Here is a 144,179-nt window from a genome sequence, read left to right on the forward strand (position 1 = left end):
AGCTTTTAGTCGTACCGGTAAGTAATTTTGCTATGCTATCAACTCGTAATTTAGTGTCAAGATATCATGATGACCACTTTGGCAAAACATGCGCACTGCTAGTTGAATCCAAAGTAGCTAACGGTAGCTAGCTAGCGAGCTAGGCTGCTACCAAAGACAGTAGAGTATTAAGCTAAAACTGCTTCTCCAATAGAAATCCCCGATCTCACTTGTAGGCTCGCTAAGCTCATGCGTTGTATCACGTCATCGTCGTCTCGCGCCGAACTGCGCATGTGCATGCTGTCAACTCAAAGACACTCCTTCGATATAAAGTTGTTTTTGACGAACATGAAAGCGTGTCAGTTTGTCACTTTCACGAGGTTGGAGTAATGATATGTTCCACTACTTAAGATATTGGCTCGAATCTAGGTTGTGCCTTTAGAGTTCGAGAAAATGAATAACTAAGGAAGAACGTTTCACTTCTGCCATTGACTTCTCAAACCCCTAAAGGCCTAAACCCTGGCCTGGTCTGTTTTTTCTGTTTCGCAATCGTTCCCGGAAGTCTCGCGATGTTGCGCCTCTGGGTTTAGAAACTCTGTCCTGCTACAGATGCTCGCACGAAGCATTATAGAAGACGGGAAGCTACTGTGAAAATCTAGTTACCAAGCTAAACTTCACATTGGAAGTAGTGACGCTACAGTAAATCTACCCATAACAAAAACTTTGAAAAAGTAGTTCCCTACATCCAAACTACTTCGTGATAAATTATAAAATCTAAATCTGAGATGTCAACATTCTGTATATTTATGGCCCTTTATGGCCTAATTAATATATTTCAATTGACTGATTTCCTTATATGAACTGTAATTCAGTAAAATCATTGAAATTGTTGCATGTTGCATTTATATGTTTGTTCAGTATACATTATATGTGCCGAGGTAAAAGTGGGGTTGGTACTCAGTAGGGTCTGTATTTCTTGGGGGACTGAGGAATAAGGAGTGTTGCTGGACTTTTACTCCGCCCATTCCATTGGCCCCAATGCAATACACTGTATATAAATTACATATCATCGCATAGAGAAAAAATATTATTTGTGCCAAGGTAAAAGTGGGGTTGGGGGGGTACTCAGTAATTCCAATAACATATATTTGTTTCTTATTAAAGTCTATTTCTTTAAATATAGCCTACACAATAGCTTTCAACATGCCAGTATTTGTGTAAACGTTCTAAGGTAATGCTTGTATAAATAATAAATAATAAAATATTAAAGTAAAATTATCCACGTATTGTTTACCAAAGTGGTTGCAATTCTTTGAACAGTTGTACTGCACTAGAGTGCAACTTTTTCTTTGATATTCCAAAAACCTAGCACGCCTTTGCAGGGGGATTCTGAAAAGAGAAATCGGTGATTGAGCTGCCAGGCCACAATAATATCCTGCAGCTAGGAGAATGGTAATTCAATCATCCACAAATAGGTTAGCGTAACTTGCATCAGTCATTGCATTTTGAACTTAACCCATTCTTGAAATATCGAAAAACATCTTAGGAACATGGCAGGTTTTGTTAATTCAGTTATGAGGATGACTCAGGTCACATCAGCATCGTTTGGCTTGGCCATTGACATGCATCTGTGGCATTATATGTTTTATATAATGAACACACTCTCCCTTTTCTCTTTCGGTCTCTAAGGTCCATCATGCAGATGCTGAGAGAGAAGAAGACTTTGTTAACGGAGATCCTGTCTGCGGACTCCAGCTACATCCTTCAGAATGTGCAGCAGGAGGAAATAGTGACTAATCGTGACTACAACAACCTAAACATCCCCAATCAGTCCAATGAGAAGACTGTCATCAACCTGCTGGATAAAGTGATGAATAAAGGAGACACAAAAAGCTATGAACTCGTGAACCTGCTGCAGAAACCACATATGATAAAAAACTACCCTAGACTGGAGGAAATATTCAACAACCACACAGAACCAAGTGACCACACCTTCAACCCAGCCCCAACAATCCCAATTCCCTGTACAGGTACCACACACACTGACTACTAGTACTACCAGCTTTGCACCACGACTCTGTCATTGTTTACTGACACAATTTACACAATTTACAGATCAATCAACTGACATCAGTGCTACTGTTCTACTGTATTAGATAGCTGTTATCAGGTATCTAACTGTGTTTTCTGTGTTTTGTAGATAATTCTGACCTGGAAACAGTGGTCACAGGTGGCGATGAGGTGATAACCCCTCTATCTACATTTAAAGTGTTTATTAACTACATATATTAAACCTCATATAGTTCAGAGCAAATACACAAGTCAACAATATACAATAATACACAGACACAAAACTCAACCTGTCTTCTCATTGCAACACAACTCTCCTTCAACTTTCCTATTTATTTCCTTATTTTCCTATTTATTTCCTTATTTATTTTCTACAGTTTCTGTCAGTTTGATGTGAAATATCTTTGTGTGTAAATGACCCCTGGTTTCCTCTGTTTCCAGGTCAGTCTGTATGAGATGACCAGTGTACCCCGTGGTCTCTGTTTGATCATCAACAATGAGATATTTGATAAACTGAGTGAAAGAACAGGATCAAACAAGGATGCTGGTATGTCAACGTTTTATCCTCAAAAACATCTCAAGTCTCATTTCTCTATTACAGCATCTGACCAGCTTGCTGTTTTGCTGATTCGGTTGATTATCATGATGTGACATGATAGAATGAAAATAGAGAGAAGTGAGAGGTCTGGTTGTTAAGTGTCTTGTCTTCTCCTACAGTGGATCTGGCCAACATATTCAGCCGGATGAAGTTCAGGGTGGTGATGTGCAAGGACAAGACTGCAGTGGAGATTCCCAGTGTGCTGAAGGTCTTTTCTGAGCTGAAGCAGTTATCTGACCTCCAACAGTACAATGCGAAGGAGTGGGTCGGTGGTCAGTTCACTGATCTAAAGGATCTTCCTAAGCATGGCGATGCCTTCGTCTGCTGCATTCTGAGTCACGGAAAAAAGGAGGGCGTCTGTGGTACAGATGGAACAGTCGTCCCCACCATTGATATCCTCTCACCTTTCAACGGCACAAACTGTAGCATCCTTGTTGAAAAGCCCAAGCTGTTCTTCATCCAAGCCTGTCGAGGGAAGGACGTTCAGAAGGGCGTGCCGGTGAACAAGAAGCCTAAAGTTGAAGGGACGGACATGGAACTGGACACAGACGACGGCCAAGTCCAAGACTACACCCTTCCACTATACTCCGACTACCTGGTTTTCATGGCCAACGTAGATCAGTATATCTCCATCAGGAGCCCAACCTCTGGGTCCTGGTTCATCCAGTCTCTGTGTGGCCAGCTTGAGAAAAGCTGTACCAGGTAACATCAGCTTGGAATTCACTGCACATCATGTTCATGTCCTCAATTAGTTTGTGTTCTCTGTTGAATGGTTGTGTTGACTTGTGTGTTCATCTCAATTTATGGTGTGTCTCATGTCTCTGCAGAGGGAAAAACATCTATGAGATCCTTACAGGGGTCAAAGCTGCGGTGAGCAAGAAAAAAGGTGACCTTCGTATTAAAGATGCCAACGGTGGTTATGGCTACGAGGTGGTCAAGCAATCACCAGATTCTAGAGACACCCTGACCAAGATGCTCATCTTTCCTGCTGAGACCAAGCATTCTTCCTGATGATCTCTTGATGTTACCATGGTACCCTTCATCATCAGCAGTCCATATGCTCTTTCAAGTTCAGTTTTGATATGAAAGGTTGAATAGGCCATAATCAGGACACTACCAAGTTCCTGTGGTGGCATTCTTATTTGTTTTACTTTTACATGGTACATTTATTACTTTTACATTAATTGTTGTTCAATTTTACAGGACTTGGACAAAAATACATTTTATATTAATGATACAGAATTTCACCAGCTTATATACCAAAAGTCCTGTGGCACTGCTGCAGCTCAACCAAGTGAGCCAGGTGACATTGACTTTTTAACCAAACTATTAGTTGGATATGTGAAGAAGTTTCATAGCAAGAACAACTGGTTATTGATATCTTGGCACACTGTTTCAGCTTTACTTTAAATATTTTTTTATGTGATTTCATCTACTTTCTTTATTTAGAATTTTTTATACAATCATGTTTTCTCACATGCCTTTCCTGCCATCTTAAAATATGTTATACTTCAAAATAAATATTTTATCGACAGTTGGATTGCGGAAGTGTTTTTACCTCACGCTCCTCAGCATTAGAGTGACATCCTGTTGAATATAAAACGTGAAACGTGGCTAATAGAAACAGACCCATTTTACAGACCAGATCTCAGAACCAGCGGTGGTAAAATACATATTTATAATAGCGCTGTTGCACAGACAAAGTAAACATTCCTCAATTGCTACCATTTAATGGAAAAATACATTAATCTCATGAGCTTGAAACATCTTTTAGGAAAACAGACATTCCAACCAAGGTTACAACACACTCTAATGGGAGATGGGCCAAGGTACAGGAAGCTGTGGTAGGGTCTCTGAGAGTGACAGTATACTTACATTAAATAAGCAGGCGAGAATTCACTGTTAAATCATAACAGCCTATCTGAAGTTTCTCAGTCCGGATATGGAAGATGTTTCAGAGGTAGGGAAGGAAGAGTTTCTTGGTGAGGATGTGCTTGGGCTCGTTTGGAGTCTCCTGTCATCTGCTGACCTCAAGATTCACACACATCAGCTTCTGACAGAACAGACTGGACGAGCTACAGAGGACACTGGAGCAATGTCAATATGTACATTACCTGTATGCTGCCGGACAGTGTGGGCCAGCTGTGTGTCACACTGCTCCAGTGTCCTCTGTAACTCGTCCAGTCTGTCCTCTGTCAGAAGCCCCTGCCTCCTCATCTCACACAGCACCTCCAGGGCCAGCGGGAGAGAGAGAAAGAGAGAGAGAGAGAGATCATGTATGTGTGTGTGTGATATACTTCTTACAGTGAAAAGATCCAGTCGTCCTCTGAGGAGTTTGTCGCTCAGCAGAAACTTAATCTTAGTGACATTCTTGAGTTACATCTTCTGAGATCCTATACAGCATCATCTCTCTCACTTTCGCAATTGAATTGAGTTGAATTGAGAGAGAGAGAGTGAAAGAAAAAAAGAAAGAAAGATGTAAAGCAACCAGGGAATTACCAGAATTACCATCTATTCAGTGTTGCCTCTCTATGTGGTCCATTGTTGTGACAATGCAATTACACACATACACACACAGCTCTGCTCACCTGTGAGAGAGCGAGGCTTGCATCAGTCTGAGTGTGGTCCATTCACTCCGGCTGCCGTCTCCAGGAGGCGGAGCAGGTCTAGTTGACCAATGATATCGAGGAGCTAGTACAGGAAGTAGTGGTCCTCCAGTAGGCTATATTGTAAAAATTCATTAAAACAAAATGTGCTTTTTGGTGTTCATTTAAGGTTAGGGTTAGGTATAATGTTAGCAGTGTGGTTAAGGTTAGGGTTAGGTTTTAAGAAGATAAATTGTAGAAATAGGCAAAGTTTCTGACTTTGTGGTTGTGTTAACTTGTGGCGACCGCCTTTCCCCTGCAGCCTCAGAAACAAGACACACCCAACCCGCACCTGAAGCCAGACCATTAAGGATTAGACGGGCTGCTTCAGATTCTCTAACCTTTTCCATGATGAGTGTACTTGCTCATTCCCCCTCACTAATATAAAAGGAATGGACTGATATGCAAATATGTCCCCCTTTGTGCTTTACATCTCCAGCAGAATAATACCATTTCTGAGTGCATGATATTCAGTTTCCCTGGCATATAGTACATTCTATGGATGGTATTCAGTGGTGGAAAAAGTACCCAATTGTCATACTTGAGTAAAAGTACAGATACCTTAATAGAAAATGAATCAAGTAAAAGTGAAAGTCAACCAGTAAAATACTACTTGAGTAAAAATCTAAATGTATTTGGTTTTAAATATACTTAAGTATCAAAAGTAAAAGTGTAAATAATGTAATATTCCTTATATTAAGCAAACCAGCCGCCACAATTCTCTTCTTTTTTTTATTGACGGATAGCCAGGGTCACACTCCAACACAGACACCATTTACAAACAAAGCATTTGTGTTTAATGATTCCACCAGATCAGATGCAATAGGGAAGACCAGGAATGTTCTCTTGATAAGTCTGTGAATTGGACCAATTTCCTGTCCTGCTAAGCATTTAAAATGTAATGAGTACTTTTGGATGTCAGAATAAACTGTAACGTAAGAAAATGTGGAAAAAGTCAAGGGATCTGAATACTTTCCGAATGTACTGTATCTGTATCCATTTATCATCATCAATAGCGTCTCCCAGGTCTTCCTCACATTTTTTAAACATGTTTTGTGTCATCGGGAAAAGCCTCTATTGACCCTTGATAAAGTTTAGAAATCAACTAGAGGTTGTCAGACTGCCTTAAAATAGTTTACATCTTTGAAGTTTCTTGTTTGTCCAGTGTGGCCGGCACAGAGAGAAAAAAATGTTTTATTGGAAAAAGTTAACTTCTGCACTGTCACAGACTGATCTTCCCTGACTGCCTGAACCTGATGAGACCCCTGTCAACATATGATCTTGCTCAGATGAGGCATGACAAAGAATTACCATGGTGTACATTAATATATTATATTAGCAATGAATACCATCAATGGATCAATAATTGAAATTACCATTTTCCCAATCCCAGAATGTAGCCTACTGTCACGATCATCGTAAGGAGCGGACCAAAATGAAGCGTGGTATGTGTTCATGATGATTTTTTAATTAAAGAAAGCACTGAACACTGGATACAAAACAATAAACGAATAACGACCGTGAAGCTATAATGAGAACTGTGCTGACACAAGCAGCTAACATAGACAATCACCCACAAACAAACAGTGAAACCCAGGCTACCTAAGTATGATTCTCAATCAGAGACAACTAATGACACCTGCCTCTGATTGAGACCCATACTAGGCCGAAACATAGAAATCCCAAAATCATAGAAAAACAAACAGACTGCCCACCCCAACTCACGCCCTGACCATACTAAATAACGACAAAACAAAGGAAATAAAGGTCAGAACGTGACACCTACCCATCAACTCAAGATGGAACTTTGCAGCCATTCACTGATTGTTATAATATACTGCAAAAATCATCTGAGCTCCGTAAACTGGTCTTCCCTGGCTGTCTGACCCTGCAGGGACACCTGTCACCCTCTGATCCTGCTAAGACATGATGAGTATAGTGTTGTGTAACTGACTGTGCACCTTGACAGTGAAGCCTGTAGAGCTGTTTATACTGAGTCAGTGTGAAACGTAGGAAATTAGCTAGGGAAACTGACAGATTAATAATTTTACATTACTATACTGACTAATAAAAACTAACATTGCACCAAAAACACGTCAGAATATCGATCTTCAATTGCTTGGCAGCTGGTTTCATCATTTGATTCAGGTCTAGTGTGATTGAGAAAAAATAATATCTAAAGTTCATGAGCTAGCTTGCTAACATTGACCAACTTTTGACAAGCTCTAGCTAATGATACATCATCAAATTACTTTTGTTTAAGCAGGAAAAAACAAAGGCTACAAAACATTTCCATACACACAACAGCTGTTTGACAGATAGTTAGAGGCTAGCTAGAGCTGATCTGGCTGTGATAGCTACTAGTTAGCTAACTAGCTGCTGGTACAGTAGTTCATTTACTTCAGTCGAGAGGGGTTGAAACATTAGCTAATGTAACATGTCAGTTACCACTAGCTCAGCACTGGGAATGCATACAGCAGTTACCTTGCCAGCTAGATCAGTCAACTAAAGAGTAGCCAGTTTCTGCTCTGCTTGCTTTTACAACTCGGAGAAAAAGCACAACACAGACAGCAGCTGCTTCTGTTTGTCTCTCCCGTACTGATCCTATACGCCAGCCTTTCAGAAGCTTTGCCTTCACACAGCATGTCAGCACGCTCTGTAGCATCCATGCAGTCCAAAATCTTGCCTGTCCTAAATCCATCTGGCTGAAACCATAAAACCGCCTACCCGGCGGCTCTGAGGCGTCTGCATGGTCCTAAAGCACCCCGGTGCCCCGTTTTGTATTACAATGCAATTATTGAATATGGGGGTGTCCCCAGTGAAAGTTGCGCCCCTGTTGCTAATACCTAACCTATCATCCAATACTTCCATACATAAAAGAATGTGTAGGGGGACGTTAGGATTGGATGCTATTAATCTCTTCATGTGGTCCCTGTCCCTCACCGTCTTCCTGTTGAGCACATCTCTGAACTCGAAGCACAGAACAGCCAACTGAAAAGAGACCAACTGATCAAATGAACAGTTAGTTTGAGAGATACCGATACTTGATTCAGTAATTATGTTCGCACCCACAAGAGTTTATTTTAATCAACTCTCCTTAGTCCATGATGAGCACGAGCTCAGCCTCAAGAAGTGATATCTGGCTGGATCACTATAGGGCCCAGTATTTCCTGACCAGACTGATGTATGTCACTGCTTCATTCAACAGATCCCATCTATCCAGCTTTTCCAGACTTGTCTGTGGTCTGTGGTCTTGTCTGTGTTGATGAAATAGCTTGCCTATCTCTTTAAAAGTCCATAGTAGAATTATAGAGATATACAATTATGTTCTATTTCTATGTGTAGAATTCCCCAGTTAAAATATGCCCCGCCCCACATGATGTGTATGTTCTGTATATAAAAAACAGCTGGATATTTATAATCTTATCAAATGTGATTTGAACTGTTTTGACTTGCACACAGATTCAATTAGACACGTGGCAATAAAATATTTTATTTGATATGAAAATCAATATAGATGTGTCCATATTTTTCTCATTAGCATGCTCCTATAGACTTTGGCAACTGTCTTCCAAGCTAGCACCAAACATTCCATGGCAACCACATTCTAATTAGTAATCTCAGTGGAAGCAAGTTGGCGCCAAAGGTTTCAGAGACATACATCTCAAAACGAGTCTAGAGATGCCCCTAAACTCAGTTATAGAATTAGCTCACCACACCCAGTTCCAACATCAACCACTATAAAATTGACCTTAGATCAGCACTTAGGGGCAGTCTACCTGCACTTCCCTCATTACTCAACTCAAGGGTGTCAGCTAAGTAAGTACACCCTTTGAGGAATGTTCCCTTTTAATTTAGCTCAACAATCAATCATTTAATCTCAATATAAAGTGGCTTCCTTTCTTCTCATCATGTAGAAAAGAACATCAGATGTTAATGCTTTGATGTGTACATTTTGGACTGTTCTCAACATAGTCACAGTGGCGATGGTTCCAATCGTTTTTCCCATAGGGGATTTTAGAATCCATTCGGGTTGTTTCATGTAGGCTTACCATGGTGTGATGTTTTGATAACCATGTAAATCTCTCTCGGACAAGGTGACTTTTATCAATATATTCATCTTTATTTACTCTCAGATTCGAAAATTCTAATTAGCATCAAAGCAGACCATGCAAAGCTACAAATCGCTGTAAGTTCCTGCATGTCATCTCTAGCTGACACCTTTGCTAACAGGTATTGTGTCAATTGAAACAAGTTTACAGAATTGTCCATTTAAAGAAATGTAGCCAATTTATTCATTACAACATTTAGCTAACATTAGATAGTTATTCCAGAGATTCTTACCTCAGCCTCGAATTTGGCAGTTTCGTCCAGATCATCATGGCATTTGTAGTTCTTTATGACAGCCACAATAGCAGCTAATTGTCATTTCATTTTGGGGGGGAGGAAATACAGGCGAATAAATAAATAAATAGACAAAAGTCACCTAAAGTGATTTACACAAAAATGTCATGCCAGGGTAAGCCTACAAGAAACACAGCCGTAGTAAGTATTTAAGTGTTTCTAAAATCCCCTGTGGGAAAAATGAACGGTGGAAAAATTATTGGAACCATTTCCTTGTTTGACCGCTAGGTTTCATGGGTATTATGACTCATACTGTGGTACTCTATAGCCACGGAAAGTAGGGGTGCTGCACCCCCTGAGGAATCCGAATGTAACAATAGAAATTCTCACCAAAGTAGTCCACTGTGCATTTACTAGTCCTGTATTAGCCGATATAGCAGGTCTGTAGCGCCACTACCCACCTGCCGGTGGAAAAAGCACTGTTCCACGACCCCAAACAGCTTCCTGCGGCTATGGTTCTCAGTGTTCTACTCTAATATTTGGAGTTGGCAGCAGTTTGCCAAGTGATCAATTGGAATGTTCTGTTCTGAGGGTTCTAAACACACATTTGAGCCTGGTATGTTCAAACCAGTACATAACAATACAGCTAACAGAATTTCACAATACTATATTAGGTATACTCCTATATGTGTTAACAAGTACATCAGAAACAGACATTGCATTTACATAAAAGCATATCTTAAAGATGGCATCACTGGCTGCGTTTAGACAGGCAGCCAATTATTTTTCAGAGCTGATCTGATTGGTCAACAATTAGTGAAAAGAATATTGGGCTGCCTGTCTAAACGCAGCCTAAGGTGACACTCTTTAGCAAAAAGTGGATAAAAATCAAGCCAATCAGCACTGAGCTTTCGCTCATGACTACCCAATTACAAATGTAACAATCATAGAAAAGCATCAGACATAGAGTAAAAAAAAAAAAAAATCCTTCCTCTCTGTGTCTCAGAGGAATACTGATATTGGGGGGGTGTATTTATTAGTGCAAACCGTAGTTAAACATTTCACTTTGGAAAATGTTTTGCAACAAAAACAAGTTTCTAGTGAAATAATTTCAGGAATATCCCTCCCTGTTTGGTTCCTGTTGCTTTTGTTTGCCTCCGTTTGGCTCCTAGTGAATACACCTCAGGGTTGCCTTCAGCAGGCACAAACCTACTGGACAAGTTCAGAAAGTATCTTACTGCTCCCAGCTCATAACACACATTTTTACTTTATAAACAAAAAATATCAAATTAAAAAAATCTTCATATAAAGATAGTTAGATTAAAGTTACAGATTTTTATTCAGTGTTTCTATCCGTGGTGGAAAAAGTACCCAGTTGTCATACTTTGGTAAAAGTCAAGATCCTGTACCTTAATAGCAAATGACTCAAGTGAAAGTCACCCAGTAAAATACTACTTGATTAAAAGTGTAAAATGCACAAAGCATTTGTGTTTAGTGAGTCCGCCATATCAGAGGCAGTAGGGATGACCACGTGTTCTCTTTATAAGTTTGTGAATTGTAACATTTTCCTTTCCTGCTAAACATTCGAAATGTAACAAGTACTCTTATGTGTCAGGGAAAATGTACGGGAGTAAAACTTATATATTTTCATTTGGAGTGTAGTGGAGTAAAAGTGAATGTTGTCAAAAATAGAAATAGTAAAGTACAGATACCCAAAAAACTACTTAGGTAGTACTTCAAAGTATTTTTACTTAGTTATTTTACACCACTGGTGTCTATACTGATATATTACTACATATGTCTTTGCAAGCAGATGCATTTTAGCAGAAGAGTAGACTTCATGAAAATTGCTAAATATGTGTGTTAGCGAAGTCAAATCCATAGAATTAGAATTAGTAGAAAGAACGTTCCCATTAAAAACAACGTTCTGTGGTAGGTACACCAGTATTTCCATTCTACTCATTCTAATTCTATAGTGAGTGCAGTTGCACTCTGGTGAGCCGAGTCTGCCTGTCTCAGGGGGGGAGGGGATGGGAAGGAACGTTGTTTCTGGGGATTCATCTGTTGGCTGCACCAATAAGCTGCAGCAGGCACAGGAAGATCTGGACGATGTCGATGTAGATGGAGAGCGCTGCGAACACATACTCCTCTGGACTGATAGAGTTCTTCCCCTTGCCGATCAACAGCTGTGTGTGGTACGCCAGAAACTACACACAGAAATACACCAGCAAGATATCAGAAAATATATGAGCAATATATCAGTAATGTACCAGCAATAAGTCAATGCAGACAAGAAAACAGTACATAGATACAGTGCCTTGCGAAAGTATTCGGCCCCCTTGAACTTTGCGACATTTTGCCACATTTCAGGCTTCAAACATAAAGATATAAAACTGTATTTTTTTGTGAAGAATCAACAATCAGAGAGGTTGGATGGAGAGCATTTGTGAACAGCAGTTTTCAGTTCTTTCCACAGATTCTCGATTGGATTCAGGTCTGGACTTTGACTTGGCCATTCTAACACCTGGATATGTTTATTTTTGAACCATTCCATTGTAGATTTTGCTTTATGTTTTGGATCATTGTCTTGTTGGAAGACAAATCTCCGTCCCAGTCTCAGGTCTTTTGCAGACTCCATCAGGTTTTCTTCCAGAATGGTCCTGTATTTGGCTCGATCCATCTTCCCATCAATTTTAACCATCTTCCCTGTCCCTGCTGAAGAAAAGCAGGCCCAAACCATGATGCTGCCACCACCATGTTTGACAGTGGGGATGGTGTGTTCAGGGTGATGGGCTGTGTTGCTTTTACGCCAAACATAACGTTTTGCATTGTTGCCAAAAAGTTCAATTTTGGTTTCATCTGACCAGAGCACCTTCTTCCACATGTTTGGTGTGTCTCCCAGGTGGCTTGTGGCAAACTTTAAACTACACTTTTTTTTATGGATATCTTTAAGAAATGGCTTTCTTCTTGCCACTCTTCCATAAAGGCCAGATTTGTGCAATATACGACTGATTGTTGTCCTATGGACAGAGTCTCCCACCTCAGCTGTAGATCTCTGCAGTTCATCCAGAGTGATCATGGGCCTCTTGGCTACATCTCTGATCAGTCTTCTCCTTGTATGAGCTGAAAGTTTAGAGGGACGGCCAGGTCTTGGTAGATTTGCAGTGGTCTGATACTCCTTCCATTTCAATATTATCGCTTGCACAGTGCTCCTTGGGATGTTTAAAGCTTGGGAAATCTTTTTGTATCCAAATCCGGCTTTAAACTTCTTCACAACAGTATCTCGGACCTGCCTGGTGTGTTCCTTGTTCTTCATGATGCTCTCTGCGCTTTTAACGGACCTCTGAGACTATTACAGTGCAGGTGCATTTATATGGAGACTTGATTACACACAGGTGGATTGTATTTATCATCATTAGTCATTTAGGTCAACATTGGATCATTCAGAGATCCTCACTGAACTTCTGGAGAGAGTTTGCTGCACTGAAAGTAAAGGGGCTGAATAATTTTGCACGCCCAATTTTTCAGTTTTTGATTTGTTAAAAAGTTTGAAATATCCAATAAATGTCGTTCCACTTCATGATTGTGTCCCACTTGTTGTTGATTCTTCACAAAAAAATACAGTTTTATATCTTTATGTTTGAAGCCTGAAATGTGGCAAAAGGTCGCAAAGTTCAAGGGGGACGAATACTTTCGCAAGGCACTGTAACACTAGCAACACAACTACAAAATGTGTCCGAATAACATCACTACAAAGCACAATATATTATACATATATGTTGTAGGAAGAAACTGATTTGTACAGTTAAAGTGGTTCTGTCTGTACTACATCTACTTGTGTATTGTACTCACCAGTGTGTAGACTATTGCGCCAACGGCCGCGTACACCATGTGAAGCCAAGGAATCTGGCCAGGAGGAGACAACACCATTAGAAAACACCGAACCATTACTGTAATACAATAGACATGGAAAACAAACATGACTAGGTATGGCTAACGGTGTGTGTGTGTTAGTGATGCGTGGGTTATATCCGAGGGGCGGACAGGTTTAGGGTAATTAAATACTGTGTGGATGAAGGGCAAGGGGGGTGGCGGGCGGGTTGAATAAAGACAAAACAATACCTTTAAAAACATCCATGACTATCATTCTTGTGCAATTTATTTCTATTGTCTACAATAAGGTTTTTCATTCATTATTTTAGGCTATCTGGCATTAGTGCATAAGCCTAAGCTTTAGGGTCCAAATGTATGTGCCTACACGCTAATCACCAAATGCTTTTGGGAACGGGCAGAAAAAGTTCATGTCAATCCACGGAGGCAAAAAGTACAATGCGAGTTTAATTCAATAAGAGAAAAGCTGCAAAAGGACAGTAGAAAATAAAGAAAAGGGAGAGCCAGAAAAGTCATATTTGGGAAAGATTTGAAGTTATTTGCCACTTCACCAAATACTTCCCAAACATTACTTTTCTATGTAATATGTGATGATTCTGAGGTGCTACACAAATCACAAAACGGGGACTTCAAACAGGTCTATGGCACGTCAAGGGAACTGTAGTCTACTGTTCAGATGGGTTAAATGGAAACTGAAATTAGGACACTGACTGTAGGTCTATAACCTCTCACAGTCTTGCAGTAAAATGATACACCAAACTGGCCAGATCTCCATTGAAAAAGAAACTCTGGGTCTCAATGGGCTTTTCCTGGTTAAATAAAGGTCAAATAAAAAAAACTGTAGGCAACATTTTGACTTGGGAACAGGAGAAGAAATATGATTTCTTACTTTCAGCATCTTGAGAGAATGTGAATGCTCAGTTAGATATCATCTGTAGAGTTGCTGTCTTTATCAGCATCATAAAAGCTGATAGTATTTCAAACACACAAAATTTGCATCCAAGCCAAACTGAAAATCCTTACATTGGTCAAACTGAAATTTTGCACAGAAAATAATTTTGTTATAGCATTTTTTCCCAGTTCCTAAACGTCTTTGCTCCATGAAAGGTCAAGTTTTCTCTGTTATCATCTATGTCAACTACATTGAAGCATTCATTCGATCGATTTATGATATTATTCTGTTGAGCAAGGGTTTAGTCTTCTAGGGCAACATATGACAAAAGAGAAGCGGCATGTATCAAATTATAGACAAGTTGACTAACAAATATCCTTCCAAAGTGTTTTAAATTATAAGCAGAAACATATCTAAAATCAGGCAAAAAATTATCCTTTATACCCCCGTCAAAAAATCGTCCTGCCGTCTTTGACTCTAGCCTATAGCGCCGGTTCTATATTTTGGGGAGGCAGGTAGCCTAATGGTTAGAGTGTTGGGCCAGCAACCGAAAGGTTGGTGGATAAAATCCCCGAGCTGACAAGGTAAAAATCTGTCGTTATGCCTGTGAACAAGGCAGTTAACCCACTGTTCCTAGGCCATCATTGTAAATAAGAATTTGTTCTTAACTGACTTGCCTGGTTAAATACAGAAAAAGTATTTGCAGTGTGGGCCCGAGAATTTTAACTTCATCACATATAGTCTGGAGGTTGTGGGAGGGTTATGAGCAATTGCGGGCGGGTGCGGGTGAACAAACAGCTGACCTGCGCACCACTAGCGTGTGAGTGTTCATGTCTGTGTGCGCCGCGTGCGTAATATGCAAACTCACATATTTGAAGGAGAGCACAATGGCTGTGATGATGCCTGCCACCATGACAACGATCCCCAGGACACAGAATAGGCCTGGGCATGAGGTGAGGTCCACCTGAAGAGATACATTATGAAGTTTCAAACACTTGCGCGCACACACACACACACACACACAACACACGTCAGGTGTCTCTTACCTTGGTCTGGAAGCAGAAGACAGTGGTGATGATACAGACAATGACGGTGATGCCCAGAGCCAGAAACACTGCCTTAGTATCATAGTAACTACAGAGCAGAGACACACAGACAGACAGACAGACATTACTACCACGCTCAGGTGTGTGTGTGTTTGTGTGTGTCTCTCTCTCACCTGGATATGGTGCCCGTCATGTAGGACATGGCCAGTGTCTGTAGAACACAGAATACACAGATCAATATAGACCACTGCAGGCCAGCACCAACCAATAAAGTTCATCATAGAGCAGTATGACAGACTAGTGCAGAGGTAAAAAAAAAAAAAAAAAGAGGTCACGCCTGTGCAGTCACTTTCCCCACAGTCCTGTTAGAGTGATTTCTCCCCTTCTCAGCTGTCTATCACAGCTTCCTGGTTTCCACCAATCAGTGTGCCCGAATGGACATTTCGACTCTGACCCCTCCCACTCCAGGTCAGTGTTTTCAGTTGTAAGATGAAGACGCAAGTTGTGTTTAGGAAGATTGTGCGTGCATCCAAGAAGTGAGTTGTGGGGTTTATTGTCAGGAGGGTTAATGATACGTTATGATGATTGACTGCAAGCAATTACATTTAGGCCTAATTACCTTGTTACATCTGTAACTGTAGCTGTATAGTACTGCTGCAGCTCATACACAGTTTATTTCAGATACTCCATGTGCATGTCATTTACAAGTGTCTGTATTGGGTTTAATGCATGAGTGTTGCGCAGTAGACATTATTGTGTCAAGATGGTTAAATCCTATAGCCTGTATGCACACTTTACCACTGCGCTTTTATAGTTTGCGCTACTGTTAAGGCATGGTGAGAGATTCTAGAGGTTTCAGAGATTATCGTCAGCGCTCCCGTACGAGCAGTAAGATTTGGTACTGGACACAGATCAGATCAGATCTCCACTAGTCCAGTGGGGGCCATAAATCTTGCCTGCCTAAGTAATTAATTCTCGCTCTCTCTCCTGCAAGATGTTTAAACATACACTGCTGTTAATATGTGTCTTATGTGAATATCCCTGTATAGATGCTATGCCATTCTTTCCTGTGTAGATATTCCTACTGCATAGCTTACAACATTTTATATTTAAGCAATAAGGCACGGGGGTATATGGCCAATATATCACAGCTAAAGGCAGTTCTTATGCATGACGCAACGAGGAGTGCCTGGATACAGCTCTTAGTCGTGGTATATTGGCCATATACCACTAACACCCGAGGTGCCTTATTGCTATTATAAACTGGTTACCAATGTAATTAAAAGAGTAAAAAGAAATGTTCTGTCATACCCGTGGTATACAGCTTTCAGCATTCAGAGCTCGAACAACCCAGTTTACAATTGTTCTTACCTTTCAGGTAAATCACTGAAAAGTTTGTGTGTTGGTGACAAAGATAAATACAACTCTATGTATGGACACATCTGCCTTGTTCTTGCTGGACAGCCTGTAGTGAGTCAGAACCTTAACAATCAGCATTAAGTAGTAGCAAGTGAGGGCATTCACAGCCGACTGCTCTGACGAGCTCCAACTAGACATTTTTTCAACAGATCTGTACAGACTAGTAATAGTTACTTACAAAGACGGCCAGCAGGATGACATTCCATGGGAATTTCCTCCTAAAGACAGGGGAGTGGCCACATTAGGACAGCACTTCAATACAATAAAACATTGTTGTCAACTATATTGTCATCATTTTCCAAAGGAATTCTTTAAGAAAGAGACTCACCTGGGTCCTTTACAGCAGACCAGCACAATGTGAGTGACGAAATACACAGCGCTGCAAAGACATAGGTCAACACAGCTGTCAATCAAACAGGACATGCAGAACATAGGCCAGTACAGCTGTCAATCCAACAGTACTGTAAAACCATAGGTCAGTAGTAAGGGATAGTACTTACAATGATGCCCAGTAGACAGCTGGGTTTGCGATCACAAACTTCTTGACAGAGTCACTGCAAAGAGAAACTCAGTTATACAAACACACATTTGTGCAGGAACACAAAATCACTAATACACAGTCATAGTAACACACACACTCACACAAATGTGAAGACGGCCACAATTGCGACAGTGACGAGTAGCTGAGATGCCAGGATCATATACACCTAAGAGAAAAATGGAGAGTATATTATACACTTCTTGTGTGTTTGTGTTAACTGTGTGTGTGCGTGCGTGCTGTGTTCTCACCTTTCGTATGAAGGAGTGTCGCACTTTCAGACTGTCAAAGCTGCCTGCAGCAAACCCCTCTCCATCGCCTGTGACATCAGCAGAGACATCATTAGAGTCATATGTCACTTCACATCAGAACACATGCCTGGTAATCAACTACTAAAGTAGAACCTATAGTATCAAGTATTTATTTTAACTGTGTGAAGGAGCTTATTCAGTAGTAACAGAACACTTCAGAGTAAGCCCCAGACAGGTGAGAGGAGGGTTCAGGCTTACCGCTCAGTGCACTGCTAGGCATCATAGGGGGGATTATAGGGGGTATGGGTGGCATCATAGGCTGGTTGTTGTACCCTGGACCCCCGGGGTGAGGCTGGCCTGGGTAGGGCCCAGCAGGGTACCCGGCAGGCTGGCCGGGGTAGGGTCCAGCAGGGTACCCGGCAGGCTGGCCGGGGTATGGAGGTCCATGGGGACCAGAGGGGTAGAAGGACGAGGGCTGGCCTGATGGGGGACCTCCATTGGCAGGGAAGCCATAGGCAGGGGGAGGGGGGTAGTTACCACCTTGGGGGCCATAGAGGGGGGAATGAGAGTCATCGTAACCCAGGGGGAAGTCAGACCGAGACATACTGTCTGAGGGAGAGAAAGAGAGAGAGAGAGAGAGGATGAGAAAAGAGAGGATGAGAAAAGAGAGAGAGGATGAGAAAAGAGAGAGAGGAGGGGAGGAGGGAGAGCGAGAAGTAGTTATGGCCCATTCTACCCACCCAAAACAGTTCAGAACAGTATGTGAATATATTACTTTTGATCTTTGGCAAGTTTTTGGGGGGCTGCTTGTGCTCACACAAAAAATTATCGTGGTCAGCCGAAGTTCGGAACCCGAAGTCGACGCCCCTTCGTCAGTCATTCGTCAACAGTAGGGATTCTTCAATTAAGTGTTTGTTGCCATTCAACGATAGATGACTCGTTTTCATGCACATGTTTTACTTTGAGAAATACGGCGCTAAACAACTTAGATGTCAAATTGCACAAATAAGATCTCCTCGGCAAAAATATCAAAATGAATGACAGATTTATTGAGTTATGATAAATTAATTCAGGAAAATTTGAGGAAGTATTACTGGCTACAGCGACTCAAGATGGACAAACAGTACTATAGCCGCCTTTTCTCGTTTTTCAAGCAAAGATCTCTATTAAGGGCACACTATTTTGCTCCTGTAGTCAAGGGCTCTTAGGGGTTTATATTAGTTGTATCTCTAGAGGCAGATTAAGTTGAAGTGGAGTGTTTCCATATGTTTCTGCTTACAGTACAAGTCAAAAGTTTGGACACACCTACTCCTTCAAGGGTTTTTCTTAATTATTACTATTTTCTACATTGTAGAATAATAGTGAAGACATCAAAACTATGAAATAACACATGGAATCATGTAGTAACCAAAAAAGTGTTACACAAATCAAAATATATTTTATATTTGAGATTCTTCAAAGGAGCCACCCTTTGCCTTGATTAAAGTTTTGTACACTCTTGACATTCTCTCAACCAGCTTCATGAGGTAGTCATCTGGAAAGCAATTCAATTAACTGGTGTGTCTTGTTAAAAGGTCATTTGTGGAATTTATTTCCTTCTTAATGCGTTTGAGCCAATCAGCTGTGTTGTGACAAGTTAGGGGTGGTATACAGAAGATAGCCCTATTTGGTAAAAGACCAAGTCCATATTATGGCAAGTACAGCATAAATAAGCAAAGAGAAACAACAGTCCATCATTACTTTAAGACATGAAGGTCAGTCAGCCTGGAAAATTTCAAGAACATTAAAAGTTTATTCAAGTGCAGTCGCAAAAACCATCAAGTGCTATGATGAAACTGGCTCTCATGAGGACCGCCACAGGAAAGGAAGACCCAGGGTCTTCACAGGGTCTTCACAGAGTTCAAGTAACAGACACGTCTCAACATCAACTGTTCTGAGGAGACTGCGTGAATCAGGCCTTCATGGTCAAATTGCTGCAAAGAAACCACTTCTAAAGGACACCAATAATAAGAGACTTGCTTGGGCCAAGAAACACGAGCAATGGACATTAGACCGGTGGAAATCTGTCCCCTGGTCTGATGAGTCCAAATTGGTAATTTTTGGGTCCAATCGCGTCTTTGTGAGAGGCAGAGTAGGTGAACGGATGATATCCGCATGTGTGGTTCCCACCATGAAGCATGGAGAAGGTGTGATGGTGTTTTTCTGATGACACTGTCAGTGATTTATTTAGAATTCAAGGCTAACTTAACCAGCATGGCTACAAAAGCATTCTGCAGCGATACGCCATCCAATCTGGTTTGTGCTTAGTGGAACTCTCATTTGTTTTTAAACAGGACAATGACCCAAAACCCACCTCCAGGCTGTGTAAGGGCTATTTGACCAAGAAGGAGAGTGATGGAGTGCTGCATCAGATGACCTGGCCTCTGCAATCACCCGACCTCAACCCAATTGAGATGGTTTGGGATGAGTTGGACCGCAGAGTGAAGGAAAAGCAGCCAACGAGTGCTTAGCATATGTGGGAACTCCTTCAAGACTGTTGGAAAAGCATTCCAGGTGAAGCTGGTTGAGAGAATGCCAAGAGTGTGCAAAGCTTTCATCAAGGCAAAGGGTGGCTTCTTTGAAGAATATAAAATATATTTAGATTTGTTTAACACTTTTTTGGTTAATACATGATGCCAAATGTGTTATTTCATAGTTTTGATGTCTTCACTATTATTCTACAATGTAGAAAATAGTCTAAATAAAGAAAAACCCTTTAATGAGTAGGTGTTTACAAACTTTGGACTTTGGTACTGTCTATCTGTGGTTCACACACACACTGCAGCACAACCACACATCACAACCATGCTCCTGACAGACATGTCAATTTCTAATAACCACTATCACATACACTGAACACTACAGAGCTTAACGACAGAGAGAGAGTTTAGAGAGTAGAGTTTATATAGACAATTTAACTTGGGAGTGATCATTATGGGAGTTCCCTCAGGTAGGGATTAAGCCTCTAAAGTTCCACAAAGCTGGAGACTCATATCTCCCTCACTAGCTTTAAGCGCCAGCTGTCAGAGCAGCTCACAGATCACAGTGCCATCCGTTTTGTCACCAAAGCCCCATATACTACCCACCACTGCGACCTGAACGCTCTCGTTGGCTGGCCCTCGCTTCATACTCGTCACCAAACCCACTGGCTCTAGGTCATCTACAAGACCCTGCTAGGTAAAGTCCCCCCTAATCTCAGCTCGCTGGTCACCATAGCAGCACCCACCTGTAGCACGTGCTCCAGCAGGTATATCTCTCTGGTCACCCCCAAAACCAATTTTTCCTTTGGCCAGAACGAACTACAAAAATCTCTGAAACTGGAAACACTTATCTCCCTCACTAGCTTTAAGCACCAGCTGTCAGAGCAGCTCACAGATTACTGCACCTGTACATAGCCCATCTATAATTTAGCCCAAACAACTACCTCTTCCCCTACTGTATTTATTTATTTTGCTCCTTTGCACATCCATTAATTCTCTCTACTTTGCACATTCTTCCACTGGAAATCTACCATTCCAGTGTTTTACTTGCTATATTGTATTTACTTTGCCACCATGGCCTTTTTTGTTGCCTTTACCTCCCTTATCTCACCTCATTTGCTCACATTGTATATATAATTATTTTTCTACTGAATTATTGACTGTATGTTTGTTTTACTCCATGTGTACTCCATGTGTAACTATGTGTTGTTGTATGTGTGGAATTGCTTTGCTTTATCTTGGCCAGGTCGCAATTGTACATGATAACTTTTTCTGAACTTGCCTACCTGGTTAAATAGGTGAAATAAATACAAATAAAAAATAAACTTTGCCACCATGGCCTATTTATTGCCTTAACTCCCTTATCTTACCTCATTTGCACTCACTGTATATATACTTTTTGTTTTCTTTTGTTCTACTGTTTATTGACTGTTTTGTTGTATGTGTAGAATTGCTATGCTTTATCTTGGCCAGGTCGCAGTTGCAAATGAGAGACTGATCTTAACTGGCCTACCTGGTTAAATAATGGTAAAATTAAAATAAATAAAAAACAGGGATTGTTTGGGTGTCGGCCTCCACCTTACAACATGCCATTACATCACTTCTCCAGTACTAAGCAACGGTGAAAAAATATCAGCTGGAAAAAATGCTTCAGCTGCTTGCCGCCCATAAAACAGTCCCTGCGTGTGTGTTGGGTGTGTAGGGACACAGGCTTATGACTAAGCACTGTGTAACTTCTTCAGCCGTAAGTCATGGGAGAGTTTGAAGTGAGAATGTGGTTGTGTAACATTAACTGGTTGGGTAGGTTTCTAACCCAAGTAGTCTGCACGATTCAATACCGCTTTAGCCCACTGACCTAAGGCCCGTGTCCGTACAGCCCTACCAAAGTATCCATGTTTGGCCATAGCCAACACACGCAAACACACACACGCGTGTTTAAGTTAAGTCGCAGGCAAAAGGTAGAATGGCCAACTCCCCTCGCTCAATGGTGGTTTAGACAACCGCCTCACAAGGTAACGTGTACAATAGGCCTATTCAGGTGTAACCCAAGGACTACCAACTTCAGCTCATATTCAGTTCATATGCTTTTTTCTTTAAAACGATCACCGTGAGTGTATGGTGTGCCGGAAGTATAAAAATAGTTTGACTCACCACGCAATGAATCCAGGAAAAACAAGAACGCAAACAATGACAACAAGACAAAAAAACGATAAAGGCGACCCGTCTTATAACACGGCTATAACCACCCAATCTCTAAACGCCAGATGAACAAATTTTTTAAGTTTGAAACTCTAATTCCGTCGAGTTTTGAAACTGTTAACTTCTCTCTCTCTCTCCCTCTCTCTCTCTCTCTCTCTATGGTCCCTTTTCTCTCTTTATGACCCCTCCTTGTTTCCTCCCGCAGCAGGCAGACAGATGTTAGCTCGAGCCGTAGAACATTTCCTGGAATTTTAGAAGAGTTGTTACTTGTTAGTGGGTGGAGTCAATGGAACTCATAGAGGTAAAATAAAGACATAAGTGTGCTACCATGTAAAGTAATATTTGTACATGTAAAATATGAGTTGCACCTGTATAATCAGCTTTATAGTCGCACAAAATATTTTCTAACGTGTCATTTATTTTTAGAATAAATGCAACCACGTAACGTGATGTGTGAATAAATGCAACACTTGCAAACATGTAACTTGATATGTGAATAAATTAAACAAGATTTTCAAGCGGGCAACTCAATTTAAAAATGAATGCAAATCCTTTACCATAGAACAATGAGACAGATATTTCACTGGCTGTATACATGTGACGCATCTGGTTGAATAGCAGTGGGAAAAGATGGAGCGAGATGGATTTTGTCAGAAATTCTGCAAAATGTCTCATCAATGAATCATTTGATCTCAATACAGTTTTCTGTATGCAAATCTAGAATCCGTTATTAACAGAATGGATTTCCTTTTGTAGACTTTACCCTTTGCCAAAGTTTCTAAAAATTGCATTGTTGGCGAATTGAGTTATTGCAGACCCGCACTTCACGTAGTAGGCGTTCCCTAACGGAAATATGCAAATAAATGCTAAAACGCGTCAATAGGCTCTCGCTTGCTGGTGCTTGGCTCTGCCCACATCCTTGCTTGTTTTGCCCACTACGATTAATTTGTTCCCATTGGAAATGACAGGCTGTGGTCACAGCCGCTGGAAATAGGGGTGCTGAGGGTGCTGCAGCACCCCCTGAAAAATCGGAATTTAAAAAATGATACATATATACATTGACTTTCTTAGTTAACAAGCTGAGATCTCGGCTGACGTTAGCTAGCTTGCTAATAATGTTTTGAGGAAAACATATTAGCTACCTGTAGAATCAAGACAAGAGAGGATGGGGAAGAAGATTAGATGTGCAGTTGCTTCATCTGGCTGATGCAATGCCCAGACGAGATGAGCGCTAACTGCTAACCGCTAACTGCCAAGTGTGAAGTCTTTGTGTCTACAGTAAATCTATTTTTGTATTATGAAAACATTCTAAATGATGCTCATTGTTCCAAGCGATTAGAACTCACTACAGTGTCAAAAAAATTTATTGAGCCGAACATAAAGAGTGCTTTATATTGGACTCACTGACCAGTCTCTTCATGGCAATCTACCTGTTTGTCTACGACGTGCACTACTTCTTCTCTAAGCTGTAGATCACATGCCACTACCATCCTCTACTTCACCATGATCATGGTGCTCATATAATACAGGACTATTAAAGGCCCAGTACAGTACTTTTTGGATTTATTTTTTATTTTTTAGTACTTCCAGTGATTATGCCTGTGTGGTGTCAAACTGTTAAACTTATTCCAGAGTGGAGATGAAACACCTGCGTGTTGCAAAGTCACATGCTGTAAGACAGTGGTTCTCAACCACTGGTACTAGGGCCCCCTATCCACAGGGGGTACTTGAGAAGACTCATGACACTATAGGCCTACTGGTAAAATGCACATGAGGGGGTACTTCAGGGGTACTCTGGGTATTTTCTCCTCTTTAATGCTTTTTGCCTTTTTATACCATTGTGTTTACCACTTCAATGCCCTTACAGTGCCTTCAGAAATTATTCACATACCTTGACTTTTTCCAAATTTTGTTGTGTAACAAAATTAGATTATAATGGATTTCATTGGCATTTGTTGTCAATGATCTACACAAAATACTATGTACCCTCAAAGTGGAAGAAAAATTCTAACATTTGTGAAACATTTTAGAAAAATAAAACTCCCTAATCCTTGCTGATGCCAAGCATAACCATAACATGACCATGCTTGAAAATATAAAGCGTGGTACTGGTTGTTGGTTCAAATCCTTGAGCCGACTAGGTGAAAAATCTGCCGATGTGCCCTTGAGCAAGACACTGAACCCTAATTGCTCCTGTAAGTCCCTCTGGATAAGACTGTCTTCAAAATGTTAAATAATAATTGTTAGATACATAACACTTTGTATTCACAACATAAACTTTTTGCAGTTTTACTTTAATGCCTTATTGCAAACAGGATGCATGTTTTGGAATATTTTTAGTTCTATATAGGCTTCCTTCTTTTCACTCTGTCATTTAAGTTAGTATTGTGGAGTAACTTCAATGTTGTTGATCCATCCTCAGTTTTCTCCTATCACAGCCATTAAACTCTGTAACTGTTTTAAAGTCACCATTGGCCCCATTGTGAAATCCGTGAGCGGTTTCCTTCCTCTCCGGCAACTGAGTTAGGAAGCACGCCTGTATATTTGTAGTGACTGGGTGTAATGATACAAAGTGTAATTAATAACTTCACCATAATCAAAGGGATATTCAGTGTCTTCCATTTTTATTTTTAACTGTCTACCAATAGGTGCCCTTCTTTGCGAGGCATTGGAAAACCTCCCTGGTCTTTGTGGTTGAATCTGTGTTAAATATGTCTCAGAATGTTTCTATATTTATTTTAGAAGATGCAACAATTATTCATGATGCAAACATTGGATGACTTGGTGAAGGTGTGGTAAAGAGAGGCTGTCTGTTTTCCTCTCTTCATCCATGGTGCTCGTTCAATATAGCATTAGGAGAGTCCTGTGAACATCAACCAGTGAAGGCTGCTGAGGGGAGGATGCCTCATAATAATCGCTGGAACGGAGCGAATGGGATGGCATCAAACACAAGGAAACCACGTGTTTGATGTATTTGATACCATTCCAACTATACCGCTCTAGCCATTACCATGAGCCTGTCCTCCCAAATGAAGGTACCACCAAACTCCTGTGACCTCAACAGTCCTAAACGTGTCATTCTGAACAGCACCATCTTCCTAATTGATAACTTTGACATATTTGCATATTATGAAATCTGATGGGAAACAGCATCACCCCTGTAACCTCCATTAAGTCTGAAGAAATGTTTAAAGATTTTTTCAGTCAAGCATGTTCCTATTATGTGTAGAAGCTGTTATTGACAAAATTTAATATTAATCATAAATACATAGAACACGTTGTTGTTCCATGTACAATAGATTGAGGAGGAGTGTTCGTGGTGGTAGATTGGGTGTGGGTGGTAGTCATTAGGTGGTAGTCATTGATAATGATGGATCTTAGTCATCCTAGCGAATACAAATGTAGTCCACTCCAGATCAGCTAAACGTTCACATTTGCAAAATAAGGATATTTTGCAAATGGTGGTACCCAACACAACACTCACTGTTCTTGTTGCAAATACATGACTATTGTCTCACATGAATCAGCACAGCCCTGATCAACAGTGACAAAGTACCTAGCACAGTGACTACCTAGGTGAACTTGACCAGCAGGGTTCAGGGACAAGGTAGACTATTGTCTCACACGAATCAGCACAGCCCTGATCAACAGTGACAAAGTACCTAGCACAAGTGACTACCTGGGTGAACTTGACCAGCAGGGTTCAGGGACAAGGTAGAACGCCAGCTGCAGCTGCAGTCCTAACGACAGCACGACCAGGGTCTCAGACCAGGGCCCCAGGTACTCTGGGAGTGAAGACCTGTTTTTTTTAAACATGTGTCGCCTCATTTCGTAGGCTACCCTGACCTTAGGTATACTATAGCGAAGGCTGGTTCAACAGCAATGCGTAGTCTTTTTTTGCTGGCGATTTTATGATATCATTACATTTTATATGTATTTACTGTTGTTGAAAAAAAACGAACAGATTGCTTGTTTTTCGTATAAAAAAATTGAATGATTAATTGTCCTGGTTTTATGGTGAGAACGTCAGTGGCACGTTTTGTTTAGAATTTGATTAGAATTATTCGCTCTTTTTTTAGGCTTTATCAATAATGAATTTAATATTGCTTATTGACAACATTTGGCATGTCCATGATCAGCCATAATGCAATTTACAGTAGGCCTAGCCACTAACGTTATATCAGTGCGAACGCTATGTATATATTTTTTATTTTATTTAACCTTTATTTTTAACAAGGCAAGTCAGTTAACTTCAACATTTCCACATTGAAGCCATGCAATTACTTAGAATAATGTGGACTGCAAACAGGTTCAAGTTAACATATTTAACAAAGATGTTATTTTGTTTCTGTAAGCTGTTTAACAAACTATAACTAATAGTTTGATTCCAAGGCAATACATAAAATACCGTAAATACACAACTTGAAGCAACCACATATTTAGCCATGGAGCACGTTCGACACACCCACAACTTGTTTATTCATCAAAACCAGTATTGTGAAGTCATTAAAAATGCTTTAAAGTCCAATTTTAGTTGTTTTTTGGGGTAGCTGTACTTAACTTTAATATTAATATTTTTGACAAATTTTACTCTACTACATTCCTAAAGAAAATAATGAACTTTTTACTTCATACATTTTCCCTGACACCAAAAATTACTTTTGGTTGAATGCTTAACAGGACATTAACATTTTCCAATTCACGCACTTGTCAAGAGAACATCCCTGGTCATCCCTACGCAAGAACCATTTCTGCGCGTTTACAAGATCTTTATGGTTCTTCGACTGTCAGGTGTTGTTGCCATGACAACCCATATTGTGAGTTTTTTTTATGCTCTTGAGACAGACAGACAGACAGACGGCAACAGCGAAAAAAAAAGATTGGTCTAACCTTCTGCCAGACTTCTAGCTAAATAAGGTAACAACATGCGAGCTCACTGAATGATTCTATCAACATGTTCTTTATAGAATGATTTGCAATCACATGAACTTCAGCCAGAAAGCTCAGTATTAGTTTGCCAACTCTAGTCTGTGGTGTTGTTGTTAATGCTGTTGCAGTAAGCTGCTTTGGCAAACTGCCCATATTAATTATTTCGTGTATCTGAAGCTCCAAACTGAAAGTCTGATATGGAAGAGACTGCTACGACGGAGGAAGCCGTGGAGTTAAAAGCCTCTAGCGAGGCCATCGCCTTTCTGTCCAGCATACGTGAGTTAAGTAGAGCTAGCTGAGTGTTGGCACCTGCACTCTCAAGTTCCTCTTTCATCGTAGCCCTGCTATAGCTGTAGCTTGTTTTCAGTGTGTGTGTGTGTGTGTGTGAATGTGTGTGTTTAGGGGCTGCGGAGATGCAGCGGTGTCTGTTTGAAGACTCTCTGGTGACAGTGTCCGAGGGGGGCAGAGAGCTGGGAGAGTTTAAGGTGACTGTGGAGAGGACCATTTGCAGGGAGCAGCCTTGCCTGCTGCTGCATGCACACAGCCATGGAGCTATTGACAACACTCCCTGTGGTACAGCCATCACTGGTAAGACAGGAGGGAGGAGATAGGGAAAGGGAGGCAGGACACAGAGGGGTGGGAAAGTGTGAGATGGGGATGGTGTGAGTGTTGGTCTTTCTCAGTCTGTGATTACTATCTCTGTCTCTATTTCCAATCAGCCTACCTTTCTTTGAACCTGGAGACCCTGGAGCAAAACCACCACGAGTACGTCAAGGTAAAACTGCCTGAAACCGGTCTACACAGGCTAGACCCATCAAGACCATTTTACAAAACCTTATGAGACTAAAATATAAAACTCTACAATATAACATTCCCACCAATTCTCTGCTAACCTAACGTGGCAGGCGTAGGAATCAGCCTGAGCAGAGTTCACACTTCAGTTTTTAATGGAAAACAATACAGTATCCCTGAAAACCAGACGTTAGCATTTTCTGGCGACTCCACATAGGCTAATTCTCTGCTCTCAGCTTCAGGACCACCGATTGGACAGGAAGTGTCACATGGTCCAGCATGATGGACAGCTGGTGGTGAACAAAATCACCACTGTGGGAGAGGTGAGAGAGAAAAGGGGGAGGAGGTGAATGTATATGTGAGGTAGGAGGGCAGAGTGTGTGTTTTCCATTGTGCTTTTTGAGAAGGATTTCTATCTGATATTTCTAACCTGTTGTGTGTGTGTGTGGGTGGGTGTGTGTAGGAGATTAGGAGGCAGACCTTGTCGTACCCTCTGTCCTCTGTGAAGGGGTTAGTGTCCGAGGGCTCTAACCTGCTGCTGCTGAGGGTATTCGCTCTGAGGAAGAACGTCCCGGAAAACATGACCTTCCTCTCCTTCGACCAGGACACACACATATCCACCTCCACATATGTGAGTGTGTCCGTGAATGTGTGTGTGTGAGCCTACTTATACAGTAGAAATGAGTGTCTTCTTTTTGGAAAGTGTGCATGAGTTTGTTTACAGTACTATAACTTTTTTTTGTGTTCTCATTTTTTTTTGATTCGACCTCGTAATGACCACAGTTTTTGGTTAATGAGTGGTATATTTGTGGTCAGAAGGAGCTGGGGTGCAGGCAGCAGACGGCGGGAGAGGAGGTGGTGGAGGTGTTTGGGGTGGAGAGGACGGTCAACTCGGTGGAGGACATCCCAGCCATGTGGCACTGCTACTTCCTGTCTGACGGGTAAGATGACATCACTTCCACCAGACCAACGAGATACAGGGCACCACCCCAAAGATGGTGGATAAATGAAAATAGTTCACTCAGGCCATTTACTATTGAAAATAATTGTCAGTTCCTGTCTACTTAGGGGAGTGGCTCTCCCATAGACTCCAATGTGATAGCAGCTGGGTCTGGTCTACTTAGTTCATTGACTTCCATTGAAACACAAAAAAAGAGGGAGTGGGTTGTGTCGCTTCCTCTTCCGTCTCTGACCGCCTCTCTCATCACTTTCTACTTGTGTGATGTCATATCCTGCACCTGTTTAGGCATCTGGCTAGCCGAGTGCAGGTGGGCTCTCCTGTGACCATGAGGCTCTTGCTACTCCCGCTCCAAACACACACAGGTACATAAACACCAAAACACACATATGCACACATACCAACACAGTATTAGGAGTGTTCCCCTATTTAAATATAATTATTTTTATATTTAAATTGCAACTTTTTTTTATTTATTGCAACAATAATAACAACAGTACACATCAATACAGGGACATTCCTGTGAATACAATGAAAAAATTAAATAACATAAAACCAAGGCGATTTAAAAAAAAAAAAAAAATTCAGGACATCATTTATGTGACAAGGCAATGAGACATTAACAGACATTCAGATACATGACTTTTTAATAATTGCATTTTGTCAAAATTGAATATTTTGTGCAAGAAATCATTGTTCCCCTATTTACATGTGTTTGTGTATCTGTGTTGTGTCTCAGAGGTGAGAGATGATAAGCCTGTGTTTGAGAAGAGGTCTCTGGTCTGGGAGGAGGACATGCAGATGCACTCCATGTTCCTGGACAGAAAGGTGACATATTAGTATTTTCCTACCCCCTATCCCTCACCCCTACTCTCACCCTAGCCCAGCGTTTCCCAGACTCGGTCCTGGGGACCCCAAGGGGTGCACATTTAGTTTTTTCCCGTAACACTACACAGCTGATTCAAATAATTAACTCAGCACCAGGCTTTGATTATTTGAATCAGCTGTGTAGTGCTAGGGCAAAAACCAAAATATGCACCCCTTGGGGTCACCAGGACTGAGCTAGGGAAACACTGCCCAAGCCCCTTATTCTTAAACCACTGACCCCTAAGTTTCCAACATGACCTGACGTGTGTGTGTGTTACAGGAGGAGTTGAAGGCGGAGCATGCCTCGTACCTGCGGCAGCACCCGGAGCTCCGCACTATGATGGCTGACTTCCTGCAGTTTTTGTTACTAAGGAAACCGAGCGACGTATTTGTGTTTGCCCGCGAATACTTCTCCCCATTTGCCTCCCTCCAACCTCCGGGGAGCACCTTCAACACCTCCTCACCCTGAGGATGCGTCTCAACAGTATAAATAGCTTCCTCTCCACTGATCTGAGACACGTATGGGATAGGTGAAAGCACTGTGATGTAGGCTTGCCGTGCCTACTAGAGATTGGAATTAACTTGTCCAATTATTTTATGTCAGTTCAGATGGAGGAAAGGGAATGAAGAGAAGAAGCCTCTTTTGAGATTCAGCCCAGTTCTCTTTAATAGGTTCTGTCTTTCATCTTTTTTTCATTTTTTTGCCCCTTTTTCTCCCCAATTGGTAGTTACAGTCTTGTCCCATCACTGCAACACCTGTACAGACTCGGGAGAGGCGAATGTCGAGAGCCATGTGTCCTCCGAAACACAACCCCGCAAAGCCGTACTGCTTCTTGACACAATGCCCGCTTAACCTGGAAGCCAGCCGCACCAATGTGTCGGAGGAAACCATGTACACCTGGCGACCGTGTCAACATACATGCGCCCGACCCGCCACAGGAGTCACTAAAGCGTGATGGTGACGCGATTGTGCACATCTTCACGGGTCTCCCGGTCGCAGCCAGGAATCGAACCAGGATCTGTAGTGACACAGCTAGCACTGCAATGCAAAGCCTTAGACCGCTGGGAGGCCCTCCGTCTTTCATCTCTTGAGGGACAACTGAACTATTTATTGGTGGTTTTTGCAATAAGGCAGAGCAGTGGTTATGAAGGAAATAAGATGAGGAAAGGGAGCACTAAATTATTGGGACATAGATAAGGAATTCCAGGAGCTCATTTTCAGCTGTGTGTGTGTTGTCATTTTAAATTTCAATAAAGCGTAATGTTTTATTTAAGCAAAATGTGCGTTGGGTTAATTACATTTAATATAAAAAGGCCCTATATTCTCTGTACCCGGAAGAGAGATGACTTGACAATTTGAGAGTAGTTTTTTCAATGCGTCATGTTACTGTAGAACTAATGAGCGCGCATTATAATGACATACTGATACTCCAATCTTCAAACCGAAAGAAAACAGGACAGCCCGTCCAAGGAGTGCGGTGGCAGCGATATTTCGCCCCCCAAAATATATAGCCTACATACGGTATATTGCGGCAGTTGTGTGAATAGGCTCCGCGGTTTTCTTATTCTTATTCTTATTAAGTATGTTCTGTCAGTGTCTCATCTACTGACTACGTGGTGGTTAGTACATTTGTAGAAGTCGAACCAAGGAGAGTTTTGTCCGCTCTTTTAAAACGTTATTTTATGTCGCTTCTCACGACAACAGTCAACGGCTGTATTACTGTTGAATGACACGTATATTTGATTAAACATGCTGTAAACATTCTTTGCGAATTACGATGTTTGTCACTAAAAGTACAGACAGAGAGGAAGAGGCGAAGCGAGAGGTTTCACTCGACAAGATATGTTCAAAATAATCCCAATGCGTTTTTAGAGGTTTATTTTGGGCCTAAATTTGCCGCCTGCCTTACCGCCTTTGGGACAACGACTCACATTTTTAGTGCGGAAACGAGTATTTCGTCATTATATAAATATCTCACAGACACCGTACTTTCCAAGTCTGCGCTTTCCCGGTGCGGTGTCTGTTGCTTATGTCAACATGAAATGTTGCTGCTTTGTTTCTCTGACAAAGTGGCGGTTGGTGCAGTTTAAGATGAAGGAGGACGATATTTTTTTTAATGAGCATGGCCTTATTTATATTGCAGCATATTGGATGACAGTCAGTCAAGGATAGGTTTGAGCTACTACATAATACTCAAATGTTCCCCATACCCATCATGAAGTTGCTACAACCTAGCCTATGAATGAAAGTTTACAACCTAGGTCGAAAGAAATGTAAGTAATCAAGGTGACAGACATTGACACATTCAATACCGCTTTGCACAATCTTGCCTGCATCTAGCTGAACTATGGTGTAATCATTAGTCCAACAGCTGCAAACAAGTTTCTGTTGGACAAATTCAGGTATGTTTTCCCCATTTTGTTCCGTTTGCTTCCGTTTAAGAAAAGTTTTTCAACAGAATCGGCGGACTGAATACACCCCTGATCATACACAAACACAGTTCACTTTCATAACAGCCACATATAAACATCATGATCCCTTTGATTGTTGGATAATTCACATTGTAACCGCTACATACATGACATTGTTGTCACCATATAAGCTAAGCTAACTTCAAGTCAACATAGCTACTACAACTAACGCGTTAGTACATCCGCTACAATCATGCAGTACAGTGTACAGTTAATAAGAAGTTTAGCAGTCACACCGGCGGGCCCAGGTGGCAATAAATTAATAAAACCAAAAGCTTACCTTGACTTGGAAGAGTTGCAGTGTTGGATAGCCATAGCTAGCTAGGTAGCATAGCATCCCTCTCTGTTTGAACCGGGTGTTTGAGTAGGCTAAACTAGATATCTGCCTTTACTAACTAAAAGAAAGTAAAAGTAAAAAATATATATAATCTGTGGACTGTGCAGGTTTATCGTCCTGTCATGCAGAAGAGGGTACCCACTTGTCATAGTCCTACAGCCAGTGCTTAATTTGAGACGGAACCTGCCGGAACAGGATCTGGCACCTCTGTTTTGGACTGTTTCGTTCCGGAACCCATTTGCCAGGATCCAGTACCTTTCTTGGCATGACCTTTTTTCTCTCACAGTTTTCTTTTATTAGAATTCTTTACATTGCAATCAGAGTTAATTCAAATAGCCTCCTCTGTAATTATCCAGCCCTCTAAAAGGTTAATGGGAAAACATGCCTGATATTCTACATTAAGAATTGATTAGAGTTGGGCCAGCCCGGGTTTATGGTTTGCGCAACATTGTAGCGCCTATAGACCAATGCATGGCCATTGCTGTGGTGAGAGAGAGAAGTGTGCCTGTATCTCTCACAGAACTAGAATGACATTCACTTTCTATGATCTCGCTCCCTCTCTCTGCTCTGACAGACATGAGTTAATTGAGTCAATTGGAGGTGTACCTGTGGATTTATTTCAAGGCCAACCTTCAAACTCAGTGCCTCTTTAATATCATGGGAAAATAAATAGAAATCAGCCAAGACCTCAGAAAGAAAATTGTAGACCTCGATATGTCTGGTTCATCCTTGGGAGCAATTTCCAAATGCCTGAAGGTACCACGTCCATCTGTACAAACAATAGTACACAAGTGTAAACACCATGGGACCACGCAGCCGTCATACCGCTCAGGAAGGAGACCTGTTCTGTCTCCTAGAGATGAACGTACTTTGGTGCGAAAAGTGCAAATCAATCCCAGAACAACAGCAAAGGACCCTGTGAGGATACTGGAGGAAACAGGTACAAAAGTATCTATATCCACAGTAAAAACGAGTCCCATATCAACATAACCTGAAAGGCCACTCAGCAAGGAAGAAGCCACTGCCATAAAAAAGCCAGACTATGGTTTGCAACTGCACATGGGGACAAAGATCGTACTTTTTGGAGAAATGTCCTCTGGTCTGATGAAATGCTTGGACCTTTAAATTAGGGCTATTTCCTGGGAATTGTCTCGGTATTATGTGCCTGATTTTATGACCATAGACAATTATAAATTGGGTTATTTGTGAGGAGTCTCCATCATTTCAATAGCTTTGGTGGTCCAGTGGTATAATTCTCACCTACCACATGGGAGACCTGTGTTTGTTTCCCAGCCTATACACCAATTTACTCAAATCTGTGTTTCTGATTGTAATTCAACTATTGGTATGTTTTGCCTGGAAAGATACGGTTGTTAGTGTTTGGTTAAGATATAAACAGAATGTTTTAATAGCTTGTTTAGGTTCAATTGAAAGACTAATTCATTCTAAATAATAGCGAGGCGATTTCAATGCAAGACTGTGTCTGTTGCATGAATGATCTGCGGAAAATACATATTGAGAATGGAGTCGTATTTAAATTACTGAATCATAGAAGAAACAGTTACCTAAATCTAATGAATTCTAAATAATAGCGGAGAGGTAATTGCGATAGAGTTGTGCCCACTGAAATGTGTTTTGTTATTCTTATGAATTGACTGATGTATTTTATAAATTTGGTGATTTACATGTTACTTTTAAAGTCTTGGACATTTCATAAGTGTGAAGTTGAAAGAGAAGAGAAAGTTGAGAAGTTTGGTTTTACTATTACGATAGAGGTAAGGCAGAACGTTGTTTGAGTAGGGGTTATATTTTCACCTACTGGAAAGAATAGGTGAGTTAGTCGTGCTCGCTGGGCTATATTTGGCTGTAAGGGATTCAGGTCTGAATAGTTAAAACTTTTACGATTCGTGATAGTTTCTGATTATTGTTTTTTTTTGTTTTATTGTTTAGGTAACACCAGTGAATTTGAGCAGGAAGTTAATGTATTCTAACATTATAATCTGTTTCCATTACATAGAACAAAAGCAGATTGACTGAAGGTGCTTTTCCTTAAGGGAACTATACAGTCATCTCTCATAGCAGACCTTGTGGATCTGCTGCCATAAGGTTTGGGTTTTCTGTTTAACAAAAGTACTGAGCATCAGTGTATTGCATACGATTTTTCCAATTCAGGAGCTCAAACTGTTTGAGAATGTAACAGTGAAGATGGCTATGGGGCTTCCTATCAAGCACTTTGTGAGATTGTTTGCAGACAGACTGAATGGGTTTTAATGTTGTAAAGCAGGCTTGGGCAAAATCAGTCAAGTAATATGTTAATTAGGGGAATTTCATAGATTTGAAGTACAGTATTTTATCCAAGGGTAGCGCATGTTCAATTAAGTACATATAACCATTGAGGAAGTTTAAAACTAATGATTGGAGGGAGTACAATAGAATTATCATTATTATTAGGTTTTGTTTGTAGTCAACGTTTGTGTTTCTGAATCGGTGTAGTATAATGAAATGCTGACCAAGTGGTTGTGGGTTTTTTCTGGGAAAAGGAGTGCTTCATTGTCTCTCTTTGGAGTGAGATAGAGGCATATTTCTACCAAATTGAAAAGGCCGGGAAATGTTTTTTTTTTTTTTTTAACCTAGGGGTTGCCCTTGGGTTTGAGGAGATTTCCCTTTTTCCTAGAGCCACGATATCTTAAAGGGGTACACACACACGTGGAATTTTAGAAGTTTTATTTTCTGAGTTTTAATTAAGCACGTGAATTCTTTTGATCAGGGAGTGTTCTGGGAACCTGGGATACAACATGTTGAAAATGTTAGACTTTAAATTTTTTTTTTGTCTAATATAGTAAGAAACACTTCTTTGAAGGGGTGGCATGACTTTTGACCTCTATCATGGCTTTCCTTTGTGGTCTGATCAGCCTTATGGGAGGGCCATTTGGATAATGAATTTAAGGTCATTTGTGATACTGATTTTAAGGTAATTTGTGTAAGTGATCATTATGATGGAGTTTATAGTTCTTTGACATATTTGTAATTTGAACCAATAAGAAAAGGGCATAGCCTTTGAATAAGGGTAGACTTCCTTAAGTCTCTCTTCCTATGGCCACAAGGGTACAATAATCTTTCTTTGTGGAGGGTTTTAGAGTAGTGATTTCGATCTGATTATGTTATTTGAAACTTTGTTTTATCTTTTGATCCTTCCTAATCTGATCCTTCCTACTAGGAGGAAGACAACCGTTACAGGGGAAGAGAATTTGGTTTGCTTAGCTTTAGGATATTAATTCATGGAGAGACTGTTAGCTCCATCGGTTTTAAAAATGTGAAAAGTTAGGAGGGGAGGCAGGTATTTTGGTTTTTATTTTAAGTGGATGGTTAGTAAATTCACTAGGAAGAGATATGATGATTGTGTTGAAAGTAGTTACCCTAGCTAAAAGGGGAATGAAAGCTTAGTTGGTTTCAGGAACTAAGGTGTTAGACACTGAACCATTGCCCAGAAATGATTCTGCACAACAGGCCGAAAAAGTAGCATTGACTAGAGCCTGCGAAATAAGAAAGGAGAGAAAGGTTACTATTTACATAGACACCACACATGCATTTAAAACCATACAAAGCAGCACAGATAAATCTTAAAGAAGATAAGACACTTGACAGAGAATTGTTACAGGATAGCCAAGAACGAACGCCCCAGGAAGAATTGGACATGTGGAAAATGAAAGGGGCGATCCTACAAGATAATGTCAGACATAAGAATAATTTACTAATCTTAACTAAGTCATTGTTTAGATATGCAGAAATATTGACACATGGGCAAAGCCATGTGCCAACAGGGAGGAAGGATGGTAGAGCAGGTTAGGAAACACTAAGGATGGTAGAGCAGGTTAGGAAACACTTAATGGCCTAGAGAATAACTACTTTTTTAAAAAAATGGTAGAATATCAACTCCATCATTTGGAAAAGGACTTCATTGAACTATTCGGAAGTGAGGGAAAGAAGGTGTGTTTAACAATAATAGATAAGTATATTAAATGGGTAGAAGCGTTCCCAACTTACTTGGCGGACACGATTATGGTAGCTAAAATATTAGGTCAAGATATTATCCCTAGAGTTGGTTTACTAGGATCTATTTCTGTAAATAATGGATGACATTTTAGATAATCAGGTAGAACAAATAGAATGCCAGAGTTAGGGATAAGAACAGGTAGACATAGAAGTTGAAGATATACTAGCAGAACACATGAGAAGACTGTTTGTTAACCAAACCCGTATGTCCAAGATGTTGTGTCCAACAGGTGAATTACAGGAGAAGGTGATTTACTCAGGCTTAGTCATCAGAGGCCAGTTATAGGAGGCTATGAAGTAGGCACAGGAGGAGTTTTGACCAGGATGGGAGTAGCTTTGTCTAGATGGATGCTATTGGCATCCCCATGGAAGTTCCAGATGAATACAAAGCTATGAATCAAATAGGTGAAGGCTTTACTACTACATTATTTTGGTGGTTGACAATAAATAAAAATGTGGATTGGATTAATGACATCTATTATAATCAACAGAGATTTGTGAATAATACTGGGGATGCAGTAAAGTGGTTCTCTGACCAATTATCCGCCACCTCCCTCATGACCTGGTAAAATAGACTGACTCTCGATATGTTAATTGGCAGAAAAGGGCGGGGTATGTAGAATGATTGGGGTTCATTGCTGTACGTTTATATACGTTTTAATAAAACAGCTCCAGGCGGATCAGTGACCAAGGCCCTGGCAGGTTTGACCACATTAGCTCATGAGTTAGCAGAGAACTCTGGGGTGGATACTTCCCTGACAGGGTGGTTCGATAGCATGTTTGGGAAATGGAAAAATATTGTAAGTACTGTATTTTGGGCTGCTTTCACATGTATGAGTGTGTTGGTGTTGTGTGGATGCTGTTTGGTCCCATGTGTGAGAGGTTTGATCACCAGAACTCTAGAGAGATCGATGACCAACAGATGGTGAGATATAGACCGATTCCGAGCTCCAACCAGTGGGATGACAAATACAGGCCTCCAGGCCTAGGAGATGGCTCCGTTTCTTTTAACCACAAGGAGCCAATGTTAGATGAGACTATCTTCAATGTTTCGACAGACTGTTCCTTTAATGAAGATTGTAATAAAAATCCTAAAAAGAAGAGTTATAATTGGATATAGGCCTAGAGCAGTCGATGATAAGTATCTGATGTAAATACATGTATTGGTTTTGTTTGATTTTATGTAACATTTTTGATTCCATATGACGGTGGATGTATCGGTGTGCATTATTTAGTCATTAAGGGTGGATTGATAAGGGAATTATATGCTTAATGGTAATGTTTAAAATATTTCACTCTGAAACCATATAATTGTATGAAATGTATTAGAATCATAAAACTATAATCTGATGATGTGTGTAGTTTTAGTCAGAATTAGAACAAGGACCTTTAGTTCCTTTTTAATATGGAAGCAGGGTGCAAGTGGGAAACAAATGATAAGAGGAGCTATCGACAGACAAGTTGTACTACTGTGTTCCTTACAGGACATTCTGTCCCCACCTGTGGAGGGGAGAAAATGTTAGGCTTGCAGAAACATTATGAAACATGTTGCAGATTAAGGAAACAATTTATCTGTGTAGTGGAAAAACACTGACTGTCTGAGCAAGGCGTAGCTTAAGATTTGAACTTGTTTGTGTGTGTCATAAAGACTGTGCATTTTTGATTTTAGAACGTTCTCGTGAATTAACTGTACTAACCTTTTGCATAAGCTGAGTCTTTGCCTAATTATTATTAAACCCATGGTTTTACAGACCTCGGGATTGGTCAAAGCTATTGATTGTTAGTTATTATCATTGTGATTGAAAATTCTCATGACAATTACTCTCTCTTTACAGAGGTTCAAGTCTGCTCTGCACATGTCTGAAAGTGACAGAGCCAGCAGCCAAGAGAGTATTTCACAGTATGTCATAAAAAAGTTTTACACTTATGAATGTATGTAAAATGCTAATATGTATTTGATCCAGTACAATGGAATAACTAGGACCTGAATTTGAATGCAGCGTGTTCCGATTCCTCCTTCTCTTTCTGTCCAGCAGGGTCAACCAAAAACACTTGGCCTGATGGTTCATGTAGATACTGGGGAAGCAATATAGAAATGTATTGATGCCTTAAATTATTTTACTATTAAATGACCCATATCACAACCCTCATACCTATTCACAAAAATTTACATAAATCAATTTTGGAAAAAGTATTTTACTCACAAAAGACATAGGAATTTATTTTCCCAGTTAGAAATATCAAATCAAATCAAATGTATTTATATAGCCCTTCGTACATCAGCTGATATCTCAAAGTGCTGTACAGAAACCCAGCCCAAAACCCCAAACAGCAAGCAATGCAGGTGTAGAAGCACGATGGCTAGGAAAAACTCCCTAGAAAGGCCAAAACCTAGGAAGAAACCTAGAGAGGAACCAGGCTATGAGGGGTGGCCTCTTCTGGCTGTGCCGTGTGGAGATTATAACAGAACATGGCCAAGATGTTCAAATGTTCATAAATGACCAGCATGGTCAAATAATAATAATCACAGTAGTTGTCGAGGGTGCAGCAAGTCAGCCCCTCAGGAGTAAATGTCAGTTGGCTTTTCATAGCCGATCATTAAGAGTATCTCTACCACTCCTGCTGTCTCTAGAGATTTGAAAACAGCAGGTCTGGGACAGGTAGCACGTCCGGTGAACAGGTCAGGGTTCCATAGCCGCAGGCAGAACAGTTGAAACTGGAGCAGCAGCACGGCCAGTTGGACTGGGAACAGCAAGGAGTCATCATGCCAGGTAGTCCTGAGGCATGGTCCTAGGGCTCAGGTCCTCCAAGAGAGAGAAAGAAAGGACACCGGGTAAGACAGGAGAAGTACTCCAGATATAACAAACTGACCCTAGCCCCCCGAGACATAAACTACTGCAGCATAAATACTGGAGGCTGAGATGGGAGGGGTCAGGAGACACTGTGGCCCCATCCGATGATATCCCCGTACAGGGCCAAACAGGAAGGATATAACCCCACCCACTTTGCCAAAGCACAGCCCCCACACCACTAGAGGGATATCTTCAACCACCAACTTACCATCCTGAGACAAGGCCGAGTATAGCCCACAAAGATCTCCGCTACGGCACAACCCAAGGGGGGGCGCCAACCCAGACAAGGACGGCATGAAAGAGCACCAGTAAGCCAGTGACTCAGCCCCTGTAATAGGGTTAGAGGCAGAGAATCCCAGTGGAAAGAGGGGAACCGGCCAGGCAGAGACAGCAAGGGCGGTTCGTTGCTCCAGAGCCTTTCCGTTCACCTTCACACTCCTGGGCCAGACTACACTCAATCATATGACCCACTGAAGAGATGAGTCTTCAGTAAAGACTTAAAGGTTGAGACCGAGTCTGCGTCTCTCACATGGGTAGGCAGACCATTCCATAAAAATTGAGCTCTATAGGAGAAAACCCTGCCTCCAGCTGTTTGCTTAGAAATTCTAGGGACAATTAGGAGGCCTGCTTCTGGTGACCGTAGCGTACGTGTAGGTAGGTACGGCAGGACCAAATCAGAGAGATACGTAGGCAAGCCCATGTTATGCTTTGTAGCTTAGAAGTAAAACCTTGAAATCAGCCCTTGCCTTAACAGGAAGCCAGTGTAGGGAGGCTAGCGCTGGAGTAATATGATCAAATGTTTTGGTTCTAGTCAGGATTCTAGCAGCTGTATTTAGCACTAACTGAAGTTTATTTAGTGCTTTATCCGGGTAGCCAGAAAGTAGAGCATTGCAGTAGTCTAACCTGGAAGTAACAAAAGCATGGATTAATTTTTGGACAGAAAGTTTCAGATTTTTGCAATGTTATGTAGATGGCAAAAAGCTGTCCTTGAAACAGTCTTGATATGTTCGTCAAAAGAGAGATCAGGGTCCAGAGTAACGCCGAGGTCATTCACAGTTTTATTTGAGACGACTGTACAACCATCAAGATTAATTGTCAGATTCAACAGAAGATATCTTTGTTTCTTGGGACAAGCATCTCTGTTTTGTCCGAGTTTAAAAGTAGAAAGTTTGCAGCCATCCACTTCCTTATGCCTGAAACACAGGCTTCTAGCGAGGGCAATTTTGGGGCTTCACCATATTTCATTGAAATGTACAGCTGTGTGTCATCCGCATAGCAGTGAAAGTTAACATTATGTTTTTGAATGACATCCCCAAGAGGTAAAATATATAGTGAAAACAATAGTGGTCCTAAAACGGAACCTTGAGGAACACCGAAATTTACAGTTGATTTGTCAGAGGACAAACCATTCACAGAGACAAACTGATATCTTTCCGACAGATAAGACCTAAACCAGGCCAGAACTTGTCCGTGTAGACCAATTTGGGTTTCCAATCTCTCCAAAAGAATGTGGTGATCGATGGTATCAAAAGCAGCACTAAGGTCTAGGAGCATGAGGACAGATGCAGAGCCTCGGTCTGATGCCATTAAAAGGTAATTTACCACCTTCACAAGTGCAGTCTCAGTGCTATGATGGGGTCTAAAACCAGACTGAAGCATTTCGTGTACATTTTTTGTCTTCAGGAAGGCAGTGAGTTGCCGCGCAACAGCTTTTTTTTTTTTAATTGAGAGGAATGGAAGATTTGATATAGGCCGATAGTTTTTTATATTTTCTGGGTCAACGTTTGGCTTTTTCAAGAGAGGCTTTATTACTGCCACTTTTAGTGAGTTTGGTACACATCCGGTGGATACAGAGCCGTTTATTATGTTCAACATAGGAGGGCCAAGCACAGGAAGCAGCTCTTTCAGTAGTTTAGTTGGAATAGCGTCCAGTATGCAGCTTGAAGGTTTAGAGGCCATGATTATTTTCATCATTGTGTCAAGAGATATAGTACTAAAACACTTGAGTGTCTCTCTTGATCCTAGGTCCTGGCAGAGTTGTGCAGACTCAGAACAACTGAGCTTTGAAGGAATACGTAGATTTAAAGAGGAGTCCGTAATTTGCTTTCTAATGATCATGATCTTTTCCTCAAAGAAGTTCATGAATTTATTACTGCTAAAGTGAAAGCCATCCTCACTTGGGGAATGTTGCATTTTACTTAGCTTTGCGACATTATCAAAAATAAATTTCTGATTGTTCTTATTTTCCTCAATTAAGTTGGAAAAATAGGATGATCGAGCAGCAGTGAGGGCTCTTCGATACTGCACGGTACTGTCTTTCCAAGCTAGTCGGAACACTTCCAGTTTGGTGTGGCGCCATTTCCGTTCCAATTTTCTGGAAGCTTGCTTCAAAGCTCGGGTATTTTCTGTATACCAGGGAGCTAGTTTCTTATGAGAAATAGTAGGCCATGCATCAAATAACTATTTTCATCAGAAAAACGAATCCTCGAATGTAATATTGCATTTTGTAAGTTGTCTGCAGGTGGCTTGTTGTGAATGCACTCAAATATCAAGACATTATCAGGTTATGTAAACTGCGTTCTAATACTCAACGTAGAAGGATTTGTCTTAATGTACAGTATATGAAAGTGATGCTATGAAAAGGATTATTTCACGTTATCAAGCTCACTGTGACTGACAAATCACTGCCTATTACTGTGATTAAAAAGAGCATATGAAACATTGTTTTTCATGAGGCCTACCTGTGTGCCTTCCTTTAAGCACCTCTGTTCAAACACCTCTCCTGTCCTTGATCCATCCCACATTTTCAGTGTCCATGTGAAAGATAGTTATTGCGAGGATGGAACATTTGTTGACTTAACATTTTTTTTTATTGACAGCCATGTAAAATGAAGGCCTGCAAAGCTTACAGATTTAAGTCTAATAGCATGAAATGAAAGTAGACAAACATCAGAGTGTGCGATATGAAGGTATAGACAGTGGACATTCTGAACTTGTTTGAGGTCAGTAGGTCACACTATTGAAAATCTACATTTTGAAAAAATTATGTAAAACCATGTGAGATGAAAATGGACAAACTAAAGGGTGTGCAATATAGAAGGGTAGTCAGTGGACATACTGAACCTTGTTTGGAGTCAGGTCACATGACCAAGGAGCTATTGAAATTCTACATTTTGAAAAATGAATGTAAAATCATGTGGGATGAAAATTGACTTAACTAAAGGGTGTGCAATGTGTGTCTATGCCATCGGGTTAGCTACAACCAGTTTTGAAAGTGTTAGGAGTAATGGTTAAAGAGCTATTGAAATGTGATTTGTCACTATGTTGACGGTTCCTAACTGCTGTTGGTGGACGTAAGGAAAACTACAGGCGAATATCCAACCTGAAACTGTCTTTACCTCGGTGAAAGTATTTTAGAAATTGCAGTAACCGCCAGCGAGCCCACAGAAGATATTAGTCAAATTATGTTCAAAGCAAATCCTATATGCAGTATTTTTATTCCTCTCTCTGTAGACTGTGTCATATCCATTAATTACGAAAAACACAATTTGTTTTACTTTGTCTACATCAATACTATTCCAAACCGAGGAGGTCAGTAAAATATGTGTATATCTTTTCCATTTATATGTTTCACATTTTTTTCAACTTAAACAGGAATATGATATAAAATGCTTCTGCAATCCAACTGTTGGTAAAATATAAACCTTTATTTCTAAATGTATAAAATATTTAAATGTGACAGGAAAGGCAGGTAACATTATGGTAAAACATTCTGTTATAAGTAGATGGGATAACATCAAATCATGGAATAAAGTAAGCTTGAAACTATGGGTTGAGATACCAATAAAATGTTATTCTTGCTATGAAACTCCACTTAATTACATAACATGATGATTCAGTGTTCTATCTTCACATTTCAAATACATTGCTATTTTGGTGAAAGTAAATATAGCCTAGTTGTGTTGATTAAGCTGCAGCAATGTCACTGCACTTTTGGTATATCCCTGGTGATATTCTGTGTCAATAAAGAAAATGGCACATCTTCCCAGCTGCCTTATATACGTTACATGAAACTAAACTATATCAAAAATCACATACATGTAAATATAGCAAACTGGTAAATAAAGACACCAACAGTAATGGTGGTTCCTGTCTCATCATTTTAAAAGTGATAAAATTAGAATATCACCATTGGAATGTAGCTAGCGTCATATGATTAGGCCTATTCACAGCCTGTGTGGAAGCACCCTATCATATCACAACCTTCATCTGAAAGTAGAATTAGCATATGGATGGTTGACAGATGAAGGGTTTCATTAACAAATCAAAAGTTCATTATGAAGTATAAGTGGTCTTAGCAGGAAAGATGAGCGTCTTGGTCAGGGTGTTTCTGGAATCTGGTGATTTCTTAACCTTCTCATAGCCAATACGTTTCCCATCGTTATCCTTAACAGGAAGTTTGCCGTCCATCTTTCTCACTTCAGCATTGACCAGGGTGATGATCGCATGGATGTCTTTCCCTCTGAGGAGAACAGAGGACAAACACACACAACATAATATAAGTCAACACAACCATTCCACAGACATTTTTAAGATGGCCCCATTTTCAAAGAGCGCCCCTTGTCATATTACCAAAGACACGCGCGCTCCTACAAACTATTAAAACCTGTAAGCACAACCCCACCTGTGGACGTCGGGCCCTCATACCACCCTCATGGAGTCTGTTTCTGACCGTTTGAGCAGACACATGCACATTTGTGGCCTGCTGGAGGTCATTTTGCAGGGCTCTGGCAGTGCTCCTCCTTGCACAAAGGCGGAGGTAGCGGTCCTGCTGCTGGGTTGTTGCCTTCCTACGGCCTCCTCTACGTCTCCTGATGTACTGGCCTGTCTCCTGGTAGCGCCTCCATGCTCTGGACACTACGCTGACAGACACAGCAAACCTTCTTGCCACATCTCGCATTGATGTGCCATCCTGGATGAGATGCACTACCTGAGCCAGTTGTGTGGGTTGTAGACTCTGTCTCATGCTACCACTAGAGTGAAAGCACCACCAGCATTCAAAAGTGACCAAAACATCAGCCAGAAAGCATAGGAACTGAGAAGTGGTCTGTGTTCCCCACCTGCAGAACCACTCCTTTATTGGGGGTGTCTTGCTAAATGCCTATAATTTCCACCTGTTGTCTATTCCATTTGCACAACAGCATGTGAAATTTATTGTCAATCAGTGTTGCTTCCTAAGTGGACAGTTTGATTTCACAGAAGTGTGATTGACTTCGTACAACCACGTACAGTAAAAATTGGCTACATCGTAAAAAATCATGAAAACAAAAATGTGCTTTTTGGTCTTCATTTAAAGTTAAGGTTAGGCATAATGTTAGCAGTGTGGTTAGGTTTAAAATCACATTTTAAGAATATACTATTTAGAAATAGGCAGGGTTTAGGACTTTGTGGCTGTGGTAAATAGTGACGACCAGGCACAACTCCGAAATAAAGTTTTTTTTTCTTTCTGTTGCAGTGATGTCACGTGTCCTACTTATATCAGTACACTCTTAACAACCTAATCATTACGAAACATATATTCAGTCAAATAAGCCACACGTAGCAAATAAGCCATACATTTTTTTTGTTAACCAAATTAGACACTCATCGACCTCCATACAAAAGTCCTCGCTTGGTGAGTGAAAAAATAAAAAAAAAGCCACCTGCTGGAGAAGACAAGATTTTGGGCCCAGTTATCCTTCTCGCTTTGTCTCTTCCTCTGTCTGCTTCCAACTGGAGTCTATGCAGCCGGCTATACGCTCGTGTCATACCGGTTCGTACATACACTGAACAAAAATATAAACGCAACATGTAAAGTGTTGGTCCCACGTTTCATGAGCTGAATTAAACAATCTCAGAAATGTTCCATATGCACAAAATCTTATTTCTCTCAAATGTTGTGCACACATTTGTTTACGTCCCTGTTTGTGAGCATCTTAGCCTTTGTCAAGATAATCAATCCACTTGACAGGTTTTGCATATCAAATCAAATCAAATTTTATTTGTCACATACACATGGTTAGCAGATGTTAATGTGAGTGTAGCGAAATGCTTGTGCTTCTAGTTCCGACAATGCAGTAATAACCAACGAGTAATTTAACCTAACAATTCCAAAACAACTACCTTATATACACAAGTGTAAAGGGATAAAGAATATGTACATAAAGATATACAGAACGGCATAGGCAAGAAGCTGATTAAACAGCATGATCATTACACAGGTGCCCCTTGTGCTGGGGACAATAAAAGGCCACTCTAGAATGTGCAGATTTGTCATACAATACAATGTCACAGATGTCTCAAGTTTTGAGGTAGAGTGCAATTGTCATGATGACTGCAGGAATATCCACCAGAGCTGTTGCCAGAAAATAAAATGTTAATTTCTCTACCATAAGCCACCTCCAACATCGTTTTAGAGAATTTGGCAGTACGTCCAACAGGGCCTCACAACCGCAGACCACGTGTAACCACGCCACCCCAGGACCTCCACATCCGGCTTCTTCACCTCGTCTGAGGGAAGGGGGGGATGGGGTGCTGAGGAGTATTTCTGTCTGCAATAAAGCCTCTTGTGGGGAACAACTCATTCCCATTGGGTGGGCCTGGCTCCCAAGTGGGTGGGCCTACGCCGTCCCAGGCCCACCAATGGCTGCGCTCCTGCCCAGTCATGTGAAATTCATAGATTAGGGCCTAATTAATTTATTTCAATTGACTGATTTCCTTATATGAACTGTAACTCAGCAAAATCTTTGAAATTGTTGCATATTTTGTACATATTTTTGTTCAGTATAAAACATCATCCATTCAGGCTGCATGGATGTAGACTTCTGAGGTAGGGGTCTTGTCAAGGTGTCTCGCTGTCTCTGGCTTTTCCGTAGTAGAACTGTCAGATGAAGTTTGAGCTATGCCATTGCATTCCATGGACTCCGTAGTAGGTGGCATAATAGCGCCATCAGCCGGCCAGTTGGGTTAACCTTAGTCGTATGCGCACTTCATAACTGCATGAATAAAACCTGCCCTGTTCCATCGACGTTTAAAAAAATACCAAGAATGGGACAAGTTCCAAAGGCAATGACTAATACAAGTTATATATAGCCTATTTGAGGACGATTGAGATTCTAAGACACTACATTCTAGTCTATGGGACGCCATTTGCAATTATTCAGACTCCCTCCAGGGGATTTTCGCCCCACACTTCATTATGACCTCTCGAATATAATGTCACAAAGAGAAGGCAACACATAGCTAGGTCTGTTTGGTAACAATGTAACAAGCTTTCCTCAAATCCACAGTTCAACAATGAAGACTATCTAGTAAGCTATGTAGCTAACATAACAAAATGAACAATAATAACACGTTTAGATAGCTAACGTTAGTGTAAAACGTACAGTATTAAGTAACGTTAGAGCGTGCAAGCATGGGTAGCAGCCTAGATAGATAACGTTAGCTATTTACGAAAATTGACACAAATGAGGTTTGCGGAAGTCAACAAGTAATCTTTACGGTGACGACGTAATAGCGAAGAACGACTTACTAAAAGCTCGCTGACTGGGTCGATTATACAATTCAGTGGTCGCCGCGCGCTCCTGTCCCCATCGCAAAAGCCAAATATTTTATAGCTCCTTAGAATTTGACATAGAATTGATGAGCAACAAAATACGTACTGTAGATTGCATGTATAGATTCCCTGGTGGTCTAGTGGTTAGGATTCGGCGCTCTCACCGCCGCGGCCCGGGTTCGATTCCCGGTCAGGGAACATATTTTTTTCTATTTTATCCACTAGCCTGCGCACTCAATCAAAAGTACAATATTTGCCTGCATGTAATAATTAAACAACACGTAGGCTTGCATTCCTCAACGTTGGGGAAAGCTGATGGATATGTTTAGAAGGTTTGGTTACACCCCTTTTTTACAAATATTTTTTTCAGTATTTTTCAGCAAGGAGGTAGTCTTTGTAGTTGAACTAAAATAACCATGATAAAATGGTTATTGGCATAGGGTTTACGCTTAGAAAAAAATGGTTAATTGCAGAAGAACAGGGTTCTACCTAGAACCTTCAACATCCTAAGAACTGTTTTTGGAAGAAAGGGTTATTTGATGATTCTTTGGAAAGCAAGAAGGGTTCTTTAGAAGACAAGAGGGCTGCTACATAGAACCATAGAGTTGAAGTCAGAAGTTTACACACACACCTTAGCCAAATAAATTTAAACTCAGTTTTTCACAATTCCTGACATTTAATCCTAGTAACAATTCCCTGCCTTAGGTCAGTTAGGTTCACCACTTTATTTTAAGAACGTGAAATGTCAGAATAGTAGTAGAGAGAATGATTTATTTCAGCTTTAATTTCTTTCATCACATTCCCAGCGGGTCAGAAGTTTACATACACTCAATTAGTACTTGGTAGCATTGCCTTTAAATTGTTTAACTTGGGTCAAATGTTTTGGGTAGCCTTCCACAAGCTTCCCATAATAAGTTGGGTGAATTGTGGGCCATTCCTCCTGACAGAGCTGGTGTAACTGAGTCAGGTTTGTAGGCCTCCTTGCTTGCACACGCTTTTGCAGTTCTGCCCACACATTTTCTATGGGATTGAGGTCAGAGCTTTGTGATGGTCACTCCAATACCATGACTTTGTTGTCCTTAAGCCATTTTGCCACAACTTTGGAAGTATGCTTGGGGTCATTGTCTATTTGGAAGACCCATTTGCGACCAAGCTTCAACTTCCTGACTGATGTCTTGAGATGTTGCTTCAATATATCCACATAATTTTCACTTTCATGATGCCATCTATTTTGTGAAGTACACCAGTCCCTCCTGCAGCAAAGCACCCCCACAACATGATGCTGCCACCCCTGTGCTTCACGGTTGGGATGGTGTTCTTCGGCTTGCAAGCCTCCCCCTTTTCCTCCAAACATAACGATGGTCATTATGACCAAACAGTTCTATTTTTGTTTCATCAGACCAGGGAACATTTCTTCAAAAAGTACGATCTTTGTCCCCATGTGCAGTTGCAAACCATAGTCTGGCTTTTTTTATGGCGGTTTTGGAGCAGTGGCTTCTTCCTTGCTGAGCGGCCTTTCAGGTTATGTCGATATATGATTCGTTTTACTGTGGATATAGATACTTTTGTACCTGTTTCCTCCAGCATCTTCACAAGGTCCTTTGCTGTTGTTCTGGGATTGATTTGCACTTTTCGCACCAAAGTACGTTCATCTCTAGAAGCAGTATGACAGCCTCATAGTCCAATGGTGTTTATTCTTGCATACTATTGTTTGTACAGATGAACATGGTACCTTCAGGCGTTTGGAAATTGCTCCCAAGGATGAACAAGACTTGTGGAGGTCTCAAAAAAAAATTCTGAGCTCTTGGTTGATTTCTTTTGATTTTCCCATGATGTCAAGCAAAGAGGCACTGAGTTTGAAGGTCGGCCTTGAAATACATCCACAGGTACACCCCCAATTGACTCAAATTATGTCAATTAGCATATCAGAAGCTTCTAAAGCCATGACATAATTTTTCTGGATTTTTTCAAGTTGTTTAAAGGCACAGTCAACTTAGTGTATGTAAACTTTTGACCCACTGGAATTGCGATGAGGTGAATTATAATTGAAATAGTCTGTCTGTAAATAATTGTTGGAAAAATTACTTGTGTCATGCAAAAAGTAGATGTCCTAACCGACTTGCCAAAACTATAGTTTGTTAACAAGAAATATGTGGAGTGGTTGAAAAACAATTTTTAATGACTCCAACCTAAGTGTATGTAAACTTCCGACTTCAACTGTGTATCATACAGTATTTCCCAGCATGCTCTACTGCAGGGGGATTTTTAGAATTGTTTTAATATCTGTTTTTGCATGTACATTGATTGGTTGATACATTTTATGCTACACAAAGATAAATAACATGTATTTTTTAAACTAAACCAATCTGTTATTAAATGCACTAATTACTTATTGGACCCGTTACTGAGTTGGTTGTTCTAGTTTAGATCATTGAGGTAGTCTTTGTAGTTGAACTAAAATAACCATGATAAAATGGTTATTGGTAGAACTCTTCATAGCTGATTCTAGGCACAACCATTCATAGAGGGTCCTTAGGTAAAGTATATACAGGAGATAATATTAATTCTAGCATCAAAAAGGGTTCGCCTATGGAGACAAACCAAATTAGTGGGACACTTTCTGCATTTATGTCATCTGTAAACTCTGTCAACATCTATCCAACATATTAGGCCAACACATGATACATTTCTGAACTCCTCAAGATGTTTCCTAATCACACAACAAAAACATTTAATGTTGATATATTACAATCTGCATGACACACCCATTTGTATACAATGAGGCAACAACATATTTTCAATTCGCATTTGGTAGACTGGGACACCATTATTACCGGCTTAATTGTACCCCAATGACAATTAAATTACATTTTGTGTGATTAGGAAACATCTGAGTATTTCAGAAAAATGTATCATGTGTTGGACTAATAAAGTGCATTCGGAAAGTATTCAGACCCTTTGACTTTTTCCACATTTTTCCACATTTCCGCCTTATTCTAAAATTGCTTAAATTGTCCCCCCCCTCATCAATCTACACACAATACCCCATAATGACAAAGCAAAAACAGGTTAATATAAATGTTTGCAAATGTATAAAAATAAAAAAACTGAAATTACATTTACATAAGTATTCAGACCCGTTACTCAGCACTTTGTGGAAGCACCTTTGGCAGCGATTACAGCCTCAAGTCTTCTTGGGTGTGACGCTACATCCTTGGCACACTTGTATTTGGGAGTTTCTCCCATTCCTCTCTGCAGATCCTCTCAAGCTCTGTCAGGTTGGATAATGGGGAGCGTTGCTGCACAGCTATTTCCAGATCTCTCCAGAGATGTTTGATCGGGTTCAAGTCTGGACTCTGGCTGAGCCACTCAAGGACATTCAGACACTTGTCCTGAAGCCACTCCTGCATTGTCTTGGCTGTGTGCTTAGGGTCGTAGCCCTTTTGGAGGTGAACCTTCGCCCCAGTCTGAGGTCCAGAGCGCTCTGGAGCAGGTTTTCATCAAGGATCTCTCTGTACTTTGTCCGTTCATCTTTGCCTCGATCCTGACTAGTCTCCCTGTCCCTGCTATTGAAAAACATCCCCACAGCACGATGCTGCCACCACCATGCTTCACCATAGGGTTGGTGCCAGGTTTCCTCCAGACGTGATGCTTGGCATTCAAGCCAAATAGTTCAATCTTGGTTTCATCAGACCAGAGAATCTTGTTTCTCATGGTCTGAGAGTCCTTTAGGTGCCTTTTGGCAAACTCTTGGTCACCTCCCTGACAAAGGCCCTTCTCCCCCGATTTGCTCAGTTTGGCCAGGCGGCCAGCTCTAGGAAGAGTCATGGTGGTTCCAAACCTCTTCCATTTAAGAATGATGGAGGCCAATGCATTCTTTGGGACCTTTAATGCTGCAGACATTTTTTGGTACCCTTCCCCAGATCTGTGACTCGAGACAATCCTGTCTCGGAGTTCTACGGACAATTCCTTCGACCTCATGGCTTGGTTTTTATTCTGACATGCACTGTCAACTGTGGTACCTGATATACACTACTGGTCAAAAGTTTTAGAACACCTACTCATTCAAGGGTTTTTCTTTCTTTGACTATTTTCTACATTGTAGAATGATAGTGAGGACATCAAAACTATGAAATAACACACATGGAATCATGTAGTGACATTTTTTAAATTTAAATCAGATTCTTATGGTGTGGGGGTGTTCTGTCTGTGATTTATGTAAATAAGGTCTTTCTGTTTTAAATTTTTATTACATTTGCAAAAATGTCTAAAAACCTGTTTCGCTTTGTCAAGTGTGGGGTATTATGTGTAGATTGCTGCGAAAAAAGGTTATATTTAATCAGTTGTGGAACAAGGCTGTAACGTAACATGTGGATAAAGGGTCTGAATACTTTCAGAATGCAATGTATATTGGATGTCTGTTGAGGATACAGATGAAAGAAATGCAAAAAGTGTCCCACTTTTTCTGAATTCACTCAAATAAAAGTACTAATAACAGTACTAATAACAGTACTACAAGAAAAAAGGAACAGGATATGGTACTATAAGAACAAGGACTTAGTAGCAATAGTTTAGTACCAATAGTTTAGATTTTCTCCTGTCAGCCTAATAAATAGGCACATCACCCTACTTGTATTGAATTTAAAACAAGCATTGCTATTGATCATATCTGAGATCATATCCACCTGGCTGAATTCCCCTAAGGTCATTTTGCATCGTTCTTCCTCCCTTCCTTGAAGAAGCCATTAGCCACTGACCTGATATAGCTGGATAGGTGAAAGCAAATTGGCTACGTAGGCTACATTATGGATCTTGGTGAAAAAAGTATGAATTCCATAGCTTGAGGGTTGGGTTAAATGCGGAAGACACACTTTGGTTGAATGCATTCAGTTGTGCAACTGACTAGGCATGCCCTTCCCCTTTCCTATCATATCAGAGCAGTTAGTAGGCTTGGCCTTCTTCAAGGAGAGGAAGAAAGGCCCTGAGTGGCTGCTGTAGTTTCCTGTGTGTCAGACTTCCAGTAATGATTAGTGTCACTTTTACCTCCCCATGCCGTCACAGTGTGTGTCAACACGCTTTCTTCTGACACTTAACGGCATCAAGACCAAACCAAGGAGTATATTCAGCGAAACACAAGAGGTATGTTACTTTTATCCTGATATAATGAGACCAAAATGTTGAACCTCTCTCCTACATCTATTAAAATTTAAGACAAACACATTTTTTGTGCTTTGAAGTTTTGACGTGTCCAATGTTAAGGGGCCAATTTAGTATTTGTGTTTCTCAACTATCTTAAACCCATGAGTGTATAATACAGTTACCCCTAGACACTGATCCAAGATCAGTCTGGTAGGTACCCACCTAATGGATATTGTGAGGATTTGATGTTGTTAAGCTGGTCCTAGATGTATACCTCAGAAAACCTCTACAGCAGCTATAAAGCCCAGGGAATGACATGATTCAAAAAACTACTCCAGGCTACATTAGAATGTCTAAAACCTGATGGAAAGTATGTAGAACAAAAAATACTAAATATGTGGCCCTCTGTTGAATGTTGAAGTCCTAATGTGTCTTGAGTTGTTGCCTATCCGGGATGTAGAAGGACAGTTAAAAAAAAAATTTCAATTGCTTTGGTGCAATTTCACAATAATGTGATACATTTTCACAACTCTTGGTACAAAATTCAAAACTCTAAGCACATTTTTAATTGACTAAGTACAACACCCAAAATCATACATTCACCTTTTCTCCAAGATGAATCAGTGTTTTATCTAGAAATATATTTCACATTGCAATACATGTTCATATAAAGTAGTTGCCTTTCACAATGCAACGCTCACATTCATTTGAATATGATTCTTGTCTCATTTGCTAAGTCCATTTTACGGTTACTTAATCTCACTGCTCTTAATTGATAATCACTTAACGATTTGTTAAAACTATAGATTTTAAACTGGTTTTCCAACTAAAGATTTTGATAACTACATAATGAAAATGTATGTCTAAAGTAGAAGCATATAAAGTATGATATATACTGTAATGTATTATTATGATTATGACTATTATGAATTTACTTCACAGTAAAAATATATACAAATAATAATCAGATATTGAAAATAATATACTGTATGTAACAAATGTATCCCCTATACAGTAAACCTGCATCCAAGAGGAAGTTGCTGGGAGTCTTTTTGATACAGTACTGTAATAGCGTCGTATGTCCCATTCACATAGCAGACGTTTTTATACAAAGTGACACACATTTTCATATGTGACCCCAGTGGGAATCAAGTTTACAACTCTGGTGTTGCTAGAGCCATGCTCTTATGAACTGAGTCACATACAAGACCACTACAATACATAAGTACAATATAATACTGTAAAATACAATACAAGATTACAATAAAATACTGTCAAAAACAATACATGGTTTCAATACAGGTGAAGATCTTTGTTTGCCATCATCATTAGCATACCGCCCTCCTCCAAAAGTTTTCCACCAGGTGTGTGAATAATGAGGACATTTAATGCGTGGTCGATGAGAACCTATGGTCAAAAGCTCAAGATAGGCTTAATGCAAACTACTACCTGCTAAACATTATGTTTATTTAATTTGATTACAGTACACCTATGATGGAATTACATCTGAACAATACATGTATTTTTTTGCATCAATGATTGTGAAAAATGTCTTCAATAATCACACCTTTGCAAGGATGGAAGTGTTATGTTCAGTCAATTGTAATGGGAAGTGCAAGTATATTGTCTAATATGAAAACAGTGTAATGTATTGTCATTTAATGTATTGTAGCATATTGCAATCAAAGGGATATTTTGAAACATGTATCGTGACTTTTTTTGCTATTGGATTAATTGGCTGTTAAAACAAGTACATTGAGAAGATATCATTATGTTGTGCTTTGGTGATTAAATCAATGTTTTCATGGTATTTCACAGTAAACTTATATTTTGGATCAATGTTTGTGTGATGAAAGAGGTCTTCAAAAAAAATGAATGCACAGGAAAAAATGGAATATGAGACTTGCTGCGTTACAAGTGTTACCAGTTTGGGGTTTTGCACTATAAGTTGTGAAAATTCACCTCACACTTGTGAAAATAGCACCAAACCAATAAAAAAACGAACTCTATGACCATATAAGCTCATCAGGTCTAAGTGAAACTGCTGAAGTGGTCATGTTTTTACCATGGTGTTATATCTGTGTGTTTCTCTCCCAGGTTTGCAATGGTGCAATGTCTGGTGTTCACACTCTGGGTCTGTGCTGTGGCACTGCATTCCCATGGAAGTACAGAGAGAGGTGAGTGATGAATGTGTGTTTGCTCAATATCAATCTTCAATGTGTTTACCCAGCCTAACTGAGTTCTGTGTCTGTGTATGACAGTATCTCAAACGACTGAGCCAAGTGTCTCTAGGAGCACAGACCCGACGGCTGAGACAGTTACTTTAGGACCAGTTGAGACCCAAAGCCCTGATACACACACAGACCAGAGCATAGAAGAAGAACAAGAACCACTTCCCTCAGACCCCTGTCAGGATGAGGAGATGGATAAGGTGAGAGCCTTACGATAATCTGAGGCCTGTCTTAAAACAGTTCAGATTTACAGATTCTCTCCTTTTTCTTTCTTTCTTTCTTTCTTTGTTTCTTTCGTTCTTTCTTTCTTTCTTTCTTTCTTTCTTTCTCTCTCTCTCTCAGAGCGTGTACCAGAGGGATTCTCATGGTGTTATGCAGCTGGTTCAGGGAGAGGACTACAAAAACACTTGCAACCTATCAGACAGTAAGACACATGCACAAAGACACACTCACACAGGTGCACACGCATACACACACACTGAATCCTGTCTGTAGCTCCAGGTGAACAGGCCCACTGTCTTATCTACCCTACCAATCAACTCAACTGCTCCTGGAATTTCCATGGTCTCCCTAACGACAGCCAATCCTACGCCTCCGTCTTGTAAGCCCTTCCAACAATATCCAAGAAAATAAAAAGTATTAACAATAGTAATAGTACAATCTTGTCAATTCATAGGTTATTACTGTGTAATTACCATTTTACTGTATAATCTCATTTTAGTACATGACACCAACCCTCAATCAAGGTGTTTGCTTTAAGCGCTGCTGTGTGTGGGTGTGTGTATGTGTATGTTTGAATATCAGTGTGTGTAAGAACACTGAGAGAATCTCCAGTGTGGACTGTGTCACTGAGGCCATAGGAGGCCAAGGAGCCCAGGGAGGGACTGGAAAGGCTGACCGTGTGGTTGGAAATGTGTCTACTGGGTGCCAAGGCAGTGTGGACAACAGCGCCACCTCGGTGATCCTGACTTTCAACGTGTCATGCTCTGACGTGTGGGGCATCTACACCCATAAATACCAGACCAAAGATATTGATGTGCTGGGCCCGCCCCCCGACATCAACCCAGCCTGGGTCAGAGAGGGGGTTCTGCTGGTGCAGTGGGGTCTCCCATCCATTCGGTCAGCTGCTTCCACTACCAGCTGCTTCCACTACCAGCTACAGATCAATGGCCAGGTAATTCTACCAGAAAAAGAGAGAGAGAGACAGTTGTGTGTCTGTGTGTTTAGCAGTGGCCCCATGTGTTAAGAGGCTGTGTGTATACGTGTATTTTAAGGTGAGGGACTTTAAGGATTTACTGACATACAATGAGACCAACTTAGACCCCACACATTCACACGATGTGAAGATGAGGGTGAGGAGGAGTAAAACCTGCAGAGGATCTCAACACTGGAGCAGCTGGAGCAACACCACCAGTGAGTCTGCAGTCATCAATATTGTAATCATATCTGCTTGTCAAACTCAACGTGCTAACTGAAGCAAAAACAATGCCAGTAACATAGAAAATATCAAAATAATAAAATGTGAGAACCACTGAATGCTTTACAGTGCTAAAAAACACATTTCACTGTCTTTTTCCATCTGCTTGTTATGTTTACACCATTGTGTGTGTGTGTGTGTGTCAGAGGTGGCCCCGTTTGAATTTCCCAATCAGCTGAACTCTCTGGTGGTCGTTGGCATCGCTCTGGGAATACCCATGATCCTCCTGTCTCTGCTGCTGCTGATTCGACTCCAAAGGTATTCTGTTGGATTCATGGAATTTTATTCAGACGGAGGGAGAGAGAGAGAAATGGAGAGATGAAGAGAGCAGGAACTGGAGAGAGAGAGAGAAAGGGAGAGACCGAAGGTGAAACATTGAGAAATTGACAGGAGTGAGAAAGATACAGAAATTGAGAGAGAAAGTGAGAGATGGAGAGAGAAGGAAATTGAGGGGAGAGAACAGAGAGAAACACAGATACATTTACAAAAGAGAGAGAGAGAGAAAAAAAAGAGAGAAACAGACAGACCGAGAGAGAGAGAAACAGACAGACCGAGAGAGAGAGAAACAGACAGACCGAGAAAGATAAACAAAGAGAAAAGATTAATAGAATAAGTATTTATGGAATAAGTACTGATGTGTTTAGTTTTAGTCTCTGACCACAGACCACACACATTTTCTCTGTGAAACTGAACTTCCTTCAAACGAAAGGCGGAAAACACCTTTTATTCTTAGAAAACGAGAGAAAGGGGAAAAACATAAATGATTCAGTGAATGCACAGTAACTGGCACAGTACCTCCACCCCCCAAAAATGACACGTTTAAAATACATATTTTCCGGACATTGAAATCAGGTTAATTTTTGGTTCTGAATTAACGTTGAAAATGCTTACTTTCCAGATATTGAAAATATATATATTTTCCAGACTTTGAAAATATGTATCTTCCGGATGTTGAAATCAGGTGCATTTTTGGTTCTGAATGAAAGTTGAAAATATGTCATTTATAGACGTCTATGTTTAGGCAAAATCAAGACTGGTCCAGAACAGACAAAATCTGATTGATTTCAATGTCCGTGGACATTTGTCTCTCCAACAGCACCCTGGAGAGGCATGCTGGGAATGGACAAGCTAAACATTTTGCATCCCTGCCTTTGACAAAGTGGGCACCGCTTATCACAGTGCGGCATCAGCGCTCACTTAAAAAGCCCATATGCCACTGGTTGAGAGAAATTGTCGTTTTCGGGCAGACTTATGTGAGGTTTTAAGTGTTGTTGTTGTGGTTTTAGGTGTGTCTTGGTCAGTTTAGCTCCAAAAAGGCTGCACTCGTCACCCTGCTGCCATAGGCGGCAACCTAATCCTGCCTAATGAGCGGGCCGGCTGTGGCTATGGTATTAGTGGTGTTATTCCCTGGCTGCTGACTGACTGTGGTGTGTGTGTGTGTGTGTGCGACCGTGTCTGTGTTTTCAGGGAACGTCTGTTTCCCCACATCCCTGGTCCCCCACTGAAGATTAAACACCTCTTGGAGAGAGACGACCAGTTTCAGGTGAAAAAAACAAACACACACACAGCAACGAAACATTTGTTATGTTTACTATCATATCATAACCCCTCTCGTGGAGCTAAAACAAAAATGTTCTCCCTTCGGTTTGTACAGTTTGTCCCTCAGGCCCTGCAGTCCAAATTTGTTGAGGAGATCACAGTGGTGGAGGAAGCTAAGGAAACACCTGTGAATTTGGCCAGTTAAACAAGATGGCTTGTTTAAAGCCCAATCATCCTAATCCCCTAGACTGTGTAAGGGACGATTTGTAAGGAGGATCCCCTTAGCAGATGCAGTCATTACCATTTGTTAATACCTATCCAATCCTTTCAAGAGTGGATGCTACTTATTGACATGCATTGTTCTTACATGCTTATTAGTGTCTACTCAATGAATTGTTCTAATGTGCTCAGCTTCTACCAGTGTTGTAGATCTCAAGACCGAGACCAGTCCAGTCTTGAGACCACATATTGGTCTTGTCTTGGTGTCAGCTACATTCGTACTTGGTCTTGACTCGGTCTCGGACAGTGAGGACTCGTAATTTCTTCCCTATAGACGAGTGGAGTAAAAACACTCAAACATATAAACTCCTTTCTTGAAACATTATCTTAACAACCTTTATCTATTATAGACATGTTTACGCAGTGGTGAACCTATAGGACTTCAGTGTGACAGGTTAGTACAGTGGTGAACCTATAGGTCTTCAGTGTGTAACAGGTTAGTACAGTGGTGAACCTATAGGTCTTCAGTGTGTGACAGTGGTGAACCTATAGGACTTCAGTGTGTGACAGGTTGGTGATTCTGAAAGGACAGCAACTGTAATACCAGACACTCATGTAGGAGAGTGCACTTTTTGTAAAACACAAAGGGACAGTGGTGTAGTGGAGTATACGCAGGTATTTTTTCAGTGGGCATTGCCTATACTCACTTAATCCTATTGATGCGTATCAAAGTAGTGTAGTGGAGGCAGTGGCGACCCATCATTAAGGGCAGTTCTTCAGTCCCACCTGTTTAGCAGGGGGTGTGCCTGTTTTGCATGTTATTTTGTCATTAATATGTGTCACATATCAGTTTGAAAAAAATGATTGAGTTAATAAAGCTTCATACAAACATGGTATTTATTTTCTTTCTTGAGTGAGGCAGCTCCAAAATGCAGATGTTTCCACTTAGTTCAGTGCTTTCTGTGGTGGTGGGGCAGCCAGCGGAAAATACTGAGCGTAGGAGTTGGTAAAGTTCTCTTGTTGCGTCTTGAAAGTATGACTCAGTGTTCTGTCACTCATGGGGACACTACGTCACGGCAAAATTCAAGCCCCTTGGGTGCTGCCATAGAGTTACATTAGAAGTGCCCATCCAATAAGGCTCAAGGTCATTGGCCACAGATAAAATGATGTCAAATCATGTTATATCTACCATAGCTTTGATTGGATGGATCATGTCAACATCATGCTTTCTAAATCTTAGCTAGGAAGCTAGCAGTCATGATCATGAATCTAGTTAGCAATCTACAGGCAAATCCTTTTCAATCCTTGTCATGGGAAGAGAAATTGTGAAGAGAAATTATAGATAAAATGTATATAGTGCTCATCGGTCAAAGTGCTCATCAGTCATTGGACATAAACATTACACAAGAAGTTGTAAATTCAACGATGAGTGGTTTGGAAGGAATCAGTGGCTAACTGCAAGCATTGCAAAGCAATCACTACCCTGCTATTCAGTGGAGTGGGTTTAAGGGTCGCTTTTCCAAGCTTATTTGGTATTTGGTATTTTATTATGATCCCCATTAGCTGTTGCAAAAGCAGCAGCTACTCTTCCTGGGGTCCACACTAAACATGAAACATAATACAGAATGATATACAGTAAGACAGAACAGCATTAGACAAGAACAGCTCAAGAACAGAACTACATTTTTAAAAAGACACATGTACCCTACATATCAATGCATACACACACTATCTAGGTCAAATAGGGGAGAGGCGTTGTGCCGCGAGGTGTCGCTCTATCTGTTTTTGGAAACCAAGTTTGCTGTTTGAGCCATATTAGATGGAAGGAAGTTCCATGCAAAAAGGGCTCTATATAATGCTGTAAGTTTTCTTGAATTTGTTCTGGATTTGGGGACTATGAAAAGACCCCTGTTGGCATGTCTGGTGGGATAAGTGTGTGTGTCGGAGGTATAAGTTGACTATGCAAACAATTTGGGATTTCAACACATGAATGTTTATTATAAAAAGAAGAAGTGATGCAGTCAGTCTCTCCCCAACTCTTCGCCAAGAGAGACTGGCATGCATAGCATTTATATCAGCCCTCTGATTACAATTAAGAGCAAAACGTGCCGCTCTGTTCTGGGCCAGCTGCATTATAACTAGGTCTTTCCTTGCAGCACTGGACCACACGACTGGACAATAATCAAGGTTAGACAAAACTAGTGCCTGCAGAGTGTGCTGTCAAAAAAGCAGAGCATCTCTTTATTACGGCTAGACCTCTCCCCATCTTTGCAATTAGGTGCTGGCTTAAGGCTTAAAAGGATAAACATTCAACATTGGCCATCTGATAGCCAGGTGTAGCAGTGTGAAATGTAGGGGAAGGGTTGTAGAGAATCAAAGGACCATGAATATAATAAGAAACATTAGGTGCTGGCTTAAGGCCTGTAGCGATGTCAGGTTAGAACAAGAATAAGGTGGGTGTCCAGGTTAAGAGGAGTTTAATGGAAGAAGATATCCACATTCACACACACATTGCACACACATCTGACCACTCATGGTTCAGATAACTGAGAATTAGGTCCAGTGTCATGACTGTCCTGTGAAGCTCCAAATAGATAAGGTTTGCAATTAATGACTTCAACCAGACCCCCTCTCCCCCGCAGAGGGTGAGGAGGAAGGGAACTGGTGGAGGTTAACAACTCATGTCCTGTTGTAAAACAAGGACAAAATATTCAGCTCTCCCTCTCCAATGTTCACCAGATCAATGTATTTTGTTTCAACAGACCTCTTCCAGCTGAAACTCTAACACGCTCTAAAGTTAATTCTGGAACAATATTTCTAACATAGAATGTGTGGAATGCTCAGAGGCGATCTATAGAACACTAATGTAATTTAGTTTGTTATTTTGTGATGTCATTAAAAATGTTGAAATGAAATATGAACAATTATTAACGTGCTTTTGTGAGGGACATGATTTTAGGAACCATACGAGATAATTGTTTTACATAAACGTTGCACAGTGACAAGCTACGCCCCTGAGTGAGGTCCGAGTGCGTGTCAGCCTCACGGAACCATCCTTTTGAACAAACTATATATATATAAAATGATGGGTTAAGAACTAACATATTAGACCAGAGAGCTGTAGAGCTGCAGCTTTACGTTTAAAATCTCAACACGAGGTAGAGACTCGATAAACTCACCTCCCGGAAAATCACTGGTACGGCTGATTAGCTGTCCTAAGTAAAGTATCTTTGAAAGTGAATTTAAGTGGGACCATTCTACTATTCTATTCAAACCATTGTATTACGCTACTCTCAACACCCCACTGGGAACCACCGACACGGCTGGCTAGCCTATCTTCAAAGAAGCATCTTCCAGAGCGAATGGAGGGAGAATAAGCTCTGTAGTTCTGTTCGGGACTACATGACAAGTCACTGGATACCGGACAACTGCAGAGAACAACAGTAGAAGACTTGTTGGAACCATTTTTGGACAATCAGAGCCTTACAAGCATGCCATGAAAAAGCCCAACCCCCTCTCCAAGGTGGCCTGGTTCCAAGAGAGATACACGGCAAGCGGGCGGCAGTTCGTTTGCAAAGTATAGGATTACTGTAATTGAGAGTATTTTCTAAATGTTAATGTCTCTGTCCCTCTCTCGCCCTCTCCATGTCTTTTGTAACAAGCAGCAATATTGTTGTCAGTCCGCTAGGGACCTGTTTTAAATGCATGAAGTGTGTATGCATAACGGAAATGTTGGGAGTTAAGAAGCAAGGGCAGGGGGTGAGTTTAATAATACAATAAACATAGAATGATACAAAACGAGAGTAGCGTCTGGACATGAAACACCTAACTAATACTGCCTGGGGAATGAACCAAAGGGAGTGACAGATATAGGGGAGGTAATCAGTGAAGTAATGGAGTCCAGGTGAGTCTCATAATGAGGCACAGGTGTGCGTAACGATGGAGCCAGGTGTGCATAATGATGGTTGTCAGAGCCAGTGATCAGTAATCCGGCGACGTCGAGCGCCGGAGAGGGGGAGCGGGAGTAGACGTGACACTATGTTTATCCAATGTTACCATTTAATTAGCTAGAAAATAAATAATTAGACCAATTTGTGTAGTACTGAATCATAAGTAAGGCTCAGGTTTTTGCAGAAGCAAGGAGGTTACAGCTGTTCAGAATGATGATATGATACGAGGTTATGATTAATAAGTTGACTGTTTATAGATGTGATAGGTAAAGATAGGTAAAGAAGGTATAGACCGTCAGAGTTTAATTCGGGAGATGGTAACTCTTTAAAGGACCGTTCCCGTGGTGCCCCAGATCATAATTAGGTAATTGTTACATGGTTAATTTAATCAGGTAACAATGAAACATATTTAGGTAATTAAATAAATAACCGAATTCAGATTAAAGTCAAGTCACGACACCAGTGAGAGCTGACATGAACTATGGTTCTGAAAGGAAAGAGGAGAAAGAAAAGTTAGGCTATAGCACTGCTATAATATGAATGACATGGCTGTATAAGCTAGCACAGGTAAGTATATAACAGCAAGGGCTATACACTACAGCAGACATAAGGCCTAGTCACATGGCAATAGCAGTGGTGTTCAATACTTACTTAAAAATACTGCTAATGTCATTTTTGGGGGTACTTTACTCCCATACTTTACTATTTATATTTTTCACAACTTTTACTTTTACTCCACTGATTTCCTAAAGAAAATAATGTACTTTTTACTCCATACATTTTCCCTGACATCCAAAAGTACTCGTTCAATGTTTTATGCTTAGCAGGGCAGGAACAAGGTCCAATTCCTGCACTTATCAAGAGAACATCCCTGGTCATCCCTACTGGCTCTGATCTGGCAGACTCACTAAAGCAAATGCTTTGTTTGTTGGAGTGTGCCCCTGGCTATCCGTACATCTTAAAAACAAGAAAATGGTGCCGTCTGGTTTTCTTAATATAAGACATTTGAAATGATTTATACTTTTACTTTTGATAAGTATATTTTAGCAATTACATGTATTTTTGATACTTAAGTATATTTAAAACCAAATACTTTTAGACTTTTATTCAAGTATGTTTTTCTGGGTGACTTTCACTTTTACTTGAGTCATGTTCTTTAAGGGGTCTTTACTTTTACTCAAATATGACCATTGGGTACTTTTTCCACCACAGGGAAATAGACTAAACAGCCTTTTGGACTTCGACACATCAAACTCAGGAAAATGTGGTCAAATTAACATCAAAGTAATGCGGGAATGTATACATAATATAATTATAATGAGCATACGTGATATATATAGAATAGAAAATAGCCTATCACCATAAATGAGCGATGCTAATAAATGGCTAATCGCTAACAGTCATGCTAAATGGCTTATGCATTCCGATGCAAATACAATCAGTAGTGCTAACGCTGGCGGGAGGGCAGGCTAGCTAACAAGCTCAACACACGGTAATTATACATAATACCCAACAAAACTTGGATTCAATTAATATGACACAGATCTCAAGGCACTTAGGTTCAGATGCCCGCACAATTAAACATCAGACATACAGGGATTCAGTCCACTGGAGGAAAAGTTCAGCAGGAGGGAAAAACTGTAGCAGTGCTCATCAGGATGGGGAAAGCACGTTTTTGACCACACAGCGTGCTGGGGCCATAGACTAACTGAAACTGAAGTTACAGGAATCAAGGCCACTGACAGGCTGAAGTTGATGTGGTAATAAGTATTTGGTGTGACCTTGACTAATAAGACACTAACAAAAGTTGGGGTCCTCTGAATGGGAGATTAAACTGCCAGACTAGATCTAACCAGAAGGGGAGGCTAGAATCAGCTGACTTGAAGCTGGCAGTTTTAACATAATGGTAAGGTGTTGGGACAGCTTTATGTAGGCCATAACAGTTTATGGGCTCCGTTTATCACTGTTATAGTGCAATTAATGTATTGTTTGGTGTTGTGTAGTGGCTTTGTTGACATGCAACAATATTTTTTTGTTTGTTTATACGACATCAAGTATGTAGTACAATAGAGAAATCATGCACAAAGTAGCCTACACAATCGCAAAGCACATGAAATATATTACACAGCCTAGTTTCAGCTGAATACAATCTGCAGGCAGCAAGAGTGTGCAGCTCTCAAATGGTTTTAGCATGGAGCAGCTCACAAAAGAATGACATCGGTAGCCGGTAGGGTAGGAAAGACGATTCAAAGTATGATATCTAACGGTAAATGCTAACTAAGGCAACAATAGGTATGCAAACCAGGTATTTAAAAAGTTTAGTCCGTGTTGGTTAGTAGGCTATTTGTGATGCGCAAAGACTGGCCCGGGTGTACAGAGGCCCACCCATTGGGGAGCCAGGTCCTGACAAGCCCACCCAATCAGATTGATGTGGTTTAAGCATTGTTGTGGACTTATACCATCACATGTTTGTATTTTTTCTATTTATAAAACAAGTGATTTTGAGAGCAAACATCTGCAAAATCTATAGGAAAACTTTTCACACAGGTTGCCTTTCCTTTGAGGGGCTGGCCATTTTGATTTTTTTTGGCAAAATTAAAAAAGTATACCCACTTCTCCAAGCACCACTACACCACTGCATAGGGCAGATGGAAAGACAGAAATCACACACAGCATGAAGTTAAAGCAGTTTCCCAACCGGGGGTAAGCGTACCCCTAGGGGTACAAAATGCATAACAAAAATATTGGGAAAAATATATCTATTTTTAATTATATTTAATAACATTTTAATAGGCAGGAAACATTTACTGAGGTCACTAGTGTGAATTCTGTAGTTATTTTATATTTATAGGCCTACTTTTTGACTTTACTAGCCTCTGCCCACCCGCTCGTCGGCTCAATGTTTGATCCTCTGCTTGCGCCAAGTGCAAGTTTTCCATTGCTTCGCGAACTACAGTGCCTGCTGCTGTTTTCCTCACAGAAACTATGAATGATAAGACAGTAGCTGATGCACTGAAGACTGTACCATTGTCAAATACCATGGTGGGCCGTAGGATCTATGACATGGGCATGGATATTGTTAATCAATTGGTGAAAGAATTATAATAATTGGACAAACCAACTGATGTCAGTAGGGAGGCCCATTTGATTGTGTTTGTTCGATACAGAGACATTTCGGAAATGAATGAGCACATTTTGTTCTGCAAGAAGCTAACGGGGAGAACTAATCCTGTGTTCATGTGTGCATGGATTGTGCTGCATCAATGCCTGGGAGAGTGAAATTATTACTTACCCACATAAAGAAGATAAATCCCACTTTATCATTCACAGAGAGGCATTGGCCAGCAAGATAATGAGTCCTGAGTTACATGATGTTTTGAATGACGCAGTGAAAATGATTAACTTTATCATGTCCAGGCCTTTGAAAGGCTGTGGGTAGACAGTGGTACTGTGCTCCAGCAGCTGCTGCTTCACACCGACATCCGTTTGCTATCCAGAGAGAAAGTAAGTGAAGAAAGGGATTTTCTGTCTGAGCACTCACACCCCCTTGTGGTGAGGAGCACGCCTTGCCTATCGTGCTGATGTGTGCAGCAAACTGAACAACCTGAATCTAACTCTTCAAGGTAAAGACACACACATTCTAAACATGTACGACAAAGTGTGTGGATTTATGAAGGAGATCAAACTCTGGGAGAGGAAATGTGAAAATGGGGAAGAAAGTTGTTTCCAGCAGCTTGACACCTAACGTTTTACAGTGCTCCGATGGTGCAAATAGTAATCAAATCTAATCAAAATCAAATCAAAGTTTATTTGTCACGTGTGCCAAATACAACACCTTATAGTGAAATGCTTACTTACAAGCCCTAACCAACAGAGCATTTTCTAAGTATAAAATAGGTATTAGATAAACAATAGATGAGAGAAAAAAAGAAAAAAAATTAAAACGAAAATAACAGTAGCGAGGCTATATACAGGTGGTACCGGTACAGAGTCAATGTGCGGGGGCACCAGTTAGTCAGGCTAATTGAGGTAATATGTACATGTAAGTATAGTTAAAGTGACTATGCATAGATGATAAGCAGAAAGTAGCAGCAGCGTAAACTAGTGGTTGGCGAAGGGGGGGGGGGGGGGGGGGGGGTCTTAGACCATTTTTAGGGCCTTCCTCTGACACCGCCTGGTGTAGAGGTCCTGGATGGCAGGCAGCTTAGCCCCAGTGATGTACTGGACCGTACGCACTACCCTCTGTAGTGCTTTGCGGTCGGAGGCCAAGCAGTTGCCGTACCAGGCAGTGATGCAACCATGCTCTCAATGTTGCAGCTGTAGAACCAGTGCAAATAGTCCGGGTAGCCATTTGATTACCGTAGTCTTATGGCTTGGGGGTAAAAGCTGTTGAGAAGCCTTTTGGTCCTAGACTTGGCGCTCCGGTACCGCTTGCCATGCGATAGCAGAGAGAACTATTTATGACTGGGGTTGCTGGAGTCTGGGGTTGCCGTACGCAATACCCTCTGTAGTGCCTTGCGGTCGGAGGCCAAGCACTTGCCGTACCAGGCAGTGATGCAACCAGTCAGGATGCTCTCACTTTTGCAGCTGAAAAACCTTTTGAGGATCTGAGGACTCATGCCAAATCTTTTCATTCTCCTGAGAGGGAACAGGTTGTCATCTCCTCTTCACGACTGTCTTGGTGTGTTTGGACCATTCTAGTTTGTTGGTGATGTGGACACCAAGGACACCACTACATCCACATCGACGAGAATGGGGGCGTGCTCGGTCCTCCTTTTCCTGTAGTCCATAATCATCTCCTTTGTCTTGATTAGGTTGAGGGACAGGTTGTTATTCTAGCATCACCGGCCAGGTCTGACCTTCCTAAAGGAAGGTCTCATCGTTGTCGGTGATCAGGCCTACCACTGTCGTGTCGTCTGCAAACTTAATGATGGTGTAGTTGTGCCTGGCCATGCAGTCGTGGGTGAACAGGGAGTACAGGAGGGGACTGAGCACGTACCCCTGAGGGGCTCCCGTCAGGCAGTTCAGGATGAAGTTGCAGAGGTAGGTGTTTATTCCCACGATCCTTAGCTTAGTGATGAGCTTTGAGGGCACTATGGTGTTGAACGCTGAGCTGTAGTCAATGAATAGCATTCTCACATAGGTGTTCCTTTTGTCCAGGTGGGAAAGGACAGTGTGGAGTGCAATAGAGATTGCATCATCTGTGGATCTGTTTGAGCGGTATGCAAATTGGAGTGGGTCTAGGGTTTCTGGGGTAATGGTGTTAATGTGAGCCATGACCAGCCTTTCAAAGCACTTCATGGCTACGGACATGAGTGCTATGGGTCTGTAGTCATTTAGGTAGGTTACCTTAGTGATCTTGGGCACAGGGACTATGGTGGTCTGCTTGAAGCATGTTGGCATCACAGACTCAATCAGGGACATGTTGAAAATGTCAGTGAAGACACCTGCCAGTTGGTCAGCACATGCCCGGAGCACACGTCCTGGTAATCCATCTGGCCCAGCGGCCTTGTGAATGTTGACCTGTTTAAAGGTCTTACTCACGTCGGCTACAGAGAGCGTGATCACACAGTCGTCCGGAACACCTGATGCTCTCATGCATGCCTCAGTGTTGCTTGCCTCAAAGCGAGCAGAGAAGTGATTTAGCTCGTCTGCTAGGCTAGTGTCACTGGGCAGCTTGCGGCTGTCTTTTGTAGTCTGTAATAGTTTGCAAGCCCTGCCACATCCGACGAGTGTCGGAGCCGGTGTAGTACGATTCAATCTTTGTCCTGTATTGGTGTTTTGCCTGTTTGTCGAAGGGCATAGCAGGATTTCTTATACGCTTCCAGGTTAGAGTCCTGAACCTTGAAAGCGGCACCTTTAGCTCAGTGCGGATGTTGCCTATAATCCATGGCTTCTGGTTGGGGTATGTACGTACAGCCACTGTGGGGACGACGTCTTCGATGCACTTATTGATAAAACCAGTGACTAATGGGGGTACTCCTCAATGCCATCGGAAGAATCCCGGAACATATTCCAGTCTGTGCTAGCAAAACAGTCCTGTCGTTTAGCATCTGCTTCATCTGACCACTTTTTTATAGGCCGAGTCACTAGTGCTTCATGCTTTAATTTTTGCTTGTAAGCAGGAATCAGGAGGATAGAATCTCTTATGGATAGGGTAGACGCTAGCGTCTCAAGTGGCCAATTGCCTCGGGAAATGCAGAGCGCCAAATTCAAATAAAACACTATAAAACTCAAACTTTCATTAAATCACACATGCAGGGTACTCAATTAAAGCTACACTCGTTCTGAATCCAGCCAACATGTCAGATTTTAAAAATGCTTTTCGGCAAAAGCATGAGAAGCTATTATCTGATAGCATGCACCCACCTGAACCACCTGAACCAGTTGTAAACAAAACAACTAGCGTAGCAGGCGCTACACAAAACGTTGAAATAAAATATAAAACATGCATTACCTTTGACAAGCTTCTTTGTCGGCACTCCAATATGTCCCATAAATATCACAATTGGTCATTTTTTTCGATTAATTCCGTCCATGTATACCCAAAATGTCCATTTCTAAAGCAGGTTTGATCCGGAAAAAAACAGCTTTCCAAAACACAACGTCACTACAAAACATTTCAAAAGTTGCCTATAAACTTTGCCAAAATATTTCAAACTACATTTGTAATACAACTTTAGGTATTGTTAAACGTTAATAATCGATCAAATTGTAGACGGGGCAATCTGTATTCAATAGAGCAAGTAAACAAAACATGCACCATTTTCCCTCTTGCGTAACTATCAACAGTGTAACGTTGTTCCAGGATGTGCTTCTTCTTCGTTTCACCAATGATTAACTTCAACCCAATTCCAAAGACTGGTGACATCCTGTGGAAGTCGTAGGAACTGTAAAATGGGCGCTATCAAATTTCCCTTGGCAAAGACAACTGAGGGAACGGTCAGAGGAAAAAATAAAAATAAATTCTGAACAGTATTTCCTCTGGGTTTTGCCTGCTACACAAGTTCTGTTATAGTCACAGACATGATTGAACCAGTTTTAGAAACTTCAGAGTGTTTTCTATCCACACCTACTAATCATATGCATATAATATATTCCTGGCATGAGTAGCAGGAAGTTGAAATTGTGCATGCTATTTATCCAAAAGTGGAAATGCTGCCCCCTATCCCCAAGAAGCTTTAGTCCCCGGCCACTAGGTGAGCGGTTTCCTGTTTGCTTATTTCCTTATACAGCTGACTCAGTGCGGTCTTAGTGCCAGCATTAGTCTGTGGTGGTAAATAAACAGCCACACATTTTTTTTATGAAAACTCTCTTGGCAAATAGTGTGGTCTACAGCGTATCATGAGATACTCTACTTCAGGCGAGAAAAATCTAGAGACATCCTCAGATTTCATGCACCAGCTGTTGTTCACAAATATACATAGACCCCCCCCCCCCCCCCTCCTTGTCTTACCGGAGTGTGCTGTTCTGTCTAGCCGGTGCAGCGTATATCCCGCCAGCTGAATGTTTTCCATGTCGTCATTCAGCCACAATTCGGTGAAACATAAGATGTTAGTTTTTAATGTCGTGATCGTACCTTGTCTAATTTATTGAGAAATGATTGTACGTTGGCAAGTAATATTAAGGGTAAGGGCATATTTCCCACTCGCCATCGGCGGATCCTTATGCGGCACCCCGCCCTGTGTCCTCTATACCTGTGTCTATTTCTCTTGTCAATGACAGAGATTTCGGATTTTGTCGGGTATCTGAAGTACATCCTGTGTGTCCAGCTTGTTGAAGAAAAAACTCTTTGTCTAATTGACCTTCAGGTAGGTCAACATGTTTTAGTGGTACAGTTTCATTTATTTTACTAGGCAAGTCAGCTAAGAACAAATTCTTATTTTCAATGATGACAGATTTGCACCTTGGGGGTTTGAACTTGCAACCTTCCGGTTACTAGTCCAACTCTCTAACCACTAGGCTACCCTGCCACCCCAGTACCCAAAGAAGGTTGGGAACCACTGTGTTAAAGGATAAGCAGTCAATTCACTCTGACATAATAAGCCAGTAGGTCCCAATCATAAGAATAAAAAAACACAACCATTAAGACTTTCCCAATCGAAATGTACAACTATTACTTCCTATTCATGTTTAGCACACAAAGTAACCTGTGATCTAAAGTTGGAACTGACAGCGTTTGAAGATATGAAACAAACAGACAATCATAATATCAGTCCAAAATATAAAATTCCCAGTTTATGCTACAAAACCAGCTTTATAAGAGGTTTAAAAAAAAGGTTATATTTGACTCAACATTCCATGATGTACACAAAGGCATTGTGGCAGAATAGATGGATGCAGTTCAATGCATGATTAATATTTCTTGATAGTCCCAAAAATATTGCTATCGGGTAGTAAATCACAGCTGGCCTGGTACATTGTTTGTTGCCTCCATTCGGGATGCACTGGTTCAGTTTCAATGACTCAATATTCTGGACAAAAACGGATGAATGTAACTAATGCTGGGAATGTCGATACAATGAAACTAGAAGGTCAATGATTACACGTCTGTCATAACGTGATTAATAGGCTAGCTATATTTAAGTAGTAAGCTAAAAACATGGAGCCTAACATTAGCTAGATAGCTAGCTAGCTGCTAGGAGGATGTCATGTCATGTCATGCCAATGGAGGAGTGGGTGAGTGACTGACGTTTTTCAGTGGCTATACACAGCTAGAGATGCAGGTGTCATTTGGTTAGCTAGCAAGAACTTGAACGACTGTTGTCCAGTTAACATATCTCTTGCGTTCGCAAATTCACTCTGGTTATCTACTCAGATTTCAGAGCGTGTGCCATAGGGCAGAACAACTGATGAATTTACAAACGCGCAACACCCGCTGAATATGACCGGTGTCAGTAAAGTTATGCAAAAACTGTAATAGGGTGAAGAATGCTCTAGATAACATGTAAACAGCCTAATCAGCTCTGCTACGGCGAGTAAAATGGTCAGAGATACGTGTTCTCTCATTTGCATCTGAAAGTAGCTAGCTAGCAAGCGAGCCTCTAGCACTTAGCCATCCCGGATCCGGGATCGTGAATACAGCCTCAAGCTCATTACCATAACGCAACGTTAACTATTCATGAAAATCGCAAATGAAATGAAATAAATATGCTAGCTCTCAAGCTTAGCCTTTTGTTAACAACACTGTCATCTCAGATTTTCAAAATATGCTTCTCAACCATAGGAAAACAATCATTTGTGTAACAGTAGCTAGCTAGCATAGCATTTAGCGTTAGCATTAGCGTTAGCATTCAGCAGGCAACATTTTCACAAAAACCAGAAAAGCATTCAAATAAAATCATTTACCTTTGAAGAACTTCAGATGTTTTCAATGAGGAGACTCTGTTAGATAGCAAATGTTCAGTTTTTCCTTAAAGATTATTTGTTTAGGAGAAATCGCTCCGTTTGGTGCGTCACGTTTGGCTACCAAAAAAAAATGAAAATCCAGTCATCAAAACGCCAAACTTTTTTCCAAATTAACTCCATAATATCGACTGAAACATGGCAAACGTTGTTTAGAACCAATCCTCAAGGTGTTTTTCACATATCTCTTCGATGATATATCGTGGAAGTGTGCTTTCTCTCCTGAATCCCAGGAGAAAATGCCCGCACCTGAAGATTACGCACCAATTTAGACAAAGGACAGCGGGCGGACCCCTGGAAAATGTAGTCTCTTATGGCCAATCTTCCAATGATATGCCTACAAATACGTCACAATGCTGCAGACATCTTGATGAAACGACAGAAAGCGCAGGCTCGTTCCTGGTGCATTCACAGCCATATAAGGAGACAAGGGAAAATAGAGCTTCAGAAATTCTGCTCATTTCCTGTTTGAAGTTTCATCTTGGTTTCACCTGTAGCATGAGTTATGTGGCACTCACAGATAATATCTTTGCAGTTTTGGAAACGTTAGACTGTTTTCTTTCCAAAGCTTTTCGTGACAAAATATTGCGCTTAAAACGGGCACGTTTTTTTTATCCAATAATGAAATAGCGCCCCCATAGACTCAACAGGCTAGACAACTTTAGCCAGTTAGCTTGGGTGCTTCATTGGGACAAGCATGCATTTTCAGGCAAGTTGCAAAAGGACGAGGAGGCTACAATTTCACATCATTTATCAGTGAGATTTTGATGGCCAACTACCTGAAAAAAGTTTCAGAGGGTTTATTTAATGTTCCTTCGTTACATTTTAGCTCATCTTGCTCTGGCTAGCATTAGTTGTTGAACTTGTTGTTGGTGATGTACACAACTGAGGGCGAGAGAGCCTATCTTTTCATGGTTGTTTGATGAATAGGACTGTAAAGTTCCCAAATGTAAGAGGACTCTCATGATGTTTACATATTTGCAGAAATCGATTCAGGTGTATTTTGTGGCTTTTGGCAAATGCATTTTAATGATCTAAAGTTGTGCTGTTGCAACTGCCTATAATCACACAGTAAGGTTCAAAGTAAAAGATGGCTGGCCTGTGTGGCAATGGCTTGTTTGTATAAAGGCCTACTGTAGCTCTGATTGGCTATAGAGCACAGGTCTGTGTAGACTCCTGTCCTGGACAAGACATGTTGTTTTTATTCTGTTTTATTTCCTGCAGTGTCTATTAATTGTCCAAACGCACAGCCGCTTTCCCACTCTATATTGCTATATAATTTTCACAAATGCCAGTATACGTAATTCCCAAACGTTCTAAGAATTTATGAAAACATGAAAATGACCCTATCTAAGTGGTTGCTTGTCAGATTTTTTTTGTGTGTGATATATTCTTCTTGGGGTGTACGTGAACAGATTTCAAGTTGCTAAAATGCTGTCAGTTCTGCTTTAAATGCAACAATGTTTCACACACATAAGTTATTTTCAAATAGATTGCTAACAATAGCAAGTGCACTGCAATAAAAAACACAGTTCCACTCACCAGATGATAATCATTTGAAAGTTAACTTCTTGTTGAAAGTTAATCTTGAAAAGGGAGAAGCTAGCAATTAGCAACATCATCCTCTTTGATAACACCTGCTGCAGCTGCCGCTAACTAGCCGACAACAAAAGCTAGCTAGCTAGACCATGGGAAAACTACGGCTCGCTTCAAGAAGGCAGAAGTTTCCATATGTTTTTCTAAAAATGGTCCCACCCATTAAGTCAAAATGTTATTGGTTGATTCCACTGTCACTCTACCAAATTTTGCCCTAATACAGTTGAATGGCAGAAGCCTTTATCTAGCTTCCAATTTGATCTTTTTTTCTCTTCATTGTTAACCCTTTCCTTTCCCCGAGAAAACTGAAGAGATTAAATCAGAACATCATTGAAAATAATAATATAATGATAATTATTATTATAATCATTATTTTATAAATCCTTAGCCCTTCTCTGAAGACGTAGAAGACCCATTGTCCCCCACTGTGTTTGGGTTAGTAATAATTTGTAGAGTGGTTCTATTTCCCTCAGCTGTATTTTTTCACTATTCTGAATGTCAAAGAATCCATACGTTGTTCTGAAATATGAACACAGAAATACTGGACATTTTTTACTCTTATTATGATGGTCATTTGACCCTCCAAAAACAATGATGGCCTTCAATTGGACTTGCATTTTTCTGGTCTCGGTCTAGACTTGGTCTCGAACCCCCTCTAGTCTTGGTCTTGACTCGGACTTGATTTTCTCCAGTCCTGGTCTTGAATCGGTCTCTCTTTAGATGGTCTTGAATACAACACTGAATTGTACAATAGAGTAGCCTCCTCTACAGGAGGCTCTGCTGCTGCCTAGCTGTCTGGTCCCCCAGTGGCTGTCCTAATAACAACATGGCAAATGATGTGAACATTAGCCTACAACAAATGATGTGGACACAAAAAAGTGACAGGTGAGGGGAAAGATTAAATATTTTATAGACCCCCTTAACAGTTGAAATGTGGACCTGTAAGGGTTGTTTGGTTGTGACCTGCTTTGGCAATTACATGAATGTAAAGATCAGGGGTTATAACTGTGACAATGGGTCAGCTATGGTACTGGTAGAAGTTGCCCACAGATCTAGGCACAGATCTAGGATCAGTTTACCCTATCCGAATCCATTAGCTTTACCATTTACCAACAATGTAAAGACCTAACTCAGATCTGATCAGTGTCTAGGGGCAAATTCAAACTAGTCAGGGGCCAAATCCCAAAATGACAGTGACTCCACCTTGTAGACAAAATAACAACAGCAAATTACATGTTAGTAAATCTAAACCATAGTAATTTACTGGAGCAATTGGGGTTGCCTTGCTTTGCTCAAGGGCATATCGACAGATTTTTCACCTAATCGGCTTGAACCAGCCACCTTTTAGTCACTGGCCCAACACTTTTAACCACTCGGCTACCTGCTGACTTATGTGTATGCGAGTACGTGTGTATCTTTGTATACAGTGATATGTATATGATTTTGTATAGTCAAATACAAACAAGGAATGGATTAAGAAAGGAATATGCCTTTAATACCAAAACAAATAAACATTGAAATTGTTTAATGTTTGTATTTGTTTAACATTTATTTAACTAGGCAAGTCAATAAAGACATTATCTCCCAAAAAATCATGTCTATGTTTGCATTTAAGCCTCTGTTTTGGATTTGTCCACTTTTTTAACAGTGTTCCCTAAGTCAATGAAGAGCACATTCTTATTTGCAATGGCAGCCTTTTCACTAATAAAATCTTCATCAGTAACATATCCGTGTAACGTGAGTCATATAATGTACATTATACACAGAGAGAAAGACCATTGCAGATGGCAGTTTTAATGTCCTTGTGTGCACTTATGGCAGAACTGGTCCACATGTATGCATATAAACATGCAAACTCACACACACGCACACACGCACGCACGCACGCACACACGCACACACGCACACACGCACACACACACACACACACACACACACACACACACACACACACACACACACACACACACACACACACACACACACACACACACACACACACGTCAAAGCATCCCTCCATGGGAAACCACATGCCTAGTTGTGGAACAACAGACATAAACAGGTGCACTTTTGTAAACAACAAAAGCATTGTCTCCTAAAGGTCCAATTGAATACACATGTGCGCACAAACACACACACACACACACACACACACACACACACACACACACACACGTACAAGTCGTCCCACTTCACATTTCCATATAGGCCGTCTCTGTTGAAAAAGATAAAAGCATTACAACTATATTACAAGCACTGTGTGAGTGATGTGTGTGTGTGTGTGTGTTGATGTCCTACCACTCCGCAGCCTCTCGTCTCTCAGCTGTGTTTTGTCCAGGGGGTGTGTGAGCGGAGGTATGCTGTCAGCACCGACCCCCTCTCTGCAGCTCTCTATCAGCTTCTCCAGAGTCCCGAAACACTGCAGCATCTGCCCAGGAGATAACTACACACACACACACACACACACACACACACACACACACACACACACACACACACACACTCTGTTATGTTAGCAGTATTGTGTTGTATTGTAAGCTGCTACTTCATTGTCTACTTATTGATTGTTAATAAAGTGCAGTTATTCTCACATACTGTGCCTTCAGAAAGTATTCACACCCATTAACTTTTTCCACATTTTGTTGTGTTACAGTCTGAATTTAAAATCGATTCAATTTAGATTTTGTGTCAATAAGTATTCAAGCTATGTTATGGCAAGCCTAAATAAGTTAAGGACTAAAAATGTACTTAACCAGTCACATAATAAGTTGCATGCACTCACTCTGTGTCCAATAAAAGTGCTTAACATGATTTTTGAATGAATTACCTCATCCCTGTACCACACACACACAATTATCTCTAAGGTCCCTCAGTCAAGAAGTGAATTTCAAATACAGATACAACCACAAAGAACAGGGAGGTTTTCAAATGCCTCGTAAAGAAGGGCACCTATTGGTAGATGGGTCAAAATAAAAAAAAATATTGAATACCTTTGAGCATGGTGAAGTTATTATTACACTTCAAATCAAATCTAAGTTTATTTGTCACATGCGCCGAATACAACAGGTGTAGACTTTACAGTGAAATGCTTACTTACAGGCTCTAACCAACAGTACAAAAAAGGTATTAGGTGAACAATAGGTAAGTAAAGAAAAAAAACAACAGCAAAAAGACAGTGAAAAATAACAGTAGCAAGGCTATATACAGTAGCGAGGCTACATACAGGCACCGGTTAGTGGGGCTGATTGAGGTAGTATATACATGTAGATATGGATGGTGTGTCAATACACCCAGTCACTACAAAGATACAGGCGTCCTTCCTAACTCAGTTGTTGGAGAGGAAGGAAACCGCTCAGGGATTTCCCCATGAGGCCAATGGTGACTTCAAAACAGTTACAGATTGTAATTGCTTTAAATGCTGTGAGCCACAACATTGTAGTTATTCCACCTAAATGACAGTGAAAAGAAGGGAGCCTGTGCAGTATACAAATATTCCCAAACATGCATCATGTTTGCAATAAGGCACTAAAGTAACACTTCAAAAAATGTGGCAAAGAAATAAACGTTATATTCTGAATACAAAGCGTTAAAGCGTTATGTCCTGAGTAGAATCTATTTAATCCCTTTTGAATTCAGGCTGTAGCACAACAAATGTGGAAGTAGTCAAGTGGTAAGCACTGTATTTATTCAGCTCATTACAATGACTACAAGGCCTTGCATGGTGGGCATTACATGGGAGGTATTAGTCACTCCTGTGTGTACATGTGTGAGCAGTGAGTGAGTTACTGCAGTGAGCAGTAATAGTTCAAGTTTTTTTTCATGTGTAATGAATACTTTGGAACTCATATACCCTTGTGTTCTCACGATAATACCGAGCAACTCACCTGAAGTGTCCATCCTTCAGAGGAGTGGTGGATTCTGTAAGTGTGGACGTACGGTGTCTTTCTGAACCAGAGAGAGAAAGGATTTACACTCAGAATCAGGATATCCTTTTTCACAGCCTTATGTTAATATAAACCAAAGGTAAAACAAACTGGCAACATTGAAACACACGTTGAAAAAACGATCCACTCATTCTGAAAGTGCTCTTAGTTCTAATTACATATTTCTACTCATCTCAGTACAAGACACCCTGTTTTGTCTCTAAACTTCTATGAGTACTTTTCAGCAAATTAATAGACCATTTCAATTTTCTGTTCAATTATTCTTAATTTTTTCATGTTACAGCAATTGATAATGGTCCTAACAAACAATCTAGTTGAACTGAAATAATGATATACCTTTGTAGCCGAGTGACAGCCTAAAACTGAAATACAGAAAATGTAGTATTTATATTTAAGAAAATGTGTTTGCTTGCTTGAGCGCTCTAAAAGCTTTGTATAATAGCATATGCCTACTCCATTTCTACATCCATATGATAGGATATTCAATATGACATTAAATAAAACGGTCTTTGAGCAATCATATAATTTGTAGGCCTGAATCTCAATTAAAATACAATTCAAAGTGGCCAAATTGTGGATTTTGTCATGTCAGAAATGACTACAACCTATTCTATAGTATCTCAAATGTCATGATGAACATGAACAGAAAGCTTACATAAAGCATACATAAAAACAGAATCAAAAATCACATGGGCCTCTGGCAGTTTAAATCGGTAAAATTATTTCAAAAACTCACTCCACAAAAGAGTATAGGCCAGAGAGTGAGTTTATCAACTCACCTCACGCAGAGGCAATACATTCCTTGCAGACTCTCACTGTCCCGCAGGAGAAAGCTCCCCTCTCTACCATGCCTCTCCAGCAACCTTTCCGTTTTCCCCTTACCGATTTTACCGTAGTAGATAGACCGGACCAGCGCGCTCTCACTCTCCGGCTCCATGAGCGTGAAACTTTGGAGATGAGCACCACTGTCACCCTTGCGTGCCATGGAGCCCTGAGAGAGTGCGCAGAAAGACAGACTGTGGGAAAGGGCGTGAGGCAGGAACCGACAGCGTCTTGGTGTTTCACACCTTTTTTTTAAATCGTGTCAAATGCAAAAAAATGGCACCTAATGTTTTTTTCTCAGCTTCAAGTCAAAACAAGGGCCTTTTGTCTGTGTGATTCAGACAGACAACAACATTCTCTGACAGACGGAAGTGTGTGTGAATGTGGTTCTCTCTAATCTTGATCTTTTGTCCATTGTCTTACATGGGTGAGAAGTACTAAATTGAAAATTAGGCCTACAGAATTATAATTAATTAGATGTGAGCATGTGACACTTTGTGGTGTTTCCTTATGAAATTGTTTTAGATCTCACTCAAGCAAAACGGTTTAGGATTCAATTGTGCATTAAATATAGGCTAGACAAATCAATAATTCTAGGCTATAGGGTACTTGGTGTTTGCATAAAATATCAATAAATTAAACTATGAGTAAGAGACAGGCTGCATCCCAGCTAGCACATTTGGTTCCTTTGAAGTTGTGGGAACTAAGTTGTTGGTTTTGCATTTTCTGGGAACAAAGCCATACTTTTCCTTACCGGTAAAACTGAACATTTTTAAATGGTTAAATATTTCACCTGTTTTGGGAACATTCCTTTTTAGGTTGCAGTGAGAACGTTTTACTATGGTTCCCTGAAAGTTTTTCTGGTAGGTTTTATTAACTTTCTGAGAAAGGGAAATTATAGGTTATTTGGAGGTTGATTAAGTTCCTTAAAACTTTCACCGAATGTTTCAATAAGACTTTTTATAACACAGCTAGCTTAGGTTAACTGTTCTGACATCCACGCACAAATAGAAATTCATTTGCTTAGGTATTAATCATGCAAACATGTTTATTTTTCATGTTTGCATGGCATCAGTGAGATTCAAACCTATGATCTTCTGTTCTCTATCCATGGAATTAGTCCACTGCATCACCACGATGGAGCTAGCGTGCTATTTTTTTAAAATACTAATACTAAGCTGTTCCCTTTAATCTATTCAAAAAGACCCAATTTCGAAAGGAAACCGGCACTCATTAAGATCAGGTGTGGCCAATTAGTAGGCGCGACCAACACGCCTGAACACACTTAACAAGATAGAGGATAGAAAGAGTTTTGTTGACGATGAGAACGGAATGTACAGTGGGACAAAAAAGTATTTAGTCAGCCACCAATTGTGCAAGTTCTCCCACTTAAAAAGATGAGAGAAGTGTAGTTGAAGTGTACCTGTAATTTTCATCATAGGTACACTTCAACTATGACAGACAAAATGAGAAAAAAAAATCCAGAAATTCACATTGTAGGTATTTTAATAAATTTATTTGCAAATAATGGTGGAAAATGAGTATTTGGTCACCGACAACCAAGCAAGATTTCTGGCTCTCACAGACCTGTAACTTCTTCTTTAAGAGGCTCCTCTGTCCTCCACTCGTTACCTGTATTAATGGCACATGTTTGAACTTGTTATCAGTATAAAAGACACCTGTCCACAACCTCAAACAGTCACACTCCAAACTCCACTATGGCCAAGACCAAAGAGCTGTCAAAGGACACCAGAAACAAAATTGTAGACCTGCACCAGGCTGGGAAGACTGAATCTGCAATAGGTAAGCAGCCTAGTTTGAAGAAATCAACTGTGGGAGCAATTATTAGGAAATGGAAGACATACAAGACCACTGATAATCTCCCTCGATCTGGGGCTCCACGCAAGATCTCACCCTGTGGGGTCAAAATGATCACAAGAATGGTGAGCAAAAATCCCAGAACCACACAGGGGGACCTAGTGAATGACCTGCAGAGAGCTGGGACCAAAGTAACAAAGCCTAACATCAGTAACACACTACGCCGCCAGGGACTCAAATCCTGCAGTGCCAGACGTGTCCCCCTGCTTAAGCCAGTACATGTCCAGGCCCGTCTGAAGTTTGCTAGAGAGCATTTGGATGATCCAGAAGAAGTTTGGGAGAATGTCATATGGTCAGATGAAACCAAAATATAACTTTTTGGTAAAAACTCAACTCGTGGTGTTTGGAGGACAAAGAATGCTGAGTTGCATCCAAAGAACACCATACCTACTGTGAAGCATGGGGATGGAAACATCATGCTTTGGGGCTGTTTTTCTGCAAAGGGACCAGGACGACTGATCCGTGTAAAGGAAAGAATGAATGGGGCCATGTATCGTGAGATTTTGAGTGAAAACCTCCTTCCATCAGCAAGGGCATTGAAGATGAAACGTGGCTGGGTCTTTCAGCATGACAATGATCCCAAACACACCGCCCGGGCAACGAAGGAGTGGCTACGTAAGAAGCATTTCAAGGCCCTGGAGTGGCCTAGCCATTCTCCAGATCACAACCCCATAGAAAATCTTTGGAGGGAGTTGAAAGTCTGTGTTGCCCAGCAACAGCCCCAAAACATCACTGCTCTAGAGGAGATCTGCATGGAGGAATGGGCCAAAATACCAGCAACAGTGTGTGAAAACCTTGTGAAGACTTACAGAAAACGTTTGACCTCTGTCATTGCCAACAAAGGGTATATAACAAAGTATTGAGATAAACTTTTGTTATTGACCAAATACTTATTTTCCACCATAATTTGCAAATAAATTCATTAAAAATCCTACAATGTGATTTTCTGGATTTTTTTTATTCTCATTTTGTCTGTCATAGTTGAAGTTTACCTATGATGGAAATTACAGGCCTCTCTCATCTTTTTAAGTGGGAGAACTTGCACAATTGGTGGCTGACTAAATACTTTTTTGCCCTACTGTATATGTTTTTCAATAACATTCATGGAACGTTCTTTGAACGTTAGTAATGTTTTCTTGATGTTCTGTGAACATGACTTTAAATTAAACAATGAGGAAACCTGCAGAAAATGTTACGCTGAAGTAATGAAATTCGCACAGAAGAACGATGTTTCTTAAAATTCTCTGAACATTCTGGGAACATGATTAAATAGAACCATGAGGAAACCTGTTAGAAAATTAATGGTGAAGTTTTTATATTCCCAAAGGAGAATGTTGTTTCTGAATCATTCTCTGAACTATTTCAGAACATTCCCAATGTCAAACCAGTTGGAAAGCATTCCTAGAACATTACCAAAATTCAAATGTAACCGTGTTTTAACTTTTAGGAAACATTCTGTTAAAGTAATGAAATAGCAAGAAAATAACGTTATTTTGTCAAGTTCCTTAAATGTGCAGAGAATGTTCTAAAGCCAAGCAACTATCCTGCACCATTCCGAGAAAGTTGTGGGAAAGTTGTATGCAAAATAACCACAGGACAACCAACGGCTCACCAAGCTCTAAGAAACATTTGGTTCTCAGAACGTTATGTGCTAGCTGGGATCGTTTTCGTCACCTGGCAGCTTCAATCATTTTGAGAGAGGATGTCAACAAAGTAGGCTAAAGTAAACTACAGTGCTGTGAAAAAGTGTTTTCCCCCTTCCTGAATTCTTTTGTTTTCTTCACATTTGCCACACTTAAATGTTTCAGATCATCAAACACATTTTAATATTACACAAAGATAATCCAAGTAAACACAAAATGCAGTTTTTAAGTGATAATTTTATTTATTAATTAAGGGGAAAAAGCTTTTATTTTTTTTATTTTTTTTTCTATCTTCATTGCCCTATGTGACAAAGTAATTGCCCCCCCTTGTTAAATCATGAATTTACTGTGGTTAATCACATTTTTTAGAAAGCTGAGTTCAATTTCACTCGCCACACCCAGGCCGGATTACTGACAGACTTGTTGAATCAAGAAATCACTTAAATAGAACCTGTCTGACAAAGTGAGAAGGCCAAAATATCTCAAAAAGTAAGACATCATACAGCGATCCAAAGAAATTCAGGAACAGATGAGAAACAAAGTAATTGACATATATCAGTCATGTCAAGGGTTACAAAGCCATTTATAAAGCTTTGGGACTCCAGTGAACCACGGTGAGAGCCATTATCCACAAATGGAGAAAATTTGGAACAGTGGTGAACCTTCCCAGGATTGGCCGGCCTCCCAAAATTACCACAAGAGCGCAGCGACGACTCATCCAAGAGGTCACAAAAGAACCCACAATAACATCTAAAGAACTGAAGGCCTCACCTGCCTCAGTTAAGGTCAGTGTTCATGACTCAACCATAAGAAAGAGACTGGGCAAAAATGGTTCCAAGGCAAAAACCACTGCTGACCAAAAAAAACATCTTGATGATCCCCAAGACTTTTGGGAAAATATTCTGTGGACTGACAAGACAAAAGTTGAACTTTTTGGAAGGTGTGCGTCCCGTTACATCTGGCGTAAAAGTAACGCAGCATTTCAGAAAAAGATCATACCAACAGTAAAATATTGTGGTAGTAGTGTGATGGTCTGGGGCTGCTGGGGCTGCTTTGCTGCTTCAGGACCTGGACGACTTGCTGTGATTGATGGAACCATGAATTCTGCTCTCTACCAAAAAATCGTAAAGGAGAATGTCCGGCCATCAGTTCGTGACCTCAAGCTGAAGCGCACTTGGGTTCTGCAGCAGGACAATGATCTAAAACACACCAGCAAGTCCACCTCTGAATGGCGTAAAAAATAAATAAATTAAGGTTTTGGAGTGGCCTAGTCAAAGTCCGGACTTGAATCCGATTGAGATGCTGTGGCATGAACTTAAAAAGACGGTTCATGCTCGAAAACCCTCCAATGTGGCTGAATTAAAACAATTCTGCAAAGAAGAGTGGGAGAAAATTCCTCCACAGCAATGTGAAAGACTCATTGCCAGTTATCACAAACGCTTGATTGCAGTTGGTTATTAGGTTTAGGGGGCAATTACTTGTTCCCATAGGGCCTTGAAGGTTCCGATAGCTTTTCCCCCTTCATAAATAAAATCATCTCTTAAAAACTGCATTTTGTGTTTACTTTGGTTATCTTTGTGTAATATTAAAATGTGTTTGATCTGAAACATTAAGGTGTGACAAATGTGAAAAAAAATGAAATCAGGAAGGGGGCAAATACTTTTTCACAGCACTGTATTTACTGTATTCTAAACAAAACAATGTCCTTGTTCATAACTTCTGTGCAGGGACATTCACATTGACATTCTCATTTAAATATGCAGTATTATATTTTAACTTCAATATAAAACTATTTCAGTTTGCTATTTCAAATTCTTGTTTATACTTTTTTAGTAAACCCATTAAAGTTTTTTTTCCTTCAACACACACACACACACACACACACACACACACACACACACACACACACACACACACACACACACACACACACACACACACACACACACACACACACACACACACACACACGCACACACACACACACACACACACACACACACACACACACACACACACACACACACACACACAACTTCATGGTGGGCCTGACAGCTGAGCCAATTGCTCAGTGCACAATGCGTGGGAGGGAGCAGCGGCCGACCGACCAAAGAGCGATAGATAGGTGGTTTTGGAATGAGAAACAGATCCACTGCCATCAGTTCATCAGGTGATATGTGAAAGAGACAGGCCTACCGCAGATCAAGCGTCTGTTTGGGGGTTGGGGATGTGTCAAATTTAGAGGTCTTTAGAGCCGAAAGTGGCTGTCTGGTAGGAGACATATCTAGGCCTGCTACACAAATCAGACTTGACTGGCTATTTATAAGGGAAGAGTAGTTTCCTTTTAGCAATATAAGATTCATGATATTATTTGACTTAATTCTCTCTCAACCTTTGTGTGTGAAAATATAACTATGCTACGATGGTCATCTTGAACCTCCCTTCCCTCCCCATTTACCCCCAGATATACTGTATATCCACTTCACCCAATACACACACACACTAATCTCTCACTACTCTCACCCCTCCCCCTCTTTCACTCTCTCTCTCTCTCTCTCTCTCTCTGTCGTCTGTGACTACACTAATGAATGATCAAAGAGATGCTACCAAATCAAATCAAATGTATTTATAAAGCCCTTCTTACATCAGCTGATATCTCAAAGTGCTGTACAGAAACCCAGCCTAAAACCCCAAACAGCAAGCAATGTAGGTGAAGAAGCACGGTGGCTAGAAAACACTCCCGAGAAAGGCCAAAACCTAGGAAGAAACCTAGAGAGGAACCAGGCTATGAGGGGTGGTCAGTCCTCTTCTGGCTGTGCCAGGTGGAGATTATAACAGAACATGGCCAAGATGTTCAAATGTTCATAAATGACTAGCATGGTCAAATAATCATAATTATAGTTGTTGTCGAGGGTGCAACAAGTCAGCCCCTCAGGAGTAAATGTCAGTTGGCTTTTCATAGCCGACCATTGAGAGTATCTCTACCGCTCCTGTTGTCTCTAGAGAGTTGAAAACAGCAGGTCTGGGACAGGTAGCACGTCCGTTGAACAGGTCAGGGTTCCATAGCTGCAGGCAGAACAGTTGAAACTGGAGCAGCAGCACGGCTAGTTGGACTGGGAACAGCAAGGAGTCATCATGCCAGGTAGTCCTGAGGCATGGTCCTAGGGCTCAGGTTCTCCGAGAACAAAGATAGAAAGAGAGAAAGAGAGAATTAGAGAGAGCATACTTAAATTCACACAGGACACCGGATAAGACAGGAGAAATACTGCAGATATAACAGACTGACCCTAGCCCCTCAACACATAAACTACTGCAGCATAAATACTGGAGGCAGAGACAGGAGGGGTCAGGAGACACTGTGGCCCCATCCGATGATACCCCCGGACAGGGCCAAACAGGCAGGATATAACCCCACCCACTTTGCCAAAGCACAGCCCCCACACCACTAGAGGGATATCTTCAACCACCAACTTACCATCCTGAGACAAGGCTGAGTATAGCCCACAAAGATCTCTGCCACGGCACAACCCAAGGGGGAGCGCCAACCCAGACAGGAATACCACGTCAGCGACTCAACCCACTCAAGTGACGCACCCCTCTTAGGGACGGCATGGAAGAGCACCAGTAAGCCAGTGACTCAGCCCCTGTAATAGGGTTAGAGGCAGAGAATCCCAGTGGAGAGAGGGGAACCGGCAGAGACAGCAAGGGCGGTTCGTTGCTCCAGAGCCTTTCCGTTCACCTTCACACTCCTGGGCCAGACTACACTCAATCATATGACCTACTAAATAGATGAGTCTTCAGTAAAGACTTAAAGGTTGAGAACGAGTCTGCGTCTCTCACATGGGTAGGCAGACCATTCCATAAACATTGAGCTCTATAGGAGAAAGCCCTGCCTCCAGCTGTTTGCTTAGAAATTCCAGGGACAATTAGGAGGCCTGCATCTTGTGACCGTAGCATACATGTAGGTATATACAGCAGGACCTAATCGGAAAGATAGGTAGGGGCAAGCCCATGTAATGCTTTGTAGGTTAGCAGTAAAACCTTGAAATCAGCCCTTGCCTTAACAGCAAGCCAGTGTAGGGAGGCTAGCACTGGAGTAATATGATCACATTTTGGGGTTCTAGTCAGGATTCTAGCAGCCGTATTTAGCACTAACTGAAGATTATTTAGTGCTTTATCCGGGTAGCCAGAAAGTAAAGCATTGCAGTAGTCTAACCGAGAAGTAACAAAAGCATGGATACATTTTTCTGCATCATTTTTGGACAGAAAGTTTCTGATTTTTACAATGTTACGTAGATGGAAAAAAGCTCTCCTTGAAACAGTCTTGATATGTTCGTCAAAAGAGAGATCAGGGTCCAGAGTAACGCAGAGGTCCTTCACAGTTTTATTTGAGACGACTGTACAACCATTAAGATTAATTGTCAGATTCAACAGAAGATATCTTTGTTTCTTGGGACCTAGAACAAGCATCTCTGTTTTGTCCGAGTTTAAAAGTAGAAAGTTTGCAGCCATCCACTTCCTTATGTCTGAAACACAGGCTTCTAGCGAGGGCAATTTTGGAGCTTCACCATGTTTCATTGAAATGTACAGCTGTGTGTCATCCGCATAGCAGTGAAAGTTAACATTATATTTCCAAATGACATCACCAAGAGGTAAAATATATAGTGAAAACAATAGTAGTCCTAAAACGGAACCTTGAGGAACACCAACATTTACATTTGATTTGTCAGAGGACACTCATATCTTTCCGACAGATAAGATCTAAACCAGGCCAGAACTTGTCCGTGTAGACCAATTTGGGTTTCCAATCTCTCCAAAAGAATGTGGTGATCGATGGTATCGATGGTATCAGAAGCAGCACTAAGGTCTAGGAGCACGAGGACAGATGCAGAGCCTCGGTCTGACACCATTAAAATGTAATTTACCACCTTCACAAGTGCAATCTCAGTGCTATGATGGGGTCTAAAACCATACTGAAGCATTTTGTATACATTGTTTGTCTTCAGGAAGGTAGTGAGTTGCTGCACAACAGCTTTTTCTAACATCTTTGAGAGGAATGGGAGATTTGATATAGGCCGATAGTTTTTTACATTTTCTGGGTTAAGGTTTGGCTTTTTCAAGAGAGGCTTTATTACTGCCACTGTTAGTGAGTTTGGTACACTTCCGGTGGATAGAGAGACGTTTATTTTGTTCAACATAGGAGGGCCAAGCACAGGAAGCAGCTCTTTCAGTAGTTTAGTTGGAATAGGGTCCAGTATGCAGCTTGAAGGTTTAGAGGTCCTGATTATTTTCATCATTGTGTCAAGAGATATAGTTCTAAAACACTTGAGTCTCACCCTTGATCCTAGGTTCTGGCAGAGTTGTGCAGACTCAGGACAACTGAGCTTTGAAGGAATACGCAGATTTAAAGAGGAGTCCGTAATTTGCTTTCTAATGATCATGATCTTTTCCTCAAAGAAGTTCATGAATTTATCACTGCTGAAGTGAAAGCCATCGTCTCTTGGGTAATGCTGCTTTTTAGTTAGCTTTGCGACAGTATCAAAAATACATTTTGGGTTGTTCTTATTTTCCTCAATTAAGTTGGAATAATAGGATGAGAGAGCAGCAGTGAGGGCTCCTTGATACTGCACGGTACTGTCTTTCCAAGCTAGTCGGAAGACTTCCAGTTTGGTGTGGCGCCATTTCCGTTCCAATTTTCTGGAAGCTTGCTTCAGAGCTCGGGTATTTTCTGTATACCAGGGAGCTAGTTTCTTATGACAAATGTTTTTGGTTTTTAGGGGTGCGACTGCATTTAGGGTATTGCGCAAGGTCAAACGGAGTTCCTCAGCCAGGTGGTTAACTGATTTTTGTACTCTGACGTACTTGGGTAGGAGGAGGGAGTCTGGAAGGGCATCTAGAAATCTTTGGGTTGTCCGAGAATTTATAGTATGACTTTTGATGAACCTTGTTTGGGGCCTGAGAAGATTATTTGTTGCGATTGCAAACATAATAAAATGGTGGTCCGATAGTCCAGGATTATGAGTAAAACATTAAGATCCCCAACATTTATTCCACGGGACAAAACTAGGTCCAGAGTATGACTGTGGCAGTGACTAGGTCCGGAGACATTTTGGACAGAACCCAGTGAGTCGATGATGGCTCCAAAAGTATTTTGGAGTGGGACTGTGTACTTTTCCGTGTGAATATGTCATGTATTGTCATGTTGTGTCTTTCTGTCCTTTCCTTTCACCCTGTCTCCCTCTGCTGGTCGTACTAGGTTACCGTTTCTGTCCCTCTTTCCCCCAGCTGTTCCTTGTCTTCTCTGACTACCTCATTCACCCCTTTTCCCACCTGTTCCCTTTTTCCCTCTGATTAGGTCCCTATATCTCTCTCTGTTTCTGCTCCTGTCTTTGTCGGATTCTTGTTTGTGTGTCTCATGCCTGAACCAGACTATCATCGTGTTTGCTGCAACCTTGTCCTGTCCTGTCGGAATCTACCTGTCCATCTGAGCCCACGTGTGTTCATCATTAAAGAAACTCTGTTTGTTAATTCGCTTTTGGGTCCTCATTCACGCACCAGACAGAAGAATCCGACCAAGAATGGACCCAGCGACTTCGGATCCTCTCCACTCAGCCGTCGAGATCCAGGGAGCGATGCTAGGCAGACACGAGCAGGAATTGTCTGCTGCTCGACATGCCGTTGAGACCCTGGCCACCCAAGTCTCCAACCTCACAGAACAGGTTCACCATCTCCGCCTCGATCCACCGGCCACTTCCAGGGCTTTCGAATCTCCGGAGCCCAGAATCAATAACCCGCCGTGTTACTCTGGGGAGCCCACTGAATGCCGCTCGTTCCTCACCCAGTGTGATATTGTGTTTTCTCTCCAGCCCAACACTTACGCCAGGAGCACTGCTCGTGTCGCCTACGTCATATCTCTCCTTACTGGACGGGCTCGTGAGTGGGGCACGGCAATCTGGGAGGCAAGGGCTGAGTGTACTAACCAGTATCAGGACTTTAAGGAGGAGATGATACGGGTTTTTGATCGATCTGTTTTTGGGGAGGAGGCTTCCAGGGCCCTGTCTTCCCTATGTCAAGGCAATCGATCCATAACAGACTACTCTATTGAGTTTCGCACTCTTGCTGCCTCCAGTGGCTGGAACGAGCCGGCTTTGCTCGCTCGTCTTCTGGAGGGTCTCCGCGCAGAGGTAAAGGATGAGATTCTCTCCCGGGAGGTTCCTTCCAGCGTGGATTCCTTGATTGAACTCGCTATTCGCATTGAGCGACGGGTTGATCTTCGTCACCGAGCTCGTGGAAAGGAGCTCGCGTTCTCCGTTGCCCCCCTCTCCGCATCACTACCATCTTCCTCTGCCGGCTCGGGAGCTGAGCCTATGCAGCTGGGAGGTATCCGCATCTCGACTAAGGAGAGGGAACGGAGAATCACCAACCGCCTCTGTCTCTATTGCGGTTCTGCTGGTCATTTTGTCACTTCATGTCCAGTAAAAGCCAGAGCTCATCAGTAAGCGGAGGGCTACTGGTGAGCGCTACTACTCCTGTCTCTCCTTCAAGATCCTGCACTACCTTGTCGGTCCATCTACGCTGGACCGGTTCGTCAGCTTCCTGCAGTGCCTTAATAGACTCTGGGGCGGAGGGCTGTTTTATGGACGAGACCTGGGCTCGGGAACATGACATTCCTCTCAGACAGTTAAGGGAGTCCACGGCCTTGTTCGCCCTGGATGGTAGTCCTCTCCCCAGGATTCAGTGTGAGACGCTACCTTTAACCCTCACTGTTTCTGGTAATCATAGCGAAACCATTTCTTTTTTAATTTTTCGTTCACCTTTTACACCTGTTGTTTTGGGCCATCCCTGGCTAGTTTGTCATAATCCTTCCATTAATTGGTCTAGTAATTCTATCCTCTCCTGGAACGTCTCTTGTCATGTGAAATGTTTAATGTCTGCTATCCCTCCTGTTTCCTCTGTCTCTTCTTCACAGGAGGAGCCTGGTGATTTGACAGGGGTGCCGGAGGAATATCACGATCTGCGCACGGTGTTCAGTCGGTCCAGGGCCACCTCTCTTCCTCCACACCGGTCGTATGATTGTAGTATTGATCTCCTTCCGGGAACCACTCCCCCCCGGGGTAGACTATACTCTCTGTCGGCTCCCGAACGTAAGGCTCTCGAGGATTATTTGTCTGTAGCTCTTGACGCCGGTACCATAGTCCCCTCCTCCTCTCCCGCCGGAGCGGGGTTTTTTTTGTCAAGAAGAAGGACGGGTCTCTGCGCCCCTGCATAGATTATCGAGGGCTGAATGACATAACAGTGAAGAATCGTTATCCGCTTCCTCTTATGTCTTCAGCCTTCGAGATCCTGCAGGGAGCCAGGTTTTTCACTAAGTTGGACCTTCGTAACGCTTACCATCTCGTGCGCATCAGGGAGGGGGACGAGTGGAAGACGGCGTTTAACACTCCGTTAGGGCACTTTGAATACCGGGTTCTTCCTTTCGGCCTCGCTAACGCTCCAGCTGTCTTTCAGGCATTAGTCAATGATGTCCTGAGAGACATGCTGAACATCTTTGTTTTCGTTTACCTTGACGATATCCTGATTTTTTCACCGTCACTCCAGATTCATGTTCAGCACGTTCGACGTGTCCTTCAGCGCCTTTTAGAGAATTGTCTTTTTGTGAAGGCTGAGAAGTGCACTTTTCATGCCTCCTCCGTCACATTTCTCGGTTCTGTTATTTCCGCTGAAGGCATTAAGATGGATCCCGCTAAGGTCCAAGCTGTCATTGATTGGCCCGCCCCTAAGTCACGCGTCGAGCTGCAGCGCTTTCTCGGCTTCGCGAACTTCTATCGTCGTTTCATCCGTAATTTCGGTCAGGTGGCAGCTCCTCTCACAGCCCTTACTTCTGTCAAGACGTGCTTTAAGTGGTCCGTTTCCGCCCAGGGAGCTTTTGATCTCCTCAAGAATCGTTTTACATCCGCTCCTATCCTTGTTACACCTGACGTCTCTAGACAGTTCGTTGTCGAGGTTGACGCGTCAGAGGTGGGCGTGGGAGCCATTCTTTCTCAGCGCTCCCTCTCTGACGACAAGGTCCACCCATGCGCGTATTTTTCTCATCGCCTGTCGCCGTCGGAACGTAACTATGATGTGGGAAACCGCGAACTGCTCGCCATCCGGTTAGCCCTAGGCGAATGGCGACAGTGGTTGGAGGGGGCGACCGTTCCTTTTGTCGTTTGGACTGACCATAGGAACCTTGAGTACATCCGTTCTGCCAAACGACTTAATGCGCGTCAGGCGCGTTGGGCGCTGTTTTTCGCTCGTTTCGAGTTCGTGATTTCTTATCGTCCGGGCTCTAAGAACACCAAGCCTGATGCTTTATCTCGTCTCTTCAGTTCTTCAGTAGCCTCCACTGACCCCGAGGGGATTCTCCCTGAGGGGCGTGTTGTCGGGTTGACTGTCTGGAGAATTGAGAGGCAGGTAAAGCAAGCGCTCACTCACACTCCGTCGCCGCGCGCTTGTCCTAGGAACCTTCTTTTCGTTCCCGTTCCTACTCGTCTGGCCGTTCTTCAGTGGGCTCACTCTGCCAAGTTAGCCGGCCACCCTGGCGTTCGGGGTACGCTTGCTTCCATTCGCCAGCGTTTTTGGTGGCCCACCCGGGAGCATGACACGCGTCGTTTCGTGGCTGCTTGTTCGGTCTGCGCGCAGACTAAGTCCGGTAACTCCCCTCCTGCCGGCCGTCTCAGGCCGCTTCCCATTCCCTCTCGACCGTGGTCTCACATCGCCTTAGATTTTGTCACCGGACTGCCTTTGTCAGCGGGGAAGACTGTTATTCTTACGGTTGTCGATAGGTTCTCTAAGGCGGCTCATTTCATTCCCCTTGCTAAGCTTCCTTCTGCTAAAGAGACGGCACAAATCATCATCGAGAATGTTTTCAGAATTCATGGCCTTCCGTCAGACGTCGTTTCGGACAGAGGTCCGCAATTCACGTCTCAATTTTGGAGGGAGTTTTGCCGTTTGATTGGGGCTTCCGTCAGTCTCTCTTCCGGCTTTCACCCCCAGTCTAACGGTCAAGCAGAACGGGCCAATCAGACTATTGGTCGCATCTTACGCAGTCTTTCTTTTCGCAACCCTGCGTCTTGGTCAGAACAGCTCCCCTGGGCAGAATACGCCCACAACTCGCTTCCTTCGTCTGCGACCGGGCTATCTCCTTTTCAGAGTAGCCTCGGGTACCAGCCTCCGCTGTTCTCATCTCAGTTCGCCGAGTCCAGCGTCCCCTCCGCTCAGGCTTTTGTCCAACGTTGCGAGCGCACCTGGAAGAGGGTCAGGTCTGCACTTTGCCGTTATAGGACGCAGACTGTGAGGGCTGCTAATAAGCGTAGAACTAAGAGTCCTAGATATTGTCGCGGTCAGAGAGTTTGGCTCTCCACTCAGAACCTTCCCCTTAAGACGGCTTCTCGCAAGTTGACCCCGCGGTTCATTGGTCCGTTCCGTATTTCTCGGGTCATTAATCCTGTCGCAGTTCGACTTCTTCTTCCGCGATACCTTCGTCGCGTCCACCCGGTCTTCCATGTCTCCTGTATCAAGCCCGTTCTTCGCGCCCCCGCTCGTCTCCCCCCCCCCCCCCATCCTTGTCGAGGGCGCACCCATCTACAGGGTCCGTAGGATTTTGGACATGCGTCCTCGGGGCCGTGGTCACCAGTACCTCGTAGATTGGGAGGGGTACGGTCCTGAGGAGAGGAGTTGGGTTCCCTCTCGGGACGTGCTGGACCGTGCGCTGATCGAGGATTTCCTCCGTTGCCGCCAGGTTTCCTCCTCGAGTGCGCCAGGAGGCGCTCGGTGAGTGGGGGGGTACTGTCATGTATTGTCATGTTGTGTCTTTCTGTCCTTTCCTTTCACCCTGTCTCCCTCTGCTGGTCGTACTAGGTTACCGTTTCTGTCCCTCTTTCCCCCAGCTGTTCCTTGTCTTCTCTGACTACCTCATTCACCCCTTTTCCCACCTGTTCCCTTTTTCCCTCTGATTAGGTCCCTATATCTCTCTCTGTTTCTGCTCCTGTCTTTGTCGGATTCTTGTTTGTGTGTCTCATGCCTGAACCAGACTATCATCGTGTTTGCTGCAACCTTGTCCTGTCCTGTCGGAATCTACCTGTCCATCTGAGCCCACGTGTGTTCATCATTAAAGAAACTCTGTTTGTTAATTCGCTTTTGGGTCCTCATTCACGCACCTGACAGAATATTAAATTCAGCACACAGCACTACAAGTAGCACCAAAGAAACCATCTCAGGGAAACTCATCTGAGTGCTTGTCATCCTCACCAGGGTCTTGACCTTACTGCAGTTTGGCGTCGTAACCATTTTCAGTGGGCAAATTCTCACCTTCCATGGCCACTGGCATGCTGGAGAAGTGTGCTCTTCATGAATGAATCCCAGGTTTCAGCGGTACCGGGCAGATGGCAGATGTTGTCGTGTGGGCAAGCGGTTTTTGGGATGTTTGGGATGCTCTGAATCGACATGTACGATAGCGTGTTCCAGTTTCCGCCAATATCCAGCAGCTTCTCACAGCCATTGAAGAGGAGTGGGACGACATTCCACAGGCCAAATGGGGTCGCACTGCATGAGGCAAATGGTGGTCACACCAGATGCTGATTGGTTTTATGATCCACACCCCTACTTTTTTTTATGGTATCTGTGACCAACAGATGCATATCTGTATTCCTAGTTGTGAAATCCATAGACCAAGGCCTAATAAATGTATTTCAATTGATTGATTTCCTTATATGAACTGTAACCCAGTAAAATCGTTGAAATTGTTGCATGTATATTTTTGTTCAGTGTGTATAGCTGCATCCATATTCTCAAAGCTAACAAAATACCCACATAACCTATACAGTATACATCCATACAACCACAAGGCATATAAACAAGGCCCTTGGGGACATTATACTATACAATCAAATGCAAAATGTCTGAAATGAGATGACAAAAACAAGGACACACACGGGCCTTGGCTAAAACAATGAACGCAAACTAAACGTAATCACAAGAGATGGCTGGAACTTATCACTTGGATTGTGTACTCTTCTCTAGTTACTTCCTTTTCCTCAGAGCTGGAGATCGTCCAGCATGCTCTTAGGTGAACTTTAAGGATCCGTCCAATGGGCCAGAGGACGCTCGGAAGCTGGGGGTCCTCCAACATAGCCACCATGTCTTCTTTGAGGTTGGCAGGGAAGGCATGCCACTTCAGGCGGGCTTGCAGGCTGGGTAAGTAGTGCCTGATGTAGCTGGACCAGAAGTGATCCGTCAGGATCTGGCAGTGTCTCCATCGACGTCTGCTGACGAGCTCAGTCTCGAGGTACACCACTTGTGGCAGGGATCCGTCTGGCTGCCCCATCAACAGGAAGTTAGGGGTCACAGGGTCCAGGTCAGCAATACTGCAGGACAGGTAGCCCAAGGGATTTCAATAAGGACTGTCACAACTTCTACCGAGGGTAACTCCTCTCCCTGCTCGGCGTCACCGGTCTACTAGCCACTACCGATCCCTTTTTCTTTTTCTGGTTGTTTTGTCTGTGTTCCTTTTCACACCTGGTTTTTAATTGCTTTGATTTCTGTGGGTATATAGGGCAGCTGTTACCTGCCGTAATTCGTGCAGGATTAGACTTGTGTGTATTGCGTTCGATGGTATTTGATGTTTGTTGTTTTTTCGCTATTACGCACGTGTATGTAAAGTGTCGGAACTGTGTTAGTTCCTCCGTGTGTTTGCACGATTATTCGAGAGCGTAGTTTTGGGATTTTTGTTCTGTGCCGTTTGCATTGCTGGAGTATATTATTAAACACGCTCCTCAGACATCCCTGCTCTCCTGCGCCTGACTCCTACACCTCTCACCAAGACGCATGTTATCACAGAATCCTGCACCAATATAATTATGGAGTCAGCAGGAGCGGACGCACTTCCAGGGTCCGTGGAGGAGCGAGTTCAACACCACACGGCAGTGTTACACCGACTGGGGACCGCCATGGATCAGGTGATGGCGACGATGGAGAGATGGGAGAGAGGTGGCCTTCCCACACCGTTATCAGCTACACCCCAACCAGTACCACTACCCTCTCCTTCATTGCCTGAGCACAGTGGAATTCGACTCGCCCTCCCGAGGGAGTATGATGGGACGGCGGCCGGGTGCCAGGGCTTCTTACTCCAGATGGACCTATACCTGGCGAACGTTCGTCCGGCTCCTTCGGGGGGTGAGAGCGTGAACGCCCTCGTCTCCTGCCTCGCAGGTAAAGCCCTGGAGTGGGCCAACGCGGTGTGGAACGATCCTGACTCGGCGAGGGACCACTACCCAGAGTTCACCCGCCGCTTTCGGGCCGTGTTTGATCACCCACCTGAGGGTCGAGCGGCGGGTGAACGGCTGTTCCATCTGAGGCAGGAGAGGAGGAGTGCTCAGGACTTTGCTCTAGAGTTCCGGACCTTGGCCGCTGGCGCGGGATGGAACGACAGGGCCTTGATCGATCACTATAGGTGTAGTTTGCGTGAGGACGTCCGTAGGGAGCTGGCCTGTAGAGACACCACCCTGTCCTTGGACCAATTGATCGACATGTCCATTCGGTTGGACAACTTGCTGGCGACCCGCGGACGTCCAGATCGGGCTCTGTCAGTTCCATCTCCCAGCTCCACCACTCCAACACCCATGGAGCTAGGAGGTGCTTCAGCGAGGGCGACCGGAGGAGGGGGCCTTTCCTGTGCCAGCTGTGGTCGCAGAGGGCACACTGGTAACCGGTGCTGGGGGGGTCCCCCCGGGAGTCGAGACGCCAGGCCGAGCACTGCCCGGACACCTCAGGTGAGTCGGCACCAGGCTCACCCAGAGCCCCCTGTTGGTCACGTGTATGTATGGATTGTTTTTCCTAAATTTTCCCCTCTTTCCCGGCATAAGGCGCTAGTAGATTCAGGCGCGGCGGGGAATTTTATTGACCGCGGTTTAGCGAACAGGTTAGGGATTCCCCTTGTTCAGCTGGGTAAACCCTTCCCAGTGCACGCCTTAGATAGCCGACCATTAGGGTCAGGGCAAGTCAGGGAGGCCACGGCTCCACTGGATATGGTTACGCAGGAGGGTCATGAGGAGAGAATTAGTCTCTTCCTCATTGATTCTCCTGCGTTTCCGGTGGTGTTGGGGATCCCCTGGTTGGCCCGTCACAACCCCAGGATTTCGTGGCAACAGAGGGCTCTACAGGGGTGGTCGGAGGAGTGCTCAGGCAGGTGTGTAGGAGTTTCCATCGGTGCTACAACGGTGGAGAGTCCAGACCAAGTCTCCACCGTGCACATTCCCTCAAAATATGCCGATTTGGCTATCGCCTTCTGTAAAAAGAAGGCGACCCAATTACCACCTCATCGACGAGGGGATTGTGCGATAAATCTCCTGGTAGGCGCTGCACTTCCCAGGAGTCACGTGTATCCCCTGTCACAGGAGGAGACGGTGGCTATGGAGACATACATATCGGAATCTCTGGGGCAGGGGTTCATTCAGCCCTCCATCTCACCTGCCTCCTCGAGTTTCTTTTTTGTGAAGAAGAAGGAGGGTGGTCTGCGTCCGTGCATTGACTATAGAGGTCTAAATTCCATCATGGTGGGGTATAGTTACCCGCTACCTCTCATTGCCACGGCGATTGAGTCATTTCACGGAGCACGGTTTTTCACAAAACTGGATCTCAGGAGTGCACATAACTTGGTGCGTATCCGGAAGGGAGATGAGTGGAAGACGGCGTTTAGTACCACATCCGGCCATTATGAGTACCTCGTCATGCCGTACGGGTTGAAGAATGCTCCAGCAGTCTTCCAATCTTTTGTGGATGAGATTCTCAGGGATCTGCACGGTCAGGGTGTGGTGGTTTACATCGATGATATTCTGGTCTATTCCGCTACACGGGCCGCGCATGTGTCTCTGGTGCGCAGGGTACTTGGGAGACTGTTGGAGCATGACCTGTACGTCAAGGCTGAGAAATGCTCGTTCTTCCAACAGGCCGTCTCCTTCCTTGGATATCGCATTTCCACATCGGGGTTGGTGATGGAGGATGACCGCATTGCAGCCGTGAGTAATTGGCCGACTCCAACCACGGTAAAGGAGGTGCAGCGGTTCTTAGGGTTTGCCAACTACTACCGGAGGTTTATCCGGGGTTTTGGGCAGGTGGCTGCGCCCATTACGTCACTGCTGAAGGGGGGGCCGACGCGTCTAGGGTGGTCGGCTGAGGCGGACAGGGCTTTTGGTCGCCTGAAGGCTCTTTTTACCTCGGCTCCCGTGCTGGCGCATCCGGACCCCTCTTTGGCATTTATAGTGGAGGTGGACGCATCCGAGGCTGGGTTTGGAGCCGTGCTCTCCCAGCGCTCGGGTGCGCCACCGAAGCTCCGCCCCTGTGCTTTCTTTTCTCAGAAGCTCAGCCCGGCGGAGCGAAACTATGACGTGGGGGATCGGGAGCTGCTAGCTGTTGTCAGAGCCCTGAAGGTGTGGGGACATTGGCTTGAGGGGGCCCAGCACCCTTTCCTCATCTGGACTGACCACCGTAATCTAGAGTACATTCGGGCAGCGAGGAGACTGAACCCTCGTCAGGCAAGGTGGGCCATGTTTTTCACCCGGTTTAGGTTTACCATCTCCTATAGACCAGGCTCCCAGAACACTAAGGCAGACGCACTGTCCCGACTATATGATACGGAGGAGCGGGCCATTGATCCTGCGCCCATCCTCCCGGCTTCTTGTCTAGTGGCACCTGTAAGGTGGGAGGTGGACGCAGACATTGAGCGAGCATCGCGTGTTGAGCCCACTCCACCACAATGTCCAGGTGTATGTTCCGCTGGAGGTTAGAGACAGGTTAATTTGGTGGGCTCACACATCCCCCTCCTCTGGTCATCCGGGGATTGGGAGGACGGTGCAATGTCTTAGTGGGAAGTACTGGTGGACCACTTTAGCCAAGGACGTGAGGGTTTATGTGTCCTCCTGCTCAGTGTGTGCTCAGTGCAAGGTTCCTAGGCACCTGCCCAGAGGGAAGTTACAACCCCTTCCCGTTCCACAGCGGCCTTGGTCACACCTGTCGGTTGACTTCTTGACCGATCTGCCACCGTCACAGGGCAACACCACAATCCTGGTCGTTGTGGATCGGTTTTCTAAGTCCTGTCGTCTCCTCCCTTTGCCCGGTCTCCCTACGGCCCTACAGACGGCGGAGGCCCTGTTTACTCACGTCTTCCGGCACTACGGGGTGCCTGAGGATATTGTTTCTGATCGGGGTCCCCAGTTCACCGGCCAGGGGAGTGGGCGAAGTACATCCCCTGGGCGGAGATGGCCCAGAACTCACTCCCCCACTCCTCTACGAACCTGTCACCCTTCCAATGTGTGTTGGGCTATCAGCCGGTCCTGGTACCATGGCATCAGAGCCAGACCGAGGCTCCTGCGGTGGACGATTGGGTGAAACGCTCAAGGGAAACCTGGGAGGCCGCCCATGGGTACCTTAAACGGGCCGAAGCACGGCAGAAGGCCAGTGCCGACCGCCATCGCAGCGAGGCCCCGGTGTACACACCAGGGGACCGGGTCTGGCTCTCGACCAGAAACCTGCCCCTCCACCTGCCCTGCCGGAAGCTGGGTCCGCGGTTTGTGGGGCCATTCAAAGTCCTGAGGAGAATAAACGAGGTGTGTTATAGGTTACAGCTCCCCCCGTATTACCGTATTAACCCCTCGTTTCATGTGTCTCTCCTCAGGCCGGTGGTGGCTGGTCCGCTTCAAGAAGATGAGGTGCGGGAGGTCCCTCCTCCCCCCCTGGACATCGGGGGGGCGCCGGCGTATGCAGTTCGGTCCATACTGGACTCGAGGCGTCGGGTGGGGGGTCTTCAGTACCTCGTGGACTGGGAGGGGTACGGTCCGGAGGAGAGATGCTGGGTGCCGGTGGAGGACGTACTGGATCCTCCTATGCTAAGGGAGTTTCACCGCCTCCATCCGGATCGCCCTGCGCCTCGTCCTCCGGGTCGTCCTCGAGGCCGGCGTCGTCGCGCGGTCAGGGGGGGGGTATTGTCACGACTTCTACCGAGGGTAACTCCTCTCCCTGCTCGGGCGGCGCTCGGCGCTCGGCGTCACCGGTCTACTAGCCACTACCGATCCCTTTTTCTTTTTCTGGTTGTTTTGTCTGTGTTCCTTTTCACACCTGGTTTTGAATTGCTTTGATTTCTGTGGGTATATAGGGCAGCTGTTACCTGACGTAATTCGTGCAGGATTAGACTTGTGTGTATTGCGTTCGATGGTATTTGATGTTTGTTGTTTTTTCACTATTACGCACGTGTATGTAAAGTGTCGGAACTGTGTTAGTTCCTCCGTGTGTTTGCACGATTATTCGAGAGCGCAGTTTTGGGATTTTTGTTCTGTGCCGTTTGCATCGCTGGACTATATTATTAAACACGCTCCTCAGACATCCCTGCTCTCCTGCGCCTGACTCCTACACCTCTCACCAAGACGCATGTTATCACAAGGACAGTCCTGAGCACTTCTTCGGTCACTGACTGGGCACCCACGGTAGTGTAGAGGGCAGTCTTAACGGAGCGAATATCTCTCTCCCAAACTCCTCCAAAGTACAGTGCTGCAAGGGGGGTGAAGAGGAAGAAAACGTTCTGTTATGCAAGCTGCTCTTGCAGTTTGGGAGACAAGTCCGCGAAGACCTCACGCAGCACCTTCTCTCCTCCCCGGAAGTTTGTTCCCTGTTCGGATAACAGCTCAACGGGCATCCCTCAGTGGGCGCTGAATCTTTTAACTTCTTCAGGCAAGGGGGCAGTATTTTCACGTCCGGATGAAAAGCCTGCCCAAAGTAAACTGCCTGCTACTTAGGCCCAGAAGCTAGGATATGCATATAATTGGTAGATTTAGATAGAAAACAATCTAAAGTTTCTAAAATTGTTTGAATAATGTCTGTGAGTATAACAGAACTGATATGGCAGGCGAAAACCTGAGAAAAATACATTTCTGTGGCACTTGCTTTTAGTTCCTATCGCTTCCACTGCATGTCAACAGTCTTTAGAAATTGGTTGATGTTTTTAGTTTGTGTAATGAAGAAGTAGGGCTGTTCAGAACGAGGGTCGAGTCTAGTGTACTGCTTGTTAGGGGCGCGCGACCTGAAAGCTCGCTCCACTTTGTTTTTATCTGCTATTGAATGCAGTTTATCCCGTCTTAAATTGTATCGATTATTTGCGTAAAAAATACCTAAAGTTGTATTAGGAAAGTTGTTTGAAATGTTTGGAACAAGTTTACAGGTAACTTATTAGATATTTTGTAGTCATGTTGCGCGAGTTGGAACCTATGTTTTTCTGGATCAAACGAGACAAATAATTTTGGAGATATAACGACAGAATATATCGAACAAAATGACCGTTGGTGATATTTATGGGACATATTGGAGTGCCAACAAAAGAAGATCTTCAAAGGCAAGGTATGAATTATATCGTTATTTCTGCGTTTTGTGTCGCGTCTGGCGGGTTGAAATATGAATGTCATGTGTTTGTTTGGTGGGGTGCTATCCTCAGATAATCGCATGGTTTGCTTTTGCCGTAAAGCCTTTTTGGCTGGATTAACAACAAGTGTTGCTTTAATTTGGTGTATTGCATGTGTGATTTCATGAAAGTTTAATATTTATAGTAATTTAATTTGAATTCGGTGCTCTGCCATATCACCGGATGTTGTCGAGGGGTTCCGGAACGTCTAGCCGTTACAATTAATGGCCATCAGAAAATAATCTGCATCGATGTTGGTCAGGAGGTCCAAGTGCACAGCCCTCATGGTGAGACACTTGAAAATGATCCCAATCTCTTCTCGACACACCCCCCCAGTTTGACCTGGAAGGGCCCAAATTTGTCCATTTCCGTGGAGTAGAAAGCTAGCTTTGAAAAGGCACAGTCACGGCTGGCAGGTCAGCCATCTCGGGGACAGCAGGTCTGGATTTCCATTGACGGCTCAACATAGTCTACCACCAACTCGGCTGAGCTCTCCGAACTCATCAAGCTCCAGAGACAATGTAAATGGGCGACTGCTTCCAGCTTTCAGGAGATGCAGCTTATTTGGGAAACTCTCTTGCTGCCCTGTGTAGTGCTTGCATAGTGACACCTCCTCAGGATGTCCGTTTGGCTTAGCTGGTCACTCATCTGGACTTTGAAGGAAGAAAAGTGGTCCATGGCTCCATCTGTTAGGCATCTTGTGATGCACGGAGGTCTGTAAAGTTCTTGAATCTCAGCCACCCTGGTGCCTATGAAAACTTTGAAGCTAGCAAGATTCTGACTGCAGCCTCATCAGCAGGGCTGTAGAATCTGTCCACAGGGTGGTCTGGTTGCTCCCAATGTAAGCTCTTTCTCTAGCAGCTTGGCAAGCTGGGCTCCAATGACGGCTGCAAAGAGCTCTAGTCTTGGCATGTAATCTAGCCACTTAGGAGCAACTCTAGAACTGGCCATGAGGAACGGCAGGTACGTCTTGCCTTGACTATCTTCTGTTATCAGTATGCAACGGAACTGTAGGCCTTCTCTGAAGAGTCGCAGAATACATGGGCCTTTCTGGTGACACTCGATTGGTCGACATCTGCAGGTACCTAGCACTTAGACAGGGTGAAGTGTGGCAGGATCTGGTGCAAGCCTGGAGTAGATCTTGAGGGAGAAGAGGGTTCAAATCAAATCAAACTTTATTTGTCATATATGTCGAATGCAACATGTGTAGACCTTACCGTGAAATGCTTACTTGCAAGAATGTACACCTTGCTTGTTTGATGGTTCGTCGGAGGGCATAGTGGAATGCCTTATAAGTGTCCGGATTAGTATCCCGCTCCTTGAAAGCAGCAGCTCGAGCCTTTACCTCGATGCGGATGTTGCCTGTAATCCATGGCTTCTTTCTGGTTGGGATATGTACGTACGGTCACTGTGGGGACAACATCGTTGATGTACTTGTTGATGAAGCCGATGATTGAGGTGGTATACTCCTCAATGCCATTGGATGAATCCTGGAACATTTTCCAGTCTTTACTAGCAAAACAGTCCTGTAGCGTAGCATCCGCGCCATCTGACCACTTCCGTACTGAGTGAGTCACTGGTACTTCCTGCTTTAGTTTTTGCTTGTAAGCAGGAATCAGAAGGACAGAATTATGGTCAGATTTGCCAAATGAAGGGCGGTGGAGAGCTTTGTATGCATATTTGTGTGTGGAGTAAAGGTGGTCTAGAGTTTTTTTCCTCTGGTTGCACATGCTGGAAGAAATTAGGTCAAACGGATTTAAGTTTGCCTGCATTAAAGTCCCCATCCACTAGGAGCGCCGCTTTTGCCTCAGCCTGTCCTTATGCCATTTGCTTGATGACTGGCCATCATGAGGTGGACTGGAAGGACCGACTTGAGCCGTACAGCATGACCAGATGGTGGTTGAGTCGACTTTATTGGGATGTAGCTGGCTGCAGTCGCTTCAAGGGGAGGCTGGAGATCACTGACCATTTCCAAAAACCTTAACTCCTTCAAGCTTGACGGATTCTCACTGTACTACTAGTTGAGACATACTCAGATTTTCATTCTCTTTGCGGATCTCTTCTCTCCTGTGTTACCAGTAAGCGCTTTGCACACTCTTGGCATTCTCTCAACCAGCTTCACCTGGAATGCTTTTCCAACAGTCTTGAAGGAGTTCCCACATATGCTGAGCACTTGTTGGATGCTTTTCCTTCACTCTGTGGTCCAACTCATCCCAAACCATCTCAATTGGGTTGAGGTCGAGTGATTGTGGAGGCCTGGTCATCTGATGCAGCACTCCATCACTCTCCTTCTTGGTCAAATAGCCCTTACACAGCTTGGAGGTGTGTTGGGTCACTGTCCTGTTGAAAACAAATGAGAGTCCCACTAAAAGAGCAAACCAGATGGGATGGCTTATACCTGCAAAATACTGTGGTAGCCACTTGTGTACTTTAGTAGTGGTTTCTTTGCAGCAATTCGGCCATGAAGGCCTGATTCATGCACATCTGTTAATTGAAATGTGTTCCAGGTGACTACCTCACACACTCACAATACAGTATTGTGAACCCTCCACAGACACCAGCAGAGGTACCTCAGTGAGGAACGTTCTAGATGAATAATTTGTGAAGAGAGGTCTGGAGAAACCTGGGTTTGAGGACAAAACTTCTGGGACCAAAGTCACCTTCTCCACCCCTCTACTCTGCTCCTATACAGGTAGGCCTTTGAAACTCACATACACACACAAATGCACACACACACACACACACACAGTCAGGTTATTTTCGGATTGGCTGTTCTCTCTGTCTCTCAGAAGATTGGCAGGCCAGCCAGGAGAAAGCTCAGAAGAGATTGGTCGAAGAATTGCAGAGGCGGGTCAAATACCTGTTTGACGGAAGCACCAACTGAGAGCCCAAAGACCAATCATAAAGATAGTTTACCTACACTTGGCTCCAGCATGGAACAACAACATGTCCTCTATTTCCTAGCCTGGATATCTTTCCTCCGAGTTTCCCCTCATTCCTCTCCTCTCTGAGGTTCATCTGGCCTGTGGTGTTGGTGGTAGATGTTTGTGTGTATTATTATGGCTATAGAACTATGTAATTCACTCTTTGCATGCACTGTTTTTACCACAGGGTTTGGTCCTGATATTAAATGATCTTACTTTTAGCAGCTTTGCTGTTTAATTTTACTCTATGAAGGTTTTGCAGAGTCTAACATAACAAATGCACTTTTACAACCAAACTCCATCACTCTCCTTCTTGGTCAAATAGGTCTTACACAGCCAGGAGTTGTGTTTTGTGTCTGAACGTTGCACCATGCTGCAGATTACTATTACATTTGAGAAGGGCGCTCCTCCCTCCCCGCTTTCACCTGAGGACATGACAGGCCTTTGCCAAGTTCAACCGGGGCCAGCCGTAAAATAACTTCCTCAGTGTCTTAGCTGCCTGCATCTCATGGGAAGCAGACTGTCAGCCTGAACAGCATGTAAACAAGACCAGATCAGAGTGTACCGTGCACCAGCTCTGACATGACTGCCTTCATGTGGTATGTGTAATCACACATTCATAGTCAATCACATCAAAAGGCGCTGGTGCAGAAACTCAATAAATAGCAGCATGGCAGAATTGTAGCCCAACTCCAGACTCTGTTGGCCTACTATCCAGGAGGCAAATCAAGCACCAACGTGCAGGTACCAGAGCTACAAGAGAGAAACAGAAACAACTCTTGATGCGAAGAGTTCAAGTTTTTATTACAGGATGTGGTACTGAGACACTGTCTGTCTGGCCATGCAATGTGTGTGAAAGTTGTTTCTGGCTCTGTATCTTCATTAATTGTGCACGCACACACACCACACACACACACACACACACACACAAATGTGGTAGTGTGGTTAAGAGGAGCTTTAGTGCCTACTGGGTAAAGTATTAGATCAGTTTCAGCTCAAACCAATGTTAACACCCGCTATCATGACTTTCTCTAGTTTAAACTCCAATAAGAGAATACAGATTTAAAAATGATTTAGCTGATCTAGGTGACGTTTAGTTAAGCGGGAAAGAAGGGAAGAGCAATATAAAAGTAATGAGGATAAGGTGATTTATGCCATGATTGAAAATGTTTATTGACAGGGAATCAGACAAACTCTTCACAAGATGTTGAGACCAACGACAGAATACTTACATTTGGGCTAAAAGAAACCTTTCAACATGCTGGTGTATAATGAACCAACCAACCCACGCCAGGATTCCATACTATTCTCCCAACATTACTCACACTCTTAGCCAACCATACAAAAGACTAAGAGTAGTGATAATAGACTTACCCCAGTAATGGTATGGTTACCCCAGTGACGGTATGGTTACCCCAGTGACGGTATGGTTACCCCAGTGACAGTATGGTTACCCCAGTGACGGTATGGTTACCCCAGTGACGGTATGGTTACCCCAGTGGCGGTATGGTTACCCCAGTGGCGGTATGGTTACACCCATGACGGTAGGGTTTACACCAGTGACTGTATGGTTACACCCGTGACGGTATGGTTACCCAAGTGACAGCATGGTTTACACCAGTGATCCCCATTACCCCATGGTTACACCAGTGATCCCAATTACCTCATGGTTACACCAGTGATCTCCTTTACCCCATGGTTATACCAGTGATCTCCATTACACCATGGTTACACCAGTGTTCCCCTTTACCCCATGGTTACACCAGTGATCCTCATTACCCCATGGTTACACCAGTGTTCCCCATTACCCCATGGTTATACCAGTGTTCCCCATTACCCCATGGTTATACCAGTGATCCCCATTTCCCCATGGTTACACCAGTGATCCCCATTACCCCATGGTTACACCAGTAATCCCCATTACCCCATGGTTACACCAGTGATCCCCATTACCCCATGGTTACACCAGTGATCCCCATAAGATAGACATGTACTGTACATCATTCAAGGTAGTGGAGGGTATTTTCATGATCAGAGAGAAGCCTTCTTATTTAGAGCTTTGGTCATTATTACATGTTTGAAAAAGAGGACACCTGGGGTGAGTTTGAGGTCCCACAGGGGGACCAGTACAATGACTAAATGGCTAAACTGTAAAAGTGCATTCGTTATGTTAGACTCTGCAAAACCTTCATAGAGTAAAATTAAACAGCAAAGAGCTGCTAAAAGTAAGATCATTTAATAATATCAGGACCAAACCTGAACATAGTTCTATAGCCATAATAATACACACAAACATCTACCACCAACACCACAGGCCAAATGAAACCCAGAGAGGAGAGGATTGAGAGGAAACTCGGAGGAGAGATATCCAGGCTGGGAAATAGAGGACATGTTGTCGTTCCATGCTGGAGCCAAGTGTAAGTAAACTATCTTTATGATTGGTCTTTGGGCTCTCAGTTGGTGTTTCCGTCAAGCAGGTATTTGACCCGCCTCTGCAATTCTTCGACCAATTTCTTCTGAGCTTTCTCCTGGCTGGCCTGCCAATCTTCGGAGAGACAGAGAGAACAGCCAATCAGAAAATAACCTGACTATGTGTGTGTGTGTGTATGTATGTAAGTTTCAGAGGCCTACCTGTATAGGAGCAGAGTAGAGGGGTGGAGAAGGTGACTTTGGTCCCAGAAGTTTTGTCCTCAAACCCAGGTTTCTCCAGACCTCTCTTCACAAATCACTAATCTAGAACGTTCCTCACTGAGGTACCTCTGCTGGAGTCTGTGGAGGGTTCACAATACTGTATTGTGAGTGTGTGTTTGTGTCTAGTGAAGTGGACATTATGTGTGTGTGTCAGTATTAAACAAGGTGAACCCTGTGCGACTGAGCTATCTCTGGCCATAATAACAGTTTGTGTGTGTGTGTGTGTGGTACTGACCCATCTCGTCCTTCCCCAGTAGGCCCAGTAAGCGCTGGCTGAGTTGGGCTCTAATGGTTTTCTTATTCCTCTGACCTCGAGTCTGCATACTATACCTGTCAATCACATCAGCTTTAAGGAACATCTCTGCCAACTAACAGTGAATTCAAGGCTTTTTGTGTGTCATGAGCACCTTAAAGGGCGGAGTTAGCAGATGTAAGGCATGCCCCATCCAACAGAATCTGGAGCCAATGCACCGCCTCCTCAGTGCTGCCGGTTGGGGTCACAGGACCACAGCAGCCAATAAAAGGAGCCAGTTGAGATAGCGCCCTCTGGCATGCCGGCTGACGGGCTGCAGCCTCACTGGAACCTGTCAATCAAATCTGCCTGGGGAGAAAAGAGAGAGGAGAATAGGAGAAACAGGGGGAGAGAGAGGGAGGGATAGGGAGGAAGGAAGGAGACAGGAGAAGGGGATAAACAGGGGGAGAGAGAGGGAGGGATAGGGAGGAAGGAGACAGGAGGAGGGGAGAAACAGGGGGAGAGAGAGGGAGGAAGGAGACAGGAGAAGGGGAAAAACAGGGGGAGAGAGAGGGAGGGATGGGAAGGAAGGAGACAGGAGGAGGGGAGAAAAGGTGGAGATAGAGGGAGGGATGGGGAGAAAGGAGACAGGAGGGGAGAAAAGGGGGAGCGAGGATAGCGGGGAAGAGAAATCGATATTTTGTTGTCTGTTTTGACTGAAAGTCCAAGTGTAGTGTAACTAGTTTTTAAAATGTGAAATAATGATTTGTGGCTCAGCTCATCTGTATTTATGAGAAGCTTTATACATACAGTACCAGTCAAAAGTTTGGACACACCTACTCATTCAAGGGTTTTTCTTTACTTAGACTATTATTTACATTTTAGAATAATAGTGAAGATTATTATGAAAGAAAAACTATGAAATAACATGTATGGAATTTTTTTATCAAAAGTGTTGAGAAAATGTCAAGAGTGTGCAAAGCTGTCACCAAGGCAAAGGGTGGCTGCTTTGAAGAATCTCAAATATAAAATATATTTTGATTTGTTTAACACTTTTTTAGTTATTACATGATTCCATATGTGTTATTTCATAGTTTTAAAGTCTTCACTATTATTCTACAATGCAGAAAATAGTAAAAATAAAGAAAAACCCTTGAATGAGTAGGTGTGTCCAAACCTTTGACAGGTACTGTATACACCGTATTTAGCTTCTTTTGTATGTCAAATGTAAAGGAATTGATTGCTCATCAGTACCAGGCTGACAGATCTCCCTGCGGTGCCCAGACTGTGGTAGGACTGGCAGATTGCCTCTTTCTTAGGGCTGAACAGATTCTGGTTGTGGAAGATATCGTGGTCTAGTCGGACCTCCACCCTCCACTCATACCACTGCTCCACAGACACATCCTCACACACCACACACGGGGGTTGCAGATCCCACTGCACACATACCTACAGTTTACTATTGACATGAAGTTTCAAGATAATTCAGAATGAGGGTAGCTCAGACTAGAAGCACATTGAAAGGAGAGTCACCTTCCGTCTCTCCCCCAGTCTTAATCACTGAGATCTCTTGGGGGGAGGCGGGCCCGAATAGTCAGGTGTTGTCTCCATGGCAACAGTATCACTAACTGAAAACTAACACCACTAACTTGTCAGACTATAGAGTATAGCCAGAAGTTTCCCCTGTCACCTGATCTGCATAAGAGAGGGACAGAGACAGTAGAGAACCAGAGAGAAATGGAGAGAGAAAGAGAGAGAGAGAGAGAGGAAAGAGAGAGAGAGAGTAGAGAGAAAGAGAGTAGAGAGAGAGAGAGAGTAGAGAGAGAGAGAGAGTGTAGAGAGAGAGTAGAGAGAAAGAGAGTAGAGAGAGAGAGTAGAGAGAGAGAGTGTAGAGAGAGAGTAGAGAGAGAGTAGAGAGAGAGTAGAGAGAGAGTAGAGAGAGAGAGTAGAGAGAGAGAGAGTAGAGAGAGAGTAGAGAGAGAAAGAGAGTAAGAGAGTAGAGAGTAGAGAGAGAGTACAAGAGAGAGAGTAGAGAGAAAGAGAGTAGAGAGAGAGAGAGAGAGTAGAGAGAGAGAGAGAGTGTAGAGAGAGAGTAGAGAGAAAGAGAGTAGAGAGAGAGAGTAGAGAGAGAGAGTAGAGAGAGAGAGAGTAGAGAGAGAGTAGAGAGAGAGTAGAGAGAGAGTAGAGAGAGAGAGTAGAGAGAGAGAGAGTAGAGAGAGAGTAGAGAGAGAAAGAGAGTAAGAGAGTAGAGAGTAGAGAGAGAGTACGAGAGAGAGTAGAGAGAAAGAGAGTAGAGAGAGAGAGAGAGAGAGAGAGTAGAGAGAGAGAGAGTGTAGAGAGAGAGTAGAGAGAAAGAGAGTAGAGAGAGAGAGTAGAGAGAGAGAGTAGAGAGAGAGAGTAGAGAGAGAGTAGAGAGAGAGTAGAGAGAGAGTAGAGAGTAGAGAAAGAGTAGAGAGAGAGAGTAGAGAGAGAGAGTAGAGAGAGAGAGAGTAGAGAGAGAGTAGAGAGAGAAAGAGAGTAAGAGAGTAGAGAGTAGAGAGAGAGTAAGAGAGAGAGAGTAGAGAGTAGAGAGAGAAGAGAGAGAGAGAGAGAGTAGAGAAAGAGTAGAGAGAGAGAGAGTAGAGAGAGAGAGTAGAGAGAGAGAGTAGAGAGAGAGTAGAGCGAGAAAGAGAGTAAGAGAGTAGAGAGTAGAGAGAGAGAGTAAGAGAGAGAGAGTAGAGAGAGTAGAGAGAGAAGAGAGAGAGTAGAGAGAGAGAGAGTAGAGAGAAAGAGTAGCGAGAGAGAGAGAGCACGAGAGTAGAGAGAGTAAGAGAGTAGAGAGAGTAAGAGAGTAGAGAGAGAGAGAGTAAGAGAAAGAGTAGAGAGAGAGAGTGAGAGAGAGAGAGAGAGAAGAGAGTAGAGAGAAAGAGGAAACAGAGAGAGAGAGAAACAGAGAGAGAAAGAGGTCCAGACTAACCTGCTCCAGTACTATTTTTGTTAGCCTCTGTAGTTTTGTACTTTGGGTCATCTCTTCCTCCATGCTTGCCAGCAGCTCCTGGAGGTTCCCTTTGTAGTTCAGACCCACTCCACTGCTGTCCCTGCCCACAACCCCACTCAGGATCCCACTCAGGCACCTCAGGGCTTCCTTAGCTGCCCAATGCTCTGCCTGCTGCTTTTTAGGGGCTGCCTCTGAGAGAGTGAAAGAGAGGGTGAGTAAAGTAACGCTCTCTTCAGTTTCAATGCATTTTGGCGCAAAAGGTGGGTAAACAGCGTTTACAATCCACTACACCACTGGTTGCATGTGAGTGTAAGACATGATCACTGCAACTACCCTTCATAACCAATGTCTACGTCTCATCAAATGTGACATAGTAATGAAATATAAAGTGTTTTTTAAGTAACCTGGGCTGTGGAATGTGAGCTCGCCTACAATTCCCAGAGTGCACCTGTGCTTTCCCTCTGCTGTTGTTACAGTCCTCCACTGGTAGCAACGAGTTGAGTCACAGCAACATCCACTAACCAACGAAGTACGACGAAGTTGTCCCCGTACTGATCTAAGGTCAGTCTACCTGAAGTTGTCCACCATGTAAGGTGTGTAGTGTACCCGCTGTAGGTGGAGGATCCAGAGACAGGCCCTGGAGCAGACTGCAGCCTGTAGCGCTCCCTCTTGAGTAGACGCCTCTTGTGGGGTGAGGTCCTTCTGCACACGAACCGTCACATACGCAAAGAACCGCCGGCCATCTGAAAAAGGTAGGACAGATGAAGGGACCTTACACTTTTGCACACTCTTGTTTTAATTGACTTAATGCTCGTTCAACAGTGCTCACTGTTGTCTTATTCTTAAACATATATTTTTCTGGGTACAAAGTTGTCCGTTTACAAGAAATGGACAATAAAGCTATGCGAGTTTGAATGTGATTCTGTGTACCTTAAGAGACGGTACGCTCCTCTGGGAGAGTGGGTGTGGTTTGGCGGGGGTCTCCTCCTCCCTGGGTCTCCATGGTATTCATGGTGACCGTGGTATCCATGGAGTCCATAGTAACTGAGGTGTCCATGGTTGACACTGGGACAACCTGACTTTCAGGGGTCTGCAAGCTAGGTATCATGGGAGCTGGTGGGATGTGACGTCATAATCAGCCATGTCCAGAGGTGGGGTCTGGGCCTCGAAAAGCTCTTTAAGGGCGCTTACGTAGTTTGCTCCCACCACTTCCTTACTGCCGAGGACCCCGGACAGCCGCTGGAGGGCCACTTTATCTGCCTGCTGCCGCAACGGGGTCTTTTTTCTGGAACCCTCTGGAGTCAACCAGACAAACCGTCATATTGTAAACATTATACAATACCTACAGTACATATCTATATACATGACATACACACAGTATATTTACATGCAATGCACCATAAAACAGAACATTGTAAATTATCCATTTGGCTTACTAAATGTGACGTTACCTGGGGCATAGAAGGTGATTGGTCCAGTGAATCGGATGGCGCAGTGGTAGCTCCTCCTCTCTGCATCAGATTGGAGGGCCTCCTCTGGGGGTGGGACATCCCGCATATGACAGTGCTCCAGGACCACATCCTTATAGGGTGAAGCTGAGGTACAAAAGAAGAAAAGAGTTTCCATGACAACAAGCATTTTGATGGACGTGGGACAAAACAGTAAAGGTAGATTACTGTACAGTGGTGGGCTCTTTAACCTGATTCTGGTAGATCCAACAGGAGAGCTAGTTTCTTATAGGCAAACTCAACAGCCTCTGTCTTCCCAGAATGCCCCTCTCCAGAGGTTACATCAGTTTTGAGGACCACAGTGACACTACCAAAGAACATGGAGCCTGAAGCCAGAGTCACAAGGTAGAGAGGAAACAGTCAGACACCAATAGCAGCTCACCCTCACTTAGGACAATTAGTTGTTTGAGAAACATGCTAATATGATGACATTATCTTATAACAGATACAATACTATAAATTGGATTGGCTGAGGATCCCTGTGCATGAGAGGCTATGTGGTTTGTCCGTCTGGCTACTGGATGCCTCTGCCTCCTCTGTGTCATTGGCTAGCTCACTCAGATTAGCACCGTCATTGGCTAGCTGGCTCAGGTGCTACAGGGTCAGTTTAGCCACTTCCTGGAGCGCGGTCTTCGAATTTCCGCACACCTGAGTACCTTCAAACATCAGACCTCTCACCTTCACACGACCCCTGTAACCTGGACATGCCCAACTCCAGAAACACTTTCACACATTGCAACTCGTCCACCTTGAGGTACACACACAAACACACACATTTGAGGTGTCTTACAGTGAGGTTGTGTGTGTGTGTTGTGTGTGTGTGTGTGAGGGGACTTACAGTGTGTGTGTCTGTCTGTCTTACAGTGTGTGTGTGTGTGTGTCTTATAGTAATGGCTGTCTCTATGTCCTCTTCATAGCGTTGGGTCAGACACTCCATCTTTTCCTTTAGTACCTGTTGTTCCAGCCCTCCTCTGCCGCATTGCCCTCCGCATTGCCCTCCGCATTGCCCTCCGCATTGCCCTCAGCATTGCGCCTCCGCATTGCCCTCCGCATTGCCCTCCAACCAATTTTTTCCAAACTGGTTCACAATAAAACTGAAGTCTGTATTTTGGAGCTGGGGAAAATATAGTGAAAAGATAGTGAAGATATAGTGAATATAGTGAAGATATAGTGAAAAGATAGTGAATAGTTGACCAGATTTATTACCGGTCAGATTGCTAATGTGAAAAGTTGAGTGTTGATTTACCAGCACAAACACACAAACCTGTTCGATCTCCTCTGCCAGCTTCCTCAATTCGGGGGAGTGTGTTTCCAGAGCCTGGCCAAGCTCTTTGATTCGCCCAAGGAACAACTCTAAATCCTTCCTCTCCACCCGGAAGTCATCCGAGTACATTACCTTGTTCCTCGCGTTGGTCACCTGCGCACACACACATGCAAGAACACACAGGTAAGCATGCACATGTGTGTGTGAGTGTGTGTATGTGTGTGTGCATGCATGCATGTGAGAATGTTTACCGGTGTGAAAAGATGGGGTTTGGCAAATTTGCGAAAGTGGAGGCAATGGGACTTTAGGTTGAGGAATGCAGAGATGTCAAACTCCTCCACTCTGGTGTGCTTCCCGTTTCCACCGTTCATGTGGACCTATACAAACACACACAGACACACACACTCCAATAACGTACCAACGACTAACAGCAGGATCATTACAATATGTAAAACACATGATATGTACAGCCAGACCATTACTCATTGCTTTACCTTGGCCACCTCCCATTTCCTTGTAGGCCACAGGTACGGGTTGGTGTGATTCCAGTACACCTGTCCGCCTTTATGGTTAGCCAAGATCGCAACTCTCCATTGCTCACACACTTCTTCTTTACACACTGTATGAACCTACATTAACAGTTTTGTTATTTATTTAGGGTTGTAATCATTCTAAAAGTGAACTTTAAAAAAATAAAAGGACATTTCACCAGGAAGGGTGCATTATTGTTAGGTTTGGAAGTGTCAGGTTTTTGACATGTCTTCTGTGAGGTCAAAGTGACAGCAAGTTACAAGCATGCAGTGAGATCCAGGCTACAGTGAGCCAATGGTTATTACTATTCTTTGAGATCATATGTTACGGTGAGTGAATGAGGACCCAAAAGCGAATTAACTTAAACAGAGCTTCTTTAATAACCAAACATAGGTAGGCTCAGATAGACCGGCAGATTCCGACAGGACAGGACAAGGTTACAGCAAACATGACGATAGTCTGGTTCAGGCATGAAACACAACAAACAAGAATCCGACAAAGACAGGAGCAGAAACAGAGAGAGATATAGGGACCTAATCAGAGGGAAAAAGGGAACAGGTGGGAAAAGGGGTGGATGAGGTAGTCAGAGGAGACAAGGAACAGCTGGGGGAAAGCGGGGGAGAAAAGGTAACCTAATACGACCAGCAGAGGGAGACAGGGTGAAAGGAAAGGACAGAAAGACACAACATGACAATACATGACAGTACCCCCCCACTCACCGAGCGCCTCCTGGCGCACTCGAGGAGGAAACCTGGCGGCAACGGAGGAAATCCTCGATCAGCGCACGGTCCAGCACGTTCCGAGAGGGAACCCAACTCCTCTCCTCAGGACCGTACCCCTCCCAATCTACGAGGTACTGGTGACCACGGCCCCGAGGACGCATGTCCAAAATCCTGCGGACCCTGTAGATGGGTGCGCCCTCGACAAGGATGGGGGGGGGGGGGGGGGGGAGACGAGCGGGGGCGCGAAGAACGGGCTTGATACAGGAGACATGGAAGACCGGGTGGACGCGACGAAGGTATCGCGGAAGAAGAAGTCGAACTGCGACAGGATTAATGACCCGAGAAATACGGAACGGACCAATGAACCGCGGGGTCAACTTGCGAGAAGCCGTCTTAAGGGGAAGGTTCTGAGTGGAGAGCCAAACTCTCTGACCGCGACAATATCTAGGACTCTTAGTTCTACGCTTATTAGCAGCCCTCACAGTCTGCGTCCTATAACGGCAAAGTGCAGACCTGACCCTCTTCCAGGTGCGCTCGCAACGTTGGACAAAAGCCTGAGCGGAGGGGACGCTGGACTCGGCGAACTGAGATGAGAACAGCGGAGGCTGGTACCCGAGGCTACTCTGAAAAGGAGATAGCCCGGTCGCAGACGAAGGAAGCGAGTTGTGGGCGTATTCTGCCCAGGGGAGCTGTTCTGACCAAGACGCAGGGTTGCGAAAAGAAAGACTGCGTAAGATGCGACCAATAGTCTGATTGGCCCGTTCTGCTTGACCGTTAGACTGGGGGTGAAAGCCGGAAGAGAGACTGACGGAAGCCCCAATCAAACGGCAAAACTCCCTCCAAAATTGAGACGTGAATTGCGGACCTCTGTCCGAAACGACGTCTGACGGAAGGCCATGAATTCTGAAAACATTCTCGATGATGATTTGTGCCGTCTCTTTAGCAGAAGGAAGCTTAGCAAGGGGAATGAAATGAGCCGCCTTAGAGAACCTATCGACAACCGTAAGAATAACAGTCTTCCCCGCTGACGAAGGCAGTCCGGTGACAAAATCTAAGGCGATGTGAGACCACGGTCGAGAGGGAATGGGAAGCGGCCTGAGACGGCCGGCAGGAGGAGAGTTACCGGACTTAGTCTGCGCGCAGACCGAACAAGCAGCCACGAAACGACGCGTGTCATGCTCCCGGGTGGGCCACCAAAAACGCTGGCGAATGGAAGCAAGCGTACCCCGAACGCCAGGGTGGCCGGCTAACTTGGCAGAGTGAGCCCACTGAAGAACGGCCAGACGAGTAGGAACGGGAACGAAAAGAAGGTTCCTAGGACAAGCGCGCGGCGACGGAGTGTGAGTGAGCGCTTGCTTTACCTGCCTCTCAATTCCCCAGACAGTCAACCCGACAACACGCCCCTCAGGGAGAATCCCCTCGGGGTCAGTGGAGGCTACTGAAGAACTGAAGAGACGAGATAAAGCATCAGGCTTGGTGTTCTTAGAGCCCGGACGATAAGAAATCACGAACTCGAAACGAGCGAAAAACAGCGCCCAACGCGCCTGACGCGCATTAAGTCGTTTGGCAGAACGGATGTACTCAAGGTTCCTATGGTCAGTCCAAACGACAAAAGGAACGGTCGCCCCCTCCAACCACTGTCGCCATTCGCCTAGGGCTAACCGGATGGCGAGCAGTTCGCGGTTTCCCACATCATAGTTACGTTCCGACGGCGACAGGCGATGAGAAAAATACGCGCATGGGTGGACCTTGTCGTCAGAGAGGGAGCGCTGAGAAAGAATGGCTCCCACGCCCACCTCTGACGCGTCAACCTCGACAACGAACTGTCTAGAGACGTCAGGTGTAACAAGGATAGGAGCGGATGTAAAACGATTCTTGAGGAGATCAAAAGCTCCCTGGGCGGAAACGGACCACTTAAAGCACGTCTTGACAGAAGTAAGGGCTGTGAGAGGAGCTGCCACCTGACCGAAATTACGGATGAAACGACGATAGAAGTTTGCGAAGCCGAGAAAGCGCTGCAGCTCGATGCGTGACTTAGGGGCGGGCCAATCAATGACAGCTTGGACCTTAGCGGGATCCATCTTAATGCCTTCAGCGGAAATAACAGAACCGAGAAATGTGACGGAGGAGGCATGAAAAGTGCACTTCTCAGCCTTTACAAAAAGACAATTCTCTAAAAGGCGCTGGAGGACACATCGAACGTGCTGAACATGAATCTGGAGTGACGGTGAAAAAATCAGGATATCGTCAAGGTAAACGAAAACAAAGATGTTCAGCATGTCTCTCAGGACATCATTGACTAATGCCTGAAAGACAGCTGGAGCGTTAGCGAGGCCGAAAGGAAGAACCCGGTATTCAAAGTGCCCTAACGGAGTGTTAAACGCCGTCTTCCACTCGTCCCCCTCCCTGATGCGCACGAGATGGTAAGCGTTACGAAGGTCCAACTTAGTGAAAAACCTGGCTCCCTGCAGGATCTCGAAGGCTGAAGACATAAGAGGAAGCGGATAACGATTCTTCACTGTTATGTCATTCAGCCCTCGATAATCTATGCAGGGGCGCAGAGACCCGTCCTTCTTCTTGACAAAAAAAAACCCCGCTCCGGCGGGAGAGGAGGAGGGGACTATGGTACCGGCGTCAAGAGCTACAGACAAATAATCCTCGAGAGCCTTACGTTCGGGAGCCGACAGAGAGTATAGTCTACCCCGGGGGGGAGTGGTTCCCGGAAGGAGATCAATACTACAATCATACGACCGGTGTGGAGGAAGAGAGGTGGCCCTGGACCGACTGAACACCGTGCGCAGATCGTGATATTCCTCCGGCACCCCTGTCAAATCACCAGGCTCCTCCTGTGAAGAAGAGACAGAGGAAACAGGAGGGATAGCAGACATTAAACATTTCACATGACAAGAGACGTTCCAGGAGAGGATAGAATTACTAGACCAATTAATGGAAGGATTATGACAAACTAGCCAGGGATGGCCCAAAACAACAGGTGTAAAAGGTGAACGAAAAATTAAAAAAGAAATGGTTTCGCTATGATTACCAGAAACAGTGAGGGTTAAAGGTAGCGTCTCACGCTGAATCCTGGGGAGAGGACTACCATCCAGGGCGAACAAGGCCGTGGACTCCCTTAACTGTCTGAGAGGAATGTCATGTTCCCGAGCCCAGGTCTCGTCCATAAAACAGCCCTCCGCCCCAGAGTCTATTAAGGCACTGCAGGAAGCTGACGAACCGGTCCAGCGTAGATGGACCGACAAGGTAGTGCAGGATCTTGAAGGAGAGACAGGAGTAGTAGCGCTCACCAGTAGCCCTCCGCTTACTGATGAGCTCTGGCCTTTTACTGGACATGAAGTGACAAAATGACCAGCAGAACCGCAATAGAGACAGAGGCGGTTGGTGATTCTCCGTTCCCTCTCCTTAGTCGAGATGCGGATACCTCCCAGCTGCATAGGCTCAGCTCCCGAGCCGGCAGAGGAAGATGGTAGTGATGCGGAGAGGGGGGCAACGGAGAGCGCGAGCTCCTTTCCACGAGCTCGGTGACGAAGATCAACCCGTCGCTCAATGCGAATAGCGAGTTCAATCAAGGAATCCACGCTGGAAGGAACCTCCCGGGAGAGAATCTCATCCTTTACCTCTGCGCGGAGACCCTCCAGAAGACGAGCGAGCAAAGCCGGCTCGTTCCAGCCACTGGAGGCAGCAAGAGTGCGAAACTCAATAGAGTAGTCTGTTATGGATCGATTGCCTTGACATAGGGAAGACAGGGCCCTGGAAGCCTCCTCCCCAAAAACAGATCGATCAAAAACCCGTATCATCTCCTCCTTAAAGTCCTGATACTGGTTAGTACACTCAGCCCTTGCCTCCCAGATTGCCGTGCCCCACTCACGAGCCCGTCCAGTAAGGAGAGATATGACGTAGGCGACACGAGCAGTGCTCCTGGCGTAAGTGTTGGGCTGGAGAGAAAACACAATATCACACTGGGTGAGGAACGAGCGGCATTCAGTGGGCTCCCCAGAGTAACACGGCGGGTTATTGATTCTGGGCTCCGGAGATTCGAAAGCCCTGGAAGTGGCCGGTGGATCGAGGCGGAGATGGTGAACCTGTTCTGTGAGGTTGGAGACTTGGGTGGCCAGGGTCTCAACGGCATGTCGAGCAGCAGACAATTCCTGCTCGTGTCTGCCTAGCATTGCTCCCTGGATCTCGACGGCTGAGTGGAGAGGATCCGAAGTCGCTGGGTCCATTCTTGGTCGGATTCTTCTGTTACGGTGAGTGAATGAGGACCCAAAAGCGAATTAACTTAAACAGAGCTTCTTTAATAACCAAACATAGGTAGGCTCAGATAGACCGGCAGATTCCGACAGGACAGGACAAGGTTACAGCAAACATGACGATAGTCTGGTTCAGGCATGAAACACAACAAACAAGAATCCGACAAAGACAGGAGCAGAAACAGAGAGAGATATAGGGACCTAATCAGAGGGAAAAAGGGAACAGGTGGGAAAAGGGGTGGATGAGGTAGTCAGAGGAGACAAGGAACAGCTGGGGGAAAGCGGGGGAGAAAAGGTAACCTAATACGACCAGCAGAGGGAGACAGGGTGAAAGGAAAGGACAGAAAGACACAACATGACAATACATGACATCATATTACATTGTAACTCCGTCAGATATCATTTTTAATCACCTGGTTAGACATTGTGTTCTCCATAGCTCCATTTAATTTAATGTTTACATTTTTTCGGAGTTCACGGTGGTAAATCTCGATTTCGTTTTCCAGGAAATCTCCAAGTCGCATTTTAAGACAATTCAGACCCATGGTCGTTTTAATCCAGTTTTTATACCCGTCATCCTGAAACCGTCTGAGCGAATCCATAGTGAAACAAATGTCGTGGATAATAATGAAACTTTCTAGTTTCCAATTCTCCAGTACAATCAGATACGATCAGTGTCCCTCAGACGCCAACGGCCTGTGGACTGCTACTGCAGCACTGTCAGGAACTGTTCTGTAAGCGCATGCGCCCATATTCAACCAAGGTCCGTGCTATGCGGGATCCTTGGGACCTACATGCCACATTGTCGTTGACGTTTAAAATGTTTAACGTTAGGGAAAAAGCAGAGGCGCAACTTTGATTTTAGAAGTGGCGGGTACATAACTTGGTGGGGGTCTGTGGAGTCCTCCCATTTTGGGGGCATCTAAAGCACATTTTCTGCATTTCTACACAATCAAATATGACCCATGGCCCTTCTAACGTCTGTATTTAGAACAACAAAAAGTCAGCAAAAATGCCCACAGACATCAAGTTAGGTTATCAATTATTAAATATGTTAAAGTGATTAATAAGACTGAACTAGATCAAAGATAATTCAATAATACATATTGTGTTGCACCTTTAACCAGTAGCCTAACAAATGAACAACTCTAACAAATAAAGTACAAAGGCTTAACTTTTGATTGTCTTTATTAAGACATCCTATATCAAACTTCAGCCAGAACACCCAGCCAGCCCGAGCTGCTTGCATGCCCACCACCCACCAGTCTAGTCAATAACTGGCAAGTGTCTTCACTGACATTTTCAAGCTGTACCTGGCTGAGTCTGTCTTACCTATATGTTTCAAGCAGACCCCCATAGTCCCAGACACCATGGTAACCTGCCTAAATGACTACTGACTCTGTAGCCATGAAGTGCTTTGAAAGGCTGGTCATGGCTCACATCAACACCATTATCCTAGAAACCCCAGACCCACTCCAATTTGCATATCGCTCAAACAGATCCACAGATGATGCAATCTCTATTGCACTCAACACTGCCCTTTCCCACCTGGACAAAAGGAACACCTATGTGAGAATGCTGTTCATTGACTACAGCTCAGCGTTCAACACCATAGTGCACTCAAAGCTCATCACCAAGTTAAGGACCCTGGGACTAAACACTTCCCTCTTCAACTAGATCCTGGAGTTCCTGATGGGCCGCACCCAGGTGGTACAGGTAGACAACAACACATCTGCCACACTGATTCTCAACACAGGAGTCCCTCAGGGGTGCGTGCTTAGTCACCTCCTGTATTCCCTGTTCACCCATGACTGCATGGCCAAGCGCGACTCCAACACCATCATTAAGTTTGCCGACGACACAACGGTGGTAGGCCTGATCACAGACAATGATGAGACAGCCTACAGGGAGGAGGTCAGAGACCTGGCAGTGTGGTGCCAGGACAACAATCTCTCCCTCAACGTGATCAAGACAAAGGAGATGATTGTGGACTACCTGTTGTATTCAGCGCATGTGACAAATACACTTCCATTCCATCTTTGTCTGGGTGATTTTCGCCCCGTAAACAGAGCTTTAACATGGGGCATCTGACCCTAAAACAGGGTTTGCCAACCCTCTCCACCGCCCCCCCAGAAGTTTCACATTTTTGTTTTAATCCTAAACTGCCACACCTGATTTAATTAGTCAAAGGCTCGATGATTAGTTAACTAATTGAACCATGTGTCAGTTAAGGGTTAAAACAAACATGTGAAACATCTGGAGGGGCCGAGGAGAGGTTTCGGAAACCCTGCCCTAAAGGAACCCCAAGGGAGATGCCAAGAGCGAGATCTCCCTTGGGGGATTTCTTAACAGACTTATCAAGGCTAGGATCATTAAACTACTTCCTTGGTTCAGAAAACACAACCTGTGCCTCTCTACCACAAATCCCTCACGCCTAAACAGGACATGCGTTTGACCCTCATACACTATCCTACCTCTGCTCATCAGAGTAGTAAATGGTAGGAGGGGGTATTGACCTGAAATAGGCTTGAAGCCAGGAAATCAACCCTAAGGAAATCACACTACATACAACAACCCCAAGAGAATAAGGGCCTCAGCAAGGCTAGTGTCGTTCAACTTGTCAGGCAGCATGACTACCTTGCTAGAAGATGTCTAACCAGTACTGAATGCAGTTCCAATATACTGACCCATTTTAACTGGCTCCTGGCTTTCATTTTAATGAGGGCTTAAATACAAAGTGGTGCTATGAAACTTTCAAAACCTCAGACCGATTGAATGTAATTTAAGCCTCTGTCTTAAAGGTAATAATAAATCAAAATGTCCCCTTACTAATATCTCTGTATGTTTTGCATGTTATTAGAGTGGAAAAATATCTGGTGACACATTCCAGAAGGCATTCCTCGAGTGGACATAGAGGCGGTTTGAAATAGACTAGCTTTGTGAAAGTGATCTCCTCCATTGTCCTGCCTGCTCACAGGAGATGCATACTATATCAGTGGATGGGAATCGCAAGAAATACCACTTCCATCAGGCCTCAGGGTTTGTACTACCTTCTTATGTGTTGATGTTTTGTTCAGGGTATAATTATACCTTCTTAAAGCGCATGCTGGTCTTCTTTTTGTTATGAAGTATATTTTTGTGGTGTCATATTGCAGCTGGTCTTCTTTTTGTTATGAAGTATATTTTTGTGGTGTTATATTGCAGTTGGTCTTCTTTTTGTTATGAAGTATATTTTTGTGGTGTCATATTGCAGTTGGTCTTCTTTTTGTTATGAAGTATATTTTTGTGGTGTCATATTGCAGCTGGTCTTCTTTTTGTTATGAAGTATATTTTTGTGGTGTCATATTGCAGCTGGTCTTCTTTTTGTTATGAAGTATATTTTTGTGGTGTCATATTGCAGCTGGTCTTCTTTTTGTTATGAAGTATATTTTTGTGGTGTCATATTGCAGCTGGTCTTCTTTTTGTTATGAAGTATATTTTTGTGGTGTCATATTGCAGCTGGTCTTCTTTTTGTTATGAAGTATATTTTTGTGGTGTCATATTGCAGTTGGTCTTCTTTTTGTTATGAAGTATATTTTTGTGGTGTTATATTGCAGTTGGTCTTCTTTTTGTTATGAAGTATATTTTTGTGGTGTCATATTGCAGTTGGTCTTCTTTTTGTTATGAAGTATATTTTTGTGGTGTCATATTGCAGTTGGTCTTCTTTTTGTTATGAAGTATATTTTTGTGGTGTCATATTGCAGTTGGTCTTCTTTTTGTTATGAAGTATATTTTTGTGGTGTCATATTGCAGTTGGTCTTCTTTTTGTTATGAAGTATATTTTTGTGGTGTCATATTGCAGCTGGTCTTCTTTTGTTATGAAGTATATTTTTGTGGTGTCATATTGCAGCTGGTCTTCTTTTTGTTATGAAGTATATTTTTGTGGTGTCATATTGCAGTTGGTCTTCTTTTTGTTATGAAGTATATTTTTGTGGTGTTATATTGCAGTTGGTCTTCTTTTTGTTATGAAGTATATTTTTGTGGTGTCATATTGCAGTTGGTCTTCTTTTTGTTATGAAGTATATTTTTGTGGTGTTATATTGCAGTTGGTCTTCTTTTTGTTATGAAGTATATTTTTGTGGTGTCATATTGCAGTTGGTCTTCTTTTTGTTATGAAGTATATTTTTGTGGTGTCATATTGCAGCTGGTCTTCTTTTTGTTATGAAGTATATTTTTGTGGTGTCATATTGCAGCTGGTCTTCTTTTTGTTATGAAGTATATTTTTGTGGTGTCATATTGCAGTTGGTCTTCTTTTTGTTATGAAGTATATTTTTGTGGTGTCATATTGCAGCTGGTCTTCTTTTTGTTATGAAGTATATTTTTGTGGTGTCATATTGCAGCTGGTCTTCTTTTTGTTATGAAGTATATTTTTGTGGTGTCATATTGCAGCTGGTCTTCTTTTTGTTATGAAGTATATTTTTGTGGTGTCATATTGCAGCTGGTCTTCTTTTTGTTATGAAGTATATTTTTGTGGTGTCATATTGCAGCTGGTCTTCTTTTTGTTATGAAGTATATTTTTGTGGTGTCATATTGCAGCTGGTCTTCTTTTTGTTATGAAGTATATTTTTGTGGTGTCATATTGCAGCTGGTCTTCTTTTTGTTATGAAGTATATTTTTGTGGTGTTATATTGCAGCTGGTCTTCTTTTTGTTATGAAGTATATTTTTGTGGTGTCATATTGCAGTTGGTCTTCTTTTTGTTATGAAGTATATTTTTGTGGTGTTATATTGCAGTTGGTCTTCTTTTTGTTATGAAGTATATTTTTGTGGTGTCATATTGCAGTTGGTCTTCTTTTTGTTATGAAGTATATTTTTGTGGTGTTATATTGCAGTTGGTCTTCTTTTTGTTATGAAGTATATTTTTGTGGTGTCATATTGCAGTTGGTCTTCTTTTTGTTATGAAGTATATTTTTGTGGTGTTATATTGCAGTTGGTCTTCTTTTTGTTATGAAGTATATTTTTGTGGTGTCATATTGCAGTTGGTCTTCTTTTTGTTATGAAGTATATTTTTGTGGTGTTATATTGCAGTTGGTCTTCTTTTTGGAAGAACATTAATTGTCAACTAGAAGGTCATTTTCCATAAAGAAAAATTGTGGGAGAGTGATTTGTCTTTTTGCTTTATCTAAACCCCTCCGAAACACACACACACACACACACACACACACACACACACACACACACACACACACACACACACACACACACACACACACACACACACACACACACACACACACACACACACACACACACACACACACACTGGTTTCTTTTAAGTTAATCTCTGCACTTCACTGTGATTTTGCTGTTGTTGATGCCAGGCAAAGGAGTGTGCGTCAGAGTGGACAGATGCCAAAGAGACGTCGGGAAAATCTCCTAAAGTAGATGAGGAGGGCCTTGAGATAGCAGTTTACCGACACGGTGTGCTCCTCAAGGCCCTCAACATGTGCAGAGTACAGTGCAAAAGTATTCAGATTCCTTTACTTTATCCACATTTTGTTAAGTTACATCCTTATTCTAAAATGGATTACGTTATTTTATTTTCCTACAATCTACACACATTACCCCATAATGACAAAGCAAAAACATGTTTGTAGAAATGTTTGCCAAGCTTCAAGCATACCCAAGAAGACTCAAGGCTGTAATCGCTACCAAAGGTGCTTCAACAAAGTATTGAGTAAAGGGTCTGAATACTTATGTAAATGTGATATTTCAGTTTTTAATTTCTAATTAGTACATTTGTAAACACTTCTTAACCTGTTTTTGCTTTGTCATTATGGGGTATTGTGTGTAGATTGATGAGGGGGGGAAAAAATATTTAATCCATTTTAAAAATAGGCTGTTACATAAAAATGTGGAAAAAGTCTAAGGGTCTAAATCCTTTACAGATCCACTGTTCTTGTAGAAGGAGCTATCTTCTGCTGGTGGGCTTTTTCTGCTGCGATGTTGCATGCAAATACTGGCCATATTTGCATAACATTGTGCAGGCGTGCGCAGTGTTGGAGGGGCTTCAAAAAATGCACTCTCTCCTCTCCGTTATGCATGTGAAGGCACATTAATGGTCTTGTAAGGTTATTTTTTACATTATTAAAAAAATAGTGTTTACAGCTCTAATCGGGAGGCCGCAATCAGCCTGGTGCCGGCAACACAACTGGATAGGAAGTCGAGCAGGTGAATAGTTTTATATCCAGAGCTGCTGTCACGACAAAGTATATGTCCAAGGCTGGTAAGTGTATTATGATAACATACAGTAACTAATGCTTAAGAAGGTTAACGATTGCAACATACTTCCCTTAATTTTGTTGAACTATTTAGGGGTCCTTGTATTTGAGGTCCAGCACACTTCAATTAATAAGATAAACATAATTGCTCCTCTCTTGGACTATCACCTTGCCACGGTGGATAGGCTTGTGTACTCCAATGACCCTGAGAGCTAAAAAAAAAGGTTGACCTGTATCTGCTTTTTCATTCTTGTTGAACTTTTCTTGCATGTCTGCAATCCTGGCTCAGTTTTTTATTATTTTATTAGTTATCTTTATATAGGAAAACATCAAGATGACTGTATACATTAAAGTAAAATATTTTTGTGTGATTCACTTGACAAATTAGAACCTTCCACTATGTTACTCCTAAAATGAATGATATTTTTCAGAATGTCAAAAGACTGAAGGAGGAGACCGGCCTCCTGGACATCAATGATGCTGACCTTAGGAAGTGTATTGCTGAGGTGCAGCAGGGGCCTGAAAGTATGTTAGATTCTGAACAAATGGAGCAAAAACTGAAACAGACAACCAGAAAAAAGCTCCAACCACGTTTATTCAACCCACAAGCATATATTTATACATTCCCGACTAGGCGGAGTCAACGCCTTGCATGAATAAGACAAACAATCATTCTAAACTCAGCAAAAAAAGAAACGTCCCTTTTTTCAGGACACCGTCTTTCAAAGATAATTTGAAAAAATCCAAATAACTTCACAGATCTTCATTGTAAAGGGTTTAAACACTGTTTCCCGTGCTTGTTCAATGAACCATAAACAATTAATGAACATGCAACTGTGGAACGGTCGTTAGGACACTAACAGCTTGCAGACGGTAGGCAATTAAGGTCACAGTTATGAAAACTCAAGACACTAAAGAGGCCTTTCTACTGACTCTGGAAAAACACCAAAATAAAGATGCCCAGGGTCCCTGCTCATCTGCGTGAACGTGCCTTAGGCATGCTGCAAGGAGGCATGAGGACTGCAGATGTGGCCAGGGCAATAAATTGCAATGTCCATACTGTGAGACGCCTAAGACAGCGCTACAGGGAGACAGGACGGACAGCTGATCGTCCTCGCTTTGACAGACCATGTGTAACAACACCTGCACAAGATCGGTACATCCGAACATCACACCTGCGGGACAGGTACAGGATGGCAACAACAACTGCCCGAGTTACATCAGCAATGCATAATCCCTCCATCAGTGTTCACACTGTCCACAATAGGCTGTTGTGGACAGTGTGAACACTGATGGAGGGATTATGCATCGCTGATGTAACTCGGGCAGTTGTTGTTGCCATCCTGTACCTGTCCCGCAGGTGTGATGTTCGGATGCTCATCCTGACATGACCCTCCAGCATGACAATGCCACCAGCCATACTGCTTGTTCTGTGTGTGATTTCTTGCAAGACAGGAATGTCAGTGTTCTGCCATGGCCAGCGAAGAGCCCGGATCTCAATCCCATTGAGTATGTCTGGGACCTGTTGGATCGGAGGGTGAGGGCTAGGGCCATTCCCCCCAGAAATGTCCAGGAACTTGCAGGTGCCTTGGTGGAAGAGTGGGATAACATCTCACAGCAAGAACTGCCAAATCTGATGCAGTCCATGAGGAGGAGATGCACTGCAGACTTAATACAGCCACCCCAGATACTGACTGTTACTTTTGATTTTGAGCCCACCTTTGTTCAGAGACACATTATTCACATTTCTGTGGAACTTGTTCACTTTCAGTTGTTGAATCTTATGTTCATACAAATTTACACATGTTAAGTTTGCTGAAAATAAAAGCAGTTGACAGTGAGAGGACGTTTCTTTTTTTTTCTGAGTTTATGTTGTTAGGCAGAAACACACTATGTTCCTCTCACTGATATTCTCATGGCCTGCCTAAGACTAGGACCCTCATGGGCGTGGAAGTGTGTGTGTGTGTGTATGGGATAGGACTGTAGTCAGATGGTCTTTGGGGTGGGCCCCTATGGCTCCCCTCCCAGCAGTGTCTTCTCTCTTCAACTGTTGGCCTTATCTTGAGTTGAGTTCCACATCCCTCATTGTCCTAGTTCCACAGAAACTGGCCTGCCTCATCAGGAACTGAAACTAGATTGCTACACTTTGCCTCCTTCCTTAGAAATATTAATATTCAGCAACAACATGCTTGAACAGAATAGGAACTTTCTGCACTTCCCCTTGTCTCACTCAGTAACTTTCCTTACACCAAGTTCCTATTAAACCTTATTGATCCCTAACATGTACATTTCTTATACAGTGCCTTGCGAAAGTATTCGGCCCCCTTGAACTTTGCGACCTTTTGCCACATTTCAGGCTTCAAACATAAAGATATAAAACTGTATTTTTTTTGTGAAGAATCAACAACAAGTGCGACACAATCATGAAGTGGAACGACATTTATTGGATATTTCAAACTTTTTTAACAAATCCAAAACTGAAAAATTGGGCTTGCAAAATTATTCAGCCCCTTTACTTTCAGTGCAGCAAACTCTCTCCAGAAGTTCAGTGAGAATCTCTGAATGATCCAATGTTGACCTAAATGACTAATGATGATAAATACAATCCACCTGTGTGTAATCAAGTCTCCGTATAAATGCACCTGCACTGTGATAGTCTCAGAGGTCCGTCAAAAGCGCAGAGAGCATCATGAAGAACAAGGAACACACCAGGCAGGTCCGAGATACTGTTGTGAAGAAGTTTAAAGCCGGATTTGGATACAAAAATATTTCCCAAGCTTTAAACATCCCAAGGAGCACTGTGCAAGCGATAATATTGAAATGGAAGGAGTATCAGACCACTGCAAATCTACCAAGACCTGGCCGTCCCTCTAAACTTTCAGCTCATACAAGGAGAAGACTGTTCAGAGATGCAGCCAAGAGGCCCATGATCACTCTGGATGAACTGCAGAGATCTACAGCTGAGGTGGGAGACTCTGTCCATAGGACAACAATCAGTCGTATATTGCACAAATCTGGCCTTTATGGAAGAGTGGCAAGAAGAAAGCCATTTCTTAAAGATATCCATAAAAAGTGTTGTTTAAAGTTTGCCACAAGCCACCTGGGAGACACACCAAACATGTGGAAGAAGGTGCTCTGGTCAGATGAAACCAAAATTGAACTTTTTGGCAACAATGCAAAACGTTATGTTTGGCGTAAAAGCAACACAGCTGAACACACCATCCCCACTGTCAAACATGGTGGTGGCAGCATCATGGTTTGGGCCTGCTTTTCTTCAGCAGGGACAGGGAAGATGGTTAAAATTGATGGGAAGATGGATGGAGCCAAATACAGGACCATTCTGGAAGAAAACCTGATGGAGTCTGCAAAAGACCTGAGACTGGGACGGAGATTTGTCTTCCAACAAGACAATGATCCAAAACATAAAGCAAAATCTACAATGGAATGGTTCAAAAATAAACATATCCAGGTGTTAGAATGGCCAAATCAAAGTCCAGACCTGAATCCAATCGAGAATCTGTGGAAAGAACTGAAAACTGCTGTTCACAAATGCTCTCCATCCAACCTCACTGAGCTCGAGCTGTTTTGCAAGGAGGAATGGGAAAAAAATTCAGTCTCTCGATGTGCAAAACTGATAGAGACATACCCCAAGCGACTTACAGCTGTAATCGCAGCAAAAGGTGGCGCTACAAAATATTAACTTAAGGGGGCTGAATAATTTTGCACGCCCAATTTTTCAGTTTTTGATTTGTTAAAAACGTTTGAAATATCCAATAAATGTCGTTCCACTTCATGATTGTGTCCCACTTGTTGTTGATTCTTCACAAAAAAATACAGTTTTATATCTTTATGTTTGAAGCCTGAAATGTGGCAAAAGGTTGCAAAGTTCAAGGGGGCCGAATACTTTCGCAAGGCACTGTATATATACTTCTCTTCTTTTTTTTACTGTTTCATTTGACCTGCACTGTTGGAGCGTAAGATTTTCACTGTACCCTGTCTGTCTGTCTGTCTGTCTGTCTGTCTGTCTGTCTGTCTGTCTGTCTGTCTGTCTGTCTGTCTGTCTGTCCGTCTGTCTGTCTGTCTGCCTGTCTGTCTGCCTGTCTGCCTGCCTGTCTACCTGTCTGCCTGCCTGCCTGTCTGTCTGCCTGTCTGTCTGCCTGTCTGCCTGCCTGCCTGTCTGTCTGTCTGCCTGTCTGCCTGTGTGTGTGTGTGTGTGTGTGTGTGCGTGTGTGTGAGAGAGAGAGAGTTTGTATGAGAGATATAGAGTGTGTGTGAGAGTGTGTGTGTATGAGAGTGTTTGAGAGAGAGAGAGTGTGTGTGTATGAAAACCAGCCCGGTCGCGGACCAGGATGTCTTGCTCCCAGACGGACTAAACAACGTCTTTGCTCGCTTTGAGGACAATACAGTGCCACTGACACGGCTCGCTACCAAAACCTGCGTACTCTCCTTCACTGCAGCTGACGTGAGTAAAACATTTAGACGTGTTAACCTCTAGCTTCGAGCAATCCCGTATCCGGGAGCGTAATCATAGCCTCAAGCTCATTACCATAACGCAACGTTTCCTATTCATGAAAATCGCAAATGAAATAAATATATTGAAACACAAGCTTAGCCTTTTGTTAACAACACTGTCATCTCAGATTTTCAAAATATGCTTTAACCAAAGCTACACAAGCATTTGTGTAAGAGTATTGATAGCCTAGCATAGCATTAAGCCTAGCATTCAGCAGGCAACATTTTCACAAAAACAAGAAAAGCATTCAAATAAAATAATTTACCTTTGAAGAACTTTGGATGTTTTCAATGACGAGACTCTCAGTTAGATAGCAAATGTACATTTAAAAAAAAAAGATTATTTGTGTAAGAGAAATAGCTCCGTTTTGTTCATCACGTTTGGCTTAGAAAAAAACCCGAAAATGCAGTCAACACAACGCCAAACTTTTTTCAAAATTAGCTCCATAATATTGACAGAAACATGGCAAACGTTGTTTAGAATCAATCCTCAAGGTGTTTTTCACAATTCTATTCGATGAAAAATCATTCCTGGCAGTCGATTCTCATCCGAGGCAAACGGAAAAATACTGCAGCTGGAGATTACGCAATAATTGCGACGAAGGACACCAAGCGACCACCTGGTAGATGTAGTGTCTTATGGTCAATCTTCCAATGATATGCCTACAAATACATCACAATGCTGCAGACACATGGGGGAAAACGTGGAAAAGGTAAGCTGACTGCTAACTCCTCCACAGCCATATAAGGAGTCATTGCCATGAGGCGGTTTCAAAAAATGCGCCACTTCCTGATTGTATTTTTATCTGGGTTTTTTCTGTAACATCAGTTCTGTGGCACTCACAGACAATATCTTTGCAGTTTTGGAAACGTCAGAGTGTTTTCTTTCCAAAGCTGTCAATTATATGCATAGTCTAGCATCTTTTCGTGACAAAATATCTTGTTTAAAACGGGAACGTTTTTCATCCCAAAATTTAAATAGCGCCCCCTATATCCAAGAAGTTAACCCTCGCAAATCTGCAGGCCCAGACGACATCCCCAGCCGTGCCCTCAGAGCATGCGCAGACCAGCTGGTTGGTGTGTTTACTGACATATTCAATCAATCCTTATCCCAGTCTGCTGTTCCCACATGCTTCAAGAGGGCCACCATTGTTCCTGTTCCCAAGAAAGTTAAGGTAACTGAGCTAAACGACTACCGCTCCATAGCACTCACTTCCGTCATCATGAAGTGCATTGAGAGACTAGTCAAGGACCATATCACCTCCACCCTACCTGACACCCTAGACCCACTCCAATTTTCTTACCGCCCCAATAGGTCCACAGGCGACGCAATCGCAACCACACTGCACACTGCCCTAACCCATCTGGACAAGAGGAATACCTATGTGAGAATGCTGTTCATCGACTACAACTCAGCATTTAACACCATAGTACCCTCCAAAATCATCATTAAGCTCGAGACCCTGGGTCTCGATCCCGCCCTGCGCAACTGGACTTCCTGACGGGCCAGGTAACAACATCTCCACCCCGCTGATCCTCAACACTGTGGCCCAACAAGGGTGCGTTCTCAGCCCTCTCCTGTACTCCCTGTTCACCCACGACTGCGTGGCCACGCACGCCTCCAACTCAATCATCAAGTTTTCAGACGACACTACAGTGGTAGGCTTGATTACCAACAACGACGAGACGGCCTACAGAGAGGGGGTGTGGGCCCTCGGAGTGTGGTGTCAGGAAAATAACCTCACACTCAACGTTAACAAAACAAAGGAGATTATCGTGGACTTCAGGAAACAGCAGAGGGAGCACCCCCTATCCACATCGATGGGACAGTAGTGTAGAAGGTACTACGTTTTAAGTTCCTCGGCGTACACATCACGAACAAACAGTATTGGTCCACCCACACAGATGCACAATCGAGAGCAGATGCACAATCGAGAGCATCCTGTCGGGCTGTATCACCGCCTGGTACGGCAACTGCTCCGCCCACAACCACAAGGCTCTCCAGAGGGTAGTGAGGTCTGCACAACGTATTACCGGGGGCAAACTACCTGCCCTCCAGGACAACTACACCACCCGATGTCACAGGAAGGCATAAAGATCATCAAGGACAACAACCACCCGAGCCACTGCCTGTTCACCCCGCTATCATCCAGAAGGCGAGGTCAGTACAGGTGCATCAAAGCTGGGACCGAAAGTGACTCAACTCCAGCCACTTTAATAATAATGGAAAAATTTATGTAAAAAATGTATCACTAGCCACTTTAAACAATGCCACTTAATATAATGTTTACATACCCTACATTACTCATCTCATATGTATATACTGTACTCTATACCATCTATTGCATCTTGCCATCTTTATGTAATACATGTATCACGAGCCACTTTAAACAATTTAATATGTTTACATAACCTACATTACTCATCTCATATGTATATACTGTACTCTATATCATCTACTGCATCTTGCCTATGCCGTTCTGTACCATCAGTCATTCATATATCTTTATGTACATATTCTTCATCCCTTTACACTTGTGTGTGTAAGGTAGTTGTTGTGAAATTGTTAGATTAGATTACTCATTGGTTATTACTGCATTGTCGGAACTAGAAGCACAAGCATTTTGTTACACTTGCATTAACATCTGCTAACCATGTGTATGTGATAAGAGAATTATGTTCTCCAGGTACATCACCCAATTTAATTATATTACTCTCAGTCTGCAAACCAGAATTTGTAAGGTCCTGGTCGAATGAAACAGACGGAGGCCCAGCTACATGGTCAAACCAGAATGTGTAAGATCCTGGTTGAATGAAACAGACGGAGGCCCAGCTACATGGTCAAACCAGAATGTGTAAGATCCTGGTTGAATGAAACAGACGGAGGCCCAGCTAAATAGTCAAAGGTACGTTCTAAAGTTAAGAATACAAAACAATTCATTTTATACTGACTTCTCAGTGCAACTGTCATCGTCTGGCTTCCCTGCCCTCATGAACAGCTTTAACATACAGGCCATTCCCCTAGGTGCATCAATTCCATCAAATGGAAAGGTTTGGCTGTGGCGCAGGCATAACATTCTTCTTTCGCTACTGATCTGGCTGTATAGTAGATCCATTCTAACCAAAGGTTAGAATCCCCATAAACAGTTTCCACCTCAATCACGTCCTTCAGATCTTTCGTCTTCACTATCCTCACTTGGCTCTGGACTACTCTGCTGTCAGTCTCTGTTGTGTCAGGTGCCCTGCTTGACTTCTGGCTTATGTTATCACCTGCTCTAACCTCCTCTACCCGGAACCGTACTAGAGTGTCGACCGAAAACTGGTCAAATCCAACATACCATAACCCTAGATCCTCTTTCACTACATTTCTTTTTTTTATTTTTATTTTTTTTAATTTTACCCCTTTTTCTCCCCAATTTCGTGGTATCCAATTGTGTAGTAGCTACTATCTTGTCTCATCGCTACAACTCCCGTACGGGCTCGGGAGAGACGAAGGTTGAAAGTCATGCGTCCTCCGATACACAACCAACCAAGCCGCTGCTTCTTTAACACAGCGCACATCCAACCCGGAAGCCAACCGCACCAATGCCCCGGAGGAAACACGTGCACCTGGCCACCTTGGCTAGCGTACACTGCGCCCAGCCCGCCACAGGAGTCGCTGGTGCGCGATGAGACAAGGACACCCCTACCGACCAAGCCCTCCCTAACCCGGGCGACGCTAGGCCAATTGTGCGTCGCCCCACGGACCTCCCGGTCGCGGCCGGTTACGACAGAGCCTGGGCGCGAACCCAGGACTCTGATGGCACAGCTGGCGCTGCAGTACAGCGCCCTTAACCACTGCGCCACCTGGGAGGCCCCTTTCACTACATTTCTAAGGGTAAGGCGTATCTTTATGCAATACATCTCTCTCTCCGGATTGCAGTCAAAAACTCTCACCTTCACTATACTCCACCTCCTTCCATACTGGGTGAGTGGATTCATATAGCCCTCTCTCTCCATATGAGCTATGACCTGTGTCCACGAACTACACGGGGACCTGCACAGATATATTCCATAATGGCTCATGGTCCTAGACTGCCATGGAGTTAGAGACCCCATTTCGTCCAAATAAAACTCCACTGAGACATCCTTCCCAACCTCTACTCTAACTTCCTGTCTATCTATATCTAGGGATCTCTTATGCTTGATTTATACAAAATCCTCATCGTCTAAACCATGGGTCAAGTTACCACCCTCTGCATACTCAGGTGGGGCGTGGTGTCTCAGGAATATGACCAATCAAATTTTATTTTGATTTAATTTGATTTATGAGAGTGTGTGTGAGAGATAGAGAGTATGTGTGAGAGTGTGTGTGTATGAGAGTGTGTGTGAGAGATAGAGAGTATGTGTGAGAGTGTGTGTGTATGAGAGTGTGTGTGAGAGATAGAGAGCGTGTGTGTCGAAGCAGTTGAAATGGGAGCAGTAGTTGAGGAGGTGGAGCAGCGCAGACACATCACACAACTAATGGGCGAGTACGTTTTGCATCGCCGAGTGTCCCGGCTGGGTGGACTTTACTCATTTTAGACCAGGGCTGCCTGGGAGGAGCTACAGCAGGACGGGCTCATTATATAGTCTGGAATGGAGTAAATGGAACAGAGTCAAACATGTTATTTTCCATGTTGTTGATTGATGTGTTTGATATCGTTCCATTTATTCCATTCCAGCCACTACAATGAGCCTGTCCTCCTATAGCTTCCCCCACCAGCCTCCTCTGTTCCATTGGTCCTAAAGTGAAATCTCCACCCTCCCAGAACACTGGGTAATGCAAAACGAACTCGCCCATTGATTACACCAAAGACAGTACAGTATGAAGATAGGCAAAAACTGCTTTTCCAATTGAAATCCCCGATCACGCTTGTGGGCAATGTCATGGTGACGTTGGCTAGCTAAGCTCATGCTCATTTAAATAAGGAAAGTGCTTTTATATTTTTATAAAAATGTTGGATTTGCATGTTTAGCTCACATAATATAATTGAATCATATGCATTAAAGTCTCTGTAATAGAATAAGCTTGTCAAAAACTAATGTAGACATTAATGCATTTCTATAGCTTCCAAAAGATGTTTCACGATTGAGGGGGAGTACCATGATGGCTGCGCGGTGTCTTCAATACAGCGGCCCCTGTCAGTCATCCAGGGTTTGTTCACATCCTTGGTCTGCACCCACTCTGACACGGCCACCACAGACCCGGGATCCAAGTGATTAGATTACGGTGGAAGCATCTCGTCTCAGTATTGGTCAAAGAGTGTAAACCGTCCCGCAGTTTGAGGAGGCAGTAGGCCGCCAGTTCTTATACCCGCAATCGTTCAGACGAGCGCTCAACTCTTCGCTGATATGCATCAATAACTATAGGTTTAGGCCACACATAAGTATTGGCATAGCTACAGTTCAGACTTTAGGTTGCTAAACAGTCAAAAACATATGAGAGAGAGACAGACGCCTGTACAAGTATAGTTGTCAGGAAGGCCGAGCGGTCAAGGTGTAAATCCTTCCTGAAAAAGGGGTATTCTGGTCTCTGAATGGAGGCGTTTGTTCGAATCCTGCATCTAACAACCATTTTCCCTAAAAAACTCGGAATAAAACAATCTACAAAATCAAGTGGTAAAAGGAAAACACATGTCCTGGAATATACATTTCACTGATTGCCTAGTTTTGAATTCACTCAACAAGACTAGTGACAGCCTGAGCCGCTGGAAAACTAATGTGTGTGTGTGAGATTTTTCCCCCATGAGGTGGCGCCATCATCATAGCAAACGCCAGAGGCGGACCTAATGTCAGCCTGCACTCGTCTCTCGGCAGCTGTCTGAAAGGAACATTTTTACTGATGGCTGAAAGGACGAGTTTTACTGGTCGCCAAGACTCCTGGAGATCTATCTAACCACGGTCTGTGTGTGTGTGTGTGTGTGTGTGTGTGTGTGTGTGTGTGTGTGTGTGTGTGTGTGTGTGTGAGTGAGAGAGAGAGAATATACCAATACAATACGTGCATGATAATAAATGTGTGGCCTAACCCTGCAAAAGTAGAGCATGCATGTTTTGTTTCTGTAGTTAGAGGACAGACAACAACCCACACACCTTATTTAAGGACCAGTGGAATAGCACTCTGACACAGTGAACCACTTACTTTGAATTACAGGACCCAATTTAAAACAGATTTATACAACAAAGAGCAATTATAAAAATGAAAGAACATTTTGTATTGTATCAAATAATTTCATCTTTACATGAACATTTTATTAGTCTTTTAGGATGCACACAGAAAATCAAATATCCCTCTATCTTTGTAATTGGATCTCTACGGATTTGATGATAGTTAAAGTAGATTAGACACCCTGGAGTCTGTGTGTGTGTGCGCGCGTGTTTGCGTCCCCTGTGAGTGTGTGTGTGCATAAATGTGGCCTGCTTAGCAGTGAATTGAGAGGGACACAATGATGTGAGTGTGTGATCCCAGCAGGGTGTTTTTTAAGCAGAGGGAGATCAAAGAGACATTAGTATTCTGAAATAAATCACACGGCCTCACTGTGAGAGTCCCCAAACCCCCTACACACACACACACACACACACACACACACACACACACACACACACACACACACACACACACACATATACATACACACACATATTCTTTCTCTCCAATCTAGTCAACCCACTGTCTCTCTCTTCAAAAGGCTGCCCCACCCCACACCCCCCTCACCCCATGGGGCTTCATAACTATCTGCTTACTGGCTCTGATTCCTTTGTTACCCTCTCACTGTTTCTCACGTTTGCACAAAATCCAATTTCCAACCACTTTCTGCAAATAAGCAGAAAAACGCTTCGTAAGAGAAAATGGTTGTTCGTTCGTCGGAGAGAAAGTCAGAAACGCCAACTAGAAGGTTTGACATGCTTATCCTCAGGGAGCCTTTTCTCTCTTTTTCTCTTTCTCTCTCTCCATCTCTCTATTTCTCTCTCTCTCTCTCTCTCCTTCTCTCTCTCTCTGTCTCTCTCTATATATTTATGTTTCTCTCCATCTCTCTCTATTTCTGTTTCTCTCCATCTCTCTCTATTTCTGTTTTTCTCCGCCTCTCTCTCTTTCTCTCTCTCCATCTCTCTATTTCTCTCTCTCTCTCTCTCGCTCTCTCTCTCACTCCTTCTCTCTCTCTGTCTCTCTATTTCTGTTTCTCTCCATCTCTCTCTATTTCTGTTTCTCTCCGCCTCTATTTCTGTTTCTCTCCATCTCTCTCTATTTCTGTTTTTCTCCGCCTCTCTCTCTTTCTCTCTCTCCATCTCTCTATTTCTCTCTCTCTCTCTCTCTCTCTCTCTCTCTCTCTCTCTCTCTCGCTCTCTCTCGCTCTCTCTCTCACTCCTTCTCTCTCTCTCTGTCTCTCTATTTCTGTTTCTCTCCATCTCTCTCTATTTCTGTTTCTCTCCTTCTCTCTCTATTTCTCTCTTTCTCGCTCTCTCCCTTTCTCAGTCTGTTACCTCTGGATGGAATGACTTAATTATAGTTTAGGCCTATCTGAAATTGTCTTTACTTGGTGGTTTTACTGAAACGTTGGTGTTGCACTTTCTATGCACTTCACACTGAGTTTGTTGTATTCAGTTTTAATGGAGAGTATTATCAGTTGTTCTTGGGATTAGTTTATTATTCCTTAAACACTGTCACCTGGAGATGGGAGATGGGAGAAAGGGAGAGGGAAGATTAACACTGAAGGAGAAATCACCTAGAATACATTTTCTTCTTTCATACATAGAATTAGAATGAGTAGAATGAAAATTCTCATTCTGGTTCTATTCTGTTTTTATGACTTGAGCGTGTGTATGGGATGTCTGAGGATCAGAGTATGACACTGGTGACACAATGGTGACACAGAGAGCAAACAGCAGATGCCCCAGTGTCTACAGGGACAATAGCCAGCAGTTGTCAACACAGTTATCATCACTCACACAAAGGATATGGTGACATGTACACAACAAGCTCTCACAGTCTCACTGCAGAATTCGACGGTCATCCAGGTTCTCCAAACATTTCAAAGTGTTTTTGTTGCTCCTGCTAGTCTGTATCGATCCATTTCTCCAAAAGTCAAATTTCGAAGTTAATGGTTAAGTCGAGGCTCTCATTCCGAATGGTTAAGATAACGGTTAAGGTTTGAGATAGAGTTAAAGAGTTACGTTTAGACACTCATTCCAAATGGTGAAGGTAAGGGTTAAGGTTTGGGATAGGGTTAAAACCAAAACTCTGAAATTAGTTTCCACAACTGGGATCAAACAAGCAACCTTCTGATCCAGAGTCATGGGATTACGTCCACCCACAATGCCCTAGCAAAAACCAAGCCTACTTGAAGTCCAATTTAGACGTCAATCTTGAACAACCTGACTGCACACACATACACACATACACTTTGTACACTCCCCTTCAAACAGCTGTCACTCAAATCACATTCACATGTTCATCACAGTTTTGAAGGTGAACTGAGAGGATAAAAGAAAAACGGAATGAAAAGGAGAAAAATAATGTCTACGCACATGCACACAGACAGACACACAGACACACACACAAACACACAAGTACATGCACAAAGACACACACATACATGCACACATATGCAGAAAGTGATGCATGCACACACACACACACACACACACACACACACACACACACACGTCTGAAGCAGTGCAGGCTCCTCGGAGGAGGAAGGGGAGGATCATCCTCCTCTGTACTCTACTCCATGATTGTAGTAGGTTCACTAACGTATTAGTTCTAGGAGCTATGTTGACTATGACGTGACAACGATGTTGGCTGTGTGTAGCGGTTAGCGGTCATGGTTTGGCTTGGAACGTTTTTTTGCCTGTTCACAGACAGCTGAAGTCCACATGCGAAGGGAAAAGATGAGAGGAGGAGAGAGGGTAGATAGATGCGATAAGGAATTATATATACAACGAGCAAAGTGATTATGCTGTGTTTATGTGGCTGCTATGAAAGTCAACTGTGTTTGTGTGTGATCAGATTCATTCTGGTGTTTCTGTTGAAAAACGGAAGCAAATGGAACGAAACAGGGACAAACATACCAGAACTTGTCCAATAGAAACTCACATTTGCAGCTGTTGGACTAATGTTTACACCCTAGATTAGATACATGCAGTCAAGAGTGTGCAAGATGGTACTGAATGTGCTACTGTCGTTCACCATGATTATTAAAAATTCTCTCGACATGTGCACCTATGTTGTAAACTTTCATTCATAGGCCAGGTTGTAGCAACCTCATGATGGGTATAGGGAAAATGTTAATATCATGTAGTAGCCCAAACCTATGCATGTTACATGGAGCTGGGTGAATGGAATACTAATGACAGTCATCCAACATGCTGTAATAGAAATAAGGCCATGTTCGTTAAAAAAAATATCGTCCTCCCTCATCTTAAATGGCACCAACCGCCACTACTCTGAAGGCATCCAGTGTTTTCAAAACAAGCAGATTCATTATAGGTAAACATTCTGCTCCTGACAGTAACTTGTGTGCATGTGTATGTGACTGATTGTGTAAGTGTGTGTGCCTGCGTTACTTATGTGAGTGTGCACTCGCGCGTGTCTCTGCGTATGTGTGTCCTTTTGATAGCCACCCACATGAATATGCAGATGTGTTTCAGGGAGCGTATGTGCTCGGCATTAAAGCCTACTCTCCACTGCTGACCCAATTTCACACTGCATATTGTGTGTGTGTGTGTGTGTGTGTGTGTGTGTGTGTGTGTGTGTGTTATTGCATTTCACCACCCTAAAGCAGCAAGTGATGGAAATGCAACACGACAGGCATTAATGTGTGTGTTTGTGTGTGTGTGTGTATATGTATATGTATATGTGTGTGTGTGTGTGTGTGTGTGTGTGTGTGTGTGTTGCTTCTCCTGTGTGTGTGTTCATATAAAACAAACAGGTTGTCAGTGGCTAATGTTCTCACCCAGAGTGTCACAGTGGGAAACATATTGCATTACTCACATGTGATACCTGGTGGTTTTATTCTGACCTGGGATTCAATCATCAGATACTCTGTTTGCACCCTGACACACACACACACACACAGAGATATACGCATATACACACAAACACGCACACACACACATATATACACACACATCCACACGCACACAAACACACATACACAGACTCACACACGCACACACAGGCTAGTCAGTGACCCATGAGGTGAGAGTGCGTTTTGAACTGAAGGTGAGACATTTGACGAGAGGAACGTCTTAGTGGCCGACAGAAGATTCTGACATTTGTCTGTGTGTGTCTGTGTGTCTGTGTGTCTCTGTGTGTCTGTGTGTGTCTGTGTATGTGAGATAGAGCGATATATAGAGATGTTCTGTCTGATAGGATGCTTTTCCTTGTGCAGAACATAGAATGTTGATAAGACTCCATAGAATGTTGATAAGATTCCATAGAATGTTGATAAGACTCCATAGAATGTTGATACGATTCCATAGAATGTTGATAAGACTACAGAGAATGTTGATACGATTCCATAGAATGTTGATAAGACTACATAGAATGTTGATAAGAATCCATAGAATGTTGATACGATTCCATAGAATGTTGATAAGACTACATAGAATGTTGATAAGAATCCATAGAATTTTGATAAGATTCCATAGAATTTTGATAAATAATATTTTCATACAATGAAAATTAAACAATATATTTTCAGTGAAAAAGCTTGCTTTCCCAGTGATGATACAGGATACAGGATACATACTAGAGAGGGGGCAGGCAGCTCATTGGATAAACACTAGATGGCAACAACGAGGAGGGAAAAGCATGGTTTGTTCATTGTTTTAACCATTGGTTTTAACATATTGCTCTTCCTCTGGTGTGTGTCCGCATATGTATTTCATGTGGATTCTCTACATCTGTCTTTTTCTAAATCCCCCTGTCTTTCTTTCTCTAACCCTTCTCTCTCTCTCCCTCTGTTTCTCACACACACACACAGGATCCCATGTGTGTTACAGGGTCCTAGTTAGGGGTATTAGAGGAGAAAAGACAATGCCAATCTGCCTGGCAGCATGTTACAAGGAGCCTCAGTGAGTCTCTTCCTCTCTCTGTTCTCCTTTGATCTCAGTAACGAGTGTTTCTCTGTTCCTCTGCTGCATCCATCAGAGCCATTGCGTGTGTGTGTACTGAGGGACCTTACCCCACCTGTCACATTAGATACAGCAGAACACCTCTTTCCTGGACCCCTCTCTCTCTCTCTCTCTCTCTCGCTCTCTCTCTCTCTCTCTAGGGTGGTGGAGATGGGTGCTGACATTCAGTACTGTAAAAGGGTTTGAGTGCAGGAAATTGTGTGTGTCAACCAGCTCTCACAGTCTCACATTAGAATTAGACGTTTATCCATGTTTCCCAAACTCAGAAATTAGGGTTAGGGTTAAATGGGTTAGGGTTAGGGTAAAATGCATCCAATCTTATGGTATTTGTTTCATTAGTCTATTGTTGACATGGTCCCAAAATGTTTTGCTTGTCAGCAATCAAATCATCCCCAAAAAGAATACATTTCATATCGTGTAAACTTGATTACTGACAAGCAAAACATTTTGGGACTGATTACATTTTTGGGCGGAGTTTTCCTTTAAGGTAAAATCACTGGATTTGAACTCTTAAACTTTGGAATCAGAGGCAGATTTGAAGGTACTACCTACTTGAAGGTAGAAGCGCTAACTGTTGCCCCTAGTTGGCGGGTTTCCACGTCATCTCCCAAGGTCCTCAGACATGGTTGGACCAAGAATACTGACTTGTATCACAGGTGACCTGGTTGGACCGCATGGCTTTGTCCCATTGTCTGAGCCCAGGATTCCCAACACTATTTTGACAACCAGGTACTCTCATTCTTTATAATTATGAGAATTAGATATTAAATTAACGATTTGTTCATCAGTCCTAAGTGGCTATTTGGGTCTAATTTGATAAACCGCTTTAGTGGTCACTCATCTATCCAGATTAAACCTGGATTATTAAAAACAGGACAATAGGAGAACTGAATGGACAGGGATTACAGAGAAACAGTCCAGTTTTGTGTGTGTGTCTGTGTGTGGGCTTGTACTGCGTGGAAGCACAGGGGCAATAGGGTAAAACTGACCCTCTCTAACACCTCTCTCTTTTCTTCTCTCTTTTCTTCTCTTTTGCTGGTCTAGTGTTCCTTTATCCTTTTATTCCTCATTGGAGTGTTCACTCTGTTCTTTCAGTTCTCTCTTTTCCGACAGAGCTCTTCTGCTAAACTAACCCCTCTCTTCAATTCACTTCAAGGGCCTCTGCTTTAGAAAACCTCCTCTCTTCTTCTCTCTCCCTCCCCTCCCCTCGCCTCCCTCCTCCCTCACTCTGTCTATTCCTTAGCCCAGGGTGAGTGGCTGAATTTAATGAATTCTCTTTTCTTTTCTTTTCCAGCAAGGTGCTGAAAGCTGATTCTGCTTATGAAGAGAAAAGGGGTTGTTTTTCTGTTGAAGTTTCAACGTTAAACTGCGTAGTTATAGTTGGCCTAGACTGACCAAAGGTCAGTTGTTTTTTAATTGTTAAGTTTAGCATTTGGGAAGGAAAATCTGAGCCTTGAGCTGTGCCTACTGGAAAATTCTACCCAAAGCAAAAACCACTGAAGCCCACAGGTATATATACAGCTGTTAGACACCACCTCTGAAGTCACAGTGGATAGAATGATGTTGGATCAGCTCTGAGTAGCTGTGAAAACCTGTTTCCCATTAGTTGTGATTGGATAGAGGGAGAAGCTGCTTTATGAGGGGAGATTGTAACTGTTTAATCAAATTATAGTCTTAGTGCCAAAAAAAACTAACATTCCATAATGTTTTGTCTTCCGTCGTCTCCCTTCGTCTCACGTCATGGACTACTCTGGGACACTTACTAAATAATTAAACCGATGTTGTGATGATGAGGGGACAATGCTCAGAGGTGTGTAAACTGTAGACACACACGTACACACACTCTGCCCACTGTGTTTTGCCCCTCTGCAGTATGGTAATGAGCTGCTAATCTCTCCAGTTTACCTCAGGAGGAGTGTGTGTGTGTGTGTGTGACAGAGGCGTGGTGCCTGAGGAGTTCTCTCAGGCCCTCACCCTTCTGCTCTCACAGGGGCACAGGCTGTCAACACATTATACAGCAAAGTGTGTGTGTGTCTGTGTGTGTTTTCTGCCTTATTTATTATGCTGAAGCCACATGCACTAATTAGTCCCTTGGACAAGCCCAGGGCAATTTTAAAAATCCAAATGATTAAAAAACAAGTCCAAATCCATCACTCTGTCTGACCCACACACACCTACACACACACACCTACACACACACGTAGCCTACACACACACCTACACATACACACACACTTGCTGACGAACAAGTGCAAACGCACAAACACACACACATACGTTACTCATGTTTTCCATGTGTTGGGCATGTGATAAAAAGTCCTACAGAGAATAAAGAAACCACTTCCAAATGTCTGTGGTGTATGTGTGTGTCTAATGCAGTCCTATCTGTAACAGTGCTGTGCTGTCTATGGAAACTGCATGTGTTACCAATGGAAGGGTAGTTTAATATTTAAACTTGACCTCTAAAATTTGGATACCCCAGGCTACCTCCTGTCAGAGAGAACACACACACACACACACACACACACACACACACACACACACACACAAAGCCTTGAGGACCTGCGACCTGTCAGAAATCACACTCTAGATGTCAAGTGTAGAGTGTGTTCGTGAATGTGACAGACAGAGACACAAAGAGAGACAGAGGAGGGAGGGGTGGAGATAGAGAGAGAGCAAGAGAGGGACAGAGATAGGAGGGAGAAGGGAGAGAGAGGGACAGAGATAAGATGGAGAAGGGAGAAAGAGAGTGAGGGAGAGAGAGAGAGAGAGAGGGACAGAGATAGAAGGAGGGAGAGAGAGGGACAGAGATAGAAGGAGGGAGAAGGGAGAGAGAGGGACAGAGATAAGATGGAGAAGGGAGAAAGAGAGTGAGGGAGAAGGGAGAGAGAGAGAGAGGGACAGAGACAGCCTGAGGGAGAAGTGTGTGTGAGAGAGAGAGAGAGAGAGAGGGGGACAGAGATAGAAGGAGGGAGAAGGGAGAAAGAGAGCGAGGGAGAAGGGAGAGAGAGAGTCAGGAAGAAGGGAGCGAGAGAGAGGGACAGAGGGACAGAGATAGAAGGGAGAAAGAGAGTGAGGGAGAAGGGGGAAATATACAAGTTCATCTGCCTTTGTCCTAAAGAGTAGGAACACAGACTTCATCAAAGAAATTGGAAATACAGACATTGTCATCCTAGAAGAAACCTGGTATAGAGGAGACAGACCCACTGGTTGTTCTCTAGGTTACAGAAAGCTGGTAGTCCCATTCACCAAACTACCAGGTGTGAAGCAGGGAAGAAACTCAGGGGGTATGCTAATTTGGTATAGAGCAGACCGAACCCACTCTATTAAATTAGTCAAAACAGGAAAATTTTACATCTGGCTAGAATTTAACAAGGAAATGATCTCAACAGAGAAAATTTTCCTCATATGTGCTACCTATATCCACCCAATAGAATCCCCATACTTTAACCATGACAGCTCCTCCATCTTAGAGGGGGAGATCAACCACTTCCAGGCCCAGGGACATGTATTAGTCTGTGGCGACCTAAATGCCAGAACTGGACAAAAACCTGACACTCTCAGCACACAGGGGGAAAACACCTACCTGGAGGTGACAGTATTCCCTGCCAAATATGTCCTCCTAGGCAATATTAAGAAATGCTATAAGATGGAAGGAAACTAGTGTAGAAACCTACCCCCCAAAAATTTGCAACAACCAATTCAATCCATGTTAGACAACTTCCTGGACAAAACATTTCACTGTAATAGTGAAGGTGTAAACTTGGCAGTAGAAAGCCTAAACAGTGTATTTGACCTTTCAGCTTCCCTATCAAATCCCCAAAAAATCCAAGCAGACAACATAAGAAAATGTACAACAATGACAAATGGTTTGATGAAGAATGCAAAAACCTAAAAGAAATTGAGAAACCTATTCAACCAAAAACAGGGAGGCCCAGAGAACCTGAGTCTTCCCCTTCGCTACAAAACGATACAGTAATATACTACGGAAAAAGAAGGAACAGCATGTCAGAAATCAGCTCAATGAAATTGAAGAATCCATATAATCTAACCACTTCTGGGAAAATTGGAACACACAAAACAAACAACAACAAGAAGAGTTATCTATCCAAAACGGAGATGTGTGGATAAACCACTGCTCCTACCTTTTTGGTTCTATAACAAAGAACAAACAGCAAAAACATATACATTATCAATTAGAAATCTTAGAATAGGCTATTAAAGACTACCAGAACCCACTGGATTCTCCAATTACATTGAATGAACTACAGGACAAAATACAAACCCTCCAACCCAAAAAGACCTGTGGTGTTGATGGTATCCTACATGAAATGATAAAATATACAGACCACAAATTCCAATTGGCTATACTTAAACTCTTTAACATCATCCTCAGCTCTGGCATATTCCCCAATATTTGGAACCAAGGACAGATCCCCCCCAATACACAAAAGTGGAGACAAATTTGACCGTCAACAGCAACCTTGGGAAAATCCTCTGCATTATCATTAGCAGCAGACTTGTACATTTCCTAGATGAAAACAATGTACTGAGCAAATGTCAAATTGTCTTTTTACCAAAATACCGTACGACAGACCACGTATTCACCCTGCAAACACTAATTGTCAAACAAACAAATCAAAACAAAGGCAAAGTCTTCTCATGCCTTGTTGACTTCAAAAATGCTTTTGACTCAATTTGGCATGAGGGTCTGCTATACAAATTGATGGAAAGTGGTGTTGGGGGAAAAACATACGACATTATAAAATCCATGTAAACAAACAAATTGGCAAAAACACACATTTCTTTCCACATGGCCATGGGGGGAGACAGGGATGCAGCTTAAGCCCCACCCTCTTCAACATATATATTAACGAATTGACGATGGTACTAGAACAGACTGCAGCACCAGGCCTCACCCTACTAGAATCTGAAGTCAAATGTCTACTGTTTGCTGATGATCTGGTGTTCTGTCCCCAACCAAGGAGGGCCTACAGCAACACCTAGATCTTCTGCACATATTCTGTCAGACCTGGGCCCTGACAGTAAATCTCATTAAGACAAAAGTAATGGTGTTCCAAAAAAGGTCCAGCTGTCAAGACCAAAAATACAAATTCCATCTAGAGCACAAAAAAACTATACATACCGTGACCTAAGAATCACCATCACAGGTAACTTTCACAAAGATGTGAACGATCTGAGAGAAAAGGCAAGAAGGGCCTTGAAAGCCATCAAAAGGAACACATCATTTGACATACCAGTTAGGATCTGGCTAAAAATACTTGAGTCAGTTATAGAACCCATTACCCTTTGTGGTTGTGAGGTCTGGGGTCCGCCAACCAATAATTGACAAAATGGGACAAACAGCAAATTGAGACTCGTCATGCAGAATTCTGCAGAAATATCCTTTGAGTACAACGTAAAACACCCAATAATGCACGCAGAGCAGAATTAGGCCCATTATCAAAATACAGAAAAGTGATGTTAAATTTGACAACATTCTATAACAAAGCCATCACCTACAGAGAGATGAACCTGGAGAAGAGACCCCTAAGCAAGCTGGTCCAAACAC

General features: G+C 43.0%; 5 protein-coding genes, 1 long non-coding RNA gene and 1 other non-coding gene across 8 annotated transcripts in view; 4 read left to right on the forward strand and 3 right to left on the reverse strand.

The window, feature by feature from the left end:
* LOC110530629 (caspase-8) overlaps positions 1-4,183 on the forward strand; it is a 4,321-nt gene extending 138 nt beyond the window's left edge. The window contains exons 1-6 of the mRNA XM_021613842.2: positions 1-17; positions 1,669-2,009; positions 2,180-2,220; positions 2,491-2,596; positions 2,767-3,349; positions 3,475-4,183. The exon at positions 1-17 is cut by the window's left edge and continues 138 nt beyond it. Coding sequence (XP_021469517.1) covers positions 1,676-2,009; positions 2,180-2,220; positions 2,491-2,596; positions 2,767-3,349; positions 3,475-3,658 — 1,248 coding nt within the window. The 5' untranslated portion in view covers positions 1-17; positions 1,669-1,675 and the 3' untranslated portion in view covers positions 3,659-4,183. The remainder of the gene's footprint in view (positions 18-1,668; positions 2,010-2,179; positions 2,221-2,490; positions 2,597-2,766; positions 3,350-3,474) is intronic.
* A 4,582-nt stretch (positions 4,184-8,765) lies between these two features.
* Positions 8,766-22,628, reverse strand: LOC110530630 (protein lifeguard 3). Its single transcript, XM_036986267.1, has 12 exons — positions 22,344-22,628; positions 17,932-18,282; positions 17,674-17,741; positions 17,527-17,591; positions 17,385-17,438; positions 17,213-17,263; positions 17,063-17,102; positions 15,639-15,676; positions 15,466-15,553; positions 15,288-15,383; positions 13,489-13,542; positions 8,766-11,843 (listed from the first exon to the last, which is right to left on the reverse strand). The coding sequence occupies exons 2-12, from the start codon at positions 18,275-18,277 to the stop codon at positions 11,694-11,696; spliced, it is 1,050 nt and encodes a 349-aa protein (XP_036842162.1). The 5' UTR covers positions 18,278-18,282; positions 22,344-22,628; the 3' UTR covers positions 8,766-11,693.
* Positions 22,629-27,176: 4,548 nt separating this feature from the next.
* On the forward strand, positions 27,177-31,217 carry LOC110530631 (ciliogenesis associated TTC17 interacting protein). 2 transcript variants are annotated; one of them, XM_021613844.2, is made up of 10 exons: positions 27,177-27,308; positions 27,498-27,596; positions 27,723-27,908; positions 28,040-28,095; positions 28,349-28,435; positions 28,576-28,743; positions 28,929-29,053; positions 29,359-29,435; positions 29,810-29,898; positions 30,218-31,217. In XM_021613844.2, exons 2-10 carry the CDS (start codon positions 27,518-27,520, stop codon positions 30,404-30,406), a joined length of 1,056 nt encoding a protein of 351 aa, XP_021469519.2. In that variant the 5' UTR covers positions 27,177-27,308; positions 27,498-27,517; the 3' UTR covers positions 30,407-31,217. The 2 variants fall into 2 exon arrangements, with proteins under 2 accessions (XP_021469519.2, XP_021469520.2); XM_021613845.2 differs by having other exon boundaries at positions 28,932-29,053.
* Positions 31,218-43,337: 12,120 nt separating this feature from the next.
* Positions 43,338-47,542, reverse strand: LOC110530633. Its single transcript, XR_002474562.2, has 2 exons — positions 47,352-47,542; positions 43,338-44,173 (listed from the first exon to the last, which is right to left on the reverse strand). It is a non-coding gene; the product is annotated as an uncharacterized LOC110530633 (long non-coding RNA).
* Positions 47,372-47,443, forward strand: trnae-cuc. Its single transcript has one exon. It is a non-coding gene; the product is annotated as a tRNA-Glu (tRNA).
* A 4,694-nt stretch (positions 47,543-52,236) lies between the features above and the next one.
* LOC110530632 lies at positions 52,237-58,744 on the forward strand. The gene is made up of 10 exons (XM_021613846.2): positions 52,237-52,384; positions 54,482-54,561; positions 54,646-54,815; positions 54,958-55,039; positions 55,111-55,216; positions 55,420-55,789; positions 55,890-56,028; positions 56,239-56,350; positions 57,560-57,635; positions 57,747-58,744. The coding sequence occupies exons 2-10, from the start codon at positions 54,489-54,491 to the stop codon at positions 57,834-57,836; spliced, it is 1,218 nt and encodes a 405-aa protein (XP_021469521.1). The 5' UTR covers positions 52,237-52,384; positions 54,482-54,488; the 3' UTR covers positions 57,837-58,744.
* A 15,087-nt stretch (positions 58,745-73,831) lies between these two features.
* LOC110530635 (SH2 domain-containing protein 1A) lies at positions 73,832-77,889 on the reverse strand. The gene is made up of 4 exons (XM_021613847.2): positions 77,525-77,889; positions 76,686-76,746; positions 75,100-75,244; positions 73,832-75,016 (listed from the first exon to the last, which is right to left on the reverse strand). Exons 1-4 carry the CDS (start codon positions 77,728-77,730, stop codon positions 74,994-74,996), a joined length of 435 nt encoding a protein of 144 aa, XP_021469522.1. The 5' UTR covers positions 77,731-77,889; the 3' UTR covers positions 73,832-74,993.
* Between the last annotated feature and the right edge of the window lie 66,290 nt (positions 77,890-144,179).

The sequence above is a fragment of the Oncorhynchus mykiss genome, chromosome 8, assembly GCF_013265735.2.
Source record: "Oncorhynchus mykiss isolate Arlee chromosome 8, USDA_OmykA_1.1, whole genome shotgun sequence".
In the NCBI taxonomy this organism is placed as follows: Eukaryota; Metazoa; Chordata; class Actinopteri; order Salmoniformes; family Salmonidae; genus Oncorhynchus; species Oncorhynchus mykiss.

Excerpts from the sequence above, each read along its gene's own strand:
- LOC110530630 (XM_036986267.1), bottom strand. The coding sequence starts at position 18,277 with ATGTCTCGGTCTGACTTCCCCCTGGGTTACGATGACTCTCATTCCCCC. Across the intron at positions 17,592-17,673 it reads GACACTCCTTCATACGAAAG|GTGTATATGATCCTGGCATC; the intron begins GTGAGAACACAG and ends TTTTTCTCTTAG. Across the intron at positions 13,543-15,287 it reads TTGTGCTCTCCTTCAAATAT|ATTCCTTGGCTTCACATGGT; the intron begins GTGAGTTTGCAT and ends CCTCCTGGCCAG.
- LOC110530635 (XM_021613847.2), bottom strand. The coding sequence starts at position 77,730 with ATGGCACGCAAGGGTGACAGTGGTGCTCATCTCCAAAGTTTCACGCTC. Across the intron at positions 75,245-76,685 it reads CTGAAGGATGGACACTTCAG|TTATCTCCTGGGCAGATGCT; the intron begins GTGAGTTGCTCG and ends GTGTGTGTGTAG. Across the intron at positions 75,017-75,099 it reads AGACGAGAGGCTGCGGAGTG|AGACGGCCTATATGGAAATG; the intron begins GTAGGACATCAA and ends CTTTTTCAACAG.
- LOC110530631 (XM_021613844.2), top strand. The coding sequence starts at position 27,518 with ATGGAAGAGACTGCTACGACGGAGGAAGCCGTGGAGTTAAAAGCCTCT. Across the intron at positions 28,096-28,348 it reads ACCACCACGAGTACGTCAAG|CTTCAGGACCACCGATTGGA; the intron begins GTAAAACTGCCT and ends CTCTGCTCTCAG. Across the intron at positions 29,054-29,358 it reads TGCTACTTCCTGTCTGACGG|GCATCTGGCTAGCCGAGTGC; the intron begins GTAAGATGACAT and ends GCACCTGTTTAG.
- LOC110530632 (XM_021613846.2), top strand. The coding sequence starts at position 54,489 with ATGGTGCAATGTCTGGTGTTCACACTCTGGGTCTGTGCTGTGGCACTG. Across the intron at positions 54,562-54,645 it reads CCATGGAAGTACAGAGAGAG|TATCTCAAACGACTGAGCCA; the intron begins GTGAGTGATGAA and ends TGTGTATGACAG. Across the intron at positions 56,351-57,559 it reads CTGCTGATTCGACTCCAAAG|GGAACGTCTGTTTCCCCACA; the intron begins GTATTCTGTTGG and ends CTGTGTTTTCAG.